This window comes from Coenobita brevimanus, chromosome 19 (assembly GCF_032717465.1).
Source record: "Coenobita brevimanus isolate Jiangsu-jjx chromosome 19, ASM3271746v2, whole genome shotgun sequence".
Classification (NCBI taxonomy): domain Eukaryota; kingdom Metazoa; phylum Arthropoda; class Malacostraca; order Decapoda; family Coenobitidae; genus Coenobita; species Coenobita brevimanus.
The window spans coordinates 29963887-30108065 of record NC_136972.1 but is presented as its reverse complement, the minus strand read 5'-3'; the positions used below and the strand labels follow the sequence as shown (position 1 = coordinate 30108065).

The 144179-nt window shown below is 41.4% G+C and overlaps 2 protein-coding genes across 2 annotated transcripts in view; both read right to left on the bottom strand.

Annotated features, from left to right (window-relative positions):
• Positions 1–33280: 33280 nt before the first annotated feature.
• Positions 33281–121795, bottom strand: snama (something that sticks like glue). The gene is made up of 18 exons (XM_080266295.1): positions 121692–121795; positions 99172–99338; positions 96364–96454; positions 95798–95852; positions 68128–68175; positions 61238–61326; positions 60261–60369; positions 58673–58785; positions 58413–58546; positions 56982–57111; positions 55839–56707; positions 48022–48085; positions 46362–46403; positions 45940–46041; positions 45086–45364; positions 43950–44021; positions 38823–38966; positions 33281–38134 (listed from the first exon to the last, which is right to left on the bottom strand). The coding sequence occupies exons 2-18, from the start codon at positions 99335–99337 to the stop codon at positions 34144–34146; spliced, it is 6498 nt and encodes a 2165-aa protein (XP_080122421.1). The 5' UTR covers position 99338; positions 121692–121795; the 3' UTR covers positions 33281–34143.
• A 20987-nt stretch (positions 121796–142782) lies between these two features.
• Positions 142783–144179, bottom strand: part of LOC145391740 (solute carrier family 53 member 1-like) — a 13174-nt gene continuing 11777 nt past the window's right edge. The window contains exons 12-14 of the mRNA XM_080266275.1: positions 144106–144179; positions 143310–143424; positions 142783–143064 (exon numbers count right to left, since the gene is read on the bottom strand). The exon at positions 144106–144179 is cut by the window's right edge and continues 60 nt beyond it. Of these exons, the coding sequence (XP_080122401.1) occupies positions 142783–143064; positions 143310–143424; positions 144106–144179 (471 nt within the window). The remainder of the gene's footprint in view (positions 143065–143309; positions 143425–144105) is intronic.

Genomic DNA, 144179 nt, shown 5'->3' with positions numbered 1-144179 from the left:
CTGATGGTAGTGAGGACGCCTGCACGTGGTGGCACTGGTATGAGCGGTCGGTGTCTCTACTTGGCTAAACTACCTTTCTACTACTGCTACTACTACTGCTACTACTACTACTGCTACTACTACTACTGCTACTTCATATTCTGCATTTATATCGTACATACCAAGGTACAATGTGGAGAATAAATCGCCAGGGAAAAGGGGTTAGGTAATCTTTAAAGCCAGTCAGCACGCGACCCTAACTATGTGGACTGTGTAACCTAGCCCCGGGCCCCTACGCTCATGGCAACGGGAGAGAGAGAGAGAGAGAGAGAGAGAGAGAGAGAGAGAGAGAGAGATGGGAAAAGGATATTAAAGAGAGAGAGAGAGAGAGAGAGAGAGAGAGAGAGAGAGGGGTTATGGTACACTGAAGGGCCTTGACACGCTGGCTGGCAACAAGTGAAGAGAAAGGGAGGAAACTGAGAGAGAGAGAGAGAGAGAGAGAGAGAGAGAGAGAAATACGAAAAAAAATCAATATGAAACATGCCTTATAGGAAAATCTTTCTCTCTCTTTCTCTCTCTTTCTCCGTTTAAAGGTAGATGACGAGGCTGCTTCCCTGGGTGGCATTACAAAAATAAATTAATAATAATAATGATAATAATAATAATAATGATAATAATAATAATATTAATAATAGAGTTACCGGACCGAACCAGCGCACTGACCAACTGGAAGGCTTTTTTGGTCTTCAAGGAGAACGTGTGGGTAGGTGTATGGTGGGCGTGTAGAGCGATAGGAAGGTAGACAGATAGATAAATAGATAGATAGATAGGCAAGCAGATAGATAGATAGTTGTGGTGGTGGTGATAGTAGTTGTAGTAGTAGTATGGTTGTGGTGGTGGTGGTGGTAGTAATAGTAGTAGTAGTAAGAGGTAGTAGCAGTAGTGGTGGTGGTGATGGTGGTGGTAGGGCATTGTGAGAGTGGTTGTAGTAATAGTAGTAGTGGTAGCAGTAGTAGCAGTAATAGTAGTAGTAGTAGTAGTAGTAGTAGTAATAATAATAATAATAATAATAATAATAATAATGATAATAATAATAATAATAATAATAATAATAACAAACTACATATCACATCATCATCTTAAATATACTCTTGCTTATTTAATCTCTATAGTTCTTTCACCTTCACTTGACCCAGAATTTCGTCTTGTTTCAGCTAATTTCACGTAGAACAAGTAAAGAAAATGACAATGTTAAGACTGCATCCTTCCCATTGCACTTCTTCGTGACGAGCATCATATTCTAGTGTAACTCACAATTCAGCATTCAAGATGGAGAGAGGGCAATTTTAGGCCTTATAAAAGTGAAAGGAATACAACACAGGCAGACCTGATTATAAGCCAAGATTTTTTTTTTTAATCTATGACACAAATTGAACAATTTTCAATATCATTTTGTTTTGTTTTTCTTTTTAAATTAGTGGCTTTTTAATTGATTCATTGATTTATTCTCTATTTGTTTATTTTAGTTACAGGTAGATTACTCTGTTCAATTTGATTTTTCGAACTGAAGGGGTTAGCTACTGCCTTCTTTAACCCCTTCACTTCTGTATCTCAAACACAGACACAGAATAGGTAATAGAAAAAGGAGCACGGAAAACGTGGGATCTTAGTAACAAGGCACACAGGAGGAAAATAAATTACCTGCTGAGTAGAATGGGAATCTTGACTTGTAAGGAGTACTTTCCGTATCTCAAACACAGACACTGAAAAGGTACAGTAATGGAGAAAAATAGTTTACCTTGTGAGGAATGAGGAGCAGCTAGATATTCACTCGTCTGGCTTCTGGTGGCTTCTGGTGCAAAATTTCTACGGACCTCCGTTTATATACTATCTGGTCATCCCGTGTCGCCTCCCCACTAGAGTTGCCAATTGAGCCACTTCTATGGCTAGATTCGGGATATTTATTTTTGTTTAGCAAGAATCTACGGTTGCCAGTTTAGCGATTTCGTGGCTGTAGTTCATTCATTTTAATTAGGCGGAGATTTTCGTTTTTTTTTGCTGGTTATTCCCCGTAGCTCAGTGGGCAGGGCCGCTGACAGCCACCACCAGGCCCAGGGCAAGATTATCAACAAGCCTCCCACCCTCCCTCCTGAATACTGTACCGAATATTATTATACTAGAATTGTAGCTCCCGGCTAGACTGCTCCCTAATCAGTGTGTCATGGCACATTGATACTAAAAGAATCCTGCACCTTCCCCTCCCTCTCAGTAAAACAACAGTAATAACGACAAGGAAATTATGGTACATCATGTAAAAGAAAATGAGAACTACTATCTAGTATGTATTTATGTCAATGAAGTTCTGAGTGAAAGATGCATAAGAGGTTAAAAGATAAGAAAGCGGCTGGTCAGAGGCTTTTTATATCCGTCGGTCCCTTCACTGTGACATACAAATACAGTATTACAAAACTCTGTATCGTAAATGTTATATAACGCCGTGTTTTAATGTGTTTACATGTAACTATTCCTACTTCCTTCGATATATTTTCTTCAAGAATCCCATTTGACAATATATGTTAGGCTATATTTTCCTCCCTCGTAACATTATTTAGAAAGCGCGGGCTCCCCTACAGGTCCGGCCCTTGGGGCTTATCCCCCGCTGCCCCTCCCCCCTTCTTCTCGGCCCCGCCAGTGGCAGAAAAAGGCAGAACTAAAGCTGCACATCGTTTCCACAGCACTTCTTCGTAACTAGCACTACACTCTACTGCCGATCTCTTGCTACAGAACATCACTAAAGATGGTGAGATGGCAATGTTACCCCTGGTCAAATAGAACAGACTCTTGATGAGAAATATTTCCTGTTAGCAATCATATAGGGGAATCTTAACAAGTCCTGGCAATATTCTACCAACTTTACCGTATTTCTTAGAGACTGTCTGGTGATATTTCCTCCTCAACTACTTCTCCACCCGCCGAAAGGAGAATGGCGGACTACAGGAGAAGGGCAGGTTAAGCCTGAGGTCCACTGGGTTCATGTTTCAGATGAGCCTGGGGCCACAACAACTATAACTAGGAAACATTCAGAGAGCGCATACCTGTGCCATCGTCAATAAAGTTAAATATATTCGTCTTATCAAACGAATACTTTTACGCTCTCGCACAGTATACCTATTAATTCTACGGTCTGCTCTCGCCATGGTTCAAAATCTAACCAACTCTTTCTTAACCCTCTGCCCATCTGTCCACCAAATTTTACTGAAATCCAGTAACACCTTCTTGAGATATCTTGCATACAGACAGACACGAGTGCATGCATAACCTCCATCCATCTTCTTTGGTAGAGGTAAAAAAACAAAAACTGTGGACTTATAAAACTGGCTTTGTTTTTGTCAGTCATAATGGTAAATGTTAACTGATGAGTCTAGCGAGGTGAGGATGACAAAAAAGGTGATTCTCTCTCTCTCTCTCTCTCTCTCTCTCTCTCTCTCTCTCTCAATTTGACACTCCGAAGCACAAAAAATAAATAAATAAATGCAAAACACAAAGAGAATATGAGAAGGAAGAATGCTCTCTGTCGTCTGGGGAGGCACACACACACACACACACACACACACACACACACACACACACACACACACACACACACACGTTGCTCAGCTCTGTACTTCACTCTTACTTATGACACGGTACTTTTGTTGTTGTTGTTTCAAAATTCTTCGCAAAAATTGAATCAAATATATGTTCATTTTTTTGTAATAGCGTAGGTTGGTAAAATTTTCAGATTAGGCAACAATAAATTATCATCATTATTATTATCATTATTATCATCATCATTACCACCATTAGCAGCAGTAGTAGTAGTAGTAGTAGTAATAGTAGTAGTAGTAATTGTAGTAGTAGTAGTATCATTATTATCATTAGTATCATCATCTCCACTGCTCTTACTCTTGACTTCTCATTTTCATGCCACACCATAGTCTCACATCCATATGTTAAAGTTGGCACTAACACTCCTTCATGTAGCCTCGTGCAGCTGCAACACTCAAACCTCTTTTTCTTATCAAGGCCTTCATATAATCATCATCATCATCATCATCATCATCATCATCAACATCATAATAACAATAATAACTGATGCCAATGCAGGATATTCAATAGGAGAGAGAGAGAGAGGGGGGGGGGAGGCTTATCGACGGGCATTCTTAGCCAGGCAAACACCAGTGCCCGTATTAATAAAAACTCCTAAGAGTAAAAAGTTCCTCTCAAAGTGAAATTTGGCTCCTAACTTCTAGAAGTGCCCCTAAAAGTTCCTTTCAACTCCTAAGTTTACTCGTAAAATCGCTAAAAATTAAAAGTCTTCCACAAGGACATTTAAGGAGTTAGTAGGGCTTTTAGTGACAGTGAACACAGTAGCTGCGTCCCTCAAACACCAAGAGACAAGACTACATAGGCGTGGATGTGTGTGTGTGTGTGTGTGTGTGTGTGTGTGTGTGTGGGTGGGTGTGTGTGTGTGTGTGTGTGTGTGAGGAGCATGTAACTATAGCCCGTTTACTCCAACCTGGCAAAGACCCCTAACCCCCTTCAGCTCAGATGGTGGCCAAGTGTAGTCAGACTGGGGGGGGTGTCGATTTGACTAGTAACCAAGGAGACTCATGCTTACCACATAACTAAGGCTCGATGAAGAGTTGGTTCTTGGAAAATTGCGAAATAATTTGATATATTATTTTCTCGCGAGGCCTTAACAACAGACAGTAGCCGATTTATTCTTTCTCTAACCTTGACATTTTATTCTATTTCTTTTCACCTGACGGAACTTGAACACAAAGGAAGCTCCCTAACACCTCTTCCTAAGCGATTTATTCTGCTTATCACACCTTACTATCCTATTCTGTTATATAAATCCATCAAGCATCTCCATTGTATAAAAAAAAAGCACAAACAGAATATAACTCAGCCATCTTCAAAAATAAATCGCTAAAGAAGAGGTGTTAGGAATAAATTAACTGGGAAAATGTGAGATAAGTTTATACAGTTTCTCTTGAGGCCTTAGCAACAAGAAAAACAACAAAATAACAACAAAAACAACAATACTCTCTCTCACTCTCTCTCTCTCTCTCTCTCTCTCTCTCTCTCTCTCTCTCTCAACGACCACTTTTTATAGCCTTTTAAATTCTTGGAAATTCACGGTATGACTGGAGGCTGGTTTTAGTATGAGCATATCCTCTCTCTTTCTCTCTCTCTCTCTATCTCTATCTATCTATCTATCTATCTATCTGTTGCCGTCAAGCTGCTCTCTCTCTCTAATTCTCACTTCCCTCCGATATACCTCTTCATCAATGCCACTGCCACACCCACGCCCACACCAGCAGCCTCAGCCGTCCCCGAAACACACAAATTCTCTCTCTCTCTCTCTCTTTAGCCTTCAAAATGACCTTAATAAAATTATCAGCTGGTCAGAAAAATGGCAAATGCCCTTCAATGTAAGCAAATGTCAGGTACTGCAATGTGGGAAGAAAAACAAAAGGTATGATTACGAAAGGAAGGGCCAAATCATTAGCAAGTCCTCACTAGTTAAGGATTTAGGCGTACTAATTTCAGCCGATCTGAAATGTTCAAATCAATGTATCTCTGCCGCCAATAAAGCCAACAGGGCCCTAGGCTTCATCAAAAGACATTTTACATATAAAAGAAAAAGATATTGTAATCCCCCTATACAAAAACATAGTCAGGCCACACTTAGAGTTTGCAGTGCAATTTTGGGCGCCTCACCTAATTAAAGATATAGAAATACTGGAAGCTGTCCAGCGTAGGGCTACCAAGTTAATCCCGTCCCTGAGGAATAAACCATACCTCGAGAGACTCAGGGAATTAAACTTATTCTCTCTTAGAAAACGGAGACTCAGGGGACAACTGACTGAATGTTTTAAGATGCTAAAAGGCTTTAGTAATACTGATTCAAGCAAGCTATTCACAGTAATTGCCGAGACTGTAACTCGAGGAAATGGTATGAAGTTGCAAGCAAGGAGGGCTAATCTTGATACAACCAAAAACTTCTTCACTTACTCCGTTGTAAGCGAATGGAATAAACTCCCTGGGAATGTGATTGAGAGTGGTACCATAAATATATTTAAAAAGAGACTGGACATGTACCTCGACGCAATTGGTATCGTTTAGTTAGGATGGAGCAATTATTGCATATTCGCGTCTGCAGTCATCTGTCTATTAGACACAGACAATATTATAGAATATAAATAATAGATAAACATTCTATTCATCTTTTGATAAAAAAAAAAAAAAAATTGCATGCATAGAGTAAGTATGTGGCTGTATGCCCAAATTTTCCTTTTCCATATTATTCTACTTTCTGTCGATCCTATAAAATTCCTTCAGGTTTTTCATTCCTGCAAGGTATTACTTCCTCTCTTGTTTCCTGTACGGCAAATGCCGGAGGGTCTGGAGGGTGGGGGAGAGAGCCTTCTGCTGTGCTATCCTTTTCTCCTGCTCCTATGCACTGTATTAGGATTAAGGCCGGACCACCTCGTAGGGACCGTAAGGTCTGTGTGGTCTGTGTATCTATGTAACTCTATGAAACTCCCCTTGCTACGAGTCAACGCCCACCCTTCCCATCCCTGGATTCTAGGAAATCTGTGCTCTAAATCAGCCATTGCGTAAGAGTCTCTCTCTCTCTCTCTCTCTCTCTCTCTCTCTCTCTCTCTCTCTCTCCAGTACGTGAGGGGCTGTAGGATATTTTTTTTGTTTACTCACATGGCACAACACGAGAGAAAGGAGGGTGTGGTAGGCAACAAGGAGAAAGTGCCTACCCTACCCTACCCAACCCTACCCTACCCTACCTTACCCTACCCTCCCCTTCCCTACCCAACCCTACCCTACCCTACCCAACCCTAACCTACCCTACCCTGCCCTACCCTACCCAACCCTACCCTACCCTAACTTATACTACCCTACTTTACCCTACCCTACGTTCCCCTACCCTACCTTACCCTACCCTACGTTACCCTACCCTACCTTACCCTACCCTACCCTACACTTTCCAAAACACAATATAACCCCACTTTCACTCACCCACTACTCATCTTTCTAACCTACCTAACCCAACACCTAACCTAACCCATCCTACCTTACCCTACCAACCTAACCTTACCTTAATCTACCCCTTATCATCTTGTCGAAGGGAACACGCTTTGTCTTAGAGTCTGACCGGTTCGAAAACACAGCTCACGTTACGGGGTGGTGGTTGAAGGCAAGGAATGGCTGTTGATTGCTACCCTCCTTCACGCACTTTGCCTTAGGATGGATGGATTATTTAGGTTCCTGCGTTTGTGTCAATGTGAGACTTGTTTTTGTGGGGTAAGGTAGGGTAGGGTAGGGTAGGGTAGGGTAGGAGAGGAGAGGAGGGGAGAGGAAGGGAGGGGAGGGCAGGGTAGGGTAGGGTAGGGTAGGGTAAGGTACAGTAGGGTACGGTAGGGTAGGGTAGGGTAGGGTAGGGTAAGGTAAGGTAGGGTAGGGTTGGGTAGGGTAGGGTAGGGTAGGGTAGGGTAAGGTAGGGTAGGGTAGGGTAGGGTAGGGTAGGGTAAGGTACAGTAGGGTTGGGTAGAGTAGGGTAGGGTAGGGTAGGGTAGGCTAAAAATGGTAGGATCTTTGGGTAAGGTATTAAACTTTTTCTTCCTCACATGGCCAGAGAATAGATAGATAGATAGATAAATAAATAGATAGATAGACATATGGATATAAGGTGTGTGTGTGTGTGTGTGTGTGTGAGAGAGAGAGAGAGAGAGAGAGAGAGGTCTTTCCAAACGCCTTGGAGAGCAACGCAACTTTTGTCTTCAAGGAGAAAACTTTGACATGAATCATCCCCTCATCCAATCGACTAATTCTCGAGCGGTTCTATAAGGCTTTTTTTTTTCTTTCTTTTTTTGGGGGGAATTTAAAGAGGTTAGTTTGGGATAATGTTGAGAGAGAGAGAGAGAGAGAGAGAGACTCAAAATGGGCCCAATCCTCAGCCGTGCCAGAGCTACACACACACACACACACACACACACACACACACACACACACACACACACTCACAGACACACGCTGAGTAAAACATAATTCCCGTTCGCGCGTGTGCAGATAGATAGATAGATAGATAGACAGTGGCGTATATGGGGGGGCCACTCTGCCATCCCCCCCCCGTTTCGTCCCAGCAGGCCTACATATCTGCAGATCTAAATACGTATACAATAATCAGTGAAATCAGCCGTAAAAATAGGCTGCTGGATTTCAAATGATCAATTCCCACACGACTATAATGATTAAGTAAGCTCTCTCACTCTCTCTCTCTCTCTCTCTCTCTCTCTCTCTCTCTCTCTCTCTCTCTCTCTCTCTCTCTCTCATTAATGCGAGATTTAGTATATATATATTTTTTTGTTTCATATAAAAATGAACATTGCAACTTCCAGGAATGAAAGAATCAACAATTGTATATTATACATATATATATATATATATATATATATATATATATATATATATATATATATATATATATATATATATATATATATATATATACTGTATATATGATCTAGCAGTTTTTTTTTTCACACAAACTGGATACTGTAGATTTCCGTAATTAAATATTTTACAAACAGCTCATTTTTGTTTTAGTCAAGATACATCAGGTTCTTTATATTGCTTTGCCAATGAATATCAAATCAGTGCAATATATCCCTCCTGAGGCTTCAAAGTGCCCATAAAATTCCTTGATTTTCAAAATATTTCCTTGGGGTTTTACAGCGCCCCCCTACACCACCCACCTGTAGAGCCTCGCTTCGCTGTCCCCCCCCCCTTAAAAAAATCATGGATTCACCCCTGTGGCCCCCCACTTTCCACAGACCTATGTACGCCACTGTAGATAGATAGACAGATAGATATATAGAGTTGAGTGGTAGAAGCCTCATCGGGAACTTTCAATGCTGTGTTTTTCTAGATAGTGATCCTGCGGGGAAGAGTCTATACTCCTTTCACCCTAACTTGGCCTAAGAGTGCCATCCCGCCACCTCCAATGCAGAGTTGTAACAATAGACTAACACTAGATTATATTGCTAGTCACGAGGAAGTGCTGTGGAATGGATAGAGCATCAGTATAAGTGAAGCTGCAGCACCCATGGTGAAGCTAAGGAGAAAGAATTTTTGTCTAGTAACCAAGGAGACGCATTTCTACCCCCATAACTAAGGCTGATGTAATGGACTTGTGGGAGTGGTCCAGTTCCGTCAGATGAAAATAATACAGGTAAAATACAGGTAGAATCTCCTTGGTTGCTATTAACACCTTCAGAGAGAGAGAGAGAGAGAGAGAGAGATTAATCCTAGCCCTACAGCTGTTTGACCGGTTCCCTATACATATGGAAGTCTCTCTCTCTCTCTCTCTCTCTCTCTCTCTCTCTCTCTCTCTCTGTAATACCCAGTGATATAAGACAAACTCCTCTCTCTCAGTCAAGTGGTTAGAGAGACAGTCTACTGTTGAGAGGACGCGAGGTCAAATCCGGGATTGGGAGCAGTTTGATGATTTATATATCGCTTATAAAAAGAAATATTGATCTACATAACATAAAAACACCCCTACTAACATCATCACACTCCTGGCACGTATGGACGGTGGGTATCAGTGTCCAAAGGGTGACATGTGAAGGTTTTTGGTATTAAGTCCTGAATGACAACCCGTGTATGTATTCAGTATGGACGGTTCGTGTTTACTCCCAGGGTCAGACACGTAAATATATTATGCCGCATGGGACTGGTTGTGTAGCCTGAGGGACCCACGTGCTGCCTCTCTCTCTCTCTCTCTCTCTCTCTCTCTCTTACACACACACACACACACACATATGGAGATGACCTGAGTGGATTTTAGTGCACATCGATATAAGGTCAAAGGTCAGAGTGGAGAAAGTTTGGAGATAGACCTGACAGTTAGATAGATAGACAGATAGACAGACAGATAGAAGTATATTATAGCCACTCTCATAGGTAGATAGGTAGGTAGGTAGGTAGGCTGGAAGACGGATAAACATACAGACAGGTAGGTAGGTAAGTAGGTAGGTTGGTAGAAGGGTAAGTAGGTAGGTAGATATATATGTAGGTAGGCAGGTAGGTAGATAGGTTGGTAGATAGGCATGTTGGTAGGTAGGTAGGTAAATATTTAGGCTGGAAAGTAGGTACGTAAGTAGGTAGGAAGATAGATAGGTAAGAGGGTAGGTAGATTGGTTGGTAGGTAGGATGGTAGGTAGGGAGAAAGACACGTAAGTAGGTAAGCGGGTGGGTAAATAGGTAGGTAGGTAGATAGGAAGGTAGGTAGGTAGGAAGGTAGGCAGGTAGATATATAGGTAAGCAGGTAGGTAGGCAGCAAGTAAGCAGGTAGGTAGGTAGGAAGGTAGGTAGACAGGTGGGTAGGTAGGTAGGTAGGTAGGTAGGCAGGTAGGCAGACAGAGAACAAGATAGTCAGAAATCCTGTATATATGAGATGGAACAGACTAACAGGGCAGAGGAGAGAAAGATGCGAGACAGATAGATAGATAGATGGATGGATGGATAGATAGGTAGATAGACAGACAGACGGACAGACGCTGGGTTGTGTAAGTATGGGACCTCTCCGCAAGAATAAGTTCAAGGTCAACAAGTGTTCCGGTCAGTTATATATGCACCAGCAGGGGTACCCGGCGTTGTCCGGGGCAAAAAGGGCAACACTCTACCCCTACTTGTTCTAGTCAGTCAATCTTTGTACTCCAGAAGGCCCTGCACAGTACCTCTTGTACCTTTGAAGAGGAATTATAGGAGGTCCAGGAACTTTCCATTTCAGCTTTCGTAGACTAATGCACAGTATTTGTGTGCACTTGTTTACTATTACCGGTGACCTCAAATGACCTCGGAGGTCAACCTCACATAACCTAAGTCCGAACTGGAGGTCATGTGAGTCTCCATACCAAAAATTGGGCTGCAGGGGTACCCGGCGTTGCCCGGGTGGTAACGCCATTACTTTTTTTTTTAGCCAGCAGCGGAACTGAGAGCGCCGCTACTTTTTGGCTGTACTCACGCGTTACAGGGCTCCTCGCTACTCACGCGACGAATACAGTCCGGAGTCGTGAGTACATACAGATATGCCGACGGTTTGGTTGTATTTATTAATGACGAAAAATAATATTTTCGTCAATTCTGTCAATTAATGATGTTTGTTCCACATTACATCAGTAATTTATTAAACTATATATATTATTTATTAGTAATTGTGCAATAATTAGACAGGAAGTTGCTAGTTAATTATCGATCATTTAAATTAAGTAGGCCTAAAGATAAATAAGGATGTCAGCTAGATGTAGGCAATGCTAACACACACACACACACACACACACACACACACACACACACACACACACACACACACACACACACACACACACACACACACACACACACACACACACACACACACACACACACACACACACACACACACACACCTCTAACTATTCCCGTCTCCAACTTGCGCTCTCTCCCTCACTCTCTCTTTCAGACTAATTCTTACTCACTACGTTATTATTTCGTAAAAGTGTGTTACTTCCAGTTTAAGGTAATGGAAAAAACATTGCCATTGTACAGCCTTAAACAGAAAGCCCCAGTTCATTTGTACTCTCGTTTTCGTATATATCTTAAATGAGTATCATTGAAAATATAATAAATCTATATAATATGTATCATTGGTAGGCCACATTTTTTTGCCTGTTACTTACGTATGTTACTTTCAGTAGGTATACTAGGTAACAGTGTAAAAGAACATTTGTTACATTATACATTAAATAGCTTTTTTCCTGTACCTTCGGCTCTAAGCTTCATTAAAGTGACACCGACATGTATGATTTTATTTATTCAGTATAAGTGTATACTGACATTACTGGTACACAACATAACCACTCAGACTGACTAATATTATCAAAACAGTATATAGTGTATTGCTATATCACAGATTTTTGTTAACCCTTCCTTCGTGTACGTTTTTCTTATCCAAAGCATCGGGAGCGGGAGCACCGCTACATTTCGTATCAAGTAGCGAAACCAGTAACGCCACTACTTTTTCGGGCTAGTAACGGGAATGGGAGCTCCGCTACTTTTTATTAGTAGCGTTCCCAGCACTGCTGATGAGGATATTTGCTTTGAAGATGTTCTGACTTTCCTTCCTCAAAGAATGGGATATTTTACAGTCAGACTCCCTCTCTTCCTTCTCTCTCTCTCTCTCTCTCTCTCTCTCTCTCATCTTTTGTCTGCCTGTCTTGAACCTTTGTGGGAACGACCTTGCTTCACCTTACGTCTCAGGATAACTCCTTCTTTCCTTTCCTTCCATTCTTCCTTAATTCCTTCCTTCCTTTCCTCGACGTCTCTTTCTTTCCTTGTTTCCCCTTCCTCACTTTTTCCCATCCAGTTCCCTTTTCCTCCTCCTAATTCTTTTCACCATTTCCACTCCTTTTCCTTCCTTTCTTTTCACCTCCTTCCATATTCTCCTTCCCAGTTCTTTTCAGCATTTCCTCCCTTCCTTCCATTTTCTCCTTCGCCCCCTCTTTCTCTCCCCTCCTTGCCCGTCCTCGTACCCTCTCCTCTCCACCCTCTACCCCTCCCCCTCCTCTCTTCACAGGGGCCAATTTAAATCCCAACTCAAGTTCCAACTAAAGTTCAAACTCAAGTGCCAACTCATGTCCCAACACAGGTACCAAACGCAAGTACCAAATTAAGTCTTAACACAAGTACCAACTCAAGTCATAACTCAAGCGCTTAGTCCCAACTCAAGCGCCAACCTAAGTCTCAACTCAAGTGCCAATGTAAGTTACAACTCAAGTGCCAACTTAAGTCTCAACTCATGAATCAACTTAAGTGCCAACTCAAGTGACAACGTGTCAGTTCAAGTACGAACATTAATCCCAACTCAAGTGAAACCTTAAGTGCCAACTCAAGTGCCAACTTGGGGCAAAACTCAAGCGCCAACGTAGGTCCCAACTCAAGTGCCAACCCATGTCTCAACTCAAGCGCCAACCTTAGTCTCAACTCAAGCACCAGCTTAATTACAATTCAAAGGTCAGCATAGTTCCCAACTTAAGTGCCAAGGTAAGCTCCAACTCAAGTGCCAGTGTAAGCTCCAACTCGTGCCAACGTAAGTGCCAACTCAAGAGATAACTTACGTGCCAACTCGTGACAACACAATAGCCAATTCAAAGTGACATCATAAGCGTAAACTCAAGGGACAAAATAAGTGCCAACTCAAATGCTAACTCAGGTCCAAACTCAAGCGCCAACTTAGATCCCAGCTCAAGTGACAACTAAAGTCCCAACTCAAGCGGCAAGAAGTCTCATCTCAAGCGCAAACTTAAGCACCAACTCAAGCGCCACATTTAGTCCCAATTAAAGGGCGAACATAGGTCCCAACTCAAGCACCAACTTCAGTTCCATAGAATAATACAGAAAAGAGAAGGATGGGTGGACAGCAGATACTGTACTTGGATTTCAAGAAGGCATTTGACAGGGTACCACACAAAAGACTTTTATGGAAACTGTACCATGAAGGAGGAATCCAAGGTAATCTGTACGATATGGATCCAAGATTTCCTCAGTAAAAGGAAAATGAGAACAGTAATAAGGGGAACTTACTCATCATTGAAAGAAGTGATAAGTGAAACAGGGCTCCATGCTGGCACCAACTATATTTTTAGTATATATATATGTGATACAGACAGCAACATTGGAAATGGCAGCTGTCTAAATCTGTTTCCTGATGATGCAAAAATCCAAAGGGAAATTACTAACACAGATTCTTGCATAGAGCTACAAGAGGAATTAAAAAAGCTTCATGAATGGAGCAATAGATGGCAAATGGAATTCAATTTGGACAAATGTCATGTAGTAAAATTTGGTAAAAGTGAAACAAGACAAGACTGGGACTATATGTTAGAAAGTTCAACCCTACACACATCAGAAAGGGAAAAGGATTTGGGAGTGATTTTCAGTAACAGACTATCACCGGCTGATCACATAAATGAAAAAGTAAGGAACATGTATACACTGCTTGCTGATATGAGGGTAGCATTCACATATATAAATTAAAACATGCTGAGAAAGATAATAACATCATTCATCAGACCATCTCTGGAGTATGCATCAGTAGTCTGGAATCCTCATCTCAAAAAACACATAGATAAGGTTGAGAAAGTTCAAAGGGCAGCTACAAGATGGGTACCAAGCTTAAGGGATCTAAGCTACGAAGAAAGACTAGAAAAATTGAATCTACCAACACTACAGGAGAGAAGGAAAAGAGAAGACATGATTATGCTATATAAATGCATCTCAGGATAAGCAAAAATAGACATAAATGAATATATAAGCCACGGGGAGCCAACATCAAGGGGACACTGCAGAAAACTGTATAAAAAGAGAGATGATAAAGACGTGAGGAAATTCAGTTTCCCAAACAGTGCAACTGATCAGTGAAATGCACTGCCAGATGAGATAGTGTGTGCCAAAACAATTCATAAATTTAAGGATTTGTATGATAAAAACGGTTCAAACCCGGGACAGTACGAGCTTGAATCATTCCTGTATAAATACAATTAGGTAAGAACAATTAGGTAATAGCGCGCACACACACACACACACACACACACACACACACACACACACACACACACACACACACACACACACACATGCATCTTTGGGAAATTCTAAAAATCAAAGGTTTAAGTCTACTTCTCTCTCTCTCTCTCTCCCTCCCTCTCTCTCTCTCTCTCTCTCCCTCCCTCTCTCTCTCTCTCTCTCTCTCTCTCTCTCTCTAGGAACCGGTCATACAGCCGCAGGGAACCACGAGTACGATTTTTGTTTTTTTCTTTGGTCACGTGAGGCAGAGGAGTGAAGGACACGCTTCTCTCTCTCCCTCTCCCTCTCTCTCTCTAAATAGACATACATACATACATACATACATAAATACGTACATACATGCGTGTACGTAGATAGACAGCCAGATAGACAGACAGATTCATAGATAAATAGATTAACAGATAAAATAATAGATAGATAGACGGATTCTCGTGTGTTGCAGGTCATAGTAACGGAAAATAACGTATCGCATTTAAAACTTCAAATATAACGGTTGTAACTTTATAGTGGCATCTTGGAATAAAATTTGAACTGATAATACGATAGGTAGAGATAAGAATGTTAGCATTACTTAAATTGGGCCTAAAACTGCTATCTTTCCATCTTCTATGCCTTTTATAACACTAGATTAACGCTATAATATGATGCTAGTCACGATGAAGTGCTAGGGAGAGGATGTATAGCCAAGGCACTTTCTCTACCACTAAGCCACGTGCAATAAGCTGCAAATGGACAAAAATCTGGGCCAAGTTAGAGTGAAAAGAGTATAGATGGAGAATTTCGTCTTTATAACAACAGATTAACGCTACAATAACATGCTAGTCACGATGAAGTGCTAGGGAGAGGAGGTAGAGCCATGGCACTTTCTCTACCACTGAGCTACGTGAAATAAGTTGCAAAAGGACGAAAATCTGGGCCAAGTTAAGGTGAAAGAACCATAGTATGATATTCCAGTGTTAATCTACTGCTCTAGGTCAACATGTGGATGGTGAGAGGGTCATTTTAGGTCAAGTTAGAGTGAAAGGAGTATAGTAACTGTATCCCCAAGCCCCATACGTGAACCCTGTGGACTGCAGATCAAGGCTACCATTCTCTTGCTGTCCACCATCCTACCTTCGGGGGATAGGGAGGGAAAGGAGGGATGTTTGTATGGCCAGGCAGCTCCACCGCCCAGTTATATCAGTGCCACCACGTGAAGGTACTGAGTAATTTAGTATTCATGGCACACACACACACACACACACACAGACACACAGACACACACACACACACACACACACACACACACAGCCAAAAACCGGCCCCCATAAAACTCGCAGTTAGGATAAGTCGCATAGAAAACGGTAGGACGAAACGAGGAGAAACTGCCACAAATCTCACAGACAGGTGTTAAAACAGATTAGGTGCCATTGTGCTCATTGGCGGTGTTTTGTATCTGGGGGATCTCTCTCTCTCTCTCTCTCTCTCTCTGTATATATGTAAGTATGTCTGTGCGTATCTCTCTCTCTCTCTCTCTCTCTCTCTCTCTCTCTCTCTCTCTCTCTCTCTCTGTATGTATGTAAGTATGTCTGTGCGTCTCTCTCTCTCTCTCTCTCTCTCTCTCTCTCTCTCTCTCTCTCTGTATGTATGTAAGTATGTCTGTGCGTATCTCTCTCTCTCTCTCTCTCTCTCTCTGCATGTATGTATGTATGTATGTATGTACGAATGAATGTATCTATAAATGTACGTACGTATGTATGTATGTATGTAGGCGGACTTTGAGCACAGGAGACCACGTAATATCATTCCCTTAGCGACTCATTCGGCATACATTATTACTCCCTTGTATTATATTCGTCTTACATAATTGCATAAAAAATATACAAGAGAATACTGAAGTTTATTAAGCAGAATAAGTCGCTAAGGAAAAGGTGTTACGAATCATCCAAATAAAAAACACCCCCCTGAAAGTCTTGACCCTGTAGCGTCCATTTTTTTTTTCTTTTTTGTCAGTGGCTATTGGCATGATATAGGTTAGGGTCACATATGGAAGTAGCGGGTCAAAGGTCAAGGCCAGATGGATGAAAGGTAGAGAGAGAGAGAGAGAGAGAGAGAGGAAAGAACGGAAGGAGGGAAGGAAGGACATTACTACTCCTCACCCTGCCCTAGGGTGGGAAAGGAGGTCCGGATGATGATGATGATGATTATATATAGACAGACAGATAGATAGATAGATAGATATAGATACAGATACAGATAGATAGATAGATATGATGTAGACTTAGGATTCATTAGCGGTAATCAATTTGCTGATGACAATAATAATAAGTGTCATTAACCCAATCTGTGACTGTGTTTACCTTCAGAAGGATATCGATATTTTGCCCAAATGGTCCAAAAATTGACAAATGGAATTTCACGTGGGAAAATGTATAGTACTTAACGTGGGCAAGACCATCGGAGATACTAGGTACAGCTTAGATAATAAAGAGAGTAATAAATCAAGATGCGAGAGAGATTTAGGAGCCATGGTTAGTAAAGCCCTTTAATTTAGGCAACAGTGTATTAATGGAAGAAATAAGGTAAATAAGGTCCTGGGACTTATTTCAAGAAGCGTGCGCAATAGAACATTATGGTAGTACTGCAGTTTTATCTGACATTAGTAAGGCCACATTTAGACTACGCCGTGAAATTTTGGTGTCCGTTCTGTAGAAGGATATAAATTCGTTAGAAAATGTATATACAAAGAAGAATGACGAAAATGATACATGACGTTCGGAACCTGCCATATGAAGACAGATCAAAAACACTAGATCTGCATCCACTAGAAAGGTGTACAGTAAGGGGAGACTTAAAGGAGGTGTTTAAGTGGGTGAAAGGAATAAGTAAGGGAGATATTAGCAAGGTATTAAGTGACAATACAGGACAGAACTCGAACGTAAGGTTGCAAACTAGATAAATTCCTTTTTTTTAGTAAGAAGGTAGGCAGACATTGGTTTGGCAATAGAGTAGTAGACGAATGGAATAAGCTACCTAGTGATGTAGTTGCTGCCCTTTCCATTTAGAGTTTCAAACATTGCGTAGATAAGCATATGACAAATGAGGGATATAAAAAATCTACCGGTACTAAGTCGGATCTTTTTTTTTTTTCAGGTTACACTATGATAGTCTTTTTCTCCTTTCACACTTTCCTATAAAATGTCCACGCCAGTTTTTCTATACTGCGTGGTGTTCCTTCTCCCTTTTTTTCCTGTCGGTTTTTCTCGAGGGTATGATGCGCGAGGGAGAGCCTTCATTTTAGCTATCCTTAACTTGTTCTCATGTTCTTTTGTTGTTAAGTGAGGAAGAAAGGGAGGAATACAGGAGAGAGAGAGAGAGAGAGAGAGAGAGAGAGAGAGAGAGAGAGAGAGAGAGAGAGAGAGAGAGAGAGAGGCACTGCAATATTTTAGGGTACACATTGGGTCCAGTCTCATAGGTGGAGGTAGAAGGACGAGAATAAACGAGAGGAAAGGAGATTGAGAGGCTAAGGGGAAGGAAGGAAGGAGGGGATGAAGAGAGGAGAGGAGAGAAGGAAGGAGAGGCGTGGGATAAGGGAACACATTGGGTACAGTCCATGAAGGCAGAGATACAATGACAAGAATAAAGGAGAGGAGACAGAGAAATGAAGGAAGGAAGAAAGAAAGGAAGGATGGATGGATGGATGGAGAGACGTGGTAGCAGATCAGAATAGGGCAGAGAAGAGACAGAGATAATCAGAATGAAGGAAGGAAGGAAGGAGAGGCGCGGCAGAGCATAAGAGCAGAGGTGGAGAAGAGAAAAAAAAGATTAAGAGACAGAAAAAAAGAGAAGATAAAGGAAGGAGGGAACGAACAAAGGGAAGAAAGGAAAGAAGGAAGGAAGGGAAGGAAGGACGGGAGGAAGAAATGACGGAAGGAGGGGTGGCATGAATGAAGGAATAAGTGAAGGAATAAATGAAGGAAGGAAGGAAGGAGAAACCAGCCAGTCTGAGGGTACACATTGGGTCCACAATAGTAAACACAGAGAAAGCTGGCATTCCTTTACTTGATGCAATTGACGTCAGTACTGAATATTTACAGCTGAGAAATATAGTAGGATTGGCCCGGTGCTGTCAGGTGAAAACAGACATGCTATAACTCCTTCAGAAAGACAGATGGATAGATAGATAGATAGATGGACAGATAGAGATAGCTAGGTAGATTGAGATAGATAGATAGATAAAAGGAGATATATAGACTGATAGACAGATAGACAGATAGATAGATAGATAAACAGACAGATATATAGACAGATAGATAGATAGATACGTAGATAGATAGATGCATACATACATACATAGGCAGACAGGTAGACAGATATGTAGACAGATATAGATCGACTGATTGATAGACAGGCAAATCGACACACAGACACACAGGTACACAGACAAACAAACATACAGACAGACAGACAGTGGTTAAAATGGGTAGGTGACAGCCATACCCCCCTGGTGGTGCACGGAACCCCCCCCACCCCAAAGCAATTACACGAGCACAAACCAACGCGCACAACTCCCTCTTATTTCCGAAAAAATCTTAAAAATGTCTCAAGATGGGCGAGTTTCCTTAAGATTGTATTGCAAGATGTTTGGTTACCTGAGTCTGGGAAGCTAGAGGGGGGGGGTGTGGATTCACCCCTGTCTGTCTGTCTGTCTGTCTGCTGTGTGTGTGTGTGTGTGTGTGTGTGTGTGTGTGTGTGTGTGTGTGTGTGTGTGTGTGTGTGTATGTATCACAGCGTCAGTAGGAGTGCGTCAGGGTGCCCCATCGTCATGTCTGCTGCTTGTCCTTTATGTTAATGCCATGATAAGGTTAATAAAACAGATCTGTGGCGTGGATGGGTTTCTGTAGTGGCTTCATGTGCTGGTCCTGACGGATGACACCGTCCCTCTGTCTACGTCAAGGGTGGGAATGATGAGAAAAATTAGTCTAATTAATGATTTTTTTTAATTTCACATGGGATGGATGTTAACTTAAAAAAAGCTAAGTTTATGGTACTGAACGGTGAGAACGTGGAGAGAGAGACTATGATAGTGGATGGTGTGAGGGTGGAGCACTGCAGCCAGTATATATACCTAGGCAGTCCGTTCACGTCTGATGGTTTTACATCCACGGCGATATGAGCCCATGCCCAGAGAGTAACATGACAAGCATTGAAATATATAGAGTTTGTTAATCAAAATAATGATATTCCTTTTTATGAGAAAAAGAAGATTTTTAACTGCACGTTAATGGCATCGATTATGTATGGCTCAGAGTCGTGGATGAACGGAGATGTTAAACCTGCAAAGAAACTGTATATGTGGTGTATTAAAAAATTATTGGGTGTTAGGAAAACCACTACCAACGATCTGTGCCACTCGAGTGACACTTGACTGTAACTGCAACACGTCACGTTATGTTAGAGACCTTATTGAGAATGATGTGGATGATATACGAATTGCGCGTGACCAGTTGAAAGAGGAAGTTAGAGCGTCTGCATCTTCCAGACACCAGTTATATCACTCACTAAATCCCAGTCTTTCTAAATATATGAGTTGAAAAGAGGAATTACGGAGCTGGAACGCATCTCTTGGTCACAATTACGATTAAGTGCACATTCCCTAGCAATAGAAGAAGGGCGATGGAGTAGGCGTGGAGGAGGTCTGTTGCCGATAGAGGAACGCCTGTGTTATCGTGGAGGTATACAGACTGAGAAGCATGTATTTGAGCAGTGTCCCATGTCACAGAATCTACGTTGACATTTCAATATTTCAACTTTGAAAAATCTCATGGAAAGAATTGATTACGATGTTGTGTGTGCTTCTGTACATTGTCTTGAGGTTGTATTCATAACTGCAGCTTTGTCAATGTGTTATTATTTTGATTTCTTTTTCTTTTTATTATTTCCTCTTTGTGCACTTCTCAGGGTATAAGTTTTTATTGCACTGTGTCTGTGATCCTTTCTGTGCACACTGACTGCCATTTTGTTTTACTGTGAGTGGTTTGTATTTAGTGTTCTTTTCGTGTTTTAATGTTTGCATCTGCATTTGGACCTTTTTGTGTTTTATTGTGCATGGTTATATTCTGTGGATGTATTTTTGTGGTCAATAAATACCTATCTATCTATCTATCTGTCTATGTTTGCCTGCCTGTCTGTCTGTCTGTTCGTCTCAATGCATGTATGTATGCATATATCTATGTATGTCTGTTTGCCTGTCTGTCTGTATGTGATTGCCTGTGTCTGTCTGTATATATGTCTGTTTTCCTGTCTGTCTGTCTGTCTGTATGTCTGTTTGCCTGTCTGTCTGTATGTCTGTTTGCCTGTCTGTCTGTATGTCTGTTTGCCTGTCTGTCTATGTATGTCTGTTTGCCTGTCTGTCTGTATGAATGTCTGTTTGCCTGTCTGTTTGTCTGTATGTTTTTTTTAATGCATGGAAGAAGGAACCAAAGGCCAGGAGCCCGCAAACTGTTCCTTCCAAGAAAATAAAAAAACAATACAAGAGAGAGCCAAATTCAAGATCGGTTCATTTCGAGATGCCCGGACACTGCGTTTTGAAAGACTGGAGATCATAGGATGTAGGAAATACAGACAGAGGGAGACAGTTCCAGACTTGACCTTGCATAAATAAAGGACTGGGAGTAATGGCTAACTCTTGCATTAGAGAGCTGTACAGAAAAAGGATGAGAGTTTGCTGCTAGACCGGTGCTACGCGCCCGCCGTAGAGGTGGCGGGATGCAAGCAGACAGTTCAGAGGAGCAGTGACCACTGAAGTAGCGATAGAAAAGAGATAAAGAGGCAACAATGCGGCAAAGAGACAGAGGTTGAAGGGAGCCAGTAAGAGGAGGAGAGTTAATGAGACGAAAAGCCTTTGACTCCATCTTGTTGAGAAGAGCTGTATGTGGGGAGCCACCCCAAACATGTGAGTTGTACCCTACACAGGGACGAATAAAACCAATGTATAAAGTCAACAACTATGCAGGGGTAAAGAGGGTACGAAGTCGGCTTAGCACACCTAATCTCTTGGAAGCAGATGTTACAAGAGATGTGATATGATCGTTCCCAGATAAATCCCATGCAATGAAACCCCAGCTATGTTTAAAGATGGTGCCGGGTTGAGCTGGATATTATTAAACATTAGTGGGTACTCCTGTGGAAGATTTTGACGGGTTGATAGGTGTAAGAGCTGAGTTTTTGATGCATTAAAAACAAAATTATTTTTACCCCAGTCAGAGATACCAGCCAAGTCAGGCATTAGGTGTGCCACAGCCTCATCCCTTGCTTGTTGAAGTAACTGCTGAGATGGACGTTGGGGGAACCGAATGGAAAGGTGAAGGGTGGAGTCATCAGCGTATGAGTGGACAGGGTTAGATGCACAGGTTAGGTCATTGATGAATAAAAGGAAGAGAGTTGGTGATAGGACAGAGCCCTGAGGAATACCATTGTTGATAGATCTAGGAGAAGAACAATGACCGTCTACAACGCAGCTATAGAACGACCAGAAAGGAAGCTATAGATAAGGGCACAGAAAGAAGATAGAAACCGTAAGAGGGCAGTTTAGAAATTAAACATTTATGCCAGACTCGATCGAAAGCCTTTTAGATGTCAAGTGCAATGGCAAGGCTTTCGCCAGAGTCCCGAAAGGAGGATGACCAGGAATCTGAAAGGTAATTGAGAAGATCGACAGTGGAGCGTCCCTGACGGAACCCATACTGACGATCAGAAAGAAGGTTGTGATAGGAGAGATGCTTTAAAATTCCTCTTAAGAGCTGACTCAAAAACTTTTGAGACAGAGGATAAGCAATTGGGAGATAGTTAGAGGGTTGGGAATGGTCACCCATCTTTAGGACTGGCTGAATGAGAGCAAACTTCCAGCAAGAAGGAAAGGTACAAGTTGATAGACAAAAGCGAAAGATTTTACCTAGGCAGGGTGTAAGCACAGAAGCACAGTTCTTGAGAACAACAGGAGGGACCCCATCAGGCCCATATGCCTTATTAGTATTGAGGCCAGTGATGGCAGAAAATACAACAGTTGAAGAAACTTTAATATCGCCATGAGGAAGTCAGAGGAGGGAAGCGATGGAAGAACAGCACCGGAATCGTCTAAAATGGAATTGGAGGAGAAAGTCTGAGCGAAGAGATCTGCTTTATCCGTAGAAGAAATTGCTACAGAGCCGTCAGAGTAGAAAAGAGGAGGGAAGGATGATGTGGTGAAGTTGTTAGAAAGGTTTTTGGCAAGGTGCCAGAAGAAGCGGGAAGAAATCGAGTTGGAAAGTTGAGAGCATTTAGTACGGATAAAATTACTTTTTGCAGAGCGAAGAACAGATTTAGCACGATTCCAAACAGAAACATAAAAAAGATGTGATTCAGGGGTGGGCTGGCTCGTTTGTAGGCCTTCTCCTTGTTGTGGACAGCATTAGAACAAGCGTGATTAAACCATGGTTTTCTGCATTAGTCAAAGGGTATGTGAATGGAATGTATGCTTCCATGCCCGAGAGAATAACCTCCGTAATGCGCAAGGCACACTCAGATGGCTCCCGGCCATGGAAGCAATAATCATTCCAGGGAAAATCAAAGAAGTACTGCCTGAGGGCCTCCCAATCCGCAGCTCCAGAGTGCCACAGACGACGTTTCCTTGGAGGGTCCATAGGCCGTACCGAAGCGATAGGACAGGTTAAGGTGATAAGGTTGTGATCGGAGGAGCCCAACGGAGATAAAATATTAACTGTGTAAGCAGAAGGATTAGTTGTAAGGAAGAGGTCAAGTACGTTGGACTCTCTCCAGGGCGGTCAGGGATACGGGTAGGGTGCTGTACAAGCTGCTCTAGGTCGTTAAGGACAGAAAAAAAATTACGCTTGTTCACCAGGGAGATCAGTGAAAGGAGAGAAGATGTCTTGAAAAAAGTTGTTACCGGATCTTAATGAAATTTGGTGCGTAGGTGGGATGTGGGTCAGGGAAGAGTCCATTAAATTGTGAGGTGGACTCGGAGCCGGATGTAGGAATAAATCTAAATCTCATTGGTGTTGGATGAGGTAGGCACTCTCTGAGATTCTGTAATAGGGCAGATTAATACCGTAGAGTTAAGTGATTACACGAGACCGTAAAAGTATTCGTCTGGTAGGATGGAGGAATTATAAGCAGTAAGCCTTATATTTTATTGGCGATGGCGGAGGTATGCACTCTCTGATCTTTCTAAAACAGGGCAAGGTAATACCGCAGAATTTAATGATTATATGAGACCGTAAAAGCATTCGTATGGTAGGCAAAGGAAACGACAGCAGCACATTTTATTTTAATTTATCTATCTATCTATCTATCTGTCTGTCTGTCTATCAGTCTCTCTATCAGTTTACTTTTTGGCTTTGATGGAGATATGCACGCTTTGAGTTTTTGTCATATATGAGTCTTGCCTTATTTTCGCCTGAGCCTGAGGTTTTTACTACCATCCCTATGTACCCTGTCACGGCCGAAACACACACACACACACACACACACACACACACACACACACACACAAATAAATAAATAAATAAATCCAGTCCTTTATTCCAGCTAATACCACACGATTTTATTTCGCTAAGGTGAGTCGTGGGAGCCTGAGTGTGATAATATTAAATAATTTGCTTATTAAGGGTTTGGTAGTGTTTGGGTGAAGATGAAAGTATATGTTAGCATCTATCTATCTATCTATTTATCTATCTATCCATCAACCCATCTATCTATCTATCTATTTATCTATCTATCCATCTACCCATCTATCTATCTATCTATCAACATAAAACTATCATCTATCTGGTTCCCTTCAACCTCTGTCTCTTCGCCGCACTGTTGCATCTTTATCTCTTTTCTATCGCTACTTCTGTGGTCACTGCTCCTCTGAACTGCCCACTTGCATCCCTCCACTATACATCTATCTGTCTATCTATCTATCTGTCTCCAACTAACTATATAAATTCCAGTACTAACTTTCACCTACATATGTGTAATACTCACCCACTACTCCCCCCCCCCTCATAAATACCAGGATATGTATAAGTCTCTTGCTTTGAATTAATTAGTATTAGGAGAGAGAGAGAGAGAGAGAGAGAGAGAGAGAGAGAGAGAGAGAGAGAGAGAGAGAGAGAGAGAGAGAGAGAGAGAGAGAGAGAGCATTACTGATACTAAAATTACTATGACAACAATAATCTCTTGTCTTTGTGTGTGTGTGTGTGTGTGTGTGTGTGTGTGTGTGTGTGTGTGTGTGCGTGAGTGTGTGTGTGCGTGCGCGCGCGCGCGATTTATGACCACTAAAATTTGACGTGTGTTTTTTTGTGCACGACAAAGGATGGGGTTCACCAAGTAGCCTACACACACACACACACACACGCGCGCGCACACACACACACACACACACACACACACACACACACACACACACACACACACACACACACACACACACGTCCCATAACCACAACTTGCTCTGAGTCTAAATTTCCTTTGTATTCCAACACACACACACACACACACACACACACACACACACATATCCTACAGCCACACTCGTTCTTGGTTTATCTTTGTATTCCAACCACGACGCCGTTAGTTCTCTCTCTCTCTCTCTCTCTCTCTCTCTCTCTCTCTCTCTCTCTCTCTGATGACAAGCCAGAAATCGGGCTAAGAGGAAAGAAGTACAATATCTCCATACACACCAAAGCCTCATGGCAAAAGGAACAGTTAGGAGGCTCCACGAAAAGACCGGATCGCCTTCACATAGTTTTCCTCGTTGCTAAGTCACATAGAAACAAATTACCCAACTCAGTGCATTCATGGCTACAGAATAATTCAGTGTTGTGGCCATGACAGATCCTGGATTCATGGTGATATTAGAAATTACACTGGAGAGTTTGAACTTCCCAGCTACAAAGAGTTTAATAAGGGGAGAGGGAGCGATTTTAATGTATTTTAGTGACAACTTAAATCCTGCCGACTTTATAATTAGGCCAGACCAAGAAATATCAGGTGTGGACTTTCATTTAACCAATACTAGATACAAGTTTGTTCTTGTATGCAGGCCTCCATATCAGCTCGCTGACAAGGATGAAGAAATGTACAGAAGTTTGGGCAACGTTGTAGGTGGTAAAACATCTGTAAATCTTTGGGACTTGGTCCCGCTGGGTAAACGAACCAACGAGAAGCAACAGCATCCTGGATCTTGTGTTCACTCCGGAAACCGAAAGTGTTACCAGGTTGTCTGTTAGTGAGCCACTGGGAGCTTGTGACCACAGCCTGATTCGGTTTTCTCTACGTTTTTGTTGTTGTCTAGACCTCATGAAAGAAAACTGGATTGGGGTCAGCTAACTGAAGGTTGTAGAGAAAGTTGTATGAGTGGTGGACTAGAGGGCAGTTATGTAAAGGCAGTGTACCACTCATTTCAAAGGCAATTTTTAGAACGAAAAGCTGCATTCATTCCCTCTAAATCCACAGGCCAAACTCAGTTCAGCCAAAATTGCTAAGTAATAAAACAGCCACTGCAATAAAAGACAAAGGCTGTATACAGACGGGGTCCAAAACAGCCACGACCAGAATTATTTGCACTCTTCAAGACTATATGTAGGAGGGTGAATGTTGACTAAAAGAAATGGAGAATCAGGGTGGCATCACGATGCGATGAAGACCCAAAGAGCTCTTCAATCATGTAAACTGTAGGTAACCTTTCAAAGGTAATATTGGACCACTTAAGGATCACCCAGGTGTAATGAAGACTTGGATATGGCCAATACTCTACATAACTATTTGCTTCGGTCTTTACGTTAGAATATGCTCATGACATGGCAAGACCAGTACTGGCCTATGAGAATGAAGATTCCATCATCATCCTATGTACACCTAAGCATGTGGCAAAAAGAATTGGCAGATTAAATATTTACAAGTCACCTGGTCCAGAATCAAATCATTCCAAGAGTTTTTTAAGTGTTGCCTGATCAGATAGCTCCTTTACTTGCAGGTATCTTCAACAAGTCGCTGGAAACAGGGGAAGTGCCAGAAGACTGGAAGACTGGAGGGGATCAGGAATGTCCTGAGAATAACCGTCCAATTAGCCTGACCTTTATCATAGTAAAACTGATAGAAAGAATAATATAGACAGGGTAGCTGAACAACTGGAAAATCACAACACGACTATGGACTCCCAGCATGGGTTCACACGACATAAATCATCCGTAAACCAACTTGTCTCAATTTTTCCACAAAATGTTGAGTGATTATGACAGGAATAAAGCAGTACACATCCTTTACTTAGACTTTCAAAAGGCATTCAACAAAGTGCCTCACCTCAGACGAATGTCAAAAGTGTGCACTCGTTATTAATAGGGAAGTTATTCTCTGGTTAGAAAACTAGCTACGAGTACTAACGGATAGGAAACAACGAGTATAGTGATCCATGGAACTTCTAGTTGGGCTTCCTCAGATTCTGGAATTTCACAAGAGTCAGTCCTTGGTCCACTACTGTTCATCATTTATTTCAATGACACAATGACATTGACCTGTTAAGTGTGATTTCAAAGTCTGAAGATAACATCAAACTTGAGGCCAAATGTGCGTAGTCTTGAAGCAACTGAAAAATCCCAGGCAGACTTGTGTAGGCTGGGGGAATGAGCTGAGACCTAGCAAATGCCATTTCACTTTGAGAAGTGGAAGATGATGCATATCGGCCAGTCATGTTGGAGCGGCCCTAATGAGAGAGGGCAGCGTTTGGAAAATTCTTATTCTGTTGTTTGCAAATGACACTGTAATATTAAGTGATGACGAAGGGAAACTGCAAGACTTGGTGAAGGAGTCTGGGAGAGTATATAAGAAATGGAAAGACATAGATCGACTTGAAAGAGTTCAAGCTGGGCCAACAAAACTTATTTCATCCATCAGACCGTGTTATCAGGATCGCCTGAGAGCTCTTGAGGACGCGAGGGAAGGTTCATTAGAAACTCGTACACTACGAGGTCAGCCCAGTGAGGCGTTTATAAATACTGAGTGGGTCTGACAGTCTTCATCATAGAAAGTTATTTTGTCTTAACACTAATTCACCATGCAACCATGATTAGACTTTGAAACTGAAAAGATTCAACACCAGCATATACGAAAACCTTTTCACGTACAAACTGCTCCACCTTGAACACTCCCCAGGGATGCTGTAAATAGCACTGCAGTAGAGCAGTTGAAGAGAAACCTCGATAAGACCTTACTTACCAGTGCTGAATGGATATGCACTGCCAAGTAAATAATAAAGCTTCTCCTCGGTATGGACCTAATTTCTTGAGATACTAACTTTTTCTTGTAACTCGTTGTAACTCTCTCTCTCTCTCTCTCTCTCTCTCTCTCTCTCTCTCTCGTCACGTGAGGCTGATACATGTGTCTCTCTCCACTCATTAATATATCCCGTTTCTCTCTCAAACCCAGAAGCTGACCTGCACAACCGGTCCCTCAGCAACACAACCGGTCAACTCTGCAACATTATGCAACATCTTCGTCAGGCTGTCTTTTGTCCTGCCTGTGATCTGAGTGAGTTTGTAGATTTTGTTTCTTTCCTTTATAAATTTTCTCTGTCCATCCCATCTCGCCATCCTTCATTTTTTTTTTTTTCAAATTAGTCGACGTTATGGCAATACGGGTCCGTCGGGTTAAGGAAGTTCCCTAACACCTCTTCCTTAGCGATTTATTTTGAGATGTGGCCCGATGATATCCTTTTATACACTGTGTATTTAAAGTGAGGCGATATTAGAAGGATTTACATGAAACAGGAGGACAGTACGGTGCAACAAGCAAAATAAATCGCTTAGGAAAAGATGTTATGGAGCTTTCTTAACCGACGAGAACACGGGTCATAATTAATATACAAAATAGTAGAAGGTCAAGGTGTAATCTACAAAATAATTCGCAAATGGACAGGCACTAAGAAGATTCCAGTGCCACCTAGAATGCTAGCCAATGACCGGAGTGATTTGCAATAAGGTTGTCTGTAAATAGCGCTGCATTACACTCACCTGGATGTAATTTGTCTTCAGTCTGCTGGTGTGGGCGTGGATGTGGTGGTGGGAGTAAGAAATTAATAGATTGATGATGCAGGATAAACACTGGTAACCCTGACAGCTGTGCCCGCAACACACCAAAAAATCGTCTGGCAGAGTGAAAGGGCGTTGGAAATGGACCACCTTGCATTCGAAGAATTTTAAGGTCTCATATTTTGCTTGCTTGCTTCCTTGATTTATTTATTCATTTATTTATTTATCTGCATCAAAAAAATAATAATGGTGTCGAGTACTTGCTTATAGTAGGTTCGTTTTCACCTGACAACGATACGTAACTCTTTCATTACATATGATAGCCAAGTGTAGTCAGACTAGAGGGTTAATCTGACTAATAATCAAGGAGACTTATTGTAATCTCACATAAAAAAAATACTAACGAATTTAGCACGTGAAAACAAACCAGCTACAGTGACCGAGCCAGTTACCAAGACAACCAACCACGCCCACTCCTTATACATGACACAACGAGTATTTCAAGGTGACTCCAGCCTTCACTTACACTCACAGGCTACAAGTGTGAGGAGGAAGGAGTGTACAAGGGATCCAACCTACACTTTTTGCTGCCACTATACCTAACCTAACTTAACCTAACCCCCCCCCCCCACTGTACCAAGGTTATTGGGGGAATACGACGAAAACGAGTAATTTTCACTGAAAATGACCACCAGAATCACATGAATAACACTAAAACATTGCATTCTGAAACTCCTGAGAAAGAATAATGGGGGACCTGTGGGAAAGCGTGGTTTTGGGTGAGGAAAACACGGAAAATCGAGTGATTTCCGACTGGAACTGGTATCCAAATCAAACGAAAAACACTAAAATCCTTCGAAAAAATATAATTTTCAGCTCCTTGAGTTCGTGTTTCCTAATTGGGGGGCTTTGCCCCCCAGACTCCCCAGCCCTGGCCATGTTTCCTAACTGGAGGGCTTCGCCCCCCAGACCCCCCATTACATTAACCTAACCTAACCTAACCTATCCTAGGGGAATGCTTACCTAGAGATCAGATCATAGGGGAATGCTTACCTAGAGATCAAGAACGGTGAATTTGCACTGCACCTTCCCCTTACTCTTCCTACTTTTTTTTTTTCCACCGGCCACAGTACCACTGATGTGTCTTCCCGATATTTGCAGGGCAAATCACACTCTTTACACTGCACTGCACTTGGCAAAACCCCGTGTTTTCTTAGTAGTTCAATAGATGTTTCGTTATTATTGTGATAGTCCTTGATAATCTGCCAGTAGTCCGTCTTACACCCGATACAAGCTATGAAATCGACAACACGTTCTTCTGCACCGGAGGCCATGACTGTGACTGACTTAAAACTTTCAAATCTCGGGCGTACTTGCGTCACCCACAAATACTTCAAGCTGATGGGCTGGTTTTACTGACGACTGTTGTGACTGCCTGGTTTCAAAAGTCACTCTTCCTTTGCGACGCCTGATTAGCTGTTTCTAAAGCTCACATATACGAAATTACCAGCCGAGTACACTCGAGTCCAGCCGACTTAGACCGAGTGAACATACCGCACCAGCAAATATGTTTACTACACCATGTTGGCTTCTGGATCCTTCAAATAATTAAGAAAAATAACATATATCTCGGAAAGTATTTATTTGCGACTGATGTTTACTGAGAAGAAAATTATGTACTCAATACACCCGACATATAGAGATAAGTCACATTTTCCAGCGACCGGGTGGGATTAAAGTAAAATAATACCGATGTTTGCTATAGGAAAGTATAGATTTTGAGCTTTCATATGGTGTATAATAGCAATAGGTTTGCAAAGATAGAGTGTAGTATGAGGGAAGTAATTAAATATGGTCATTAGCACCAAAATATCAGTTTGTTTATCTCCACATCTGGCTGCAGCCCACGATTTTCCTTTCAAAATACATACAGAGGTACAATGGATATTCATTCATTCATTCATTCATTGCCAGACGCCATGTATCCCAGACGGGGTGGCCAAGGGCTTAGAGTTAATTGTTTTACAGGGAGGGACTTAATATTACTATAACATATCATAGGCACAGTCTTTACACCTGCGTTAGCATGGAGGTGAATAACAGAGAGTTGTGGTGACATTCACTTATACAATTTACTTTACTGGACTATTGTTAGTTAGTCCCCGAGTCGCATACTTAAGATATCGCTCTCTTTCTAGGGAACTTACTACTCTAATAACACAGAACATAGCATGATCTTTACATCCGAGTCAATACAGGGCGAATAACACAGAGGTGTGGCGACACTGGTTTACATGCTTTATAGCACTGGACTGTTGGTAGTAAGTTAGTCTCGGAGTCACACACTCTAAGTATCACTGTTTCTAGGGAACTTAGTTATAGGCACAATACTCAGGGTTGACTGGAGTACCAACCCTTGTGGGTTTTATTTCTGTGCCACTGCCCTGTATCACTGGAGGTCACTCACTACTAAGTCATTTCACATAACACTGGGAGTTAGGGCGTCGTCACTGTATCATTTGGCCTGGGCTTACCTGAGGTGGTGCCTGGGAGTAGGAGGGAGACCTTCCGGAGAGTCCTCCTGCAGGAGGCACTGGATCATTCTTGGGGGCGTCTTGACCCGGGCTCGTGTATGGTCTGGGGTGCAGGGAGGCCCTTCCATGTTAGGGCCTCGACCTGGTAGGTGGCCCTCGGGACTAAGGCCGAGCAGGGCCAGGAGTCGGGCCTGCCACCTCTCGCTCCGGGCGGAGGGCTGACGACGCGTGGGGCCAGAACGGTCCCGCCTTGGGGACTGCGGGCTGGCCCTGGGTTGTTGTTGTTGTTGTTGTTTTACCGGCGGTAGTAGTAGCAGTAGTACTGTAGTTGCAAAACCAATTTCATTCTGAATCGTCGTGTGTGTGTGTGTGTGTGTGTGTGTGTGTTTAAAACGGTGAAAATGAATCAAAACTGCTTACATAATAAATTTACTCTAGATCTGGGAACACTGGTTACCTGCATACTATACTAACTTGTGTTGATACTTGTAGCCTACAGACGTCTCTGTGAAACTACTTGTCCAAAGTAAATGCAAGTCAAGAGATTCAAAATCTTCGTTTAGGCTATTTTTCCTTCAAAGATTAATATTACAGTATATTTTATCTAATTAGTATGTCTGTTTAAATCATTTTCTCTTTTTACTTGGCTATTCATTCGCTAAAGATCATTGCACATACATTCCGGTGCTTTTCCATATACAATAGTTTCTGACGAAACTTCATTTTTTTATCTAGGTTTGAGCTGAGAATTTTTAAAGGCCATAGATACGAGTGAATAAACATAAAATCTGTTTCACTGGGTTCAGTTGTCAGCTGTAGTTTTTCCTTTCCCTGTCTCTTGAGGTGCTGAAGAGAGATGCCTTCATGCAGTGGTACCAGAAATCAGGCACCTCCATTGCTTGATTATAGTCCACAAAAGTCTCTCATTTCCGTCACTATCCCCCAGACGGAAAATGATGGAATGCAGAAGAGCATTTCAGCCTGCAGTCCACCAGGTTCATGTCCAGATGTGTCTGGGGCCTCAAAAACAACAAAGCATTCATTGGTCACACTCTTGCTTCTATACACTTGTGCTTTCCCTAAATGACTGTGTAGGCCATTTCACTGGGCATGCTGTTGATGGTTCTTCATCTCCTCATCCCATCCATTGGTGGATAAAAAAAGTTGGGATGTTGATGATGCACTTTGTCTTTAATGACACATGTCATAAAGAGTGACTGTTCATTAAAGATTCTTCCTCCCACAACATCTTTCCCCATATAAATACCTTCACGTGGTGGCAGATATGACCAAACAGTGGAGTTGCCCAGTTATGCACATTCTTCAGTCCTCTCCCTATCCCCGTCAAGAAGGGTGGGTGACTGCAGAAAGGCAACTTCAGTCTGCAGTTTACTGGGTTGTCATTCAGATGAGCCTGGGGCTGCAACTAGTTGTACTTCTACTAACCACTACACCAGTTTAATATTACTGGTGCCTTCATGTGGTGGAGCAGTTATAACCATGTAGTTTCACTGCCAGGTACAGTACTCAGCTCCTTCCCTCTCCCCTCAAAAGTGGATAGTGGAATGCAGGTGAGCAACTTCAGCCTGCAGTCCACCAGACGTACAGTATGTTCAAATGAGCCTGAGGTCACAGCATCATTACAACCCAGCTGCAGTACTTAGTGAATCTTTATCAGCAACATATTATTGCCTTTTACTAGTGCTGTTTTGTTTTCATCTGACAAAAATCCTTAACCCCTTTTTATCCCAGCTGATACCAAAGTGTGGTCAGACTGGGGGATAAATTTTACTAGTAACCAAGGAGACTCATTCCTACCTCAAAACTAACACTCTGAATTTCACAGACAATGACTTATTATTCAAGTTATGAATGTAGTTCAGTTGTCAGGTGAAAACAAGCCAGCTATAGAAATAATGAAATACATATATAATTAGCTTTAAAGAGATAACATATTACAAAAGGATAACAAGACACATGCTTTATACTGTCATATTTACATTATAATTCTTTATAAAATGCCAAAAAACAACAATACAATACTTTACAAAATAATTACAGACTCTCCTGTAATAGCTTCATATACAAGGCCATTTATATATATATATTTATAGAATATATACATTTTACAAGTACATATACAAATGAAAAAACATTGACAACATACAACTTTTTTGAGACCAAAGTGTAGGTTTAACATGATCAACTCATATCAACCACTTAGTATAAATAAGTGGCCAACAGTTTCCACTTTTAATACATGGTGGTTCATATATCTTGCAACCCAATTCTCGTGTGTTACAGGGACAGCTCAGTCAGCAGTAACATTTTTTACTCTGCATCATTTTCCACCTCCCATAACCATTTTCACGCTTTCTTTCTCTCTCTTTTTTTTTTTTCTCCTTCACATAGTCGAGTATACTGCATTTACGCTATCCTGACAAACACCTCTAACCTTTTTGAGTTCGGCTAATAACCAAGTGTGGTCAGAATAGAATGCTGAATGAATTGGTAACTACGGAGATTCCTTCCTACCTCATAACTAAGGTAAATCACATGTTATGGAATCATTAACTAGTATTCAAACTGTGAGAAGCCCAGTTCCCCTAGGGGGAAAAAAAAAAAAAGTCATTTCATAATGTAGCCACACTGTCTCCATCATCACAGAAGTTGAATGAGTCATCCCCACAGCACATGAGAAATGGATTGCATAATATACAGACCACCCGGTGTATACTGCATACATATGTTGACAAATTGTGTAAAAATGAAATAGTCTTTTTCCACTTTAATGCGGTATATACAATGTGTCTGCAATAGTCATGATTAAATGAAGTCTTTGGTATGTAAATGTTCACCTTAAATGTTCGCACAGACATTCACTTTTATTATTATTTCTCACTCTTCTTCTTTTTGTCCTTCTTTCTCTTTTTCTTCTTCTCTTTCTTCTTCTTCTTGTGCTTACTCTTAGTCTCCCCATCACTGGAATCACTAGCAGCTGCGGCCTTCTTCTTCTTCTTCTTCCTTCTCCTCTTCTTTTTCACCACCTCTTCATTATCACTACTTGAGGAGGAACTAGAAGAGGAAGAGGAGCTGGTGGAAGAGGTGCTCGAAGATCTCTTCCTCTTCTTCCTTTTTTTACTAACTTTCTCCCTAACTTTGCCCTCACTACTATGACTTGGGAGGGGAGATGGCTCGCGGGAGTGGTGTGAGTGGGAGTGGGAGTGATGAGCAAGTGGATAGCTGCTGTGGGAGTGCTCGAGGTAGCTTTCGTCATCCGCCTGGTGCTCGGAAACTGGAGTCAGCATCATCTGGTTCACGTCCCTCTCCCTCTCGTGCATGCGTAGGGGCACCAGGTCCCTCCCACGATCTTGAATGAGACGTGGGATCTCCCTTCCTCGCTCCTGGTGATAAGGAATCTCTCTCGTCCTGTCCTGAACTAGAGAAGGGATTTCTCTCCCCCTCTCTTGGTGAACTGGAGGTATTTCTCTCCCTCTTTCAAGGTGAAGTGGCATTTCTCTCCCTCGCTCCTGATGAGGAGGTATTTCTCTCCCTCGCTCCTGGTGAATTGGAGGTATTTCTCTCCCTCGCTCCTGGTGAATTGGTGGTATTTCTCTCCCTCGCTCCTGGTGAATTGGTGGTATTTCTCTCCCTCGCTCCTGGTGAATTGGTGGTATTTCTCTCCCTCGCTCCTGGTGCACAGGAGGTATTTCTCTCCCTCGCTCCTGGTGCACAGGAGGTATTTCTCTCCCTCGTTCCTGGTGCACAGGAGGTATTTCTCTCCCTCGCTCCTGGTGCACAGGAGGTATTTCTCTCCCTTGATCCTGATGACCTGGAGGTACATCTCTCCCCCTATCAAGGTGAACTGAAGGACCTTCCCTCCCTCTCTCATGAAGAATGGATGGTATTTCTCTCCCTCTCTCATGGAGAACTGAAGGAATTTCTCTCCCTCTATCCTGGAGAACAGAAGGAATCTCTCTCCCTCTTTCCTGAAGAACTGAAGGAATTTCTCTTCCTCTCTCCTGTACAACGGATGGAATTCCACTCCCCTGCTCCTGTGTCTCCCTCTCTCTCTCTTGCCCCTTATCCTGAACTTCATTATCTTTTTCCTCAGGCAATGGAGAATCTTCTTTTCCCTTTTCTTCCTTAACATCTGGGGCATCCTTGACTGTCTCCTGAGGAGGGGGAGTCTTTTCCCTTTCTTCTTGCAATGGAGCGGCAGCTTGCAATATTGGTTCCTCTACATGCCGTTGCACAGAATTATTTTCAGGTACTTGGGTAACTGATGGGATATCTGCAACGATCTGCTCTGAATCATCTTGTCTGACTTCATCTTCTGTAGTTCTTTCCGCCACCACCTCTGGAGCCTGTGAATCTAATTTACCCGTAGGGATGCTTGGCTCGGCTGTGGTTGTGCTATCTGGAACATGATTATCTTGGGCAGGGGGACCAGTTTCACTCTCCTGATCACCTGAAGGAATTCTGTCTTCAGATTTGCATCTCTTTGTCCCATTCTCCTCAGATGAAGGTAGGGTTCGTTTAAGTCCCCTTGGATCGCCTTCACCATCTGCATTCTCAGTGTTCTCTAACAACGGCCCTATAAAAGGTTCCTTCTGGCTTTCCCCTGTTTCAACTTGATTCTCTCTTACTGGAGATCTGTTCTCAGTGTTGGCACTCAGTGTGTCATTCGTGGTTGCTTCTTCACTGCCTCTTCCCACATCATCCTTGTCACTCTTTCTCCGACTCCTGACTGACCCATGAACGTCCCTCTGAGAGCCTTTATCGATCCTTGGTGTCTGTTTCTCAGCCTTATTTTCATTTTCCAGGGGTTGCTTTGGCTTGCCCTGTGACCTTCTATCATCCGGTCGTTCTGGACTTGAAGGCATGGAGCGTCCGCCCCTTGGTCGACCAATTTGAGACTCTGTCTTAGAGGAAATGGTAATCTGGATTGACGGGCCTCGCCTTTTCGCCTCGCGCATGTCTGTCCTCTCCCAGTCAGGAGTGGGACTCCGATCTCTATCCTCTGGTGGTGGTTCCTTTTGTTTCTGTGCTTCCATGTAAACTTTCCTGGACACCAACCCTCTACCTGAGAAGAGGGCATTTTCTGCACGTTTTAAAATGTCGACGGTCACCTTCCTTTCCTCTTCTGGTTCCTTTGACTCTTTCTTCTCTGCTAGTAATTTTGGTGTCAGCAGTATCTCTTCATCGCGCTCCCACTTTGACAGCGCAGGAAGGGGCAATGAGACCTGTTCTTGCTCAGGCACATTGTTATCTGCATCAGGTGTTCTCTCCCGATCAGCACCACTTCCAGTTCTCTCCTCGGATGCTGGGACGAGGTCAGACTGGACAGGTGTCATGTTAGAATCAGCTGGTGTCTGTTCTCCCTCATGCAGATCGCTCTCCTTGCCTGTATCTGTGTTGTGGCCTTTCAGTTTCTTCTTTTTGTCCCTCTTTCTCTTCTTTTTCTTGTCATCTCCTTCATCTCCAGACATTTCCACCTGTGAGGCTTCTGTTGAGGCTTGAGATGCACGACGCTTATCCTTCTTCTTCTTCTTCTTGTCGTGCTTCTTCTTTTCCGATTTACCCTCCTCATCTTTTCCTGACTCCTTCTCCTTGCTCTGACGTCCATCATGCTTATCTTCCTTCTGTTTACTTCTCCTCTTCTCATCCTTTTCATCTGCTGAGTAGCTCGTTCCCCTATCGTCCTTCTCCTGTGACTTGCCTTTGTGCCGATCACCTTTAACCTTGTCGCCATCCTTTTGTCTGTCAGATTTCTCTGTTCTGTCCAATCTGTATGTCCGACCCCTCTCAGAATCCCTGTCCCTTCTACCTTCTCTCTCTCTCTTGTCCTCTTTCCCATGTCTGTCATCACTCCTTTCCCTCTTCTCAGTATCTCTTTCCCATCTTGAATCTCTCTCTTTTCTATCAACTTCTCTTCGGTCATTTTCCTTCTCTCTCCTGCCATCAACTTCTCTGTCCCTCCTGTCCTTCTCTCGAGATTTTCTGTCACCATCTCTCTCCTTCTTATAGCCATCACTGGTATCTCTCTCTCTCCTGTATTCTTTCCTGTCTCCTTCCCTGTCTCTCTCTCGCCTATCCACGTCCTTCTCTCTCCTCTCTCTGCCTGGAGACACTTTCAGATTCTTTCCAGGAGAATCTTTGCCCCTGAAAGGCTCCTCAATCTCCCTGTGCCGAGAATATTTGTATTTACCATCACGGTCGCGCTCCTCGCCTCTCTTTCCCTCAGGGTGCCCTGCCCGAAGGTCATCCTCATCCCTTCGAGAACCATCTGGGTTTCTCCTATAGTCATCTTCCTTCCTCACGTCATCTCTCCGATCCTCGTCCTTCCTCGGGCCATGATACCTCTTGTAATCTTCGTATCGATCGCCCTCTAATCTGTGCTTATCCTCACCATCACTGCCTCTTCCTTCATGGCCCCTTCTTGAACGCATCTCATCTTCCTCAAACTTTCTGTCTCCATACCTCTTCCAGTCCTCCTCATCCTCATGCCGCCTCATGCCTTCTGAACCCTCTCTCTCCCTCCTTGCTCTAGGATCCTCAAAGCCCCTCTGTGGGGGGTCTCGTTGGTCTCCATACCTTCTCCTATCCATTTCGGGGATCCGTCCACCCCTATCTCCCTTCCCCATGTCCCTGTTATAGTCAAACATGGGGTCCTTTCGCTCCCAAGGGTTCACAAGCTCCTCAGGGGGTGGCTTGGTGTGGTCGTAGGGGAACTGGCGGATTGGACCTCCCCGTTGGTCAAAGTGCATGAAGTTCTCAGCTGGTCGGAAGCCTCCCCGGTGGTCTCGACCCCTTCTCCCACGCATCCCACCACGCCCTCGGAAATTGGGAGGAAATGGCTCATGTGGAGGACCCTCAAACCTGGAAACAGAGTATCAAAATGTAGCATATTAAACACTCTTGGGCAGACTTAGAATACAAGTACTCCTTTAGCACACAAGTACAATAGTGGTAGTTGCAACCCCAGGCTTATCTGTACATGAACAAGAAGAACTACAGGCTGAAACTGCCCTCATCTTGCAGTCCACCAGCCTCTTTTCAGGGGAAAGGGTGAAAGCAGTGAGTTATTTGTACACCTGGGCAGCAGAACTATCCAATTATACTAGTGATACCACATGAAGGTGTCCCTCTCCAGCACCATAGTTAAGAGTATCAGAAGTTAATGAAATTAAAAGAAAAAAAAAAAAAATGATGTCATTGTTCCTCATAAGGAATCCCCATACTGGAGTTTACCATGGTGAAGTTGATGTTTCCTACGGAGTGGATGTTAAATTACATGCCAAAACCAGCTAAGTCACTTCTCAATGGTTGCTAGAAATGGCAAGAAAAAAATAAATTTAGGATCTGTAATAAGGTACATAACAATGTTTGACTCAGCTTGAACTCTGATTATGTAAATGTATTATAGCCGAGTTTCCTGCCTGTGAGTGGCGATTATGTTGCTGGTTACTAAGCTTGCAACCAAACTTCACTGTCATGGTAGTACCTCTCAAGGTCCATGGTAGACAAAACAAAGAAAAAAGTGTGTCACAATTTCACAAATACTAACCATGTGTGGCAGTTGTCCCAGGGAGCAGCATTAGGTACTGCAGTAGGTGGTGGCTGCTGGAATCTGGAGTAATCATCTAAGTTATGCCGAGGAGGGCCAGGGTAACGCTCAAACTCCTTCCCTGGTGGGTAGTCTAACAATGGCCTGTGAGAAAAACAGCTTGATGGTAATAGACAGTCTGAGGCTACAAGTCAAGGGTAAGAACAGTGGCAGTGAGTTATTTGGAAGGAACCTGTGGAGTCAGGAGAGAAAGACAAATGAGGAAGTGGAAATGAGAATTACATAATGTTTATGTGGATGTGCTGAAATGCATTTGAAGAACCTGGAGATGGCACAGCCATATGGAAAGCCTGGAGAGTGAGAAAGTTACTTGGAGAGAGTACTGGTAAGTGAATGAAGTGGTGGACAAGGATGAGATGAGGAGATGGGATGGAGATGAGAGAGGGTAGCGTGAGCTGCAAAAAAGGCAGCCTCATGGCAAAAGAAAAGGTGATACAGAAGCAACTTATTTGTGGCCACCTTGTGGGGTAATAGGGCTATAGATATACAGTACTGTATACTGTATATATGGTACGGCCTTATTCTTCACCAATATCCGGGGTCTCAGCACCAATCAAAATTCAGTTCAATTTTTCCTACAGTCCATATCCCCTCTGACCTTGTTCCAGAGTTGCCAGGTTGGTGGATTTCCCGCCAAATTGGGCGGTATTTAATTGAGGCTGGCGGGTAAAATTTAACATTGGCGGTTGGGCGTTTTTTTGGGCGAGTTTATATCTTAACTGGCGGGTTTTCGGCTGGTTCAGCTCGAGAGGGCATTTGCTATATTAACCTTACTGAATTAACCTTACTGAGTGTAACTTTCGTCTCTTAGCAAAAACGAGAGGATAACCTGAGAGGTCAAGAGGGCGGGTGGTGGGTGGAACTGACCAAACCATTAGCACCCAGTACAGTCCTCCCTCGGAATATGACTCACCTAATCCACACTCAAACAGAGGTCACAGGCCCTGGGAACCATGTATGCCGTGGTGCTAAAATATGAGAGGCAGCATTTCAGTTTTAGTCAAGGAGAAGTGAAGAGAGGTTTGCTGGATAGTGGAATTGGGAAGACAATGGGTAAATAAGCGAAGTATAACAGAAAATACAATAAAAGCTGGGAAAAAGAAAATGGATTGCGAGAATGGATTGTCAGTGTCCCAGGTGATGAAACAAAGGCTTTTTGCAGATTTTGTAAAACAGTCCTTAGAGCCCACCAAGCAGATTTGAAAGATCACTGTGCAACAGAAAAGCACATGAAAAATGCTCTTCCTTTTTCCGCCACAAGAACACTTTTTGATGCAGGCATCACAAAAGTAATAGTAGACAGCAGTGTGAAAATTGCGGAGCTCAGATTATCTGCACATATTGCCTGTCAGTCAAGCTTAAGTACAATTGATCATCTGGGTGAACTAGTGAAAACTATTTCAGCAAAGGACCTTTCTATTCACAGAACAAAGTGCACTGCTCTGATAAATAACGTGCTTGGTCCATCAATGTTAAAGGAACTCCATCCATCCATTGCCAGACGCCATGTATCCCAAATGGGGTGGCCAAGGGCTTAGAGTTAATTGTTTTACAGGGAGGGGCACTAATCCTCCACCAACCCCACTTGACACGTAGGGATGCCAACAGCATCTGGTGTTCCCAGGCGGTCACCCATCCAAGTACTAACCAGACCCAACGTTGCTTAATAATAATAATAATAATATCATAGATGAGAGCACTGATATAACAAGCAAAAAGAAACTGTGTATCGTGATTTGTTACCCAAGCTTTGTAAGTAAAAAAATTGTTACATCATTCTTGGGATTAGTGGAACTAGAGAACTGTACGGCCCAAAGAATTATTGCTGGTATGATGGAATTTCTCAGAACTGTCAACCTTGATCCAAAAAAGTGCATAGGCCTGGCAATAGATGGGTGTAACACCATGGCAGGACAGAACAGCTCTGTTATAACTAAATTTAGAGAAATAAATCCCCAAGTAGCTCATATCAAGTGCATATGTCACTCACTGCAATTGTGTGCATCGTATGCCATGAAAAAACTGCCCTCTCACTTAGAGTTCATGGTTTCGGAAACCTACAAATACTTCTCACAAATCCAGCAGAAATATCAACGCCTCTACAGCACCATCAACGTCGGGGAGCAGCCACTCAAGATCCTACAGCTGTCTGATATGTGCTGGCTTGCAGTTGCATCTTGTGTGACCAGAATCCTTGACCAGTTTGATGAACTCAAACTGCATTTTCAGGTGAGTGTATCATGCTGTATAACTCGCTAAATGTATGACATGCCAAAATATTATGTACGTAGTGTGTATGCGTGCTTGTGCTTTTTCTTTTTTTTCTCATTAATGGGCAACCAGTACAAAAGTGATAAGGTAACTATTTCAATAGATACTAAACTCCCTATTGAAGCAACAATTTCCAAAATGGAGAGAGAGAGAGAGAGAGAGAGCCGGGGAATTGAAGGGATTTGACCTCCCAGGCAAGTCGCTCCTGGGTGTTAAGTGGTACGAAGTCATTATTTATGGATTAAACTCTTCTAAGAAGATTACAAGTCAGTTAGCACCTCTGTACCAATGTCCCTTGTCCCCGCAGTTGTTCGATTGCTGGTTATGGCCAAGGCTTGTTCGTATTTCATCCCTATATGATTCCAAATATTAATTCGTTACATAACAAAAAGAGAGTTATCAGCGCTCAGATTAGGCAGCCGAAGGCCAAAGTTATAAAATTTACAATAAATGAAATTAAATAAATTTAAGTATGATAGCAGTGGTGACCTTTTCCAAATCAACAAAAACAAAATAAAGATCCCTTTTCCTACCAATATATTTTTCCTGAAGCTGTCGAACAATGAATATGGCATCAGTGGTCACCCTACCTGGCATAAACCCACACTGCATCTCATCAATATTCACTCTTTCTCTAATCATACCTTCTAAAACTCTCTTCATTATCTGATCTAAAAGCTTTATACCTCTATAACTTCCTCTTTCCAGGGCATCTCCCTTCCCTTTATACACATTTACAATTACACTCTTCAGCCAATCATCTGGGACAACACACTCGTAAATAATCCTATTTATCAGGTCAGTGACTAACTTCACCCCTATATCGTCTGAGGCCTTCAACATTTCGGCAGTCAACCCAGACACACCTGCTGCCTTCCCCACCCTTATCCTGCCTATTGCCTCACTCACAGTAGCAGTATCAATCAAAGGCCAAGGGCCAGACACTGGATCTGCTGGCTCCAAACCTTCTCTGTCCCAGTCAAACTCTTCATTCAACAACCGGTTATAATGCTCTCTCCATGCATCTTTAATATTCTCACTGTTCACCTGTACCCCTCCTTCATCATTCTTCACACACTGCTCACCTATAATATCCCGACTATCCCTCTTCACCTGATCTGCCACCCTAAATATCATATTTTTCCTTTCCCCATGATTTAGGTTATCAAGTAGAAGTCTCTGTGACTCAGACTTTGCCCTGTATACCTCTCTTCTAGCCTTACGTTTGGCAGCCAAATATTCCTCTTTGCTACCACCCTTCTTCCATTCCCGGAAAAGCCTTCTTTTCTCCTTAACTGCAGCTTCTACACCCTCATCCCACCACCAAGTTACTTTATGTCTTGGTGGTCCTCTTGTCCAGCCACATGTTACATCAGTAACTCTCAAGAAATTGTTCTTGAGGGCTTTGTACTGTTCACTGATGCCTCTGTCTACAGCTCCCTGTTCAGCCACCACTCTCCTCAACTCGCTATAGAAGGCATCCCTTACTACTTTGTTTTTCAGCTTCCATATTCTCCTCCTAGGTACATAAGTCCTCTTTTTCATCACTCGTTCATTAAGCATCATATCACAAATCAGTAGTTTGTGCTGCTGCACACACTCCTCACTTCCTATAACTTTAACATCCCTCACTAACCTCCTATCAGCCCTCCTAACCAGACAATAATCTATCTGACTGCTATTTCTCCCAGACTCATACGTAATTAACCTACTGTCTCTTTTCCTAAAATATGTGTTGCACATAATCATGTCCGTTGCCTCCCCAAACTCGAATATCCTTTCCCCTTCTGCATTCCTTATTACATACGCACATCCCCCATGCACTCCTTCATAACCTTGTGCTGCTTCACCTACATGACCATTTAAGTCCCCTCCCAAAACCACTATCTCATCATCCCGCATACCACCCACTACATGTATTAAATCATCCCAAAATAATATATAATAAAAGGAAGGCTGAAGGGTGGCATTATGTAAACCACTGAAAAAGTATTGTGGTGTGAGGGGTGCCATTATGTAAACCACTGAAAAAGTGTTGTGGTGTGAGGGGTGCCATTATGTAAACCACTGAAAAAGTATTGTGGTGTGAGGGGTGGCATTATATAAACCACTGAAAAAGTGTTGTGGTGTGAGGGGTGCCATTATGTAAACCACTGAAAAAGTATTGTGGTGTGAGGGGTGGCATTATATAAACCACTGAAAGAAAGTGTTGTGGTGTGAGGGGTGGCATTATGTAAACCACTGAAAGAAAGTGTCGTGGTGTGAGGGGTGGCATTATGTAAACCACTGAAAGAAAGTGTTGTGGTGTGAGGGGTGCCATTATGTAAACCACTGAAAGAAAGTGTTGTGGTGTGAGGGGTGCCATTATGTAAACCACTGAAAGAAAGTGTTGTGGTGTGAGGGGTGCCATTATGTAAACCACTGAAAGAAAGTGTTGTGGTGTGAGGGGTGCCATTATGGGGAAATAAAATAAAATAAAGTTGTAGTGTGATGGGTGAAAAAAAAAAAAAAAAAATTGTGGAGCGAGGCATTGTGAAAAAAAGAAAAGAAAATGTGGTCTGAGAGTTGGTATTATGCAAGGCTGGCAAATCAGGTGGTGCTATATCACTAGGAGCACATAATTCCACAAACAGATGCATGAATACTAGTCCCCAGAAATAGTGCTAAAATGCTGACAAAATCTCAGTAATATCGCTTGAACTAATGGAATTTTAGCACTATGGATATATCAATTTCTCTGGGTCCGGTGCCAAAACAGCTAAAATGGCAACCCTGCAGTGAAGGATGTGTGCATACCTGGCAGGTGAGCGAGGTGTGGGTAGCAGAGGCCGCAGGGGGGATGACTTCCGACGACTGGGGCTTGGGGTTCTGTGGAAGGATATGTCATAACAGTAATAATAATAATAATAATAATAATGTAATAATAATAATAATAATAATGTAATAATAATAAATTAATAATAATAATAATAATGTAATAATAATAATAATAATAATAATGTAATAATAATAATAAATTAATAATAATAATAATAATGTAATAATAATAATAATAATAATAATAATAATAATAAATCACCATCATCATCATCATCATCCAGACTTCTTTTCCAACCTAGGGAAGGGGTGGGGTAAGGTCCAGAGAAAGAAAAACTAAAAAGAAAGTGAACAAACCAAAGGCTATCCAACTAAATGAGGAGGCTGGGGGAGGGAGAGGTAAGTGAAAGGGTGCTACAACACACCCCGTTATCTCTCTATCAGTCTACCAACACATGCCTACCATAAAATTATAAAATGGTACTACGTGAACCATCCATCCATCCATCCAATCCTATGTTGCCCCATGAGAAGCATAGGAGTCTGGGGATAGGCAATTTGGTCCTGACATTTAAGATGAGCGACCAGCCTCACTCATCCCCGAGTGGCATTACGTGAGCAAAAAGCCCCAACCATCCCTTGGATATAAACCTGCACCGGCTCAATCCAACTGGAGCGCCTTAATTACTCACTGAACCACCAGGTGCCATAATCTGGTTATATGATTACCACCCAGCACAGTAAATGGTTTCCTGGTGTACAGGAAAGCATTCGGCTTGCTACTCAGTCTAGTCACCTACAGGTAGAACGAAGACGAAAGAGTGAAGGAAACAGAGACAAAAGAGGAAGTGTAAAGTCACCCACAGACAGAAGGAAGAGGAAAGAATAAAGGAAAAAAAGACAGAAGAGGAAGGAAAGAAGAGCCAAAAGGGCAGACATCTAAAGCAGGAGTGGATGGTGAGCGCCCCCACCTACCACCACCACAAAAAAAAAAAACATCCCCTTTAATGAGGGTTGAATAGTGGCAGCAGGGATGAAGAAGGAGACAAGTGAGTAAAAAGTAAGGGTCAAGGGACAGAAATGCAAGATGGAAACAAAAGGCAACTACATCATACCTGCTAAGAGTAGGAGATCGCTCCCTGGAGAACGACCTTGAGCGGGGTGAGCGTAGAGGAGGCAGAGGGCGTGGTGGCGGGGTCCTGCTTCTGCGCCTCCTTCCAGGGGACCGCGACCTTGGAGACCGACCTCCCACAGGCCCTGAGGTCTTTAACCGGCTGTGTGACCGTGAACGTGACCTCCCCAAGGACCGTGAACGTGAGAGTGACCTTGTGTATGACCGGCGGGATGGGGGGGTTCGGGACCGCAATCTGGAGTGGTAGCGCGGTGGTGGGGACCTAGCGGGGTAGAAATAAACTTATGAGAATAAATTACAGTCAGGAGTGTTAATATTGGGGGTGGGGTTATGAGGGGAAGACCGAGAAAGACATGGGACGAGGTCATTAAATGTGACCTTAGGGTTAACGGACTGAACAGGGTGGCTGCAATGGATCGTGCAGCGTGGAGAGCCGCCATTAGGTGACCAAGGCCGACACATGCAAGCATGTTGGAGCCTTTAAAAACGAAACGATAAATCACGGATGAGAATAAAACTGGAGGATGAGAAGAATAAACTAGATAAGCATGAACTATCAGTAAGAATAAATAAAAGAATACAATAAATTGGGGGGGAGGGGGAATTACTGGAGAATGAGAAGAATATGAGCATAAGAATATATCAGGCGTAAGGATAAACAAGAGGTTGAGAATAAGTATGGAATGAGAAAAAATTGCAGAAAGAGAATAAATCAAAAAAGAAAAAAATGGAGAGGTAAGGGACATTAGGGGTAGGAATATGTTGCAGAGAATGAACTAGGTTTCACTGCTGGGCAATTGTGGAAAGAATATCAACACACAGACTCTTATAACCCACCTTGAGCGTGGAGAGCGAGATCGACTCCTGCGGTATCTGCGGAGTCTCTCATCTTTCTCCTGTAGATGCTTGTTAAACAAGGTCAAAGGGTCTGCTATGCCTCTGTACAAATAGGGAAAAAGTATTAGTGTTAGAATCACATTACAATCATCACTGTCACCATCATAACCATCATCATCATAAATGACCTCTTTTCTCATCCAAGGATGGGGTGAGGTAGGGTCCAGAAAAAGAAAAATAGAGAAGGGGAATGAAAAATAGCACACCCAATGAAATGGGTCACACACTAACTCATTCACCACTCAATCTCCTAGAATCCTGACTCCACCTTAAATGCATGACCATCCTCACATATTTTTTGTCATATCAATCTGTATAGATATACTTATATACATATATAAAAACATCACTGCTCTACTTACTCATAATAGATGGAAGGGGTACTGTAGGTGGGAGGAGGCACTCTGTGGGGGGGAAAAAAAAAAGGCTATGTTAGAAATTTTGTCATCCAGTAATCTTGCAATTTCTTTTCAAAATATTAAGGTAAAAGACAGTACAGGTAATATAGAAATTTTTTCCCCCTAATCCAACAAAGATCTCTAACCCCCTTCAGCTCACTTGATGCCAGAGGAGGAAAGTAATACATCACTGAAGTCAGTCTGTTTTTGTCTGAAGGAACTGAGTCACTCCCACAATGAGAATGTTGCAGTGGTTGCAAGATATTCATCCATCCATCCACCCATCATCCAATCCTATGTCGCCCCATAAGGAGCATAGGAACCTGGGGCTACGCAAGTTGGTCCTGACATTTAAGATGAGAGTGACCAGCCTCACTCATCCCTGAGTGGCATTATGTGAGCAATAAACCCCAACCACCCCTTGGATATAAGCCTACACAGGCTCAATCTGACTGGAGCGCCGTAATTACCCACTAAACCACCAGGTGCCATAATCTGGTTATATGGTTACCATCCAGCATAGTAAATGGATTTCTGGTGTGCATGAAACCATTTGGCTTGTCAGTGCAGAGTCACCCATAGGCAGAAGGAAGAGGAAAGAATGAAGGAAAGAAAGACAGAAGAGGGAGTGTAAAATCACCAGTAGGCAGAAGAAAGAGGAAAGAAAGAAGGAAAGAAAAGCAGAAGAGGAAGGATGGAAGAGAGGAAAGTGCAGATACCCAAAGCAGCACTACATCGAGTAAGTGAATGGTGGGCACCCCCACCTACCACAAACGAAATTCAATGAGCCTTATTTATGAGGTAGGAATTAATCCCCTTGATTACTATAATGCATTTACTCTAACTTGACAAAGATACCTAACCCCTTTCAGCTCACCTCATGGGCATGTGTGCTGATTGGAGAGCCAGTCTGTCATTCCTATCCCAATAAATAAAGCTCGTTGATTTTCATTAACCCATGACAAAGCACTAAGTTGAGTGGTTCACTGTTGTCGCATAAAAACAAACTGATTACAGTCAAATCAACTCTCTATCTCTCAGTACATTAAGCCATCAACTAAGCTGCAAGAGCTTTGGAATGTTCGTCAGGTTAGAGTAAAATATTAAATAACAATTCCACATGAGGGGTACATGAAGCCCTGAGCAAAGTACAGGCAAACTATACCCTTTTTAATCTACCTTGGGTCAAAATTATCATCCCTCTCTCTTGAATACCGAGTTGTAACAAGAAATTAACACATGAATATAATGCTAGAAACAAAGAAAGGATGTTGTGCTGTAACACCATCTTATTTTACCACTAGCTACATGAAAATAAGCTACCAAATGACAAAAATCTGGGCCAACTTAAGATAAATGGACTATAGTAAATGTCAGATTTAGAGAAAGTGGGCCTTAAAGGTAAAGCATTTAAAGTCCAGAAGTTTTGGACCATCTGATTGAAGTTAAATTCTTAGTCAGGCAATGGCAAACAAACCAAACTATTCCTTACTATAAAACAGATGTCACAGAAAACAGTGATACAAAACCTGCATCTCTACTTGGGTGGTGAATTTGCACTTCCTCTACTCAGTACCTGCTATTTCTTCTACCCAACACCTGCCCTTAACAACACGCAACTCACCCTGGCTGGTACGGAAGATACTGTGTTGAGGTTGGCGGAATGACGGTGCTGTGTGTGGGTCCCGCTGAAATGAAACACCAGCAACATGTTAAAATTATATGGGCTCTAAGAAAATTCCAGAGAGCTGGCCTGTGGAGGGGAGGAGAAAAGAAAGAGGATAGGGAGACAGGGAGAGGACAGGATGGGGAAAGACAGGAGGGCGAAAGAAGACAGGAGGAGGAGGACTAGAGAAAAGGAAAGCTGGGAGGACTATGATGGAAGGATGGAGAGAATAAGGAAGGATGATGGAAGGAGGGTGGGGAGGAAAAAGGAGGAACTGAAGAAGGAGAGCAAAGGGGAGGCATGGGAAAGAAAGAAGTGGAGGGGGATATAAAATGGAAGTTATATTAAAGTGGGCTGATTGTAGGCAGATACAGAAAAAAGGAACTAAGAAGGGGAGTATTTGAGAGTGGGTGAATAAGAATAAGCTGGCTGGAAAAAGAAAGAGGCAAACTGAGATTAAGGTACGCCAAAGTGAAAGAGTGGCCATCCTTAGATTTACAAGCGCTACATACACCCACAAACAACAACAAATCCCCGAATAATGAAAGCCCATCTAACAGGAAACATCCAAAATTTAACAACGTGATTGCCTAAAAACCTTTTGTTGTGCCCCCAAATATTACCAGAGATTTGAATCTACATAGCTATTGTGTATTATCAGATGACTTGATAACAAATTTCGTTATCACCAAGCATCTCAAACTAATGTATTATGTATTATATGATGTGACTGTATGCAGCATGTGCTAGGAGTGTGATGCTGGATGGTAGTGAGACCTGGGCAGCAAAGGAAGAGGATATTCGCAGGCTCAAAAGTACAGAAATGACAATGATTAGGTGGATGTGGTGTGTCCCTGCATGCAAGGCCTGGGGGGGCTGGGTTTATGATGAAAGAGTTGAAAGGTACGATGGGCCTTGAGTGCATTGGTGCTGTGATGAGGAGAGGTAGATTGAGATGGTTTGGACAGGTTGAGAGGATGGGGGATAATAATTGCGTGCAGAAGGTGAGAAGTACTAATATTGGGGGTGGGGTTGCAAGGGGCAGAAAGAGAAAGACGTGGGACGAGGTCGGGGTTAAGTGACTAAACAGGGAGGATGCCACAGATCGGGCAGCATGGAGAGCTGCCATTAGGTGACCAAGGCCGATGCATCCAAGCACGTTGAAGCCTACAAAAACAAAACGAAACGAAACGAAACAATGGTGAAAGAGACAGAGTGAGACCAAAGATGAGATGAATTAGTGGAGTGGAGACACAAAGAGAGAGAGGGGTGTGAGATGGAGGGAGGGCAGCCAAATGGCAAAGGGCAGGACAGAGTGGTGTGGGAGCAATTCAGACTTCTGGCTATTGATACATAGATAAGCAAATAGACAGACATTCATTCCTTCAATTCAAGGACGTATTTTTTAATTTTATTTTTGCTCCCTCCAGATAATTTCATTCAACTTAAGAAACTCATGATGGGGCAACCATGGAATGAATGATATGTACATACATAAATGGACTGATGAATGGATGGATGGTTGGGTAGATGTATGGAGATGGATGGATGGATGAATGGACAGATGGGTAGCTGGATGAATGATGGAAATATGGTTGGGTGGATAGATGGATGGATGGATGGATGGATGCATGGATGGATGGATGGATGATGATGGATAGGAGGGAGGGAGGGAAAGATAACTTACAGTAAATGAATTTATGAGGTCTATATCTAACCCATACATTTCAAAAAGTCCCTCTTAAGCTGAATAAAAACATGTAGAGGTGTATGATATGTAGGAGGACTGCTGGGCCTTGGGAGCTGGCTGTGAAGTCTATGCCCAGAGTCAAGCACATAAAAAAAAAAAAAAAAAATGAAGATAGCAAGAATACAAGTAATATTTGGCTTGGAATTCAGTGTACAAACAGCATACAACAATATAATGAAGAACAAGCAAGAGAACAATATGTGTTTGCTCTCTGTCACTTTTTTCTGATGGTCATTTATGGAAGGAGGGAATGAATAAAGAACTGCATCAAGCCATAATATGGCTATATGGCACAAAGGTAGAAGGGAGTGAGGGAAATAATTAAATTATGTATGATGTGAAGGGCAGTGATAATAGTGATAAAGTTCAAAATGGAAACAGTGGGAGAGTCACCTAGGAAATCAGTAAGCAGTGGGGACTGATGTAGTGAGGACAGGAGAGGGAAAGGTGAGTGATGGTGTTGGGAGTGTAGACGTGCAATCAAGAAAAAGGTGACGCATAGTCATAGGGCAGGTTAAAGTGCAGAGAGGTTGATTGTCATGACTCATTAAATTACCATAAATAAAGTGGATGTGACCCTGGCAAAGACAAGAATGGATTGTCTTCCATCAATGATTGGGGTGAGTTAATGTGTGACAGGGAAGAACTGAGGGTTTAATATTGTGAAGCTTGTAGGTAACCTGAAGGTTCCATGAGAACTGCCAATGCTCACAGAAGAGATGGTCAGAAGAGGAAAACAGTCAAGTGGAGGAATGGGGTGAAGAAAGGATCTAGAAGAGAAAGTGGTAGTGTGCCAATGAGTCTGCTTGTTCATAACCAGTAATCTTAAAACAGAAACCAGAATACAGCAGAAATGAACTGACTTTTTTTTAAACATAAAGATGGAACAGCCACTCCTGAATATGGGCACTCTGACGATGAGCGTAAGATGTGGCATGTACGGAAATAAGCACACACAGAAAATCACAGAAGATAACAAAAGTGAAGGAAGAGAATCTAGGAAGAGACTTCAGAGCATAAGGGCTAGCATACAGTTCTACAGTGCAAGTACTTACAACAGAAAGAAGAATATGTTGACAGGAGGAGTTAGGTAACACAACAGCAAACCTGACACCTTGGCAAAATTTGGAGTTGTTAAGTTTAAAAGATATGCGTAGCAAATGTGAGAGGGCATATGTTCAACAAAAAGGGAGCAAAGAGTAGCTGGGTGAAGAAGAGACTTAGAAAAACTGAAGGGAAGACCATAGCTGGAGGGAGAAGTCGAGGTGGGAGGGACACTGGACAAAGTGGAAGAATAGGAGGAAAGTGAAATTTATGAAGGGGATGGAGAATGAGACTGACCAGGAGAATGTATGAGTGAGGCACAAGGGAAAGGGGAGACCAAGGATAAGATGAAGTATATGAGTGTGGGGGTGTTAGCGGGAGAGAGGGCAGCCTGATGCTAAAGGACAGGGTTGCCATCCTTTTGTGATTATGGTGTTTAGCAATAAATAGACTTTTGCTATGATGTCTATGCAAGTTGCAGAAAAATTGCTTCCTTAGCCTCTTCAATCTGAGTAACAATTCTTTTTAGTTTACTCTAACCACTAACTAACAATTACATTCAGCTTAAGCAAGGCCTCTTGTATTTATGGGGTTTATTAAGGCTGTATCCAACTCTGTGATGGAGAAGGATTCATATGGTGGCATTGATATAACCGGGAGGCTAAACTATTGTACCTACTTATACGAACATATTTTAGCTATCTCAACCGAATGGAGAAAGGTGGACTGCATAATGGCAGTTTCACTTCAGTTTCCACTGGGTTGACATTCAGATGAACCTAGGGCAACAAGTACTGCTACTCTTATTAAGGCTGTATCCAATCCCTCCAGTTTGAATATACTAGTCAGAGATGGCAAGAGTAAAGGATTAATGATTTAAAGTTTTCTCCCTATCCCCCTAACAAAGGTTTGTGGACTGCAGAAGAGCAGTTTCATGCAGCAGACCATTAGGTTTACATCCAGATGAGCCGTGGCCCACAACAGGAACAACACCACCAGAGAAGGCAAGAAAGCTAAAATGGATGGCGGGAAGCGCACTGTCGGTAAAGTGAATGGAAATCTTGCGGTCTTTGTTACAAGTCTGGCATGGTTTCCAAGTAAAGTTTTTGCCCCAGGCTCATCTGAATGCAAACTCATTGGACTGCAGGCTGAATTTGCCCTTTTCCTGCGGTCCACCATCCTCCTCTTGGGCAACAGGGAGGGAGGTGAAGGACAGTTGTATAACCAGTCTGATGTATTGCCTGGTTCTACCCATGCCACCACAATGAAACTTTATTACAAAACTTTTCTTCAATCAACTGTGAACTTAAAAAGCAAAAATGTCATATAAGGGCAATTTATAACAATGGCTTATTGTACCAAATAATATAGTCCAGTTGCTCCAGAAAGTATTTTTCCATTCTTTTTTAACATCTTAGAATGATCTGAGGTCACATTCATAAATCTTGGGCCAAAGATGTGAATATGATTACCTGTTCACAATTTTACCTTCACTCATAAGGCTATTAGCTACCAAATACTTCACAACCAAACTAGAGTGAATACTTAAGTGAAAAATACAAAACAAAATTATTCCTGATATTTCACTGATAGGAAGACTTATCATTAGTAATTAGCTATGATACAAGATGAACATGGCCATCGGAATGAGTAGGTTAACCTTGGGCCCCTACACTCCTTTATGTGGTAATGAAGGATGTTATGATGGAGGCGACGACTAACAGTCAAAGAGTAGATGAAATGTTTGAAAATATGTCCTGATAGTTCATCATGTGTGTGTATTGCTGCTGTTTTTATCAACAATGTAGATAGAAAAAAAAAAAAAAAAAAAATCATACACTGTACAGTCAGGAACAAAAGCAAGCCTACTATTCCACTGCTATTTCACACTTAGGGCATATCCTTCACTTTCCCACTCAAGCATTATACAAAAAGAGAATCAAATGGTAGATTACTGGTAGAGAAAGGAGAAAAAGTGAGAAGATGGACAGAATACTTCAAGGATTAGTCAAACACAGTGAATGAAAGTAATGCGAGTGTAAGTGGCTGGGGAATGGCTGGGAGACGGAGGGAGGTGAGAAGAGGAAGAAACCAGTAGGATGGAAGTTGTGGAAGCAATGAAGAAAGTTAAAATGGGGAAAGCCCCAGGAATTGATGGAGTATGTGATGAAATGCTGAAGCATGGGGGAGGGATAGTGGAAGAATGGATGTGGAAGATGTGCAGATTGGCTAAGAGGAAGGTAGAGTCCCAGAAGATTGGAAGTTGGGTATAATTATTCCCCTGTACAAAGGGAAAGGGGAAAAAGAAGTGTATGGTCATCATAGGGGCATTTGTCTTTTTTGTGTAACAGGAACAGTATGTGGTAGGATACTTATTGACAGAGTTAGCGAAATAACAGAGGAATTAGTTTGAGAAGAGCAGGCAGGTTTTGGGAAGGGAAGGGCTTGTGTAGAACAGATATTCATTCTTAGATCTTTAGTGTAAAAGTTTCTGGAGAAGGGAAAGAAGTTGTATGCGACTTCCATGAATTTGGAGAAAGCATATGACAGGGTGGATAGACAAGGATTGTGGAACGTATTAAGAATATATGGAGTAAATGGGAAGTGGTTAAATGCAGTGAAGAGTATGTTTGAGGGTGCTAAGGCTGCAGTGCGTGTGGATAGTGAACTGAGTGAATTTTTTTATTTGAAGGTTGGATTGAAACAAGGACGTGTCATGTCTCCATGGTTGTTCAATCTGTATATGGATGGGGTTATAAAAGAGATACAAGGTAGGGAAGTGGATGTTAGAGCAGCTCTAGTGAGAGAGGGCAGTGTTTGGAAACTCCCTGTACTGTTGTTTGCAGATGATACCGTGTTGTTAAGTGAAGATGAAGGGGAGCTGCAAGGCTTGGTGGATGAGTTTGGGAGAATGTGTTGGAAACAGAATCTAAAGAGAATGTAGGGAAGAGTAAAGTTATGGTCTTCAAGAGGAATGAAGTTAGTGAATGTACAGTGAGGTTGGATGAGGAAGAAATGGAAAATGTGAGTATGGTTAAGAACTTGGGTAGTGTGATGAGTAAGGATGGAAGTTTAGAGGATGAAGTGCTTGAAAGGGTACAACATGGAAGAATGGTTGCTGGTTCCTTGAAAGCAACGATATAAAACAGGGAAGTGAGCATGGAAGTGAAAAAGTTACTTCATGACAGTATTGTGATACCAACTCTAACGTATGGAGGTGAAACTTGGACCATGTTGGAGGGACACAAGAGTGAGAGCAATAGAAATGAGTTATTTGAGAGGAGCATGTGGAGTCACATGGAGAGACACACTGACAAATGAGGCAGTGAAGGAGCATTGTGGTGTGGATGTGGAAGTGATAGGAAGAATTAGGAGAACCACGCTGAGGTGGTTTGGCCATGTGGAGAGGATGGGGAGAGAGACTGATGAGGAGAGTGTATGTGAGTGAGGTGGAGAGGGGAGAGGGAGGGGGAGACCAAGGATGAGATGAAGGGATGGTGTGGAGGGGTATATGAGAGGGGGGTGTGTGTGAAATGGGAGCAGGGCAGTGAAATGGTGAGGGACACGGCGACATGGAGGCAATTTGTTTATGGCCACCCCTTACAGGATTAAGGCATCTGGCAATAGATAGATAGATAGACAGAATTATCTATAGCCAGAGGAACATAACAAGCCTCTCACAGCTTAGCAACATCAGCCAGCAGTAGCAAATGAGCAGCATAAGAGTTGAAAAACTGGGAAAACTTTTGCCTGCTTGTAAAGTTGTGAATTACCTGCATTACAAAAACATACTTTTTGGATCAAGCATACGTGGAAGCAGTGTATTATGTAGCAGGAGAGAAGCTTGGAGACTTTTATTAGTCACCTTTGCCCATGTTTTTGTCAGGTAAGGACACTCCCTCGCACCTCTCCCACGATAATCTTTGCATCTGGCTTTTTCTTAGGACCTACTTTTTGCAAACTATTTCAGTACTAAAATGGTATGAAGTGTAAGTTAATATTAAGGTATTGCTGTTGTGGCCCCAGGATCAATTAGATGTGAGCACAATGGACTGCTGGCTGAAGTTGCTCTTTTCCTGCAGTCTACTAGCTTTTGAGGGATAGAAATGGAGATGAGGGACATTTGTACAGCCTGGCAGTGTAGTTGCCCAGTAATATAAACAACAACATGTAAAGATGTCCCTCCAGCACCACACTATGGAAGCAATAAGCATAATGAATCAGGAAGAAACAGGTGCTAGAAGACCTCATGACTAAATTCCGGGAATGGGTCTCATGAAGTAAGACTGAACAGAAAAGAGTAACAGAACAGATAAGGGCACTAACAAATGCTGGGATTTGTTAGACCACACTGGAAGGAAAATAAAAACTAATCAGATATACAAATAAAAAGAAAAAGAAAAAAGGATACAATGGAAATGCTGGAATATGTTAGACATCAGAAAAAGATACCATACATAAAGGACACCTAACAGACCAATATAAATATACTCTAGATACAGTACATAATCACAACTGCTGTTCAGTATCTTTTCTAACTTTCAGTATAATGGTATATCCTAAATAACAATCTTTAAGCGTTATTTGGAATCATAATTCAATGGCAAAATCTTCAGATATAAATCACTAAATATTGTAATTAGAATATTGCAATTTATTTTAATTTTCCTTATCAAATGAGCCAATCTCTTACCTAGACCACATAATTCACATTTTTGAGCAAAAATAATGGCCACATCATAAAATAGGATAAAGGAGCCAACTACCATATTAGCATTTTATTTTTGTCTTACAAACTGGCTGCATAAAACCCATACTTATTTTCTCAAAATAAATTATGCCTCCCCCCTTCAAAAAAAAAAAAAAAAAAAAAAAAAAAAAAAAAAAACTCAACATAAGCACATTACAGGTAGTATTTGTAGATCTACCCGACAATTTTTGTGAAAAGAGAATTGACAATACTGTATTATAATCCATTTACCTGCTGATACATAAGGGTAATAGGAGTCCTTGGGCGAGGAAGATGGGTAAACAGATGGTGGCGGTCGCGTTGGATCAAAAGGTACAACAGCCTCAAAGCGTCCCCTTTCCTTTTCATCATAGCGGCCTCCCTCCTTTTCCACCTTTCCCTTGTCTAAACTTCGGCTTCGGCTCCTGCTACGTGTCCGGCTGGTGCTTCGGCTGTGGGTGCTTTCGTCATGCCTCTTGTGACGCCAGGGCTCCTCTTCCAGTCGATCCTCACGGCCCTCGTCTTTGTAAATTTCTGCTGACTTCCCCTCCTGGCTTTTGTGGGAGTGTTTTCGATCTTTTCTTTTCTTCCCCTCTCTCTTCCCCCCATCTTCTGACTCGTGTTTACTTGACTTTTTCTTCTTTTTCTTGTTTTTCTTGTGCTTTCCCTCAACTTCCGGTGCAGGGTCAGAAACCACAGGGAGAGCATTGGATTCCAAATTATCCTGTGTGTGTTCCTCTTCCTCTACCTCCTTCACGTATTCAATTTCCTCAATGATCCCACCTTCCCTTTCAATATCTTCGTGAGCCACAAGATTCTCCTTATCAGAGTCCGCCCCTCCATTTTCCACCTGCTTGTCAGTCGCCAACGGACTCTGAATGGATGGGGACACAGTGAGGCGAGGTGATCTGGAAGGGATGTTCTTAGGAGGGGTAGATGACACAGCAGGGCTGTGTGGTGGTGTGGGGGAGTGCTTAGCAGTGTCAGTGTGTGTGGGAGTTCCCCTGGCAGCATCAGAACGGGTTGGGGTGCCCCGGGTAGTGTCGGAGATGGTTGAAATGCCTTTGCCTGTGTCAGGTGGTGTACTTTCAGCCCTTGTCTTGTCTGATGTCTTCTCTTTCCTGCAGGGGATAAAGCGAGCATATTAAGTCATCATCATCATCATCATTACCATTATCATCATTAACTTTTCCACAAAGTCAATGTGGGTACATGTGACCCCTGATCAGAAAAAATATAGACTATAAGTTATTAAATTCTTCCCAATATTTCAATACTGTGGATAAAACTTCAACATCTTTACAGGGATGTAGTGCGAATTAAGGGATGTTGGTATAACCAGGCAGTGAAGACATCCTTCTCCAGTCCCAATTACAAACTAAAACAGACTCTTACCATCCACTGATAAACTGCTTGGCCTTGCCCCGGAGGTATCGGTTGGGAATAAGGGTATCTGGGCTGATGTCCTCCTTACCACACGATGGGCATTTGGTATCTTCACTGTCTACCAGGTGGTTGCGAATGCCTGCACAAAAACAAACACACATATGAGCTAAAGGAAGACAGATGTGTGGGATGAATGAAGGTCGGAATATGAGATAAATAAAGACCAAATTGTGGGATAAACACACATAGATGGGCAGGTTAAACAAAGATGGGAGTATGGGATAAAGGAGTAGCTGAGATAAATGATGACAGACATGGGATAAATGAAGACAAGTATGGCATAAACGAAGACAGATGTATAAGTTAAACTGAGGCAGGTGTATGGAATACATGAAAAATGTACTATGAGATCAATGAAGACAAAGATATGAAATAAATGAAGTCAGATGTATATGAAAAACTAAGACAAATGCAAGACAAACAAGAGTGAGATAATGTTATGGACCTAAGCTCATCTGGATATGACCCTGGTAAACTGCTGGCTAAAGCTGCCCTTCTGCATTTCACCATCCTCTTTTTGAGGGTGAGGGAGGTCATTTGGGGACATTTGTATATCTGTGCCACCACATGAAGGCAATTCTCACCAGCACCGATGCATGAAATAAAAATAGACACCTTATTGCTACATATTACTCTGCAACTGTTAATTTGAGGTAAATGGAAAATCTGCTACAGTATATGGATGGCACCTTGTTTACATTAATTTCCAGCAGACTTAACAGCAAAAATCAACCAGTGCGCAACTTGTAGTCATCACAGAAGACATCAGCACAGCAATTTATTACAGAGCAGACACATTATACTTCAAGGTAGGAAAAAAAATAAAAGTACCATATCTCTCAGTATATCTAGCAAGATACACTGGGGGTGACATACGGGGCTTCATGGTATCTCTTTCTTAGTAATTTAGTTTCCTTAGTGACATGGTGTGCATCACTCATATACAAAAGGATGTGAACATGTAATGTGCTGAATAAATCACCACAAAAGAAGTGCTATGAAATATCCAAGCCACTCAGAATATGTATGTGATTAGACAGACAGGCAAATGAGGAAGTTAAGGAATGATGTAATGTTGATGTGGTGTGTTAGAAGTACTTTTAGATTATTTTGTCATGTGAAGAGAATGGAGAATAAGACTGACATAAAATGTGTATGTGAGTAAAGCGGAAGACCGAGGATGAGGTAAAAGAGATAGGGTGGAGCGGTTAATAAGAGGCATGTATGCTGAGGGGGAGGACAGTCTAGTGACAAAGGACATGACAGGATGACATACAAGTGATATGTTTGTGACCACCACTTCTGGGATTAAGATATCTATCTTGGAATGGTATGCAGATCTCTCTCTCTCTCTCTCTATACCGGTATATATGTACTCACATTCGTCACAGAAGGCGTCAGCACAGCACGGTATAAGTACAGCGTCGTGCAGCAATTCATTACACAATAAACACACTATCTCCCTTGGGGGGGGTGGGCGGTCAGGGGGTGGAACTGGACGCTGGCTCGAACCACTGCAACTGACAATAAAGAGTAGTCTTTAAAATAAGTAGTATATTCATTCATTGATTATACAATGTTCACTTTAAGTCTGTGGACAACTAAACTGAATAAAAAATGAGGACAGGCTGGCCACTTACGAGTCCAGTAGTCTGACGAACTTTCCAGATGAGTTGATCATAACTCCTGGAGCATTCGGGTCATCCACTTCCTCGAGGAACTTAGAGGGAATGCCTGTGCTGCGACGAAGGTCCTGTAACACAATATATTCAACATTAGCAAATACATCCATCCTCCTATAAATATTCTACAATTTTCTGTTTTTCTTGGTACTGAAGAGGTATGCCTTCATGTGGTGGCACCAATATAACTAGTCAGTTAAGCTGACTCATTATACAAACATCCCTCAACTCGTTCCCTATCCTCCTGAGAGGTGGATGGACTGCAGAAAGAGGGTAACTTCTGCCTGCAATCCAACAAGTTCACATTCAGATGAGCCTGGGGTTGCAACTAGTTACTTCTATTTTTTAAAGTGTATTAAGAATTCAACTTCTATGGACTAATTATGATATCCAAATTCTAGCAATAACATACTGACTATAATAAGTCTAGAGGAATAGTAATTAAGTTCTAAACTCATAGTATGTAAAATCAAGATCCAATTTATTTTTGAAACAAATTATACTTAACTGAAACATCAGAAAGTTTGTGGTTCAGATACCAACACAATCTGGTACTTGGGTAAACACATACAATAGTGCATTTACTCTAACCTGACAATGATCCCTAACCCTTTCCAGCTCTGATGGTGACCAAGCATAGTCAGGTTTGAAGAACTGATCTGACCAGTAACTAAGGACACTCATTGCTAACTCACAGCTAAATGTGGCTCACTGAATTTCATGTAAACACAATACAGTTTTCTAGTTGTGGGAGTGATCAACTTCTGTCAGTGAAGACAAACCAACTACTGAACAGTAAACATGGAATATTGATTGTCTGATAACCATGACTCATTGAATTTCACACACATCCACCTAATCATTGTCATTTCTGTTCGCCGGCTCAGACGTACAGAAATGACAGTGATTAGGTGGATGTGCAATGCGTCCCTGCATCCAAGGCCTGGAGGGGCTGGGTTCACAATGGAAGAGTTGAGAGGTAGGATGGGACTGGAGAGTATTGGTGCTGTGATGAGGAGAGGTAGATTGAGATGGTTTGGACATGTGGAGAGGATGGGGGATGATAATTGGGTGAGGAAAGTGAGAAGTGTTAATATTGGGGGTGGGGTTATGAGGGGTAGACCGAGAAAGACATGGGACGAGGTCATTAAGTGTGACCTCAGGGTTAAGAGACTGAACAGGGAGGCTGCAATGGATCGTGCAGCATGGAGAGCCGCCATTAGGTGACCAAGGCCGACACATGCAAGCACGTTGGAGCCTTTAAAAACGAAAACAAAAACGAAAACAACACAAAATAATACTGCAGTCATGAAAATGATCAAGTTCTGTCAGATGAAAACAAACTGAATACAGCTGGTCTGCTTTCATCAGAAGGAACAAGACCACTAACAAAATTCAGAGGCTAAGCTATCGTTGTATGAAATTTGATGAACCTTAGTTTTGGGGTAAAAATCAGTGTCCTCCAATCTGACCACACTTGACCATCAATTGTACTGAAAAGAGTTATGCATAATTTCAGGTGACAACAAACCTTCTCTAGACTTACATTACTGAGTGGACAGTTGCTGACCCAGTGTCCTGTGGCATGACACTTGAAGCATTTGTAGTCTATAGGTACCGGCCCCGTCATGCGACTGGCACGCAGCTTCATGTAACTGAGGGCAGAACAGTCATCAGTACACCATCATAGGCATACCTAGTGAAGTGGGCCAAATAACCATTCACACATAAGCCCTAGAAATCCTGGCTCCACCTCAGATGCTTGAACCATCTACACAATATTTTATGGCATTCTTCTTTATATATACACTTCACATGCACACCAAGTACTAATTACTTAGCTCCTTATTCACCTAAAGACCAGATATACAGTACTACCATTTGCCTATATTGTGGTAAGTCATTCTGATTAGTAACCAAGAAGATTCAGTCCTATGCCATAACTAAGGCTCCTCAAGTTTCATTTGGCAATGGCAGCAGAGTAATCAAATTGCAGGAGTGATCCAATTATATCAGACAGGAAAAAAAAAAAAAAAATTCAGCCATGGAGATGCACTCTTATGTTATATCCAAAGCTCATCAAGTTTCTTTTAGCCACAACTTGGTACAGTATTCAGGTTGTGGGAGTGGCCTAGTTACATCAGGAGCATACAAACTGGCCTTAATACAAGATCAGAAAAACATACCGACTTACTTTGGTGGATGGAGGGCTCTAACCTTCAAATACACACTGATCTATCTATTACCAGACTTCTTAATCCTGTTAGGGGTGGCCACCAATGAAATACTTTCATGTAACTCCTCTGCTATTAGGCTTCTCTCTCTCTCTAACCTATTCCTCCATCTTATTCTCAGTCTCCCCCTCCTCTCCCCTCTCCTCCTCCTCTCCAACTCACACACTCTCTCCTAGTCAACCTCTCATACTCCATTCTCTCTACACGACCAAACTATCTCAAAGTACTGCTTTTAAGCGTCTTGTATATCACTGAAGCCAAATCTCTCTTGGGGGGGGGGGGAACTCACTTTGAAGGGTGGAAGGCTATTGTTGACTGTGCCACCATTGCATTGATCTTGTCGTCCTCGCTGCCGTCCATCCTCGTCAGGTCCGTCACCTGTTATGCCCAAAGAATTAGTCAAAGCTGGTGGTGGTGATGGTGAATGGTGGTGTTGGTGATAAAATAATGATGACTTGGGGACAATACTATATGATGATGTCAATGATGATGGTCTATCTATCTATCTATCTATTGCCAGATGCCATAATCTCATAAGGGGTGCCCCTCCCTGTAAAACAAACAACTTTGAGTTATTTGTTTTACAGGGAGGGGCACTAACCCTCCATGGTGATAATGACAATAATAGCACTGGTAACAATGATGATGATCCAGTATGTACACACAACTTGCACTGCTATTATAACTTAGTACTTCACAGAATGGTCTTTGTGAAGTGGCTGATTTGAGGTGATGAGCTCACAGTATAACACACCTCTACTCAAAGTCCCATCACACCAGGTGATGCCACGTCTCTTTCTACAACTCGGAAAACTGTTACTCATGGCTCTTACATGTCCCAGTATGTCACCTCATTAAAAGTTTTTTTTACAAGCCCTTGCATGTCGCCTTGCTTAATTTTTTCAAAGCACATTATTGTTCCCTACATCACACACACCTACTCACTGCTCTATCGTTTCACAGAGCATCGCATCCTTAGACTCAACTCATTTACCCAGGCCAAAACAACTCTCCATTTCTCCCAGCTCTTATCATAAAAGGTCTATGTCCAATGTTGTCCTTGTATTATGTTCCTTATCATTTTCCTGTACTGTAACCAACATACCTATTCACAGAACAACCATACCACAGTACACTGAACCCCTAGACACAACTCATAAGCAGTCAAAACAGATCAAAAGGTCAGATAGGGTGGATTTTGCTACCACCCATCCTTATTCTCACATTTTTACATTTACTTAGCCTAAAACTGTGATCTCTTCAATGCTGAGTTGCAACAAAAAATTAAAATAACAAAAAATTACATATGGTGCTAAAAAGAAGTGTACAGAAAAGATGCAGAGCTGTAGTACTGAACTGTCATTTTTTTTTTTCGCAGTGTTACATTAAATGTGGATGTGATAGAAAGCGTTAGGAGAAATACACTGAGGTGGTTTGACCACTTGGAGTGGATGGAGAGCAAGAGACTAACAAGAGGAGTGTATGTGAGTGAGGTGGAGGGGTGGGGTGAGGAAGGGAGGCCAACAATGAGATGAAGGGAAGGAGTGGAGAGGTATATGAGAAAGGGGTGTGTAAGCTGGGGGGAGGGCAGCGAAATGGCGGGGGACAGGGTGACATGAAGGTGATTTGTTCGTGGCCACACCATATGGGATTGAGGCGTCTGGCAATAGACAGACAGAGATAGCTACATAAAATGAATTGCAAAAGGACAATATTCTGGGCAAAGTTAGAGTAAAAGTACTATTAAGTACTTCCTATGAAGTCTAGGGGTCTGAGGGTACACTTCCAGTCCTGTACATTTAAGGGGTACATGATCGGCTTTAGTTCCTTGATGGCATTGCATGATGAGTTCTTTCCCCTTAACTTGGCCCAGATTTCCATGTTTTTGCAGCTTATTTTAGGGAAATCATTAACAGAAAAAGACAGCAATAGGGCACTACATACTTTCCATGGCACTTCTTCATGACTAGCACCACTTTTCTAGTCAATCTATTATAATGTTAAAATTCAGTATTAAAGGAAAAATGGCGATTTTAAACCTTCTTAGAGTAAAAATAGTGTGAGATACCACCAGCCACCTCTTGGGATCAAACCTATGCACTTGGAACAACCAGCTCTGCAGCTGGGGGTATTCTAACCATCACTACACCACCAGCACATAACAAGAATATACTGTGGACAATGCCTATTCCTACCAGACAGCATTACTTATAGATGACCACAAGTATACTCAAGGAAAGTTTGACATTAACACACTCCAAACCCCCTGAATATGAGACATCCAAAGCAGTAGTCAGACCCTTGCCCATCTGGTAACTGTGTGAGATGGGTGAGGATGGGTGAATCCTTCGAGCTAGGACCAAAGGACCATACAGCTCTGCAAGGGAAGGAGAGATAATTGGAAAGACTGATTCATCTCTCACCAGAAATACATTATCCTGGCATGGGTTCGAACTGCCAACCCTAAGGTTGTGAAGTGCAAGCAATACTAGTGAGCTGCTCTGACTTCCCAGGGTGATGGGAAGAAGAGGGTAGCAGCCATCACTTCTCCTAACCCTCCTCCTCCCTTAAGCTCATCTCAGTCACACAAGTTAATAGATAGGTGTGTGTCTAGTTACTGCTTTGCTAGTACCCATCTCAAATTAAGAGGTTCGAACTGGTGAACAAGTGTGTAACGCAGAAATTTTCTCAAGTATACAGTTGTCTCAAAATATTCCTTTCCCCCTGTAATGACCAGTATATGTTTACCTCTCTCACTTCTAGATATACTCCATTATAATTCAAAACTGTAGATATAGGGGATGGAGTTGTGGAAGTACTGGCAGGTGTGGAATGGTGGGTAATAGTTGAATTTAAGTGTAAGTTGGAAGATTATACATTTCTAACTTAAATAATGTACTATAAACCATGGATTTACTACAATACAGTTATATGACAGAATTGGGTTACTCTCAACTTGAATACCGTACTAAGCTGTGGTAGCATGAAATTTGACGAGCCAGTTATGAGTGTGTGGAAGAGTTTTGTTATTTGGGAGACATGTTGTGTGCTGGAGGTGGGGCTAAGGTGAGAAGTGGTTGGAAGAAGTTCAGGGAGCTTTTGCCTCTCTTGACACTGAGAGGACTCTCCCTACATGCTAAGGGGTCTTTGTATGCAGCATGTGTTAGGAGTGTAATGCTGTATGGTAATGAGACCTGGGCAGTGAAGGAGGAGGATATTCGCCGGCTCAGACGTACAGAAACGAGTTATGAGTTACGAATGAGTCTCTTCGGATACAATCAAGTTTGCCCTTCGATGTCACTATCAACTGAGCTAAATGGGGCTATGTAACTGTCATTTTTTTTTTTAATGCAAGGAAGAAGGAACCAAAAGCCAATACCCCGTAAATGGTTCCTTCCAAGAAAAAACAAAAACAATACAAAAGAGAGCCAAACTCAAGATCCGTTCATTTCAAGATGCCTGGCCACACTGCACTTGAAAGACTAGAGATCATGGGAAGTATAAAATACAGAGGGAGACAGTTCCAGAGTTGACCTGTTGCATACATGAAGGACTGGGAGTCATGGTTTACTCTTGCATTAGAGAACTGGACAGAAAAGGGATGAGAGTTTGTTGCAGGACGAGTGCTACGCACCCATCGTAGAGGTGGAGGGATGCAAGCAGACAGTTCAGAGGAGCAGTGACCATTGCAGTAGCAACAGAAAAGAGATAAAGATGCAACAGTGCGGCGAAGAGACAAAGATTGAAGGAAGACAGTAAGAGGAGGAGAGTTAATGAGACGAAATGCCTTTGACTCCACCCTACTGAGAAGAGCTGTATGTGGGGTGCCTCCCCACATATGAGAGTCGTACTCTACACGGGCGGACAAAACCCGTGTATAAAGCCAAAAACTGTGCAGGGGTAATGAAGGTCCAGAGTTGGCTTAGCACAGCTAATATCTTGGAAGCAGATTTTACAAGAGATGTAATATGAGCTTCCAATATAAGTCATGAGAGAATGAAACCTCAAGTATGTTTAAGGATGATGCAGGATTAAGCTGGATATTATTAAACATTAGTGGATACTCCTGTGGAAGAGTTTGTCAAGTTTAAGAGCATAAGAACTGAGTCTTCGATGCATTAAAAACAAGATTATTTTTACCCCAGTCAGAGATATGAGCCAAGTCAGACATTAAATGTGCCATAGCCTCATTCCTTGTGGTTGAAGTAACTGCTGAGATTGACGTTATGAGGACCAAATGGAATGGTGAAGGGTGGAATCATCAGCATATGAGTGGACAGGGTAAGATGTATAGCTTAGAAGGTTGTTGATGAATAAAAGGAAGAGAGTTGGTGATAGGACAGAGCCCTGAGGAACACCAATGTTGATAAATCAAGGAGTAGAACAATGGCCGTCTACAACAACAGCTACAGAATGACCAGAAATGAAGCTATGGACGAAGGCACAGATAGAAGGATAGAAACCGTACAAGGGCAGTTTGGAAATTAAAGATTTATGCCAGACTCAATTGAAAGCCTTTGAGATGTCAAGTGCAATGGCAAAGCTTTTGCCAAAGTCCCAAGAAGAGGGATAACCAGGAGTCTGAAAGGTAGGTGAAGATCGCCTGTGGAGCGTCCCTGATGGAACCCATACTGACGATCAAAAAGGTTATAATAGGAAAGATGCTTTAAAATTTTGCTGTTAAAAGACTTAAAAACTTTTGAGATACAGGATGTTAAAGCAATTGGACGATAGTTAAGAAGGTTGGGAATGGTCACCCTTCTTTGGGACTGGATGAATGAGAGCAAACTTCCACCATGAAGGAAATGTACAAGTTGATAGACAAAGGCAAAAGAGTTTACCTAGGCAAGTTGTAAGCACAGAAGCACAGTTCTTGAGGATAACAGGAGGGACTCCATCAGGCCCATATGCCTTGTTAGTATTGTGGCCAGTGATGGCAGAAAATACATCAGCTGAAGAAATTTTAATGTCAGCCATGAGGAAGTCAGAGGGGGGAAGTGATGGAGGAACAGCACCGGAATCGTCTAAGGTAGAATTGGAGGGGAAAGTCTGAGCGAAGAGATCTGCTTTATCAGTAGAAGAAATAGTTACAGAGCCATCAGAGTAGAAAAGAGGAGGGAAGGATGATGAGGTAAAGTTGTTAGAATCGTTTTTGGCAAGGTGCCAGAAGGAGCGGGAAGAATTCGAGTTGAAGAGTTGAGAGCATGTAGTACGGATGAAATTATTTTTAGCAGAGCAAAGAACAGACTTAGCAAGATTCCGGGCAGAAACGTATAAAAGATTTGATTCAGGGGTGGGTTGGCTCTGGTATCTTTTATAGGCCCTCTCCATGTTGTGGACAGCATTATAAAAAGTGTGATTAAACCAAAGCTTTCTTGCATTAGTCAAAGGAAATGAGAAAGGAATGTATGCTTCCATGCCCGAGAGAATGACCTCCATAACACGCAAGGCACACTCTGATGGCTCCTGACCATGGAAGCAATAATCATTCCAGGGAAAATCAAAGAAGTACTGCCTGAGAGCCTCCCAGTCAGCAGCTCCAAAGTGCCACAACCGAAGTTTTTTTTGAGGGTCCAGAGGCCATACCAAAGCAATGGGACAGGTTAAGGTACTGTATTAAGGATGTGATCGGAGGAGCCCAACGGAGAGGAAAGATTAACAGTGTAAGCAGAGGATTAGTTGTAAGGAAGTGGTCAAGTATGTAGGAGCTGTCTCCAAGGCGGTCAAGGATACGGGTAGGGTGCTGTACAAGCTGCACTAGGTCATTACGGATAGAAAAGATGTAGGCTTGTTCACCAAGTGGATCAGTGAAAGGAGAGAAGAGCCAAAGGTGGTGGTGAAAACTGAAATCTCCGAGAATGGAGATTTCAAAAAAAGGAGAAATGGATAGGTGGAAACAAACTGACTACAGTACTGACAATTTACTCATAAAACTAATCCTACACATTTCTTAACCTGACTCCTGTATCTATGATGACCCTTATGAATGTAACTGAAATTAAAAAGGTTTGGGTAGATGAGGAATGGGACTGTGGTCGTGCTATCCTATGCAACTAACATTCAAGAGAAAAAGTCCATTGACAATCCCTTGCCAGCTTTGAGTTCTAATTCCCACATTTGTCATTGTTCTTCAAACATCAAATACAAAGTATTTTTCATATTCTTTTGATGTCTTATACCCCCAGAAAAAAAAAAAAAATCACATAACACATTTCAATTCCACAGCTGGATGGGAAGTGTTCATGAACTTTCACTCACAAGGTACATTAAAGAATCTACCAATGAAGTCTGATATTTCAAGACCACACACAAAATATCTAAAGTCAACATATTACATAAGAAGTATGCTGTATACAGCTAGCACAGCATATTGAATAAAGATGTGAATACTGAGGCTTTAGGAGTATATATTGAGGATTCTTCTATTCAAATTGCTGTCACTGAATACACAATTTCGCCATTCATTAGCTTGCCACTACTGGCAACAGTAGACAGCTAAATTACGAGATACTGCAAATCTAAAAAAAAATAAATTCAGTAACATAACTACATCTGTTGTCATTTTATCTCCAAACATACAACTGGCATCTAAATTTATTTAGCATCTAAATTAACTCAGAATTATATATTCATTAACATCTTGCCTTTCTTGGGACACAAAATTGTGTTAGCAATGCTTTTGCAAAACCTTTCTTTGAAAGCAAAATCATGTCTATGCAAAGAGAAATACAGCCTGGCATGAATAGGAAAGGCCTTCACATTTTTGCCCAGCTGTCTTTCCCTTTCTGCCAAAGAACAGGATAGTGTTCAAATTTAGTCCACCTAATGTTAACAAAACTGCCAAGTCTGACAAATGATAATATACTGCATAACTTAAAACCTAACAAAAACAATGACATGATTAATGAAATAGAGAGATCATGAATGCTCAACTGATAAACAACTCTAGCAAAATTGAAAAATTTAATTGGTCTGACTATAAAACTCATTACAGAAGCAGTACATAAATAAGCTTGACTGTAAAATCAATAGCAATTTAAGTATTTAACACCAGGAACACTAATAACCATAAAACTGAGCATAATTTAAATGTATAGGGAATGCAATGATTATAAAGAATCCTGACCATAAAACAACAAAACTAAAACTAGATTAAATAAAAGGAATACCGCGGCTCACCTCTTGGATCTTTCTGTCTATTTCAGCAGCAACGGCAGCCTCATCTGTCTGTAGGTAGAAGACAACGAGTAGAGACTTGCTTCTTCCCTCCCCGCTCCTCCCAGTACCGTATGTGTTTCAGTGTTCTCCGCCTGTGTCACTGGCATCCAACACAAACACACACAAGTGCACTCACACATATGCAATCAGTAAAGACTTGCTCCCTCCCTCCCTGTCCCTCCCAGTAACGTACACATGTTCTCTGCCTGCGTCACTGCCATCTCTCTCTCTCTCTCACACACACACATACACACACACACACACACACACAATATTTACATCCACATTATCCCTGCAAACTCTGTTACACTAATTTCATCATCATCATATCTCATTAAGCCTCACAATCTAGGTCACCACCTTCCTTTCATTCATTTCAAATGTCTTGCACCATCGTAAGAATCTATGGACACAGGATGATTGTGACAACTTTCAGGCTGAATTATCCTCACGTACCTCTCATTCCCTCAAATGCTCCTCCTCTTCTTACTTTCCTCTCACCAGTATGCTGCTCCACTCTCTTCAGCACTCCCCTTGTGCCACTCTCTTCTTTCATACCTCTCACTCTCAGACACACTTCTTTCTTCTCCCTTATCAATATACTGCTCTGCTCTCTTCTTCCATACCACAAAAGGTCTGCCCCAACCACTATGGCTTATAGTAGTAATTAAAAAATGTATATAATTATGCACTCCCTCTAACGTTCACTCAGTTAACTACTCAAACAAAATGAAATACGGCCTTTTCATGAACATTAACCATTCATATTATTACAAAAATCTCCCATTACATTAGTCTGTGCATTTTACCCCTTAGATGCATAAAAGAACATCAAGATGTCTATCACTGCATAGTCATCATTCTCTTGTTCACTCTCATTCTTTAACCAGAGATGTGTACCCAAACTCTGTGGGAAATAATGGAATATTCATTTTAAGGGTTACAAATGTTTTACTTGTTCAAAGGTGTACTCTACAAACTGCCACACTTGCCAGATTACTAGCTGTCTCTTGTGGGCGTATGCTTAGACTTTAAATCGTGAAGAGGAGGGAAAATTCCATATTTCTGACTTGATATTTGTGGATCATTTATAATTCCAAGGTCTTTCTGAATATGAGTGTGACCTCGGGGATAAGGGACTGAAGAGGGAAGCTGCCAGAGATCTAGTAGCACAGACAGCTGCCATTAGGTGGCCAAGGCCGACGCACACAAGCATGGTGGAGCCATCAAAAACAAAACGAAATTAAACAAATTCACGGCTCACTTAAGGTTATTAGATGTGATCCACCTGCATCCCATACTGTAGAGCACAATTATCACTGAGAATGACAAGCCAGACAAGTTTCATTTTTCTCTTGTGCATTAAGAAAGACTGTCAAAAACTGGGGCATACCTTTCCCTCCATGAAAAAAGGCTTCAGCATACAACCATTATAGTCATCGTTTATGTGCAACCTCTGTTATGCTCTCACAGCATCAATTATGACTGTCACCAGCACCTGGACCCAGTGTCACCAACATATAATACAGGCCAGCCACAAAAGAATCATACTGCACATTTTATATTAGATCTATGGTCTTCTGACAAAACCCCATTGAATTCTTTTTAAAGACAATCATTAATGCAGTGTCTGCAAAATGAATGAAAGCAGCTACAGACAGAATCCCAAAGACAGTACAGAGAAGACAGGACTACCATAACAGAACTATTCAACATTCATATACAAAACAGGAAGAGGTAAAGCAGTGAGAATTTTGACAAAAAGGAAATGATTTTCGTATTCCTGTATAATGACATACACTTTTACCTTGAATTATTCCCAAAACAAATGACATCAACAACTGAATTGGTATTATGGTCTGTGGCTGGCCTGTATTAGTGTGAGACCATGTCCAGTGGCTGGTCATGTTTTTTGGTGCCAGGTTGGTCAACTGTCTATTCATCATGTCTGGCTCACATTCATGTCACAATATATGATGCATGTCATACAGATAATGGCAGTACTTGTAGTTTCACTAGAAATGTTGAGCAACTGGTAAGTGTAAAATAACAGCTGATAAAAACTACAGAAATTACAAACTACTCATACAGACAGGGTAAATACTTAAAAAGAAATTCATAGAGGAAAATTATAAACTCTGACTCAAGTACGTAAAATATAAGCATAATGTACTATGGAACTATTGGTCTAGGACACATTTCTGATTATATGTATACCACATTATTTTGATCATACAGCCAATGGGAAAAGATTGGCAGTCAAGAGGGTGGATTTATTTATTTTTTTTTTATTCACACCCCACACATATAAAGGAACCACAGTACAACAAGTCTTCTTTAGACCAGTCCCCTTTAACCCTTGCAGTTACACATCAAAAAATTCCAATAAAAAGTGATTTAAATGCAAAACTGTAGTTCAGCTATTCACTTTGATGTGAAAAATGGTCCTGCAATTCCCTCCTACTTCCCTCAACTTCCCAACCCACATTTTTTTTAATAACTAAAATTGATGTACTGCAGGATCCCGAAACATAATACTACTGTTATTTGTTGTTCATTATAGTCTTCTGACCAATCAGATGACATAAAAAGAAGATTTACAGTACAATATTGACTTCATACTAACGATTGTCACACATCACACACACACACAATCAAAATGTAGAGTCATAGTGGCCAGTTCTCAGCAAAGCAAATAAAACCTCATTGCAATCATACATTATATATATAGCAAACCATTTCAATATGTTACTTAGTCATCCAATAGTGTACTAAAACACCAGGCACATTACTAAACACAGTACTGTACATAAATTGCTTGCATAATATATTCTGCAGGTTCACTCCTGTAAAATATTATGTAACAGACATGAAGTACATTTAATCCACAGTAGAATATAGCATGCAGTTCTTATCATCTGTTTTCAATAATCGAAGCTGCGTTCTAGACATACCTGAAATAGAAATTCATTATTATCTGTATAGCAACAGAGATTCACCATACAATTTTCTCTCTCTCCGTCTATGTAAATCAATGGTATAATGGCTGAAGTACCGCACACATGCATACATTTCAATATAAAAGACTGTGAGCAATAACTTTTGAAATCCAGTAATGCATTATTCAAATACAATACCAAACTTTTTAGAAGTGTGTAATAATCTTACATGTTTTCAACTAAGTGGGTCAATATTTTTATCATCAGATGTAGACACAATATGCATACAAGCAATACATACTGCAGCCAGCTCAAAGTTTTCAACAGACTCTTAAAAATCTTGCATTTCCTATAGAGCAACATTACTCCCTCTAATTTATGACAACTCTTGTATTCTTTCCCATTTAATGCCAAATGATTTATCTCAGCTGAGAGTGAGTCATATGAGCCTGAGATTCAATGATTGTCTGGTGCTTGCCACTGTTCTACACTGTTATACTCTTTTCACTTTAAATTGCCATCCTTCCATCTTCAATGCCAAATTGTAGCAAGGTTTTTAAAATACAGTGCTCGTCATGAGGAAGTGGATCAAATAAGTCTTATTCTGCTACTGAGCTTTGGGTAACAAGCCACAATAAAAGTTCTTGGCTAAGTTAAAGTGAAAAGAACATGGTCCCTGCAAGTTTTCTTTTCAATCATTTCACATCTTTTGCAAAGTCAAGTCTGGGGCAATCAGGAATATTTATCAAGTTTCATGTTCTGTGAATAAACAACAATAAATTATGGGGGAACTGCTTTTATTATGCTCACATCAGTACACCAACAGGCAGAAAATGTTCATCATTATCATTATCCCTGACCTTTCTCCTACCTAAGAAGAGTTAGGTAGGGTCCAGAAAGCAAAAAATATTCACAAAAGTACAGTATTAAATTATGAAAATGTGAGGCACTAAGGGTCACCATCAGTATAGCCACAGGATATAGTTCAAAAAATTGTCTCAGGTTTCAGGAAATGTTTTAAGATCCTTGTGATTTTCTTCATTCATTTTAAAGTTTCAGTAATACAGTTTTCAGGTTTGCAATTTTCTTCATCCAAGTCTCTTGCTTATTCAGTAGAGAGTGAGTTTCATGAACTTTCTGTGCACAAGTGGAACAGTCCAGTATATCCAATCCTTTAAACGAAGTCTTCGATCCTCCAAAACATTGATCTTGTTTCACCATAACTTCTGGAATCACCAGTGTTGTCACCGTCGCCAGCGCCATGACATAACGCCGTAAGTCTCCTCACACTCTCCAACAGTGATTGTAAGGCATACCCTAATTGCTGAATACTATGTCACACAACATACAGTATTTATGACATAGCTATCCTAAACCCATGGGATTGATACTAAACAGTGTGATCCCCACTTTCCATAACATAAACATGTATTTACATGGTTCCTTGTTCTTCTTTGACAGAAGGGATGCTAAAACTAGCTCCACCTGAAGCACATTACTGCAGTAGACACACAATAATAATAATATCTTTTGTGTCTAAAAAGCATCAGTTCTTAACACAAAGAAACTATTGCACAGCCACATCAGGCACTATTCTTTATACAGTTCATTTCAGTGACTGTGGAACGTTGGCCTAATCATATTTTTACTCTGGTTTTTGCCTGGTAATTACAATCAACTTAAGGACATACTACCATCCACAGTTATAGGCCCAGTTGTTCTTATCACGGTAATTGTCACTGCCCATGTCACTTTATACTGTACTAGGTTTAACTATGTGTAAAGTTGCAATCTTTCCACACTGAATATTGAGTTCTAACAAGAGATTAACATTAGAATACGGTGCTAGTCACAAAGAAGTCCTACAGAAAGCATGCTGTGCTGTACGAGTTTCTTATAATCCAATAAATTACACGATATAACCTTCGCAATGACAAAACTCTCCACCTAGCAAAAATCAATGAACTATAGGAATAAACGACTTGACTCTCCTCTCTCATGAAGGAATCTCTCATATTTCTGTGTCTACATCCTATTTCTGGTTACTACTCCTTCCTCTGTGTTATAGAAGTAAGAAGCTGGGTTACAATCATATGACCAACAGCTTTCAGCTGAGCACCTACTGCTTTTAAAATATATTCTACATTTATATTTCCACCAAGAAGCACAACACCCAATTTTTTCTGTGCAATATCTGACATGTGCTTCTTACCAAATTATAATCAACTAAACAAATATTTAGCAGATTACACACAAACTTACATCAAAGCAAACAAAAGTAGTTCAAGCACACAATATTAAAAATTGGTCTTTAAATAACGTAAAGCTTATTCCTTTACATAATGTGAAGGAGTGGTAATACGGTATCACCACTACCCCTACCATTACCACTACTACTACTACTACTACTACTATCTTCTGTATTAAAGGTCTCTAAAACAAAAGAAATTAGACTGACTGCATCATCATCATCATCATCATCATCATGACCTCCTTTCCCACCCTAGGGCAGAGTGAGGAGTAGCAATGTCCAGACAGCCAAAGTTTGCCCAGTTTAATGGGCCGCACTTTCATTCACTCATCAGTCAAGCCTTCGAAATCCTGGCTCCATTTGATAGGCCAAAAAAATTTCACAACGTTCTGTAGCTCACATCTACCTATCTGATAAAGCAACTACTATTAAATCTAAATAGTTGTCATTCTAATAACGGTTCTAAGTCAGTGGAAGAACACAGTATACATAAATCTACAGGCTATATCACACACTATAAACATTATACAATAAAGCCATGACTTGGTATATGAGACAGTTTGACATGCAGATAAATCGAAAGAACAACGAAGTAAAAGTTATGTCCTGTTTTGGGTTAACAATCGCAAAATTCGGTTGTATGATAATTATGGTGGCTGCATACAACAATCCCATGCATAAGTGGTGCTGCCCACACAAGTTGACAGCCAGAAGTTTAAGCCAAGATGGCTGCCCAGTGTTTACATTCACTGTGATTCTCTCTCATTTTGTTTTGTGCATACAAAGTTGCTGAAACCCCACTGCTATTGCCAGATAACAGGGCAAGTGCACAACAAATGGTGCAGTGTGATCAATTTTGTGTGTGTGAACGTTGGGGGTAGGGTTGCAAAAGGCAGACCAAAAAAGACCTGGGACGTGATCAAAAGAGTGTAACCTCATGGACAAGGGACTGAATAGAGAGGCTGCCAGAGATCAAGCAGCATGGAGAGCTGCCATTAGGTGACCAAGGCCAATGCATGCAAGCATGTTGGAACCTTTACAGCAATACAGTACAAAATTAAAAACTGAAACTTGTGACCTGCAAATCACATCTGGCAAGGATGCTAACCCAAGCAGAAAGTGTGGTGCTACTGCAGGAACTGACAGCAAACCTAAAAGGTTAACGTCTATTGATATATTAAATTACATGGCTTGACTCCCAACTTATCCCACTTGAACTCACGTTAGACATCAAATTACGACAAATCAGTATGGGATAGGTTTTCACTTGACATAACCCAACTGCAAACAGGGTCATGACTGTATTGAATAATAAACTCTTTCTACTGAGTACTGTACATCTAGCCCCTTCCAAGCTAAAGTGAATAAATATGTCTAGACAACAAGAACAGAATAAAAACATTTAAAAAATGGAGCTAATTACCTAACAGCTATAATAGCAAAGTTCTTAGCATTAAATATCCAATTTGTGGTGTTTAGTAATACTGAAATACAGTAACTTACTTAAGACATTTCTTAACACACTATATTTAAATACTCTTTTTCATTTGGCCTAAAACTGAATTCTCTATCCTGAATGCCGAGCTATAACAATACAGTAACACTGGAATATGATGCTACTCACAAGGACATGCTATCAAATGAATGCAGAGCCACAATGTTATCTTTCGCCCATCGAGCAATGTGAAATTAGCTGCAGAAGGATTAAAATTCAGGCCAAGTTCAGGTGAAAAGACTATGATTTATACTGTAATATAAAACAAATACATTATTCTGTAAGCTCTAGGATAAAGAAAAAAACTACAATTCTGCAACAAACTAGACGCTTTCAGTAGTGGTGGCAGGACTTGATGAAAAAAGTAAGATTTCTCATTCATATCAACAAATCTTTCTTCTATCATCATCACATAAAGCCATAAAAGTACATTGTTAATTTTTATCTATCCACAACCATCCACCATTAACCAGCTGCTGTAAACATTCAAGTATAGTTGATATATACACATTCAAAGCAATCCTTACACTGAGAGAGTCAAGTGTGCAGAAATGATAAATCAGCATTACAATTCAACACTGATGTTCAGACACTACATAATGTGAGGTAATACTGAACTCTGAGATTCATGTCAAACTTTTCATTAGTCTCCTCAGTGATAAGATATAACTGAATTTTCGTCTCAGGGGGAATATACAAACATTTTTATAACTATACAGTAAAACATCGATATAACGGCCTTCAATAGACTGGAATTTGCTTTTACTGGAATCGAGGAGCTACCGGACTAAATTATTATACAGTATATCAGAAAACGTCCAGTAAAACCAGAAGCAGTGTGGACTGCCTGACCACTTCAGCTATGTTCACCACAATAAAGTAAATAAAAGTCATGTCTATCAGTGTACAGTACAGTATTACAGTATTATTATATACATAACTCCATACGATTATTGTAGTGAATGTATAGTACAGTGGTGTATTGCAATGGTAGTGAAAACAGTTTAAAACCATTGATGCGATCCGGGCTAATGTCTGATGCATTGGAAAAAGTCAGGGTTAGCAAGGGGAAGTCTGGATGTTGATTTTATCAGATTTTCGCATTTTTCGGCATGCCTTGGGCCCCAGTCAGTCAGTTATGGTTATAGTAAGGTTTTACTGTATATCGTTCTTCAACAGTATGAAAATAATGGATCATGATTATCATATACAAACTAGATAACATTTGTATATTTTGGGAATTTCTCCAACGGTTCAGTAATACCCTAGTTTACCTTTTACTATAATTGTATGTTAAATGCAAAATTATTACCTGCTTATTCAACCAGCAAGCATCATGCTATGAGTAACTAATATAATACACAGCTACTGAGTTTGGGCATAACACATAATCCATTGATTTTACTGCTATCTGCCTTTCTTCAAAGTTCATCTACAACAACTCAACAGATGAATGATGATAAACTTGCATGCACAACAATGGGAAAAACAATTGTACATATTATGTTCTTCTAAACTAGCTCATGGTATAAAATAGTTAGTTTCATATATTAGTAATATGATAATGTATACTATACATAATATAATGAGCCAAAAACCACATGAATACTGATGCAAAAAAAGTTTAGCTGGCAAACTGGTCACTGTCATCTGCTCACACACATTTACAATAAACATGACTATGCCCTCTTTACTCGAACTTGGCCTAAAATTTCCATCTTTCCACCTTGAATGCTGAGTTGTAACACTCGATTAACACTACCATATAGAGTAAAACCTTGATATAACAGAGTTCAATAGACTGGAATTCGCTTTTATCGGAATCAAGGAGCTACCGGACTAAATACTCATATCTCGGAAAAAGTCTGATAAAGCCAAAAGCAGTCCGGACTGCCTAACCACTTTAGCTATGTTCACCATGATAAGGTAAACACAAGACATGTTTATCAGTGTACAATACAATATTATCATATATATTATACCATATGATTATGATAGTGAATGTATAATACAGTACAGTATTGCAATGATGATGAAAACAGTTTAAAAACTGTTGGTGAGATCCAGACTAATGTCTGATATATCAGAAAAAGTCCATGTTAGCAGAGGGAAGTCCAGATATCACATTTATCTGAATTTCACTTTCTTCAGAATGGCTTGGGCCCCAATTAATCCATTTTAGTGATGTTTTACGGTAATGTCGATCACAAAGAGGTACAACAGAAAGGATGTAGAGCCATAGTACAGTATTTTCTGCCACAAGGCAATGTGAAATACGCAGCAAAATTACAAAAATCTGGGCCAAGTTAGAGTAAAAAACATATTTCATTTTTATTACCCTTTTAAGCATCTGATGTGTGTTTATCAGTATATCACCAGCCTTTACCAGTGTCCCACAATTTCACTGGGATGGGTAGGACTCCAGGTTCAAATATAGGTGAATGAAAACTTTGTTACACCTCTTCCTTTGCAATATATAATGCATATTACACATGTCTCTCTTGTGTTACTGGTTACATACAAGAGAAAGCTATGGTTATTTAAAAAAAAAAAAAAAAAAAAAAAAAAAAGTGCTACAAAGCTTTCTATGCCACCAAAACCCCAAAACAATGAAAGGAAATACTGAAGCAGAATCTATCATTAGTGTCAAAATTACACTCTTTTTACTTTAACTTGGCCTGTCACCTCTCCATCTTAAATGAACTGTTCTAAAATTAGATTAATAATAGATTATTACCCTAACCACAAAGTGCTATGGAAAAGATGTCAAACCTTAATGTTATTTGAGAAAAAAACTGCAAAAGGACAAAAACTGGGCCAAGCTATGATAAAAAGAGTATAGTTAACTTTCATATAAAACATCAGCATTCAAGAGTACTACTCCTTGTTAGTGCATTTCCAATGATCTTAGACAACAAAATACTGTAGTGGTAAAACATTGACCATACATCCTCACAGAGTAAAACACCTCATGCAGGTGTACCTGTAGTATTAAATCAACACAGTATTGAAAATTATCAATATACAGTATATTAACATGTTGAAAACATGAATAACATTAAAATAATACAAGTTTTATTATTCAACAAAAAATATTCATCTACAATTCTCTCCACACATTTGGGCAAGTAGTTATTAATATTCCAAAGCCCACACAATGTAAATGGCACTGATACTTGATATTTCTTACGGGACTGTTGAATAAGCAATCTAATACTGTACAGTGAACTTATGTTTCTGCAAGGGACACAGTCAGTGGCAAGGCAAGTCTTACTTCAGTATTCACTCATTATATCATTTTTCCAGACACCAGTACTTTTGCTGCAAACTTTTAAAATATGAAACCCATTATTTCATAAACAAAATCTAACATGTTTCGAGTCTGCAGTATCCCTTAAAATTCCATTAAAAAATGCTGCAATAATCCAAGGAGAGGTAGCGTTGTGAAGTCATTGGTGTCAGCATTCAACGCCGCCGCCACCACCACACACTGGCTGGCGCTACCACACCTCACTACTGCAGCTGCAACTCTGCTTCACATCACATTATAACCCATAGGATACCCATTAAAACTATTCAATCCCACAACACTCACAAGACTTCCAATGATAGCTGCTTTAATTCACAAAACCCCATTAATTCTGGCTTACATGCGAGGTGTGGTTGGGGTTTATTGCTCACACAATGCCACTCAGAGATGAGTGAGGCCCTTATCTTAGATATCAGGACTTATTATCCTAGCCCCAGATCTCTGCATTTCTGGTGGAGCTAGGAAAGGTTAGGATGAAACCTCCATAATTTAAAGACACCCTCTAGAAATTCTAAAGGAAACCTTGTCTGCATGTAAACTATTAATTCAATGATGATTTCTATCACTTCCGGTAAAAACTGCTTCACTTCTGAATGGTATTATAGTTTTCATCAGTACAAAAACCCTTTCACTGCTTCAAAAGTGACATTACTGAGAGCCACCTGATGTCAGCCACTTCCTTGGTACTGTTTGGATAGCAATATGCATGTTACTGGTGGTAAGACACCCATCTCCCTGAAATACCTTCAGTCACTGGATTTTTGTCAGGCTGTTCAACTAGGGGAGGTCCCAGTCCAACATGTTAACATAGCAACTAAGCTCTCCATGAAGTGAAAGTACAGCTGACCACATTGGTGCACCATTTGAAATGGTCATGTTAAGATCTATAAGAACCTTGATGTTGAAAATTGCAGCAAGTAAACACAAGTTCTAACAATAAGTGAACAAAATGGGAAACAGCACTTTGAAAAAGGTAGGGAAACAGTGCTGTCGCATAAAGTGTGTCTAAGTACAGTAATCCAAACTGCATCTGCAACTGTATCAGTCTGAACAATAAGACTTATGACATATTGCAGTTCATTTGTATGAACCAAGCAAGGGACTAATTAAGGTTGTCAAAGGGTTAGTGTGTGCTTAAGAAAAAAAATAAATAAAAAAATACACCATCAGGATTTGGTAAACACCAAAGATACCCTCCGACAAGATCTGGTTATGAGCTGTTACAACTCATAAATAAAAGGCTCTTCTCTGACAAGATGATGATGACTTACAAGGTCAGCTGTTTTCCAATACAGCACTCTCAATGCACCAACATTTTCATTACCAACTCCAGGAACTGCAATCTGTGCTCAGCGCTTATTTTCTGATAATAGTCTGCTAAAGATGAAAATCTTGGCCTTATGTCATGTCAATTCAGTATTAATTAGTTGCGTGAATTTCACTGCAGTGGTTCATGGGTAGCCAAATTGCTCGAATTTCAACACACGATAATTTCTGATCCCTGATATAAATCAAGGAAATCTACCAGGGAAAAAGAATGTCCATATAAGTGGGTTCAAGTGTCCATTCACTCTTTGTAGGTTGGTAGGTAAAATTTTACCTAAGTAGCTTGGGGAGGTAACCGTGGTGGCCTGAATGATAGTAGCCTTGTATGCCAGGATACACAATGAATAATCCACTACAGGCTCTAAGGGCCATGTTATGGTGATGAGTACCATGGCTAAATGTTTCATGGCATATGCACCCACCTTCGAGTATCAAGACTATGATGGCCTGGTGAATTAAGGAGTGGAATGGTAATCATATAGCCACACAGGTCTATCATATTTGCAGCAGGGAATATGTGAAGACTTGAAACTCTTTAAATAGCTTTCACTACTCTCCAGTAAGGCCCTCCGATCAAAAGCACCAATAAATCAATCCTCTCTGGGACATCCTTATTATATCACAATGCAGACTGGGTACTAGAGCCGAACAGATCATATGTTGAAATGTATGGTTCTGTACAATGCCATCTGGGTGAATCACTGGACTTTAGATAAGTGTTCCATAATCCTCTCAAGGATACCATTACAATAACACAATACAGATGGTGGGTACTGGTCACCAACTGACAGTATGTAAGAGTGTGAAGTGCCTCATGTTGACTATGCAGGAATGTATTAAAAGGATAGGCATAATGTATCCTTTTACTAAAGACTCACTGTCCCAACCCTCCACTGAGATGGCTTCAGTTATTGGTATTGATTCTGATCCCAACAGCACTAGGTTAAGCCTAAATTCTACAGTTATTCAAAGACAAAAAAATCATTTGATTATCTTAATTCATTTAATTCTGAAAGACTTTGGACAGTCGTGGTAATAAATAATCACCTATCCTCCAGTACCCTGTGCCTCAGGCTGCCTCCTTTGTGTGTGGCAAGTCACAGTGGAACAAGAGGGGCTGAGAGGGAGGGGCCAGAGAGAGAAGGGAAGGTGTTTTGGAGGACGAGTGATGGTGTGGGGGTGGAGTGAGAGGGGAGGGAGGATAGGTACGGAAGGGAGAATGAATGTGAAGTGGTGGTCATATCATTTGTCTATTCACTTACATTTAAGGCATGATATAAAGGAGTTAATATTAGATAGATAATGCTGCATTACATCTTGTATATCGGCGTCAGATAACAAGCTTGGGGATGCTATCAAGGGCAGGTTCGTGAGAGAAATATGATGACGTGTCAGATCAAATATTAGTGCAGAGCCAGATATTTGTGCATATCCGTACAGTTTGACTTCGGACGCAGAATGGAATCTGGATGGCTATGACTTCTGTAATGTTTAATTAAGAAACAACCTCTACCCTTACATGCAATTAATTTTGGAACTAAATCAACCTCTGACATGGCTGTGTCCATAGTAAATATGATCACCCTCTCGGTATACACTATACAGTCACCATCATGTCAACTATCTTATGACATCTCTATGAAAAGGCTATTTAAGAAAATTGTGCATAGAAGATAAATAAATCTGATGTCTGGGCACATGAGTGGAAATAATTATTATCTCTCATAAAATGTTAGAAGGAAAACAAAACAAAATCCTACCCAAACTCCCAAAATAAATCTATGTCAATGTTCACCGACACTGGCAAAGCTAAAGCAACAAGGAAAGCCTTAGTAAGTAATCCAGTGGCCTCCTGTGTCATAATAACCGCTTGCAGTCTTTGCGACAGCAAGGAAACAATGATGTTGATGGTTTGCTGGTTTCGTTTGAAAAGCTCCCACTCGTCCGTGGTGTGCTGGAGGAGGTGGGCCCGTGTCCTCTCGTTCTCTGGCTTGCACACACTGACAATCTGGGCCAACACAGTCCTGATGACTCTGCACTAATAATTGATCTGTCACATCAGTATATTTCTCTCACGAGCCAGCTCTTGATATCACCACCTATCTAAAGCTTGTTATCTGGCTCAGCTATACAAGGTATAATGCAGCATTACCTACTAAATATTAACTCCTTTATATCATGCCCTGAATAAAAAATAAAAAAAAAGATAAATAATGTGACCACCACTTTGCATTTCATTCTCCCTCCTCTACCTACCCTCCTTCCCCTCCCTCACTCCACCTTAGCACCATCACTCGTCCCTCCACCCACCTTACCTCCTCTCTCTGGCCCCTCTTACTCCACTGTGACTTGTCCGGCATAAAGAGGCCAGCCTGAGGCACGGGGTACCGGATGAGAGGTGATTATTTAAGACCACGACTGTACATGCTTGCATTAATTTTGTCAGCAGAGTTTCAGCCAAGCATGAGATGACCAGATGTAAAACAAAGATGCAATGGTAAATATCTTACAGAAATTAAAACATAAATATTACAAAACAGAAAAGTCTACCTGTGCATAAAAATTCCCTTCACTGTAATTCGGTACTGTAACATGGATGCTTTGTGAAAACCATGAAGTAACATACAGTACTGATATGCACAATAAAACCATCAGGGAAAATATTATCTTCATCTTTATTTAAGCTGCAAAATAGTAATCCTCAAATCATCAATACTAATGAAACTAATTAAAATATACATTACAGGGAAGCAACCAGTGTCAGATTGGAAAAAGGAAAGCAAATATTTTTATTTCCTGGCAAAACAAACTACTCTCATCCATCCCTTCAAATGCTGTATAATATATCCAAATCCACACTGTATCCTGTTGGAACTTTAGTAAGAAGTATAAATCTAGGATATCAGTTAGCATTAAGAGTGCCTACTCTACTGTATCAACTTTATATTTAAGATACATCCATCAATTTTTTCCCTGATGCATATTAGACAACCATTTATGAGCAGAGAAACATTTCTAGTGTCTCACAGTTTAGGAATATAACAGCATAGGAAAGTGAAAAAATGGTGATGAAATATTTGGCACTTTTACCCCTTAACTGTAAATGACTTGAGTAAAACGTTAATTGCACTTCAATAACAATTAAAGGCTAACATCACATATTTTTCACCCCTTTAGCATGACAGCATCTCGATTCTTTCCATTATAACAAAGGTCAGATGATTTTACTTCAGTTAACTACTAGCAGCAGAAGTTTAATGTCTTAAAATCAATTACCCCTATATCCCTTCTATGCTTAACCATAAATCTGTCCACTGGTGCTACTCTCATAATGTTGTGGCCTTTACATAGCAGGGAAATATTACCAGTATAACAGTGCAGTGCCTAAGCTACAGCAATATACATACATATATATATATATATATATATAGATAGATAGATAGATAGATAGATATAGATATATCTATATAGATCTAGATATATCTATATCTATCTATATCTATATATATCTATATATAGATATCTATATCTATCTATATATAGATATCTATATCTATCTATCTATCTATCTATATATATACAGTATATATATATATTCCAGAGAAACATGCAATTAGTTTTAAATCAACTATATATCAAGTGTTTAAGGTCAACTTATTACATTAGTCATTAAACCATCGGTAATCCCAAAGTACTGCAAATCATTACTCACAATGATGAAACCCATGAATCAGCTGACACCCTTTTTACAGTATTCTTTCTGCTACCAAGCACTTTATTCAACTTAGGAAAGGCCTTCCATACTGAAACGGCTTTATTAACCCCTCCAGTGTAACAAGTCCATCATCTGCTCAGTAAGTTATGAAATGGCTAGATTAAAAAAATCTCTAGGTTTCCTGTATTAAAACTAACATGCATTTAAAGCACCTTTCAAAAACAGAATCTATTGTCTACAAATAAAAGATTGCTTTACTACAAACTACACAATTCATATATCCCTATTACACATGCAATGCAATCATTATTAGCTCTATTTTTTTTTTAATTACAAATTTGTTGTTCACTATTACCAACTGAGTCAACAAGAATTAACTGGCACTGGTCAGGGTACTTATAATAATACCAAGTTCAATTTCAATAATCAATCACATTTTCAAATAAACCAGATATTTTTGTGTTTCACATACTGACTGCAATCAACTGTTACACTCGCTTGCAGCCGGCAGTCCTACACAAAATCACCAGTTATACACAATATATAATAATTTTTCAAAATTCATTAGCATTGTTAAATACCTAGGCATTGGCATTTTCAGGCCCAGTGTGAACTCTCATGACTACAGTATATATATATATATATATATATATAATGGAATTTATACACTGTATATAAAAGTTTTATGTGCATCAATTTCAGTTTTTTAGTTCTGAGGTACAGGATATACAAGAGGATTCTTGTCCTCTCCCCAAACAAATGCAGCCATAACTGCCAATCCTTCAATGAAAAACATCCCTCCCTCTTCACATCTCACGATTTCCAAGAGTACTCTGCAGCAACTGTCAAACTGTATTATTCTCCAGAGCTGCTTTTACATATGTGGAAGCTTGATTCATCCATGAAACTGTTTCAGCATACAGCACAGTATTCACAAGTGCAACATTTCAATAAGAAGGCATGCAGCTGATTTCCCAGCTGTTCCTTCACACAGACTGACTATCACTGACAAATACCAGTGTAAAACAAAGTGACCAGGATCACAGAGCTTTAAGTCCAAGCAATATTCAATCAATGAACCAACTTAACAAGAAACCAGGGCATTGTCAGCCCCTGTGACTGGACAAGGCCCCCCCCCCCCCAAGGCATAAAGTAACTTGTGGTGGAATGATAGAGTAGAAGCTGCAGTTAAGGAGAAAAGAAGGCTTTTCCGGAAATGGAAGAAGGGTGGTAACAAAGAGGAATACTTGGCTGCCAAGCGTGGGGCTAGAAAAGAGGTTTACAGGGAAAAGTCTGAGTCACAGAGACTTTTACCTGCATGAAGAATATGACATTTAAGGTGGTGAATCAGATGAAGAGGAAGACCAGGGGTGGGCAGTGTGTGAAGAATGAAGGGCTGTGGTGAACAGTGAGGATATTCAAGATGCATGGAAAGAGCATTACAGCCGGTTGTTGAATGAGGAATTTGACTGAGACAGGGAAGGTTTCGAGCCAGCAGATCCAGAGTTTGGCCTTTGGCCTTTGTTTGATGCTCCCACTGCGAGCAGGGCAATAGGCAGGATGCAGGTGGGGAAGGCAACAGGTGTGTCTAGGTTGACTGCTGAAATGTTGAGAGCCTCAGGAGATATAAGAGTAGGGTTAGTCACTGATTTGAAAATACAGTCTGTCCTCACCTGAAGCAGTTTGCTGTAATGAAATATTGCTCTAACATGGCACGATATTGCGGGAGAAAATAAACTTTCTAATGCAGGCACTGTTAGTGAAAAGTGGTAATTTGAATCCTGAGTCGAACTGAGTCTCTCAAGCAGTTCATATTTGACAGTGGCCCTTCCTTTGAAAGAGGTAATGACATGATTAAGCAGACTGTTGATGCAGTAAGCGTCTACAATTGTACGTACACCGACCGGGTAAACTGCTGTAAACAATCACTGATCACTCGTTACTTCTCCAGACAAGCTGCCGCGGTCTACACCAAGAGGATATCCAGCGACAGCAGGATGAAGAAGCTACGGACCACCTAGAAAGTGATGTTTGGAGTGTTGCTAGTGAAACAGACTTTGATGGATTTAATGTGTGTTCTCCCCCTCTACCTCACCTCCGACAATGTGTGTCTGCTCTTCTCCTCACATAAGGTACAGTACAAAAAATAAAAAGTCCTATTGACCTAATGTATTTTTTATAACCATATTAACGCTTTTAAGTTTAAATCGGGGGTTATAAAAAATTTTGCACCACAAGGGAGGAAAAAGTGGACATTGGGCGGGGGTGTGGAAGGAAATAGGAGTTTTCAAGAGTCCCTGTAACGTGATATTTGCCAAACGTGAGGTCGGTGCGGAAGCAAATACACACGTAAGACGAGAACAGAGTGTACGAATATATATACATGTGTTGTCCCAGACGACTGACTGAAGAGTGTAACTGTAAATTGTGTAAAAGGGGAAGGATGAGGCCTTGGAAAGAGAAAATTATACAGGCATTAAGCTTTTAGACTAAATAATGAAGGTAGTGGAGAGAGTTCTAGAAGGTATGATTAGCGAAAGAGTGAATAGTTATTGATGAAATGCAGTTTGGGTTATGTCAGGCAAAGGGACCACTGATGCCAAATTCACTGACTGACAGCTTCAGGAAAAATATACAGGAAAGAAATGAGAACTTTGTTTTTGTTAATTTGGAGAAGACCTTTGACATAGTCCCCAGAGAGGTGGTAAAGAGGGCAATGAGAAAGTTTGGGATCGAGGAGTGGCTGGTCCAAGGCAAACCCCTGAAAAAAGCCATTAAACACGACCCATCAAGCAACAGCCAACAAATTCTAATTTGGTCTCTTGTAACCAGGGGAGAAGTAATGACAAACCAAACAATTAAGATTATAAACCCCTGAATTCGGGTGATATGTGAGCCAATTCTTGCTGCTACAGGACAATTTTATTTAAGAAAGACATCCCACATTGATGGGGTAAATCACGGCTACATATACCCCTTAAATTTGGGTACTCTCTCCTAGTGAATAAGCTCAAGGTGGCAAGAAAAATTAAGATTTTCACAGACTCAAGGGATTAATGAGGTGGGTTATAAAGGTCTGATTAGCAAAGAAGTATAGGTGGTCAAATCAAGTGGATGGACTTAAGTTGGTGGTGGTATTGAGTGTTCAGAAGGTGGACAGGTTAGGAAAATAACAGACTACTTCCTATGTTCTGATCAGCATCATCATTGTAAGTATGCTTGGTCAACATCAAAATGGTATCCAACAGAACCAATTCTTATTAAATCTGCCATGATCTGGGTAGCTGCATGTGCTGGTTCACTATCCAGCACGATACAATGCATTCCCACACGAAAAATAAGCCTACATCCACCTACATGCAAACCCTCAAACAAAAAAATTCCAAGCAGCCACTACAGATACCGAAGAATAATCTTCAATCTCCACCTGCTGTATGTGCAAACCCACAAACTAAAATCACTGAAGCCACTGCCAAAAACCATTTCACTCACAATATCATTGAAGCCACTGCAAAAAAAAATATTTTACAGAAAAGTTTTGCTCAGCAAAGGAAAAAACAAAATATCCCCTAACAAAAACAAAACTGAAGAGCATTAATAAATCCAAGGAGCTTTATGATGCAAACCAAAAGCCGATGTTCACTTTATGTAACCAGCCTGTTTGGGAAGCATCAAAACACTTTCCATGGAAAAGAACAAACTTGGAATTTTCTTCTGGCTAACAATACAACCAAACCATCCATGCTCCCTATGCGTCAGCAAGTGGGTTGGTGTAGGGTTAGTGCCCCTCCGCGTAAAACAAACAACTCAAAGTCAAATAGCCACCCCTTTCGGGATTATGGCATCTGGCAACAGATAGATAGATAGATATAAAAGGTGACCATGGGTATAAATCTGTGTCTATACAGTACTGCAGAACTACCGGTATTTGTCAAATTAAGGCAAAGGTGCCATTCTCCAACATTCTGGCCTGAAAGGGTTAAGCATGGTATCAACACTAAGCTTACCAGTGTTGCTTACAGACCGTGGCCTAACCTCATCTCTACTGCCCCATCCCAACAATATGGAACTTGTATCCTCTGTAAGAATACATAATGTTACTTAATTTGAAGTGGATGTATATGAAGTGTACTTACCACAGTGTACACTTCAACAGTGCCAGAGGGTCACAGCAAAGCAGCTTTGGGATTCCACTGAGCATCACACAACCAAACAAGTATTTGCACAGCCAGTTAACAAAAATGCTGCAGATCTTCACAGGGTGTGTTTTCTTTTCTCTGGATCAGGCCTAATTACTTAAAATACTGAAACCAAGATTGGCTATACATGTATCAAAATGACCTCAAGCAAGCTTCCTGCCAGTACTTACTGGACACACCACTTTTCCTTCTCCCTTATTTCAATACAATGCACTTTACTCCCTCAATTTTCCTATTCTCCTTCTCTCAGAAGTGCTGCACATATACGGGATAACTAAGGACTCTGAAGCTCTAATTTCGGGTGATGTTTCCCAAGCTCATTATAAACCTTATGTTCTCTCAACATATCTCTGATTCACAGCATTCCTACACAAGAGCATGAACATTTGATCAATGGAAGTGGAAAGCACCACCCATTTCCATCCCATGTTATCAGTCAAATTCTGTTCATTACTGATTCACTTCCAGACAGCTCACTTCCTCCTGCTGTCCATGTCAACACACAGTTCTAGTTTGCTTTGGTTTGAAAGCCCATCTGATTGGCCATGGTGCCCCCCCATCCCCATATTTTTTTTAACCTAACCTCACTCCACATGTGGGTGGTCAGAAAAGGGGGCAGGATGATGACCGTTCATTATTTGAAAAACATTTATTAGGTCATCTTCAGTAAAAATAACATCCCCTTGTTGTTTTCATTAGTTTTACAGTTTGGAAATCATTCAGTCACGTAGTGAGATAAAGTCATTGTAAGGTACTTGGGAAGTGTGATGAGTAAGGATGGAAGTTTGGAGGGTGAAGTGCTTGAAAGGGTGCAACAAAGAAGAAAGGTTGCTGGTTCCTTGAAAGCAGTGCTAAGAAACAGGGAAGTGAAAAAGTTGCTGCATGACAGTATTGTGATACCAACTCTAACGTATGGAAGTGACACTTGGACCTTGTTGGAGGGACATAAGTCAAGAGTGAGAGCAGTGGAAATGAGTTATTTAAGAGGAGCCTGTGGAGTCACATGGAGAGACAGATTGACAAATGAGGATATAAAGGAGTGTTGTGGTGTGGATGTGGATGTGATAGGAAGCGTTAGGAGGAACTCACTGAGATGGTTTGGCCATGTTGAGAGGATGGAGGGTGAGAGACTGATGAGGAGAGAGTATGTGAGTGAGGTAGAGGGGGAGGGAGAGGGAGGGGGAGGCCAAGGATGAGATGGAGGTATGGAGTGGAGAGGTATATGAGAGGGGGGTGTGAAATGGGAGCAGGGCAGTGAAATGGCGGGGGACAGGGCAACGTGGAGGCGATTTGTTTGTGGCCACCCAGTGCAGGATTGAGGTGTCTGGCAACAGAATGATAAGATACTGTAGAAGGTTGACAAAAGATTTGATTGGCTAATGTCACCCACCACTAGCAATCACATATAAATCCTCTATACAACAGAACAACTACAAATCATAAAACAATTGTCTCAGAATGACCTCAAGAATTCATCACCTACAATGGGTGCAGTCTCCATACTCATCGGACTACAGTTACGGAAGAGGGTTGAGGTGGGGGTTGGGGGTTAAAAGCTGAAGCTCAAGGAAGGAATAATAAAGAACTAGCACCAAGCCATAAAATGGCTATATGGCATTAAGACAAAAGGGAGCAGGGAAATATCATATTAAATGGGGTAGGTGGTGGAGCCCACCATCCACTCACTCCATGTAGTGCTACGTTGGGTGTCTGTCCTTTCCTCTCTTCCTTCCTTCCTCTTCTGTCTTTCTTTCCTTCACTCCTTCCTCTTCCTTCTGCCTATGGGTGACTTTACACTGAGTGACAAGCCAAAGAGTTTCCTGTACACCAGGAAACCATTTCCTATGCTGGGTGGTAACCACATAACCAAATTATGGGGCCTGGTGGTTTAGTGGGTAATTAAGGTGCTCCAACTGGATTGAGCCGATGAAGGTTTATATCCCAAGGGTGGTTGGGATTTATTGCTCACATAATGCCATTCAGGGATGAGTGAGGCTGGTCACTCCCATCTTAAATGTCGGGACCAACTTGCCTAGCCCCAGGCTCCTACGCTCCTAATAGGGCAGCATAGAATTGGATGCTTGATGGATGATGTGAAGAGCAGTAAGAAAAGTGATAATAATGAAACAGAAACAGTGCAAGTCACTTGGGAAATCAGCATGCTGAGAGGCCTGACGCTGTGTGGAAAGTAAGGAGGAAGCCAAGAGATGGTGTTGGATAGTAGACGAACAACCAAGAAAAAGACGAAGTCATGGGGCAGTTACAGTGTTAACAGACAGGCTGAGGATCATGGCTCATTAAATGACCAAGAGCAAAGTGGGTATGGCTAAGTCAAGATGAGCAAGGATAGTCTGCAACTGACAAATTGGGTGGGTTAATGTGTGCCACAGAAGAAATGAGGGTTTAACTATTAAGTTTGCTGTTAATCTTCCAGGTCCCATGAAGACTGGCAACATTGAGAGATGGTTTAGAAGGAGAAAATAGCACGATTGGAGGCAGAGAGACGACATACAGGAGAGGGTAGCAGAACATGCCAGCGAGTCACCTTGTTCACTACCAGTTATCCCAATATGAACAGGGACCCAGCAAAGTTAACCAAAAGCTAAGTGCTAGGATTTCTTAGAATATTAAATAATCTGCTATAATGGTTTGAGGTACAGTAGTACCTCGATATACAATACTCCTAGATGCAACATCCCGGCTTAACGATGGGAGCAGAACCATACTCCGCCTAATGATGGCCAAACCCCGGTTTAATGATGGGGTTTTATTTTTTTCCCCAATTTTGATGATATTTTAGACTAAAACTGTGTGTTTAGGTTGATTTATAAACTGTTTTTAGACTTAGATTAATGTATTTTGGCCATACAGTAGGTGGGGTGAACATTGTCATTTTGGGGTACAGTTTACTAAGCTTGATTTTTCCAGACTTATATTTGATGATTTTCAGATTTTATTTGCTGGTTTTCGTGCGTTATTTACAGGTTTTAGGCTTAGGTTAGCATCCTTGACAGCTGTCAGGCTATTTAGATTGACTTTAAACTTGTTTTTGGGCACATTTGGGTGGGTTTTGGGCTTGGTTTGGGGGGTAACCCAAGGCTAGTAAATGCTCCACATTACTTTAAATGTTAAAAGTACCCCAATATATGATACCCCGCCCAATGATGGGGCTTTACCTAATGAATTACATTGTTAAACCGAGGTATGCTTGCACAAGAGAACAGTAATCCATGTACTTTCCGGACACCCCACTTACCGGATATTGTGGACCTGGACCTTGGGGGGGGGATCCCCACCCATAATTTAAAATTGCCGCGCGCCGCACAGCGACAAGCACCTGTTTAAACCACGGCCCCTTTACCCCTTCCTTCCTCCCCATTCCCCTCTCCCCAGTCACGGTTTACCATTTGGTATTTTTCATTACCAAATGTGGGCCAATTTGGTACTGAAAAGTTCGTTTGGTAGTGAATCAGCATGATCCATTACCAAACAAATTTTTCACATGTATGAAGATATAGAGAATGGAGACGAAGGACTGTCTGCTTTCTTTGATTAATCTGAAAGCATCCATAGCGCAAAAATAAACATGTTGCTAATTATAAAGAGAGTGATTATTTCTATTTGTACATATAATCAGTGAAGAATAAATGTTTCCTTTAAGAATCTGGTAATGAAAAGTTAAATTTGGTAATGAAATAATTATAAAGAGAGTGATTATTTCTATTTATACATATAATCAGTGAAGAATAAATGTTTCCTTTAAGAATCTGGTAATGAAAAGTTAAATTTGGTAATGAAAATTGAGGAGTTTGGTAATGTGGCTGAGTTCAGATCCGGCAACCCTGTCCCCACTACTGCCTAACCTTCGCTCAGGGAAGACGTCCATCGCAGTGGATGCCACACGTGCTCGTTTTTTATGAATAAACAGTGAATAAACTGCAATACCTCACCACTAGACCACATGGGAATTTACAGTGTTGTGCAGTGTTAAGAAATTAGAATTTAGAGTGCAAAGGATTGTGTGGAGTGAGTGTGGAGTGCAAAGTGGCAGTTGAAACTGGCATGGTGCAATTAAGAAGAATGTGCAGTGTTAAACAATTATAATTCACAGTGCAAAGAATTAAGTGTAGCACAACACTGGATTACTATGTGTGCTTCAAGAGCATTTTCAAAACTACCAGAGCCTTAGAGAGTTAAGAGGAGGTGGCCACAGACGTGCTGTAAGTACAGTCCCCTGTACAGTAACTACTAGGCCTTAGTATATTCCATACCACTAATACCTCATTCTCTGGTTCTTTTTCATTTACTTCATGTTTTATGTCCATTATTGGTGTGAATAGGGTCTTAAATAGGTTTAAAAATGTGCTATGTATGTCCGGTAGGGAGTTATTTAGGTGGCTTTCAAAGTTAGACTGGGTTAGGGTCCTTAAGTACCAGTCCAGGAGCCAGGGGCCCACTTTCCGGACATGCCTTTGGCTCTATTACATCGGATAGTGGAGGGATTACTGTATTACCAATGCTCATCAGCTGTATGACTGAAGGCTGTATCAGTCAATCAGCCAACAGTTTAAACTGACAGCCCACTAACACTCCACTAAACAGACTGGTACAAATACTTTTTGGTCTGTTATCTTAAACCAGAGTAACAATGATGCGATATTTCCACAAAATTTCACATGTTACAAGGGCATGCTTATTAAATTTATTTCAGCTGGTTAAGTACCAGGTACCAAATTCTCGCTGAATGCAAATTATCAAAATCCACTGATTATGAAGTCCAGAGTTTATATCAATCAGCGTGCTGTTACGAGGTTTCCCAAGGCTGACTGTTCTGAGGGTAGCCAAAACAAAATACAAAAGGTTAAGATGCATCAATAACAAGCCACTGATATTACATACAGATGAACTAAGGCTTAGCTGTATACGCTGCTAGGATAATATAGTGTACATTAATACAAGGTAATAATACCATTGTACTTAAGGATACTGTAGCATGTGAAAAGTTAGTGAGGTAACTTCGTACAATAAAAAATACAAGCAAAAGTATTTCAGCAGTTCTCTCAACTTTCTATGGTCAAATAAAATGGCCATTTCATCAAATCCCAAGTAAGCTATCAAAAACTCCGGTGTGTCATAAGCAGCAGAAGCTGCCGCTCAAGAAAATTTTCTTTCTAATATATCCAAAAACATTACACAGCATGAAAATAAAAGAACAACAAGCAACGTATTCCAAAATCCCCTCGACCTTTAAGCTGAAAGTTTGTGGCATCCTAGGGTACCAAGGATTTTGGCCTGGCATCGTCTCAAATGATTCATCTTTAAAGGAAATGTGAGCAGCATTTTAATGAATGGCTGTGACACTCCCTTAATTTGTTGGTCCCACAACATGTGCTAACATTGCACTTCACAACTGCACACTAAAAATATATAACCAAATGGTTGCAAACTACAACCTCCCTGGCAATCATTCATTTGTAGTGTACTCATTCGGTCTCCTCATTACTGAAGGATATACAGTACTATAATCAGGTGCCGATAAAATTTCTGAGCTCATGCCATTTTTTTTTTTTTTTATTCTTATTTTCTTCAGTGAAACCACAACCCAGTGAATGGATACTTCTCTAAACACCGTAAGTAGAGTATGCCCATTTATTATTTCACCGATCTGACTCCACATTCCACTTTAATAATTTACATCCTAGCACAGGATGGAATCACCTGTGACAGGACCAAAAACTTTACTACATGTGTGACTGTCAATTAGTTCTCTCTCATAAGGTTTTTCTTGCCCTGGACTTAGCTCACCCAGTCCTGGGGTGGGAGAAAGAAGTTATGATGATGATGGTGTAAATGGAGGCTGACTGAATGTATAACCCATTTCACTGGGCATTCTACAAACACTTGGTTCACAGTTCCAAAACTCTACTGTAACAGCAAATTTTGTAAGACAATCACTACTCACAATATCAAAAATAAGTTATTTCTGTAAGACAAAATAATGATTATCAATACCAGTAATCACTGTCAATGTTAAACTGCAGAATGAGAGAGAACTGTCAAAGAGAGAAATCATCACCGATATAATTTTGGTTGCAGCTGAGAACTGCATGCTGGGATTTCTACCGACTATTTCCAGCAACTGTTTGGAAGTAATTAGTTGGTTTTAGCACTTGGTTTAGCTTCGTCCATAGAAAACTTCAGCTGTATCGTGGCAAGGTCTCAATACGGGCATTCTGTAAGTATGGTATCACTTGATTTAATTTCAAATATATTAAACTGTTTGGACTACTAACATGGTCATCAATATTGTGATGATGAACACAGAAGCATTATCTACTGCATGGATCTAGCATATTCATCATAATGTTCCATTCTAGGTGGCAGCAAAGGCCTTGTAGCACCTCTTCCTTGGGAGTCATAGTGCATATTACACCAACTTTTCTTGTATGTTATCCATACCATTTAATCTTCGACATCGTTCGTGCCAAGAAGACACAAGTATGCTGTGAGGTAATACACAAAATAAATCACTAAGGAAGAGGTGCCATTAACCTTAAAAGTCACTTAGAATAAACACAAAACCTTGTACACTTAATTTCCTTGCAGTAATTGATATCATATTCCTTTATAATAATAATCTGTTTTAATTTAATTGTTCCATTGCTTGATATCTTGATTACAATGCTGTTCTTGCTGTGGCTCCATGACTATCTGGATGTGAACTTGGTATCCCCCTCCCTGGGGATAGGGGAGGAAGCTGAGGTACTATTGTATATCTAGGTGGATCTGTCCGGCTTTATCAGTGCCACCACATGCGCATGCCCCTCTCCATGACAGTGACTATACAAAACCAAGTTGCTCTGACTGATAGCATGGCCTTCTGACTCCACATCCACATCCACACCAACACGCACTCACACTTGATATTGGAGACACATGTTGCACTGGCAAATACAGTATATAGTCAAATGTTCGACCAAATAGCACACACCTCAAGGTTAAAGTTTTATTTGGCTATTATCATACAAAACATACAAGGGTATATATATAAATAAATATATATATATTGCGAATAAAAACTGGTGACAAAATGAATGCATATAGACAAAGGGAGAGACAATATATTTCAATGTCCTCCACATATTGCTGCAAACGCCTTCCCAGCATCGAAATTCATTTGCCTGATAAAGGAATTAAGTACCTAGAAAAATTATTATTATCATTGTTGTTGTGGCTCAAGGCTCATCTAGCAGTGAATGCAGTGAACTGCAGGCTGAAGCAGCCCTTCTGCAATCCACCATCCCTTTCAGGGAACAAAGAGGGAGTTGTGGGACATCTGTATAACCAGGCAGCTTCACAACCCAGTCATACTGGTGCCACCATATGAAGGCCTCTCCTCTCCAGCACTGGAAAGCTATGATCAAAATAAAAATTCAAGTCCTTCCATTGGTCTACATAATGGAGTTTTAAATAGCGCTGTTCAGTTCTCCAGTGTGGAAAATATTTATGTGGTACAGTGCTACAAAATGTACAAGAGTACTGGCAATAATAGTAGGTATTACCCGAGGTGTTCAAAACTACAAAGAACAAAAAGATCAAGAGTTGTATTGCAAGTGGCATGGGAGGCTTCATAGTAGCTCTTTCTTATTGATTTATTTGGCACATTACACCTTAACATTCTCTTGTATATGATATTGACAGTCTGTATCAGTGACATACAAGAGGAAATCAAGGTGGTGGTGATGCGGCTTCAGGCTCATCTGGATGCAAACCACATGGACTATCCTGCAGTTCACTACTCTCCTTTCACAGGTTACTAAGTGAAATGAGGGACATTTGTAAAACCAGGCAATGCAGCTGCACAGTTGTATTAATGCACCACAAAAAGACACCCTCTCCAGCACTGTATCAAGGTTTAAGTGTGTAGAATTATATTGCTAAAGAAGATGCACTGAAACCTCCAAAGCCAATTACACCCTTATATCTAATGATGTATTGCTTAATTTTGCTACCTCTACATGATTTTGATTCTGCTTAGGAAAGACCCCCCAATGGTAAAAGAGAGTTAATATAACCCCCTCTTTGAAAAATCTCCTCTAAGCTGAATAAAATAATCTGAGTACAGCATTAATAAAGCAATAACACATCATCAGCTTTAGAGGGGTTGAAATACTACCCGAAGTATCTGAGGACAGTTTCATACCATCCAAACATGATTCAGGGGGAGGGTGAGAGGGCCAGGCAGATAATTGCCAGCCAGATTGACATCAAAAGGCCATCAACTGCCACCCAACAACGCTCTCCACTATAGCGAGACGAGGCACTTAAAAACTAGTGTAAATGTGTTACCCGGGTGAAGGACAATAAAGTTGCACAGGTGATCCACCATTACATACGTTCATCAGGTTTGACGGGTTGGACAGTAGCAGCGCTGTAGATTCCTTGTTGTCCCTGCAACACAAATAAAACTAGTGTAATTAGCAATATCTCAATAGTAGTAACCTTTATTTATTTATTTATTTGTGTGTGTGTGTGGGGGGGGGGGAATGCTGTGCAAAGGTAAAGACAGGCAGGCAAGATTGGATAATGCCCTTCCCATTCTTGTCTGGCTGTGTTTACAATCACTTTGACACAATCTCACATCCCCAAAATGTCATGCAATAACCCTAAGAAAAAGTTAACAGTAATAATAACTGATAACGGACGATGATAATAATAATAACTCCCAACTAGTCCGCTACAGTATTCCTCATTTGAAGCTTGGCATAAAATTACCATCCCTCAATCCTGAACACTGAGAACTGACACCGGATTAACACTACACTATGATGCATAAGTGCCATAGAAGCGATGTTTAGCCACAATACTATATAGTATACTATTGCCACCAAGCTTTAAAAAAAGCAAAATAAAGGTAGAGTAATAATAATGAGAATTCAAAATGAGCAAAATCAATACTCACCATGGCTTCTTCATCTGAGCTGGGTCAACAGGCACTCTTGCAACGATTAGAGATGAATTCTTGGGAATCAGGGTCTTGTCATCTGTGTACACTGCAAAGAAAATATCAACATTAATCACTTAAAATACAATAGAATAAATTTACTAATACCTGACCATACAGTATAATTACTGAACCACTGGTGTTGAAGAGGGATGCCTTTATGTGGTGGAACTGATCTAACCAGGCACATACAAACATTCCTCACCTCCCTCCCTACCCCACAAAAGAAAAACGGAAGAGTGCAAGAAGGGCAACCTCAGCTTGCAGTCTACAGGGTTCATGTCCAGATAAAACTGGGTCCTCAGAAAGTTTCTTTACAGAATATGAACTGCAATGAAGTGCAAGACTGGGAAGGGGGGTAACCACTCAATTTCAAAGTTTAACCCCTCACCGCTGGGTATCAGCATAGACCAAAGCAGAAGAGGTGGTGGGAGGCCGCCGGGTGTTGGAAGGAACTGCAATTGTTTTCGTGGTATAGTTTGAAGTGGCCGCCACCTGATTTCATCACCAAAGGTTCAGGAGTGACTCCTCCCACCCAAGGCATGCATAACTCAGTCATCTCTGTAAATTTGCCAGGTGTAGGATGATGATTTCTTAAACCTCTCGTCCAATTCCGTTCCTGCCTCTTGTGGACACCTTGCCTCATCCACCCCTGCCAAAAAACTTTCCATGGATACTAGGAAAGGACTCAGTGATAGTGCCATGGGGCGTGCCTTGGATGTCACTGTATCTGATTAATCTAGTAATGAAGAAGTTATCGCATTGAGAGAGAAGTCAAAACTGGGTCAGCATGCGAACTCACCAAAAAATTGCTCCTCTTCATCACGTCCTCTCTCAATGACACAATGACCTACAGACCTAAGGATACTTTCATTCACGAAAAGAAGAGCTGGTAAGTCATCTGGCATTTAATTTGTTTCCTCAACCTGCCCCATCCCAACCAATTTCGGAAAAAAAAAAAAAAAAGGCTCAAATCTCCGCTTCTGGTAAGAAACCGAAAATTCATAGAGAAATCACTCACATGAGGTTTAAAATACTGGATACAGGTGGCAGTACCGTACCCCATACCTTACTGTGTTTTCGATCAGGCTGGCTCCAAAGAAAATGAGTTCTATGGGAGGGTAACTACAGTCACTGTTCGTTTTACGATGGGGTTACATCAGGTCATACCTTAACGTATAACGATCTTATTGTAAATTGGGAGATTGAAACACATTATAAAAGGGGGGTTACGTCAACTCAACTTCCCAAAGTCACCTACCCAAGACTGAAACAAAAATGACAATCCACATTAATTACTTCCCGTGTCGGTCCAAGTTGTCTCCAAGACCAGAACAAACACTATCACACCAATACAGGCAGCGTTACTCGTGTACAGTAAATCATTGCAACAACACAACAAAAACACTTGCGCAACGTTGGCCTGGTGCTACACGATGTATAGGTCTACAGTAGCACGATGCTTGGCTGAGAGGTGACGATAGCTGGGGGGCACATGTGAACGAGTGGAAAAGACAGGGCTTTGAAGGGGTGGCAGGACCACAACTGAACCAAAACAATGCTCTGCACGCTGGGGCCAATATCTTGCCTGAGACGAGCAACGGTCACCTTGCGTGTACCTGGTGCTTTGTACGAAACTTTCCGATGGCAATATCGTTACAGTGGGAAATATATTGTAAATCGGATTTTGGGGTGGAACATTTCTACTATTTTTTTAGCGAATTATTGTATACCAAATCAACGTAAAAAGAGTAGTGACTATTCCACACCACTCATAAATGGTATTTATTTATTTGGTACGAATTTATACGTAGTACAAGAGTGTTGATGTCGATGTGATAGGAAGCGTTATGAGTAACACACTGAGGTGGTTTGGCCATGTGGAGAGGATGGAGGGTCAAAGACTGACGAAGAGAGTGTATGTGAGTGAGGTGGAGGGGGAAAGAGGGAGGGGGAGGCCGAGGATGAGGTGGAGAGATGGGGTGGAGAGGTATATGAGAGAGGGGGGTGTGAGTTGGGAGCAGGGGAGTGAAATGGCGGGGGACAGGGCGACTTGGAGGCGATTTGTTTGTGGCCACCCCAAACGGGATTCAGGTGTCTGGCAATAGATAGATAGATAGACAAGAGTATATTGGTTTTCACACAGTAATATAGGCAAAATAAGCATTGTTTCACTCACCAAACACATCAACATACCTGACCTTTTTTGGCAACATTACCTGATCATCATTTCTGGCTGTTTCTTCCTCTAATGCTTCGTAAACTTTGTCCTCCACATTGTAATCGATTGGGGAATCACTCTGGCTATTCTTACTGTGGCACGACATGTCTTTACTGGCCAGGTCACTGGTAAAAGGTGAATTGCCGAGACAGTGGCGTGCGGGGGGGTCATGCGGGGTAAGGCATTTTCCCTGCCTGACATCTTGTAGAGGAGGGTGTCAAGTGTATACGTACCAAAACAATCATGCGCGAAATTTGGAATTGTGCAAATTAGGAACCTTGCAATTGCTGCGCGTTTATATACGTCAACGGGAGTCACAGTGACAAAACGTGCGGACATATACTCGTATATACGTCAACGGGAGTCGGCGGGTTAACTGCTATAGTTTCCGAGATACTAAGGTTTGAAAACAGGCTACTTTTGGATAAAAATGCCCATAGTGAAAGAATGAATGCACTACAAACAGCCTGGTGTTTAGGGGTTAAGTTTGTAAATTATTAGGTATGATGGAAGAATTGAAATACAAGCAAGCCTGTGCTACTAACCTTCTTTAGTTTCAGCATTGGTAATCTGTAGGTCGTCAGCCTGGTTGCGTCCCAGCCTCTTCTGCTGTATGATGGCTTCCTTCAGATCCTCAAGGCTGATGTTTACACCGTCCACTGGCAGAGTGTCATACTCCACCGCAGACTTGAACTTGTAATGCACAGACATCCTGAAATGAATCACTATGTCAACAACTTCAGTCACAACAAACAATCCTACATATTTTCAGAGATGTACATTCCCAAACAACCTGTAATTGAGGTGAAGGGATGCAAACTCACAGCCCGTGTTCCATACTTGCCTATTCAATAGTGTTACTGTCAAGGACAATCCCAAGAAACAGCTCACAATTCAGTTAAGAACTACTTTCAAGCACTGCAAGTCTTGCCCTTCATACAGAAAAATAATCCACATACCGATGTGTTTCCAAGGCTGAAAATACACTCAAACCTCGATTTAAGGGAATAAATGGGGAATCAACTTGAACCTACTACAAAATGTCCCAACTTGAAAATGTCCATTGTTTTACCACATGTAAAGACAGTCTTATTATGAAATGCAATGACTGTTTAACTTATATATATGATTATGAATATTATTTTACAGGTATTTTATAAAGAAACATATTAATGTTTCAAGCAGTGGACTTTTTGAATAGTCCTGTCTGTTTGTCAGGTAGAATAAGGAGTCCCTTAAATCCAAAATCCCTTAAATGGAGGTCCCTTAAATCGAGGTTTGAGTGTATTAAACCACAACCCTTGATGCCAACTGTACTCTAAATGTGTGAAAAGCATTATGCTATACAACAGTGAGGCTTGACCTGTGAGAAAACAATGAATGCAAACTACAAAGCACAAAAGTGAGAATGTTGAGACAGATAAACTGGATTTTTCACTGAAAGAAATAAAAGAACAGTTAGCCGACTGATTTGGCATAAGAAACATAAGAGAATTAATGTGAACTGGTAGGTTGAGATGGTTAAGGCATGTTGAGATGAAGGGAGAGGCTAACAACTGGTTGAGGGTCAAAGGTTTGAATGCAGAGGGAACAATGACCAAAGCAGACCAGTCAGACCAAGAAAAAAATGGGATGATGGCTTCCGTGAAGACCTTCTGGACAGACTTAAACAGGAAAATGACTGACTGACAATTACAACACAAGAAGGGGTGTCATCAAGTGAAACAACCAACTCATGCAAGCATAGCCAAATCTCTTAAACATGTATCCCATTTTTATAAAATAAGAAAATTATTAACTGAGACTAAGCAGCAAAATGGCAGGAACCCAACCAAAGAAGGAGGCAACTCTATCAAATACTCAAGCCAATACAGCATAATTTTGTTATTCAAAACAAGTCATTTTCATATTCAAAACAAGTCATTTTCATAACAACAAAAGACAAGCAACACACAGGTTTAAGCAGCAAAATGTAAGGAACAAAACCAAAGAAACAGGAAGGGTGAGACACCAAGAAATCTTCACAAACATGGCCACCCTTTGTTATTCGATTACTCATTACAAACAAAGGAAAGACCAACACACTGAGTTTAAGCAGTAAATGTCAGGCACAAAGCCAAAGAAAGTGGAGGGTTTATGCACCATGAAATCTTTATTACCATGGCCACCCTTTGTTTGGTGGCAGACTGCTGTATTGATCTGCACTACCTGACTCATCACTTAACCAATATTAAACACTCCCTATTCTACACTTATTTACCAGTATAAAAATAAACTCCCAATATACATTAAAAATCCAATTATTCAGCATCTACGGGACCGGGCCAATGCCTAGTAACCGGATCTGCCAAATAATTGAAGAACCTACCAACTCAGTACCTTATATGTATTGGTGAACACTGTCATTACTGCTTAGGTCATTAAAAAATAATGTGTCTGGAGAGAGTACTTTATACTGTATGATACTGTACAATATTATAATCAATACAGTACTATACCAGAACCTGAAAAATATAGAAATTAGCGAACATATATATGTGTAATGACACAATAGGCCTACAAGTCACTGATAACACTTCCTGAACTGCCGAGATGGTTCGGAAATTACCTACCCACTCAGAACCTTACGTGTACTGGTGAACACTGTCATCACTAATTATATTATTATATGTCTGACCCTTCTTTCCTTCCATCCTCCTCTTTCTTTCCTTCATTCTTTCCTCATCCTTCTGCCTGTGGGTGACTACACTGAGTAACAAGCCAAATGGTTTCCTATACACCAGGAAACCATCTACTATGCTGTGTGGTAACTATATAACCAAATTTGGGAGCCTGGTGGTTTAGTGGGTAATTACGGCACTCCAATTGGATTGAGCTGGTGAAGGTTTATATCCAAGGGATGGTTGGGGTTTATTGCTCACGTACTGCCATTCAGGCATGAGTGAGGGTGGTCACTCTCATCTTATATGTCAGGACCAACTTGCCTAGCCCCGGGCTCCTATGCTCCTCATGGGGCAACACTGGATTGGATGATGGATGGATGGATGGTTTGGTGAGAGTACTGCATACAGCAGAACCCCATAACTGCTGAACTCTTAACTAGCAACTTAACTAATTAACAATTTCTACCTTATAAAATAGCTGGAAAAATACAGAATACAGACTGGGGGAATATGAATTGAAATGGTACATTTAGTGCTCATTCTTTTGTTCATTTGTGTGTGTATATGTGAAAGAGAGAGTGCTGATTCAAACAGTAATGTATTCCACTGACCCTTATGAAACCCCCAGCATTGAACAACCCTTTCCAGTACAGGTGACAGTGATGTAGAGTTAGAGCGAGCTATAAAAAACTGTAAACAATTATGGGAAGGGAACAAAAGTAACTGGTATGTTTACACGACTCGACACTACCATACGAAGCAGTCAGGCGGTCACTTAATCTCAGATGTTTTCACCCATATGGCACGTGCACTGTAATTTTATGACTTCTGTGAATCACAGCGAATCACAGGATGGGTTTAGGATGCTAAGAAACACAGTGTTAGGTGTGCCAGATGATTCTCTTCACATCTTATTAGAGTATAATTGATTTTAGAACTCTTAAAAAATTGTTCAGGGGCCAGCCAGGGGTGCATGCAATCTGAACCCACGGTCATTGAGAAATTTAGCCACTAACCCCTTAAGTCCTAATCGCATCAACTAATGCGATTTGAGCTTTATGCCAAAATGACTAATCGCATCAATTGAGCGGGGCCTGTAAAAAAAACTGCGGAGCATTTCTTCCTCCCCGATTATAACATACATGGCTTCAGGCCAATGACAACTCAACCCTGAGGTGGCATGAGGGGGGATCGGACCAACCCGGGTGGTCAGGGGGCTCCCCCCCTCTGGGCTGCCTCTGTGCCATCTTCTACTCCACTCCCTCCTTGTCCCCCATCACCCTCCCACCCCTCCATGCACCTGAATCTCTCCTCCCACCACCACCTGTGTCCCTTCCCACCCACTCTTGCTCCTCCTCCCACCTTGCTAGCCTTGTCACCCCCCTCTGAACCATTAGGCCTACAGAGGTGCAGATTGTGCTGTCAGGTGTGTAAATTCTTCTTCTTTAGCCAGAACACAGTCAATTTGCCTTAGGTAAAAGTCGCCAAAACACCCCCGAATTGCTGCTAGGGGAGGTACTCTGCCTGACATAACTGTGGACTTTAGGGGTTAAGCTATGACTACAGCTGTTCCAAGCGCAATGACAGAAACTTACTCTACACTCAACGATGGATTTTGTTTCCCAATTGCCCAACTGTAGATTAGGTGTTACGTTAGGTTTAGTTAAAACCTTAGGACAGTCCCTTCCGCCATTATGCTGGCAAATCAAACAAAAGTTGTCACAGCTTAACAGCTAAAAACAACAGGGAAACAGATTTAACAAAAAATGTTTATTTATGGGTACCGCATTACAGTACCAGTGGTTCACAGACTATGCAATTACCAGTAGCCTGAATGTCGTATTCAGGAAAGCATCAAGAATTGGCAAAATTCAAGAATTAACGAGGGGGTTTGGAACGTAACCCTCTGCACTATATGATACTGTAATCAATGCAGTACTATATTCTATACTTGTATCCGAAAAATACATAAACTAGTGAACGTACCGGTATACAAGTATAATGACATAATAGGCCTACAAGTCACAGATACAACACTTCCTGAACTGCTGAGATGATTTGAAATATCAGCCAAACAATCAAAGATTTTCATAAATAGGACTATTTCTCAAAACTGCCAAAATACAGGATCTACCGAATAACTGGGCTTTTACTGTAGTTTCAATGCTTTTGCTGAAAATAGGGGAAGACCAAGGATGCAGTGGAGAGAGATATGCGAAAGAGGGGCAATCAAATGGTTGAGGACAGGGCAATATGGAGGCAAACTGTCTGCCTATAGATACAAAAATATGGACTTCAACATTATGCCATTGCTATCACCAGGCGGCTTTATTTACGCAAAGAAACACCAGTTATAAAAAAGGCTAAGGTAAGATATGTAACCCATTTCTTAATGTCATTTCAGATTCTGCCCATAAACCAGGAAATCCTTTGATACATTGGGTGGTAACCTTAAAACCATCCAATAAGTGTTTCCTACATGTCAACAAGTGGGTGGGTGGAGGGTTAGTGTAACTCTCCAGAAAACAACTAACTAAAAATATAAACAAGAAGCCTCGGATATAAGTGTTCCCTACTTGTCAACAAGCGGGTGGGTGGAGGGTTAGTGTAACTCTCCAGAAAACAACTAAATATATAAACAAGAAGCCTCGGATATAAGTGTCCCTACTTGTCAACAAGTGGGTGGGTGGAGGGTTAGTGTAACTCTCCAAAAAACAACTAAAAATATAAACAAGAAGCCTCGGATATAAGTGTTCCCTACTTGTCAACAAGCGGGTGGGTGGAGGGTTAGTGTAACTTTCTAGAAAACAACTAAAAACATAAACAAGAAGCCTCAGACCTGGACGGACAAACAGGTGACAAACAAGGACCGGACAGTGGACATGGTTTGGATACCAACATGGAATGTATGGGGTGTGAATGATTAGGTGTGAGAGAGAGAGAGAGAGAGAGAGACTTGAGTCATTGGACTGAAGGGGTTAAAATGTCAAGATCCAAGCTACATAAAGGAGGATATGGATAAGAGGGACAAAGCAGCATGAAACCTTTATTACCACAGCCATCCCATGTTTGCCAGGTTGCTGTATTGATCCTAACAGCTCATCACTAACTCAACAAAACACAAGCACTTATTGAAATACTATAAATACTGAAAACTTCCACCATACACAAACTATCTATCTATCTATTGCCAGACGCCTCAATCCCGTATGGGATGGCCACAAACAAATCGCCTCCACGTCGCCCTGTCCCCCGCCATTTCACTGCCCTGCTCCCAACTTTCACCCCCCTCTCTCATATACCTCTCCATCCCATCCCTCCATCTCATCCTCGGCCTCCCCCCTCCCCCCCCCTCCACCTCACTCACATACACTCTCCTCGTCAGTCTCTCACCCTCCATCCTCTCCACATGGCCAAACCACCTCAGTGTGTTCCTCCTAATGCTTCCTATCACATCCACACCACAATGCTCCTTTATATCCTCATTTGTCAGCCTGTCTCTCCATGTGACTCCACAGGCTCCTCTTAAATAACTCATTTCCACTGCTCTCACTCTTGACTTGTGTCCTTCCAAAAACGTCCAAGTATCACTTCTATACGTTAATACTGTCATGTAGTAAGTTTTTCACTTCCATGCTCACTTCCTTGTTTCTTATCACTGCTTTCAAGGAACCAGCAACCTTTCTTCCTTGTTGTACCCCTTCAAGCACTTCACCCTCCAAACTTCAATCCTTACTCATCACACTACCCAAGTACTGTACTTAAACGTACTCACATTTTCCATTTCCTCACCATCCAACCTCACTGTACATTCACTGACCACCTCTCTCAAAGACCATCACTTTACTCTTCCCTGCATTCACCTTTAGATTCCGTTTCTTACATACTCTCCCACACAAGCTCAAAACAGTATAAAATCCACATCCCACCGTACACTTATCACCTCCATCCTACACTATTTTAGAAAACGAAAAAAGGGTGGGAAAAAGGAGGAGCAATAAAAGTGGGAGAAATGGCAGCATGAATTCCTCATCATCAAGGTAACTCTTTGTTTGCCAAGCTCCTGTATTAATTCTACTGACTAATCACATTCTAATAAGCTGTAAATACTCTCAATCCTTGAGAAACGCATGGTTAAGTAACAAGTTTTTGTTCTAACACGCTCAGCATAATGCGGACATGTCATAAAACACGGAAAAACACGAGCTCATGCGGGAAGTCACCTGGCCTAGCAATGAAATTTGGGAGTCGTGTGCAGTGACATCACCCACCAGACTCACTATGATTGGCTTGCTTACATCTAGGTACCTGTCCTTGGCACACTCAAGGCCGTATGGTTAGACGAAAATTTATGGGGTTCGCAATTTAAGGGGACAAAATGGAATGAAAACATATGCTCATAAAAAAAATTACTATTTCATCCATGTGCTCTCATGTTAGAAATCAGGTCCACATTCTATGTTCAATTTTCTGCTTCCCAACACATTTTGGACCGACTGAGCATGCAACTATCAGTCCTTTCTCGTGCCTCACCATGTTCTACCCCATTTATGCAGGTTTTGCAGTTTCAGGGGACGAAATGGAAGGAAAATGTTTTGCTAAAAAAAAAAAAAAAAAAAAAAAAAAAAACCTTTTCATCCACATGTCCTCGTTAGCTAGCATTCAGTTCCACGTTCTTTGTTCGATTTCGCACTTCCCAACACACTTTGAACTGATTCAGAATATGGCTATCAGTCCTTTCTCGTATTTTATCCTTAATTTTATTTATACAGCATATAATAATCATATACAAAAACTGGCATGAGAGTTTATGTAATTATAAAATTAGCCCTGATTTAACCCCATTATATTATGGAAGTCTTTTGTCTTGTGACTGAAATGCTCATCGGCAAACCTTCCAAAATAACTGCTCAAAAATACTTTTGAATGCTCTTATATTGAGAAAAACAGCAATTCCAGAAGCAACAATTGCTTGAAAATGCTCTGTGTGACCTAAGATTTATACACTACAACCTACATTTTTTTCTTTATACATTTACATCCACCCAGTCATCATCACGATCATTCTCACGTCTGGTAAGACATCTAGCCTGTTTTTATTTCCCAATTTATATGTATTCACTGATCATCATCCTTATCACTGCCTGGAATAGCTAGATGTATTTTCGTTGTCACTTTAAACCAGTTGTCAACATCATTATAACCTCTCCTTAGACAACCTAGACTTTTACTTTATCCTATTTACCTGATAAGTGCCAAGTAGTCCATCCCTCCATTATCAAATCCTATGTTGCCCCATGAGGAGCAGAGAAGCCAGGGGTCAGGCAAGTTGGTACAGACATTTAAGATGAGAGTGATCAGCCACATTCATCCTTGAGTGGCATTACATGAGCAATAAATCCCAACCACCTCTGGGATATAAACCTACACAAGCTTAATCCGATTGCTGCACCTTAATTACCCACTAACCCACCAAGTGCCATAATCTGGCTATATGGTTACCACCCGGCAGGAGGAGTCAATGAACGCTGTCTTTTCCCCCAGCAGTTCAAAAATTCTCTCCTATACAAGGCCATGTTTTCCCCAAGCAGTTCAAAAATCTCTCCTATAGAAGGCCACCTTTTCCCCCAGCAGTTCAAGAATTCTCTCCTATACAAGGCCACCTTTTCCCCAAGCAGTTCAAGAATTCTCTCCTATACAAGGCCATCTTTTCCCCAAGCAGTTTGAAAATTCCCTCCTACACAATGCCATCTTTTCCCCAAGCAGTTCAAAAATTCTATACAATACCATCTTTTCCCAAACGTATTAAAAAAATACTCTCTCCTATACAAAGCTATGTCGTTCCTAACTGGTTAAAAAAATTCTCTCACATAGTCATATCATTATATAACTGTTTGCAATGTGATAAATCGCACAAATCGGTTGTGCTTTCGCTAGAATGATAACTGCAACGGCCACCTCTGAGAATTACACAGGAACACAATGATGCATGCAAGCCGACAGTAGGTTGTCTGAGCAAACATGACCATCCAGCATTTACATTTGCTGACTGACTGCCTTTCATAAGGCCAGTGAAACACCACTGCCACTGCCAAATAACAGTGCAAGTGCTTAACAAATACCATTGTGCAAGATGCAATATTAAATGAAAATTTTTTGTGTGGAATACTGAAACTTGTGACGAATTATGTCAACCTTTTATACACAGCCTCCCTAGTCAGCTGACTGAAGCAAGATGGCAATCCAGTGTTTACATTCACTGTGATGTCTGCCTTTCATTCCATCTTGTGCATTAAAGGACACTGAATTATCATTGGTACTGCCAAATAACAGTGCATAACAAGTAGTGCATTGTGCAATACAGTATAAGTGAAGTGATAATTTTTGTGAATGTGATATACTGGAACTTGTGACTTGGAAATAGTGTCTGGCAATCATGCTACCCCTAGTGGAAAGCATGATGCTACCGAGGGGCATCAAGGGCAACCATTAAATGGCAAGATTATTATAAATTCTAAGTTTCATGGTTGAGGGCACCCTCCATAGCCCCACTTAATCCACATTTAACCCCACTGCACAATAAATTGTTATGCAATAGATTTTCACAACACAGAGACCTGACTGTACAAGGTTATCTTCTTCCCAACCAGTTCAAAACATCCCTCCTACACAACCCCAACAATTTTATTTTACTTAGGAGCCTCTAATGAATGGGTTAATTAAGGCTCTTTTACCCAGCCAGTTAAAAAATCTGTTAATGAAGGCAATCTTTTACCCAACCAGTTCAGGAAGCTGTTAATGAAAGGTATCCTTTACCCAATCAGTTAAAAAAAAAATTGTTACTGAACTATTTTTCAACCATCCGCTTAAAAAATCTTTTAATGAAGGTTAACCTTAACTCAACCAATAAAAAAATCCTCTCCTACACCAAACAAACCAACAGATCATATCTGGCATATAAGGAGCCTCTCTTACTGAATGTTAACCCTCACTGGACATGATATAAGAAATCTGCGTGCACCCCAGGCCAGCCCCACCCTGACCAGCCACAATTTTTTCAAATGTCTAAAACCGGTTTCTTTTTCTTACAAATGGGAAGAGAATTGTCTGGTGCACCTGGCAATGTGTTTTCCCTGTGATTCACTATGATTCATAGAAAAATTCATAAAATCACTGCACATGTGTCATTAACATACAACATATGGGAGAAAACATCCAAGATTGAACTGACTGGGTGCTTGGGATGACAGGGTGGAGTTGTTTTATAGCTCGCACTAATTCAATGCCACCGGCACTGATACTGGATTGCGTTGTTCGATGCTGGCGGCCACTGAGGGGTTACTGAAGGCTCTACCTTGCCCCTCCATTTTAAACTAACAGACAGGTTTATCTGTCTATACATGAGTACCTTGTACTGAATGGCTTAATGAAGGCAATACTTACCCCCTCCTTAAAATTCCAAAAATCTCAAAATGAATACATTTGCTTGGAGATAAGTCCAAGAAATTCATGTTAATAGTGGCAAAGCGAATACTGCATTAACCTATGGGGTTTCTATTTTATGAAGGCAGTTTGGGTGGAGGCGCTAATACCTCACACCCCTAGCTCAGTTGTCACATTGTCACCGCACATGTGCTCCTCTCTCTCTCTCTCCCTCTCATATTTATTTAACTACTTTTATTTTCTTTAATTTTTCTCTTGTTTTGACTTTCGATGGGCAAGCTTCCATGGCAAGAGACTGACCGAGTATGACCCGCACACCCAAGGGTATTCCTCGTGTCACTGCGCTTGACAACATCACAAAAGCAACTCTGACAGTCTTAAAGGATTTATACTATACTATAGCTTTTATTTTATTACATCTATACAGAGTATTTGAAATTCATTTATAAGCAGTTACAAAATTAAAATAGGAGAGAGGGAGAGGGAGAGAGAGGTGAGCAGGAGTAATTACACATGTGTGACAGTGGTGATGTGGCATCTGAGCTAGCAGTGTGAGGGCTTAGGAGGCCCCACCCAAACTGCCTTCATAAAATAGAAAGCCTATAAAAACCAAGCATAGTATGACTGCCACATATGACTTCCTACTTTCTGCTGATACCTTATCTTGCCAGCCTGTTGTACTGACCCTTGACGTACATCCTAACTCATCTCTCCCACAACGGAGATTAATCCCTTCACTCCAATTACAAATTTCATAATTTATTCTTGCTATTTCTACGCAGCGCAGGAGAGGGATATCTTCAAGTGGTGGCACAGATATAACTAGGTGGCTCTGCTACCAGGTTATATAAACATCCTATATTCCTCCCTATCCCTCAACAGAAGAAAGGTGGACTGAAGGAAAGCAACTTCAGCCTGCAGTCCCTAAGGTTCACCTTCAGACAAGCTTGAGGTTGTAACTACTACCATTATCATATCGAATATAAAGGCTTCAGCATGCTTGCATGCATCAAGCTTGGTCACCTAGTAGCAGCTCCCCATGCTGTTCTATCTCTGGCAGCCTCCCTTAGCCCTGAGGTCACACGCTATCACATACCAGACTTTTTTGGTCTGCCTCTCACAACCCCACCTCAACACTAACATTTATCACTTTCCACATCCAACTCTCATCTTTCAACCTCATAACATATCCAAACCATCTCACTCTACCCCCCCTCATCAAAACAGTAAGTCATTCAAGTCCCCCCAACTCTTCAATCACAATCCTAGTTCCCCCCCCCCCCAGGCCTCTCATTCAAGTACACACTACACACCCATCTAATCAGTCATTTCTGTTTATCTGAGCATTCATGTATCCTCTTCCTTTACTGTCCAGGTCCCACTACCAAACGGCATTACACTCCTAACACATGCTGCATACAAAGATCCCTTGGCACAGTGCGAGATCCCTCTCAGTGTCTGACGAGGCAACAGGTTCCTGGACTTCCTCCAACCATTCCTCACCCAAGCTACTGAGCTAGCTGCAGCCCCACGTCCAGCACATACCATGTCCCATGAATAACAAAACTCCTACACACTGTCAAGAGACACCAGCAAGATCAATCCTTTCATGACCTAACAGTCTCTTTATGTTCTCCCCGACACACTGCATACACGAAACCAGCGTATTTTGCTGCCTACCTCTAATACCACATCTCTTATGCACCCACTTATCACAAACATTGCACAAAATGAAGTTACTTCCTACATCCTTGTGGCAAACTGCACGTGGCCACACTCCCTCCATTTTAACAGTACCGTCACCAGCTTTAGGTATCACTTTTGCTTTATCCACATACCACATTTACCCTCAAACCCTTGTGCCCCATTGTGTATCTCCATTTCCTAAATTGTTCTTCTGCCTCCCATTTCCTGCAATCAACACCAGGTCATAAGCATACATCATCTCCCATCGAAGTTCGTTTCTTAATACATGTGAGCTTCAAGCACCGCATATGTGTGCGTCTCAAGACTGACTTGATGCACATCATCACAGAAAACTCATCATTCAAATCTCCATCCACCTTCACCTGGGTGTGAGCACCCACATACATAGCCATGACCACCAACCACTCACCCCTCAATCCACTTCACCACCTCCCTTAGGACTCTGTCAAAGACCTTCTCCACATCAACAAACTCTAATTCATCTTTCCCACAACAAACCATACACCCTTCACTTGATTACCTACCGGTGCAAAGGGTCCCCACTTTACAAACTGGTTACATTCCTCAACAACCATTCACTAAGATATATTTCGTTGTGCGAACTCATTATGACAGGTTAAATGGAGTTTGGTTCCAGGACCTCGAGTTTTCTCCACATCCTCCCATATTGACCCCTTTTTAGTTCAACCTGAATCAATATTTGTGCATTTTATGACTCCCTAACCCTTAATTTACAACTCATCTCAAGAGTTTGGCTCTTCCTGGCGGACTTGGCAACTTGCTTACCAGGGCATGTAGCAGGGCGTTTAGGCGACATGATGACATAATAAATGTTAAAAGGGTGTCAGCGAGGTATTGTACTGTTTTGGATGGTAGGGTGGGAATGAATTGTGCACGTTTCCTACGTTACTAACGCTGAGGTGTAATCAGCCGAGAGCACATTCAGTTTAAAACTGCCCCTGGAAAAATTGAATACAGCACATTTTGGCATTCGTTAGGCAAGATAAGGGTGGTAAAACGTGATCTTCGTTAAACCGTTCTATGCCGTGTCCATGTATATATAAAGAAATAAATACAGTAGTGTCAAAATTGCCAAATCCGTAAACATACGGACACAGTTTTTTACACACCTGCGTGAAATTGTTTGAGCTTGCCCTTATTGTGACAGAAAATGGGATGATGGATACCCTTCCTCCCTTCCCATGCCTTATACCAATATAAATACTGTAAAAAAAAAAAAAGTGAATGGGAAAATACATAATACAGTAATCCCTGTACTATCCGGACGCCCACTTTCCAGACACCCCACCCCCCGGACATTGTGGACCTGGACCTTCGGAACCCAAAAATGGCCAAAAAAAGAAAAAAACAACAAAGTTCAAATTTTTTCCCATCTGTAATTTGAAATTGCCACACGGCGCTGAACAGCTGCTTACACCATGGCACATTCAGCCCTTCCTTCCTCCCCCCTCCCTTGTCAGGGCTGCCATTTGGTATTTTTCATTACCAAATGTGGGCCAATTTGGTAATGAAAAATTCGTTTGGTAATGTATGAGGACACACAGGATGGAGATGTTGGATTGTCTGCTCTCTCTGATTATTCTGCCAGCCTACATAGCATGATAATAATCAACATGCTGTTAATTATAAGGAAAGTGATTACATGTATTTCCACTTGTATATATAATTAGTGAAGAATAAATGCTAGCTTTACGAATTTGGTAATGAAAAGTTAAATTTGGTAATGAAAACTTAGGAGTTTGGTAATATGGCCATTGCGATCTGGCAACTATGTTTCCCCAACACCAACACTGTCCAACAGTTACTGCCTAACTTCGATCGCGAGTAGATGCTTATCGCAATGGAAGCCACACGTGCTCGTTTTTTGTGAATACACAGTAAATAAACTGCAATACCTCGCCACTAGACCACATGGGAATTTACAGTGTTGTGCAGTGTTAAGAAATTAGAATTTAGAGTGCAAAGGATTAACCGTGGAGTGCAAATTGACGGTTGAAACTGGCGTGGTGCACTTAAGAACAATGTGCAGTGTTAAACAATTATAACTCACAGTGAAAAGAATTAGTGCAGCACAACACTGGATTACTGTACATGCTTCAAGAGCATTTTCACCACTGCCAAAGCCTTTTGGAGACCAAAGACGTGCTATAAGTACCCTGGTTGAGATACAGCCACTTCCGATTCCTCATTCTTTGGTTCCTTTTCATGTATTTCATGCTTTATGTCCATTATTGGTGTGAATAGGGTCTTAAGTAGGTTTAAATAGGTGCTATGCATGTCCAGTAGGGAGTTATTTTGGTGGCTTTCAAAGTTAGGTTGGGTTAGGGTCCTTACGTACCAGTCAAGAAGCCAGGGGCCCACTTTCCAGACATATCTTTGGCTCTATTACGTCGGATAGTAGAGGGATTACTGTATAAGCAAGGAATCACAAAGTTCCCATCATAGTTTCAACTATGGCTGCATTACGCACACCTGTTGCATTTCCACACTACAACAGAGTCTTCATATAACACAAGATAGGTCATGCAGAACCTCGTAGAAAATCAATTATGCGCTAAAAAGTGACATGTATTCACACATAAAATTGGGGGTTAGGTTCTAAGTGCCCCATATTTTTCGTTAAATATATACAGTATTTAAAGACAGCTTATTACAAATACCGGTATGTCTGCCGTAAGACACCCAAGACGTGTTTAAATATGACACTCGCTGACCTGACACATCAGTGCATTCTAACCTAACCTAACCAACTAGTTTTGCCCCCTAATACTCCCCATAAAAATTCAAACCACCACGGATTGCCACAAAGCCTCTTGAAAGTCCTCATCACCAATCATGCAAAACCTTCTGACCTAATCAACATATGAATAGTGGCCTCCTAGCATCATGCATATTTTGCCAAGAATCATTTTCGGCGCAATCATTAGAGGAAAAAAAATGTGAAACTGTTTTTGAAAGTTATTAGTCATAAACAATAAAGGAATCAAAATACAGTATATATATGCTGAAGTTGTCAGCACGGACTGATTGCGTACCTCTCACTTCTCAGATACACACAAATGTAGTAATCGTGAACAATAAACAAGTCAGCCAAGCAGTATACTTTGTATGACAGTATACAGCAATTAACAGGAACTGAACTCACATCATTATCTTACCTAACTATTTACGTCAACACGTAATGTCTTTACATTACATAAGAGCCGAATTTTCTCGACCAAAGACCGTCAGTTCATAACAAAGTTCGGGCACATTTTTTTTTTTCCCAACACGCGTTGCAAAGGCGAAAACATAAATTTTACTGCTACTTCATCATTACCTTTTTTTTTTTCTCCAACTAAGAAACTATCCACATCGTAAACACACCCGACTCAATGTATCTATCTGATCATTTGCATTTAAGCTTCCACACCACACGCCACTCTGTCCAACAACTTTACTTTTTCCTTTGGAATAAATGCTTTTCTTGTGTTCACAGCACTTTCAGGGTGCTTAAGTGCTTAGGCATAAATAAAGTTAGTTTGGAACCACAAGCTCAAGAGTTCTGAGAGGAAATGAGAAGCAAGGAAATAAGCAAATAAACACTTCTCATCACAGCAACGATCCACAAAACACTGAGGCAGGCTGTGGGCTGGCAGGTGGTATGGGACATGGGTCACATGGGTCGAGTCGGGTTGAGGAAGCCAATCAGCGACCAACAAAGGCATACCACAAGAGTTGTAAACAAATGCAGTCATCTGGAAATCCAATACCTAAATGCACCCACTTCCCAAACAGTTTTTCTCGTGCAATTGAGCGAAATTACCATGCTATTATGTAATTCTATCTATCTATCTATTGCCAGATGCCATAATCCCATAAGGGGTGGCCACCTGACTATGAGTTATTTGTTTCACGAGGAGGGGCACCAACCCTCCACCAACCCACTTGTTGACACGTAGGGAGCAAATTAAATGCACGTGTTATTGTAAGATCGCTGTTTCTTTTTGTCTTAAATTGCAACTCTACTGTACAAATACTTCATGCATCCACCTACTCTACACCAAAATGGATTATCTACCCACGTCAGCCACTGACGGTATCTGAAAGCAGCCATCTGATGCAAATGAGTCATGCTGCACTGCCAAAGATACTGTGCTTACTCCCGAATTCCTGTCGAAATTGGGGAACTTCCAAGCAATGAGCTAACTGACAGAGATGTGTATGTAGTGTATGTGAGTGAGTGGAGGGGGAGACCAGGAACGACATGGAGGGATGGAGTGGAGAGGTGTATGAGAGAGAGGAGTGCGAGTTGGGAGCAGGGCAGCAAAATGGCAGGGGACAAGGCAACATGGAGGCGATTTGTTTCTGGCCACCTCGTATGGGATAAAGCCATCTGGCAACAAACAGATAGAAAGAATATAAGTAAATATAAGTAAATAGAAGTAAATCATGAAATCAAGCAATGTAAATTGTATTTTTTTGTTTACTGCTGTTGGGATGGGTGGGCAGTGGAAGAATCGGTAAAGGCAGTCTGTGGTCCTAATGGACCCAAGCTCGAAACCCGGTTGGGACAGGAAACAGTTTAAGGATTTGAATTTCATAAAAAGCAGACTTTTCTGATCTACCAGATGATCCGCCAACATGTCATAAAAGTTCCTCCACTAATAGTAGTACACTAGTCCCATATGAGACAGCCCTAGCATGTATTCAATATAAATGGTGGATGTTAGCACTGAAGTGGTGGCATGTGGAGATGTAGGAGGACTACTGGGCCCCTAGGAGAACTACTGAGATTTGAGGATAGGCCCTGAAGCCTTTGCTCGAGTTGGACACATTAAGAAAAAATGATAACGATAAATATAATGATTAATTTAAAAATAGTTTTGCTTTTTGCAATTAGTTTATGATTAAATGGGCTGAAGTAATGCTTAGCAAAAGATTTATGCTGCAGAGTGACAACCTTTCAAAAGCTGACAATGTTACAAGTTTTTGCCTAATTGATACTGAGGGCTTTCAAGGTTAGGTTTAGTGGCACACTTAGGTAGATAATATTATGGCTGGTCTAGGGGCCAAAACTTCTCAGTTACTGGTAGGTTAGGTTACGATGCACTGCTGCATCCAATCAGCAAGATTTTTTGTAAGCACGCAGCCAAGGGGTTCCAAGGCAAACAGACAATAATCAAGCTTTCCCGGTATATTTGTTTTAGAGGAAATAATGTGAGGTTCCCAAAACCTAGCCCACTATTTTACATGTAAATATAGGTCACAATTTTGCTCCAACTTGATTTTGCATGATTCTACACAACCTATCTCGCATCGGAGACTTTACTGTACTTTGATGCTGTCAAAACATTTTCATTTGATTTAACACTATTCTATTCTCTGCACCATGATTTTCTAATACAGTACAGTATCTCAATATTTCATCATCAGCACTGTTTTAATGTTTAAAAGTTTAAACATCATCGGCAAACTGCATTAATGAATGAAAATACAGTACAGTACTTTAATTCTGAAGCATGGTGCAGATGCACCCTCATGTCTCCCCACACACCAGTGAAAATATTATCTGGTGCAGCACCTCCATTTTCCAAGTATGATTTCCACATACAGTGCACATACCTACAATTTGAGGGGACAAACTGAAGCAAATCATACTTGTCGTATGTGACAACAATTAATGAAAACGGCAAAAAGCCTGACGCAATTACTCCTCTGTAAGGTATGTAGAATGTCTGTTGATAGTTACACAAAATAACCAGTACACTACTAGATATGTACCGATATATCGGTATTAGAATCGGTATGGTATCGGCTGATTCTCTGACGATACTTAAAAGGAATTTAGTACGCAGCCTATCACTCACTGGAAGTTATTTTGTTAAACAGAATTTGGATGTTTTATAGGGATGAAAAATAAATTATTGTTAATATCCTATTATTTAGTACCATATTATTTTGAGTACATGGTGCATATGGTAGTAGTTTAATGACAAACTTGAAAAAAAGAAAGTCTCACGAGTATGGACAACAGCTTAATAGACTGGTCTCCAATGCACTGGTATCGGTAGTAGTATCGGTATCAGTGCAATTTTGTGGTATCGGTATCAGTCAAAATCTTGGTATCGGTACATCTCTATATACTGCAGTATATATCTTCTTACACCCATTTAAAATTTAAGACATTACACACACTTCCTGTCCAATTTACAGAGGTATAAAATTTTACGCTTCTGTTGTTGTCACTTTTATGAGAAACATAGGTGCATGATCTGATATAATAGCAGACTGATTTGTACAGTAATTGGTAGTACACCACAACAGCAAAACCAGCTGGTTGTGAAACAAATCTATCTATCTATAGCCCGACGCCCTAATCCCGCAAAGGGTGGCCGCAGACAAAACGCCTCCAAGTCACTCTGTCACCCAAATGCAAAATGAAATAACTCCCTCAAAGAGCAAACCACAGCCACGAACACATATAAGGTGCAAATAAAAACAGGTAGCAAACCAGTAGGCAGCAACTCTGGACACCCACAAGACTGACTAGTGTAATGTCAATAAAGCTAATTGTAGCAAAAGGAGCATGTAATGTGACTTAACTCATTAAGCCCTGGGGATGTCTTAGTTTATTACTGCTCTCTGAAGGATTTCATTCAGTTCTGGAGACTTTTTGAACAACAGAGTTTAGATGTGTCCATCAATGCATGAAATGAATTTAAAAAAACTGTCTGGCAGTAACAAAAAAACACTTTGGACATCATCCGATTAAAAGGGTTAACCCTTTCACATCGGGTGGCACATCAACGTGCCACAAAGGAAATGTCTGTGGCCTTTGGGTGACATATACAGTATACCGTATGTGTTCTCGACTTTTTATATTTGCGCACCAGTACTGGGGGCCCCAATGTCTGCTGTGGTTCAGTTTCAGGATGTGGCAAGACTAAGAAGTTGCCATCACGGGAGGGCTTTTATTGTCTATTAGTTTTGTCTATTCATCTGCGACATGGAATATAAGGGGTGCAAATGATGAGGTGAAAGAGAAAGATATTGTCCAGGTGCTTGAGGGTGCAAAAGTGGATGTATGTGGATTAACTCAGAGGTTCTCAAACTTTTTAGTGTGTGACCCTGTTTGGAATATTTCAAGACGTCGCGACCCACAGAGTAAAAAAATCACAGACACACAGAGTAACCGGTATATAGCCTATCATAGTTATTATGATTATGTTAATAGTGTAATAAGGATAATTACAATTTCAGTTCAGTAAATAAAATACATTGAAAGCATTCGGCCTATTCTATGTCCCTGCGACCCATCAAAATTCCTCTCGCGACCCATGGTTTGAGAATCACTGGATTAACTGACACTAAATGGAAGGGTGGGAATGTGGGAGAATGGATGAGGCATACGTGTGGGAGTAGGTGAGAATGAGAGGGTAATAGGAGTGTGTATTGTTGTAACAGATGGAAGGAGAATATAACAGAGTATGGATCAGTTGGTTCAAGAATTGTATGGGTAAGATCGAAAGTTGGACTACAAATGTGGGAAATTGTGTGTGCGTATGTGCCAAAGCAAGATTATGAAAAGAGAGTGAAAGAAGAGTTCTGGACAAATGTTGAAGCGTGCTTCGGAAAGTTTGAAAGGAATGAGTGTTTTTTTACTGAAGATATGAAATGGTAAAGTAAGGAATGTGAAGGTGGATGGAGTAGTTGGTAAGTGGGGTGTGCCTGCAGAGACAGATGAGAGTGCAGTGCTTCAGGGGATATTTGTGTTGGGAGGGGGTTGGTGATAGCCAATACAGTACCAGCTTCAGACACAAAATGATCCACAGGTATACATGCCAAGTGATGAGAAGGCTGGGTTGTGAACTGAATGAATGGATGGCAATGACTGATTATTTGTGTGTGGATGACAGGATGAGGTGTGTAATGAATGCAAGAGCATATAAAGCTTGGGGAAGTGGACTTTCTGACCACCACTTGGTGGTGGTGAGAATCAAGGTCCAAATGAATTGGAGAAATCAAATGAGGGAAGGACAGGAGGAAGTAGTTCATACAAGGAGGGTGGAAAATTTACATGAGGATGGAAAAAAGGCAGAATATAAGAGAGAAGTGGAGGAACAATAGGGTAAATATGGACTGGAGCACATGGGGGATTTGGAGGGTGTGTGTAAGATATTCACAGAATGAAATCTGTGCAGCATGTGAGGTGGTGTGTGGGGTGAAGAGAAGACAAAAGGGGTTGCAGGGAACAGCATGGTGGAATGAAGAGGTGAGACAGGCTGTGGCACACAAGAAGAAAGCATATAGTTAGTGGATGAGAAACGGGTGTGCAAGAAGTTGAGAGACGAAAGAGTTATGTGTAGAGAGGAAGAGATGTGAAAAGATTAGTAGGAGACAGTAAGAAGAGAGTGGATGAGGAATTTGAGTGTTAAGTGGAGGGAATGTAAGAAAATGTTCTGGAAAGAGGTTAAGGGAGTTAGACACAAGTCAAAGAAGTCAGTCAGGGAGTGAATGATAAAAATGGTAGATTACTGGTGAAGGGAGAATAACTGAGCAGATGAAGTGAACACTTTAAGGAACTGCTGAACATAGAGAATGAAAAAACTGCAAGTATAATTGACTGGAGGATGGCTGGGAGACAGAGATGTGAGAAGGAAGGAAGAAATCAGTACCGGTAGGATGGAATTTGTGGAAGCAATGAAGAAAGTCAAAATGGAGAAAACCCCAGGAACTGATGGAGTGTGTTGTGAATGCTGAAGCATATTACCACAACGTGAAGGTCTTTAGGATTTTGACAATTTTGTGTCCAACAACAATGTTACAGATGTCCCTTTCATCTGATGCCAACATTTCAAGGAAAAGCACCGTCTGGTTGGTCACGTGACAAATAGTATGTTAATTCCCCTACTTGCAAAAAATCTCCCAAGGCAGCCATATGGCCCACAAACGAATGTTTACAGACGACGCTGAGGTAAAGGGAATACAACCTTGTCGACCCATTTTCACGACACTCACTTGAAACTCAATAGCAGTCAAAATGGATATCAAAATGATCTTGAATTTAGATGTCACGAAAATGCAACTTATGTCTCGACTATCAACCATGGGAAAACACATTATTTTATACATAAGCATTTGGAAATTATCAATACTTTGTTCAGTGCTATAGTAGAACTCGCTTAAATGTGTGCCTGTGGTGTGGTGCACACCTGTGTACAGTGTTGCCACGTTTTGTAAACCGTTCTCTCTCTCTCCTGGTGGGAGATGTGAGCCACCTTGAGTACTTTTGGTTCTTTTATAAGTTATTTATACTTGTGCTTTCATTTGTTAATTTGGTTTTGATATATTTAGTGATATTTATCATTTTTTGTATATGGCAACAGATGACCCGTTATTGCAGTACCATGACCGATTTTCATTCATTCATTCCCTTTCCCCTTCCTCCATCCCTCTCTCAGCCTGACAATGCCTCCACCACCACCACCCCCCGTCATGCCGACAATGCATTCAACCTTGCCCCTCTCCTGCCTGTCTCTCTCTCTCTTTTATCGCAAGAGACATTTTGGATATTTTCTTTTACATAATATTGTATATTTGACATCATTTCCACACCACCCTTGAGGTCAAGGCCACCGACTGGGTGTGGAAGTGTTGCCGCTCGTTTTTTTTTTTTTTTTTTTTTTTTTTTTTTAACTTCGGTATTGGCATATGCCTACTATTTTGTTCTACATATTAGCTTATGATTATAAATGTGATTATTCCTCGACATTAAAATTACGGGAAAAGCCAGTAAATGTGAGCATTTTTCCCTAGCAACACCTGTACAAGCTATGCTTGGGTCTATGGAGGTACGTACTTTACCTTAGGCCAGACTGGGTATGTCAGTGTTGCCAATCACAAGAATTATATGAATTATTTCTTTTACTTTGGATATTGGCATGTTTCTTCTTTTTTCAGGCTCATTCTCTTATATCCATAACTGTGATATTATTACCCACCCTAAAACTAGGCTAAAAAACATTAAAAGTGACTACAATTTCTTTTAGCAACACTACAATATGTATGCCATGTTTGTGTACTGTATAAATATTTTATGCATAATAAGATTACGGTTGATTCATCCATCAAAATACACAAGTGTAAGTTTTATTCATCTGAATTTATCGTATTTGTGATGCCTCGTACATAAATAGCTTCTGTTTCACATCGCAAGTTGGGGAAACGCAGCACCATTGTACACAGGTGCGGGCCACACCAAAGACGTAAATTTACGCGAGTACTACCATAATAACTTCACTTTTTCTTTGCTGATGACCAATAAACAGTCTTACTTTGTGAAATTATTTTAATACCTGCACCAATTGTTATTCAACAAAATAAGCTTGATGTTGGATGGGAATCTTTCAGGGGCAGATTAGGATGGGACGGGGGTTCAGTGGCAATCCTATGTGGTTAAAAATTATGGGTGTAGGAGGCTGAAGCCCCCAAATTAGGTTACACTATGATACATTAGTGTCCAATTGGCAAGATCACATGTAAACACACGGCCACTCGGCACCCAAGACAGACATATTAATTGTATTTCCTGATCGAAACAGCCAATACTGCAACTACACCCCCTCCCCCCCTAAAAAAATAAAGTTACATATGACCAAATATGGATTTCTAGGCCATATTTCAACAAAATACAGAGTATTTTCATATGAACACAGCCAGTTAATATGAATCTTATTAATAATCACACACTACCGAGAAAGGATACACTTTCAGGTTCTTATTGTCAGCCTAATAGAGTACTGTTGGTCTGACGTTGCATAAGGATTTTCTTTTTTTTTCCAGCCAATCATCCAGTCACACAATATTCCTGTCCCTTGGTAGATGCTAACCTACTATCACTGCAACCGTGGGAGTGAAAACAAATAGAGGAAAAACTAGGCTATTCCTAGAACTGTGACAATGGTGGTGCAAGCTAACTGCGTACCCGACACGTCACAAGGACAAGTTCACAAAAATTAAACCAAAGCCAATAATGCCATAAAACCACCACCAAAATGCACATACTATCATCCAAGAAGTATCTATTCTCTATATGAATGATAACTTAATCCACCTGCCGATTAAAATGGAGGGAAATCTTCTGTAACCGTGACTCAACAGCTGCACTTTCACTACACATATCACCCTCATAACCCACACTTAAACAAGTAACAGCGCGATATATTTAACTAAAAAAGGCTATACATTACCTTACGGATCCATTCAGCACAAGCCGTCACCACATGATACCAACAATTCACTATATGGAGCAAAATAACCTGGGAGCACTACCTCAGCATCCACTCAATATGGCGTCTGGGAAGAGAATGCTGGTGACGTCACAAGCGCCGCAGAATCCCTCCATCGCATCTCCTAGAGTTCCAATAATATCATCTGTTTTACCTTTAACGAAAAGCAAATACAGTTTTTTTATTATTAATTTGAACCAACATATTTTTCTTAACACAAGCATAATATTATAACTATTATTTTTCCCCCCATTCATTATATGGATCTGAAAGTTGGATCGCAGCGTATGGGATGGAATTGGTACGGGGTCTACAGCAACAGCAGAGTTGTGAGTGCGTTTATTTTTAAACATTATTATATGACGATATCTAACATCTTAGCAGTTGCACTGATGTTATTCATGAAAAAAAAGCATTCTATGGCGTAATACTGCATCTTTCAGAAATTTTGCAATAAAATTTTATTTAAAAGGTATCCATAATGCGATTAGCATCACCTCTTCCTTAGCGACTTTTCATAATTACAAGTGATTGATTAATTGAATATTTAGTGTTATACAAAGTACGTATATAATAAAAGAAGATAATGGATCTTGCGCCTTAAAAATCTATATATTTATATCGTTGATATGGAAGGGATTTCTAATGGGTAACGCCGCGTAGTTTCTGTATCCGTCGCCAGGGCGGCGCTGGTGAAATAGCATCCATGTTTAACCACTCCTCCTGACTCCCGCGCCTTTTGAAACAAGCCGATGAGCCCGGGAAATGTAGTGCCATGGTACACTGCGCAGCTTACGGATAAAAAAATGAGCACAGGAATTCATCGTAGAGGGATGTGATTACATTGCACAGGTAAGAAATATATCTTTTTTAATTTGACAAGATTAGCCTACGAGGTGTGTTACATGGCCGAGAAAAAGTTTCTTCCTTCTCAAGAAGCACTGGTATCAGCATCTAAAGGCTATAGCTATTTGAGCACGTGTATTGGTTAGGGAAACAGGGGAGGCCTCCTTTATGCAAGTGAGTGTAGTAAAAATCTTACATCAAACTGAAAAATGCTTTCAAATTTTGCAAAAACAAAATAATCTAACACAGTAGCCTATTACTATTCAGATTATATTTGATTGTCTAAGCTCCCATATGTTTGACACCTCCACTGGGGCCAATAATATTCACTAATTAATAAAACTGGTATCACAGTACTACAGTATTATTTGTGTTATGCTGGGTGATTTTAGACCGACTTCTCGTTCTAAAGACACCAGCAACTGAGCGGGGTCCTATTTCTAGACCGGAAATAGAACACTTACAAAGGAACAGAGCATAAAAACTCGGCAGGACACCTTAACACATCTATTGCCGTAGTTCAGCTTCCTTACAATAGACATTCAATGGTACACCGAATGTGGAAGGGGCATAGTGAGAGGTTAATTAATACCTACAATAATCACATGGGCACTGTGCTTACACCTGAGTTACCACACAAGAAAATATCACATAGATATAGTGACACTGTTCGTACCGAGATTTTATGTTGACCTTATTCAAATCCCACATCAGACCCATCATGGCGTTTGGCTCCACTGTAGGGAACACAGGCTACCACGGAGATCAGAGGCTCCTGGAGTCTGTACAGCGCAGATGGACTAAGCAAATCAATGGCCTGTCCGAACTCAGTTATGCTGACCGTCTGAAAAACCTGGGCCTGTATTCTGTAAAAGGGAGACTGATCAGAGCTGACCTCATTAAATGCTGGAAAATCTTCCATCGCCAGCCTCACCGACTTCCAAACCTCTCTTCCTCACAAACGCATCCACCATATCTCTCCACCTTCTCCTTGGCCTACCTCGCCTCCTTCCTCCTTCAAATTCGTTCAGATGTACCTTTTTCACCACTCTTTTGTTATCCATTCTCTCCAGTGGAGAGATGGTATGGTCATGTGGAGGCTGTCCACATGACCATACCATCTCAGTACACTTTCTTCGACTCTGGTGTCCACCGACCTCCTCACTCCACGTCTTTCACGAATCACATTATTTCGTATCCTATCCACCCTCTGTACTCCACACACATTCCTCAGCACTCCGATCTCCACTGCTCTTACTCTTGACTTTTCATCTTCATGCCACACCATAGTCTCACATCCATATGTTAAAGTTGGCGCTAACACTCCTTCATGTAAGCCTCGTGCAGCTGCAACATTTAAACCTCTGTTTCTTATCAATGCCTTCATTGCACCAGCTACCTTTCTTCCTTGTGTCACTCTACTTTCAACTTCTTTGGACACTCTACTTTCAACTTCTTTGGACATTTTCCTCTCTTTTCTATCATTGTACCCAGGTACTTGAACTCTCTCACCAATTCCAGCCTCTCTCCATTCACTGTAACATCACACTGGGAGTCACCTTCTCTCTCAGTAACTATCACTTTACTCTTTTCTGCATTTACTCTCAAGGCACGACGCTCACAGACATCAGCAAAACTCTGCAATAGCCTACCAAGTTCTTGTCCGGTATTTGCAAGCAGTACTGCATCATCAGCATACAACAAATTTGAGATATTCCATCCATCACCATTCATTACCAACGCCATCCTCCTCTCCATTACTCGTGTTTTTACTTCTCTCATCACCCCATCCATTTATATATTGAACAACCATGGGGACATCGCACAACCTTGTCGCACGCCTACACAGGTTGTGAACCATTCACTTATATATACCCTTACACATGCTTCACTATCATCATAAAAACTCCTGACGGCACCTGCAGCTTACCATTTACACCGTACATGCGGAAAACTTTCCACGGTCCCTCTCTATCCACTTTGTCGTATGCTTTTTCCAGATCCATGAATGCCATAAACACCTTATGGTGTTTCTCACAAGCCTTTTCTGCTGTCTGTCTCACTGCATATATTTGATTCACACATCCTCTGCCACTCCTAAAGCCACTCTGCTCATCACTCACTAGGACTTCTGAGATCTCTCTTACTCTCTCTATAATAATTCTTCCATATACGTTCACTACCACACTCAATAAACTTATGCCACGATAATTCTTGCACTCACTTCGCTCACCTTTATTTTTGTACAGGGGTACAATCACAGCCCTTTTCCACTCTGCAGGCACAGTTTCACTCATCAATGCCTTCTTACATATCTCCAACAAGCACTTCATTCCACTCTCTCTACTGCACTTAAACATCTTTGCATACACCTCATCAACCCTAGCTGCTTTCTCATTTTTCAGCTGCTTCACAGCACTCTTCACCTGTGCGAGTGTCACGTCTCCTGGCACTGCATTCCTTCTCTGCACACCCCCAAAACCAATCATGTTTACAGCAGCTCTGCTCCCTCTATTCCCATTCATCAGGCTTTCAAAATATCCTTTCCATCTGGTCCTTACTTCATCACCAGTCCCCAATTGCAAAATAATACAAATTAATACAAATCTTAATAAATCGGAATGCGAGGGAGCTCTAGGCATCATGATTAGTAAGGCCTTATTAAACCAGTGCAACATTGCACCTTATTATCTCAGGCATTAATGGATCCTGGATGTAAAATATAAACCTAAATATGGAATATAATCAAATTTACGTATTTTATGAACATTTCTAGAACAAGCGGCCTTTTATCATAATTATACATGAATATTCACAAATTTTCTTTGATATCTAGGGTTTCGTACAGCTTGCTCGGCCGTACTTAAGTCACTCATGGTAAAATACAGGAAGTGGAGTAAAACACAGGGACTCACAAACTGCTTTTATCTGTTCAGCATCCACCCACACTTACCTAAACCCACCCACACCCCCGTTTACACCTGTGCACAACCATTTACCTCTATCCACAACCCTCCTACCGGATTTTCCCATACGTGGCGCTGTCTTTGTGTCAGATTTCAATAGATAACCATAAGACAGCCTTCCTATGCAGTATACGAGATGGCTGCCATTTATTACTACACCAGTAGATGACACTGCTTAGGTATCGAAACGGAAACGTGACGTATATGGAGGGAAGGTGACGTGAGCTACACGCCGACCAATCAGCGACCAGTCAGCTCAGCAACTCGGGGAAGGGGACTTATGTTGTTCTTTCTTGAAGATATCGCATTGAAAACATTTTTACCCCCCCCCCATTTCTTCTGTTATATCCAAGACCCGACCTACTTACTGGATTAGCATTGGATTATCTCATTTAAATGTTTGCTGATCCTGGATATAAAAATTGGAGCTCAGTATAGTGATGTAATGTTGTAATTAATTTATACGTAATTTGCGAGCGTCTGTTCAATATGAGCTTTTTTTCATTTCAGTTTTCTTTGGTACGTCAAGATTTCGTATCACTTAGGCCTTATTTACGGTAAAAAATATATACAGTAGGTGGAGAGTGAAACTGACACTTGAAAATGAAGTTTTATTGCAGCATCCACCCACACTCAGCCAAACCATCCCACACCTACCCACAACCTCCCAGATGCACCCGAACGCATACCCACACCAACATCAGCACACACACACACACACACACACACACACACACACACACACACACACACACACTTACACCTACACCCACGTATACTCACCCACATATGCCTACACCCACTTACATCCACTACATCTACCAACACACCCATGGGTAACCAGTACCCACCTACACACTCCCACAACCACCTTCCATATGTCACCCAGTTACCTACACTCACCCACACCCGCAGACTGAGCGTTATTTACGAAGAACTGCATATTTAAGTACATTTACAGCTTTCATACAATTTCTAACCACAAAGATAAGGATAAATGAAAGGGCGCTTCGTATATATGTTTTTATAAATGTATTACAAAGATCAGACCCTGCACAAACTTGTACATTCTAACGTAGCCTAATATTTCACAGCCCATCAGGAATTCCCACCCACACTTCTTATACTACTCTCCAAAGCCTTCCATACTTCCAACATGTGCATGAAGCGCAGGTTAGGGGAGGACCATTTCTAAAGTGACGGAAAGCAGCGTTCTTCGGTCCTACGATTTAGTTGCTCTTCTGGACCAAAAACCGGACAATCTTAGCCACGGTCTGTTTACATGACGCTTCGCCCCCCGCCCCTCCAATATTTAAAATTCACCTCATATCTTTTAAATTCGATCATGGCTCGTGAAAAACTGAGCCTGAAATGCCAGACCGATGCAAGGCTATATTTCGGATGCGCATTTTTAGGGTGGCTGAGGGCTTTCCATAAAACAGGTCTTGAATGTGGGTAGTATAAAATCAAAATATTCACCCACGTCAGGCATGTGCTAGCCGGCCCCCACAATACATACATACATACTCACATACATACATATATACAAACAAAATATAACATTCATTTATACATACATACATACACACATACGGACATAAGGGAAGTTTGGACGTAAGTATATGACAGCTGCATGAAACAGATTATTCTCTTCACCACGATGACCTATTGCTTTCATTCGCGTGACCTCCAGACAACGTTCATCATCATCATCATCATCATTATCATCCAGACCTCTTTTCCCACCTAAGGACAGGGTGAGGTAGGGTACTGAGTTCAAGAAAAAAATAAATACAATAAAATGATAAACCCCAAATCTGCCCAGTTGAATGAGACACACATTCACTCACCATTCAAGCCCCGGAATCCTGACTCCACCCCACAGACATGAGAGAGAGAAAGACTAAGTTTATTGTAACCTACTCCCTCCCCCTCAAAAAATTTATCTATCCATCTGTCTATCAATCTATCGTCCTGTCTTCTGCCATCTGACTACCCTTTCTCTGATTCACGTCCCCCACTTTCATACTCCTGTCCAAATCCATCTCATCATCGGTTTCCTCTTCCCCCTCCTCCCCTCCACCTCACTCACACTCTCCTAGCCAGTCTCTCAGTCCATTCTTTCCACCCCATCCCCCCCATCTCATTCTCGGTCCCTCCCCTCGTCTATATACACTCTCGTAGTGAGTCTCTTTCTCCATTCATTCTACCTCATCCCCCCATTTCATTCCCAATCTCCCCGTCATTCCCCTTTCCTAGTTCACATATACTCTCCTGGTTAGTCTCTTATTTTCCATCCTTTCCACGTAGCCAAACCCTCTCAAATCACCAAATTATGTTTTCAGGAATACTCACATCACCACCACTACACTCTTTCTTCCCATTTTAATAACATCGTGTGCAGAGAAAAATGAAACTGAAAAGGTCGGTCTTATAATGAGAGTCCATCGCATTCTGTAAAGGCTGCTATACTCCTGTCACCTTAACTTGATCCAAATTTTCATCCTTTTGCAGCTTTCAATCCTCCGAATTGTCATTTTTTTTTTTATTATTGCCCTAAATATGACTTTCTTGCACAGCTACAAACATCCTTAGCCTACAATAGCACTCTCTACCTTATATGCTAATAGAATTTTAGAAGCTGACGCTAAATTAGAGGATATAAACAGGAAAAATAATGATATGTGCTGAGTGGCGGCAAAGAGGAGTAAGAACATGAATAGATAAATTATACATATGTTTTTTCTACTGCATACAAAAACTTCGGACCACATACACACATACACACACACAAAAAAAAAAATTAACGCTGGTATAATTTTGCCATGTCATCAGGTCACGGCAATGTGATAGGAAGACACATGAAGGGGAATGCTTGACCTTTGTCCTATCTGGCGTACTGTGCCACCAAGGACGATGCCTCTTCATCCTTGGCGGGGTAGGGTAACGTGTTGCCGCTCCCGTCTGGGGGGGGGAAAAAAAATCAGTGAAGAGAATGTTAAATAATGAAGAAAATAAACTGAAAATTAAGGAACAAGTTAGGCAAAAACGAAAATAAGACAAAATACAAAAAAGAAAATGTACTGAAATAAAAGAAAACTCAAAGATAATGTTGGCACTTCCGTATATCATCAACATCATCATCAGCCGTTTGAGTACCCACTGCAGGACCGGCCTATCCCGACCCAAGTGGGGACGATACAGCCATTGTATCTCTACCAAGTGGCTTAGGCTGTCTGGTAGAGATTGTATGTAGGGTGAGAAGTGCTTGTAAGTGTAATTGTAGTGTTGCAGTGGCTTTGGATGTGTGTGTAGTCTGTGAACCAAGTGTAGGCTAATCAGCCCACGCAAGCCAATTGGGTGTAAGCATACTTTACAAGATGCGACACTGGTTCAACTACACACCCCTTATGTCCGCCAAAGCAGTACGTAGCCAGGAGAACGCTCCCAAAGTTTATTACGCTGGCGGGGCGCGAACCCTCGTTCTCCAGTGCACGAAAACGCACACTTTACCACTGTACCACAGAGGCTCCACTTCCGTACATAATTGAATTGAAATATTGTTGTAGAGGTACAGAGTGCTAATACAACAAAAGAAGATGGTGGATCTTGCCACACTTTCAGCAAAAACAGTTATACACAGTTAGTAATAAAATAGAATAAAGGAATAAAAAAAAGGAAAAAATAAAACCGGTAAGAAAATTATCTGTGTTTAGCCAGAAGCCGAATCTCATAGGGGTGGCCACAAACAAACCGCCACCATGTCACCCTGTTCTCTGCCATCAAGCAGCCCCTTCTTCAGCTCACACTTCCCCCTATCATATACCTCCACATCCCTCCATCTCGCCTTTGGTCTCCCTCTATCCCCCTTCATTTCATTCACATTCTCTCCACCCCAAACTTCCATCTCATCCGCGATCTCCTTCCCCCTCCACCTCACTCACATATACTCACCTTGTTAGTCGATCACACTCAATTCTCTCCATCCAATCTCTTCATCTCATCATCGGTCTCCCTCCCCCACCTTCAACCTCACTCACACTCTCCTAGTTAGTCTCTCATTTTCTTCTCCACATGGCCAAACCACCTCAGAGTATTTTATGTAATGCTCCATCCACATCAGCACTGCAACACTACTTCACATCCTCATTTGTCTGTCGCTCCACATAACTCCACATTCACATCCACATCACAGCGCCCCCTAATTACCTCTCTCTCTCTCTCTCTCTCTCTCTCTCTCCCACATCAGTACCACAACGTTCCTCCACTTCCTTGTTGGTATACCTCTCCACATAACTCCACATTCACCGCCACATTACACCCCTCCTTCACTTCCTCTTTTGTCTGTCTCTCCACGTAACTCCACATCCACATAAAACCACAATGCTCCTTCATTTCCCTTTTATCTGTCTGTCTCTCCACATAAATCCACATCTACATCAACACCACAATGTGCCTTCACTTCCTCACTTGTCTGTCTCTCCACATAACTTCACATTCACATCTACATTACAACGCTCCTCACTCTTCTGTCTGTCTCTCCAAGTAACTCCACATCTACATAAGTACTACAACGTTCCTTCATTTCCCCGTTGGTCTGTCTATCTATCTATCTATTGTCAGACGCTTTAATCCCGTAAGGGGTGGCCACAAACACATCGGCTCCACGTCGCCTTGTCCCCCCCCATTTCACTGTCCTGCTCCCAGCTCACACCCTCCTCTCTCATATACCTCTCCACTCCATCCCTTCATCTCATCCTTGGCCTCCCCCTCCCTCTCCTCCCATCCACCTCACTCACATACACTCTCCTCGTTAGTCTCTCACTCTCCATCCACTCCACATGGCCAAACCATCTCAGTGTGTTTCTCCTAACGCTTCCTATCACATCCACATCCAAACCACAACGATCCATCACTTCCTCATTTGTCAGTCTGTCTCTCCATGTGACTCCACATGCTCCTCTCAAGTTACTCATTTCCACAGCTCTCTCTTGACTTCTGTCCAACAAGGTCCAAGCTTCACTTCCATACGTTAGAGTTGGTATCACAGTACTGTCATGTAGTAACTTTTTCACCTCCATGCTCATTTCCCTGTTCCTTATCACTGCTTTCAGGGAACCTGCAAACTTTCTTCCTTTTTGTACCCTTTCAAGCACTTCACCCTCCAAACTTCCATCCTTACTCACCACACTACCCAAGTACTTAAACGCACTCACATTTTCCATTTCCTCCTCATCCAGCGTCACTGTACATTCATTGACTTCACCTCTCTCGAAGACCATAGCTTTACTCTTCCCCACATTCAACTTTATATTCCGTTTCTTACATACTTTCCCAAACTCATCCACCAAGCCTTGCAGCTCCCCTTCGTCTTCACTTAACAACACAGTATCATCTGCAAACAACAGTATAGTACAGGGAGTTTCCAAACACTGCCCTCTCTCATTAGGGCCGCTCCAACATCCACTGCCCTACCTTGTATCTCTCCACATAATTCCACATTCACATCCACATTACGACGTTCCTTCACTTCCTCATATGTCTGTCTCCTCGTAATTCTACATCCACATCAACACTTCTTCATTTCCTCATTTGTCTGTCTCTCCTAGTAACTCCACATCCACATCAATACAACAACACTCCTTCTTCACTTCCTCGTTTGTCTGTCTCTCCACGTAACTCCCCGTCCCCAACACCACAACGCTCCTTCTCTTCCTCATTTGTCTGTCACTCCATACCCACATCACCACAGCACTCATTCACTTCCTCATTTGTCTCTCTCCACGTAACTCCACATCCACATAAGCACCACAACACTCCTTCACTTTCTCCTTTGTCTGTCTGTCTCTCTCTCTCCACATTGCTCCACATACCCAACACCACAACGGTCGTTTTCTTCCTCATTTGTCTGTTTCTCCACATCCACATCACCACAACACTCCTTCACTTTCTCACTTGTCTGTCTGTTTCTCTCCACATAACTCCACAGCCACATCAACACCACAATGCTTCTTCACTTCCTCATTTGTCTGTCTCTCCATGTAACTCCACATCCCCACATTCACATCAATACTACAACACTCCTTCACTTCCACATTCGTGTGTTTGTCTTTCCATGTAGAAAACACGTTGAATAAATAAGAAACACATCAGGAAAACAGAACAAACTGAGAACTGAACACCTGTCTGAAAAAAAAGGCACAAAATACAAAAGAAGGAAGAAAATAAACGCAAAATAAGACAGATTACGAGTACGAAAATGAAAGCTTACAAATCAGTAGGCTAACTAGAGGCTCAACTGCAGATAAATTACGGTGCATTACGAAATAATTGTACACGCAAGAAATTGTACAAGAAACGTAAAACAAGAAGGAACAATGTACATAAATTCAGGTAAATACTGATAAATAATAAGATAAATACAATAATCACGTTACAGTTACAAATTAAGAAATAAAAAAAAATGAAATAAATGAATGCCATTCTACAAGTTTCGTTAGGTAAAGGTGACGCCCTTCGGTTAAGCTCAGTCGCTCCAGTCAGATTTCTATGCCTTTAAAATATATACGCAAAGGTTTTCTATCAAATAAAGTATTGTAGAGAAAAGGAGGCTCCGTATCCTCATTTTGCTTGAATTTATCAGATATCGTCTTCCCATCTTGAACTAAATTATTTATTAACTTGGCCCAAATGTTCGGTCGTCTGCAGGTAATTCACGTAGTTCAATGGCGGAAAAAGACAATGCCACGGCTCTAATCCTTACCATAGCACTTCTTCGTGACTATTATAATATTCTAGCTAATCTGTTGTTTCAATTCCGCAACTAAAAGATATGCCAAGTTTACGCCTGGTTAAAATGAACATTATCTACAAATCAACTAATCAGTTCAGCTCATTACGTTTATTTTGCATCCCCATCCACAAAGGTAAAACTAAGTAAACAATTAAATGAATAAATTAATGATGAACAACCCCCAACACTGCATAAAATACCCCTGTAATATCCCACCCCTCCTCCACCCGACACCTTACGCCACAAACACAATCGAATTAAACGCAGCTACCACGGTCATCTAAACCTCTTACCAAACAGTATCCTTCATGAACCTCCATCAGGTATATACCCTTCAGAAATTACCAAATGAGACAGAAGTACACCTAGCCAGACTGTAATGCGGCCATCACCCTTTCCTGCTACAATACCGGTACAAATCCACACAAGCCACATCACACCTATTTCACCTACTACACCATCACAACACAATCCTTCCACATAACCTCAACAGAAGATTAAATAATAATAATAATAATAATAAAACATCTTTGGGAGCAACCAGTTGAGGTGGCTAGCTTCATGCAGTCCACTGAATTCGTCTATCTATCTATCTATTGCCAGACGCCTCAATCCCGTTTGGGGTGGCCACAAACAAATCGCCTCCAAGTCGCCCTGTCCCCCGCCATTTCACTGCCCTGGATTCGTGTCCAAATGAAAATGGGGCCATAGCAGTAACCTGTGAAAATCACTGACAGGCATCCACAGGGCTAATGGACAATGCTCTGTTCACCTTAATTTGGCCAAAATTTTCGTCCTTTTGCATCTTGTTTCACATATTTCGATGGTAGAAAATACAATACCATGGTTTTACATCCTTTCCATAGCACTTCCTCGTAACTAGTACCATATTCAAGTGTAACTACTGTATACTGCTGCCTTGACGGTGGAGATATGGTAATTGTCTATATTATGTTCACTTTAACCAGGCGTACAACTGCCATCTCTCCATCTTTAAGGATGAGCAACAACACGAGATTAATACAAGAACGTGGACGAGTCACAAAGAAGTGCTGTGGAAAGCGAAATACCCACCCCAACGGGAGACCACGGACGAGGTGGAGCAACACCCACCCCAAGGAGGAACCACAGACAGAGTGTCGCAACACCCACCCGAAGGGGAGACCACGGGGAGGCAGACAGGGCGCGCCAAGGGCTCAGGCTAGACGGGCCTATATCCCCCACTACCCTGTGCCACTATTCCCCTCAATGGAGCCAGATTGAAGAACGCTGGCCCCGCAGACTACTCTCCAGCCGGGCAGCACTCGCCAGGATCCTATAGTCCCATGTAACACCGTGACGACGGTCACCATCTGCTTCGGGGAGAAGTCGGCCACCATACACTTTTCAGCTACTAAATATACCACCTGCAGGACCGCAGCAACGGCCACTGTCCGCGCCAGGGAAGGGTCGGCCGCCGTACGCTCTCCACCTGCAGCCTCCGCTGGGAAATGCACCGCGGTGACGGCCACCGTCTGCACCAGAGAGAGATCAGCCACCATACGTCTCTCAGCTGTGACCCCAGAGAAGGGCAGAACCACGGCGACGGCCACCGCCCGCGCCAGGGAAGGATTGGCCACCGTCCATCATTTGTCTGCCATCCCCACAGGGAGCAGGACCGCGGCAACGGCCACTGTCCGCGCCAGGGAAGGGACGGCCACCATCCACGTCGGGGAAGGGTCGGGTACCATACGTCTCTTGTCTGCTACCCCTGTGACGCCTCTCACGGAGGACGTCCCTTGCTTGCCTCACCCATGAAGAGGCTGAGCGGGACACCCTTCTCATTCTCCCCACAGAGGCAGTTCCCCGGCGGAGTTGCAGCTGGAGGAGATCTGGCGAGGCACTGTGGTGAGTCCGGGGATCCGTGCCTTGCAGCCAGCGCCCCGACGACGTCCCTCGCTGTTGGACTCCCGAAGGAAGTGACGCCTCAGGCAGCCCCTGACGGCGATGTAAGGTTGGTTGACCCGAGTTTTTATGCCCTGTTCCTCTAGCTGCATGCTTTAGACCCGGTCTCGAAGGGAACCCCAGAACAGTCGCTCGTGTGCAGAGGACAAGAAGTTGACCTCTGAACACGTAGCATAACAGAAAGAATGAAGGGACGCATTATGGTCTTGCCACTGGGCTGGGAGAAATAGAATGCAAAAAAAGGACGAAAATCTGGGCCAAGTAAAGGTGAATGAACTACAGTATAACAGCAGTGTTTGTTCTGGCATTACAAAGATCCCTAACCTTTCAGCATTTCATAGCCAAGAGGCATCAGATTGGAGGGTTGATTTGACCGTAACCAAAGACTCACTCGTACCTAATAACTAAGGCTCATCGAATTTCATGCAACTGTCACTAAATCGTGGGAGTGGGCCAGTTCCGTCTGGTGAAAACAAATAAACAACAGCAACCAAGGAGACTATAACTATGATAGGGCCGTATTCTCGTGCGTTAAGGATGCTCCCCAACACCTCTTCCTAAGCGATTTATTTTGCTTATTACTCACTGTCCTCTTCTGTGTCATTTAAATCAAACACCACCATAAGCCGTATAAATTGCATAGGAAGAGATGCTAGGGAACCTCCATAACCGACGAGAATACTACACTAACGCTCATTAAATTTCACGACACCCCAACTTCACATTCAAGTCGCAGGAGTGGACCAGTTCCGTCAGATGAACTTAATTAGTGTTGGTGTTGCTTTGTCACTGCTACGTACCTTCACCAGCATCATCGTCGCCTGGCAGTCGGTAAAACTATCGTACCGTCAGTCAGTATTGTCTAGCCCACATTCTACGTGGCATAGCGTTCGTAACTCCTCTTCCTTAGCTATGCTTGTTACACCTTAACATTTCCTCGTATGTTGTTGCTGTCATTTTAATTCATGTGATGGCAGGAGAGAGAGAGAGAGAGAGACCCACACGCAAAAACAGAAACAAATCCTTTGCCCGTTGATGCAAACGTCCCTCAGTTCACCCTATCCCCTAAAAGGAGAATGATGAACTACAGACGGGCACATTCAAATAAGCCTGGGATTATTAATGCTACTACTCTATAATATACTCTTCATTCTAGTCTTGCTACCTTTAGACGATTTTATTAATCTTAGGAGAGACTTTATGAACTGCAGGGGTTAGGCTGACTTGGTTTAACCCTTCAATAGTATGGATCTGTCCTATGTTGAAGAAAATAGCCTGGAGGGAGTGGCAGTAGTAGTGGTAGTAGTAATAATAGTAGCAGTAGTAGTGGTACAAGTAGTAGTAGCAGTAACAGAAGTTGCTGCAGTCATAGTACCTGTCGTAGTGGTAGTAGTTATGGTAGTTGTAGTCAAAGGGTGGTAGTAGTAGTAGTAGTAGTAGTAGTAGTACAGGCAGTAGTAGTTGCAGTAGTCATAGTAGTAGTAGTAGTACCTGTCCTATAGCAGTAGTAGTTGCGGAGTCTTAGCAGCAGTAGTGGTGGTGGTGGTAGTAGTAGTAGTAGTAGTAGTAGTAGTAGTAGTTGTTGTTGTTGCAACCCCAGGCTCATCTGAATATAAACTTGGTGGACTGCAGGCTGAAGCTGGCCTACTTCTGCACTGCATCATCCTCCTTGTTTCAAGGGGTAGGTAGGGAGTTGAGGGACATGTGTATAACTGGACAGAGGAGTTGCTCAGTCATATTAATGCCACCACATAAAGACATCCCTCTTATACACAAGGTGTCCAGGGAAATGTATTAGAAACTCCTGGTAATTCTTGAGCAAATATTTGAGCAAAAGGCTGACAGGGAGCTTACACGTGGTGGTACTGTGCACCCTGAGTGTAGCAGCTGTGGCATCCATCCAGAAGTCAAACTTCCCTTGCTGTGGGAAGGACCCTGGTCCAACACTGATGAGGTGCTCTCTACCACAAGAGGTGCTGGATCTCAAAATGGTTTATGTACTTTACTGTACCTGTAGGATGATCCCACAGAAGCAGCTGCTTACCAGTAGTTGACAGGTTTGATCCGCCAGACAGACCAGGGTTAAGCAACAACAGCAACAAGCATTCTTCAACTCCCTCCCTATCCACCAAAAGGTGGAGGGTAGATTGCAGAGGGGCAATTTAAGGCTACAGTCTACTGGGTTGACATCTCAGATGAACCTGAGGCTACAACAAGTAGTAGCAGTAATTGTAGATCAACATCACTCTGTCTGGATGAACAGATTCATCAACCAGAGGCAAACACTTGCCCCTGCAGGGCTGTCCTGTGCAGTAAACTGATGTTCCCTTGTGACAGACAGCACCTCACCACAGCGAGGAGTGGGGAAGAGTATGGAGGTTTGTTTCTAGATGGATGTCACATTTGCCTCTCTCCACCCTGTTTACAGGGACACCATAGTTGACTCAACAATATGTCATTATTTGGCTCTATGGTAACCTCCCAATGTTATAATGGTTTCCTGATAGGAAACCATTAGACTGATCACTCAGTGTAGAGACACCTAAGGAAGAATTAGTAGCATTACGTCATGTGAGCAGATGGTGGCTGCCACCACCTACTACAGCTGGAATGATTCTCATGTGAGGAACACCAATAAAATGACTCAGTTTTTATCAGCTTTCAACTAAATTTTATGGAAATGCTGGGAGACAGCCCATGATGAAGTCAACTATTTTTTAGCACAACAGGTTAAAGGTCACACGGCTAAATTAAACTCTGATATTAAAAACAATCTTAAATAATTTTAAATAAATTCAGAATAAACCTGGGGAAATGTTTTTATGTAACAGAAGAATGAAGTGCTTCAGTCTTGGTAACAATCAGCAAGAGGTAGAGGTCACAGGTCAAGATCAAAGCTGAACCCAAATGATGGGTGTTCACAAAATAACCCTCATGGTTTTGATATGATTTTGACCAAACTTGGTAGAAGGACTGAGGGTTAGGCAAGAAGTAGACCTACACATTTTGAGAGCAACAGTTCACAGGTCCAGGTCATACAAGGTCAACTTATAGTTTTTACCTGATTCTGATCAAACACATATGGATCAAACTTCGACCTTGTCCTTAGACCTATTATTCTAAAAAGTAACAGGTTTTGTCACTGGCTGCACCTCAACCCTTTCACCAAGTGTGGTTAAAATCCATCAAAACTGCTTGACTTATCTCATGCCCAGAATGATTCTCATGGCTGGAACATTTCTCACAGCCTGAATGATTCTCACGGGTGGAACGATTCTCACAGCTGGAACATTTCTCATGGCCGGAATGATTCTCACGGCCAGAACGACTCTCACGGCTGGAACGACTCTCACAGTTGGAACAACTCTCACAGTTGGAACGACTCTCACGGCCGGAACGACTCTCACGGCCGGAACGACTCTCACGGCCGGAACGACTCTCACGGCCGGAACGACTCTCACGGCCGGAACGACTCTCACGGCCGGAACGATTCTCACGGCCGGAACGATTCTCACGGCCGGAATGATTCTCACGACCGGAACAATTCTCACAGCCGGAATGATTCCCATAGCTGGAACAATTCTCATGGCTGGAACGATTCTCATGGCCAGAATGATTCTCACGTCTGGAACAATTCTCACAGCCGGAACGATTCTCACGGCTGGAACAATTCTCACGGTCAGAATGATTCTCACAGCTGGAACAATTCTCACGGTCAGAATGATTCTCACAGCTGGAACAATTCTCACGGTCAGAATGATTCTCACAGCTGGAACAATTCTCATGGTTGGAATGATTCTCACAGCTGGAACAATTCTCATGGTTGGAATGATTCTCACAGCTGGAACAATTCTCATGGTTGGAATGATTCTCATGGCTGAAATGATTCTATGGCCAGGAAAATTCTCATGGCCACAACAATTTTCAAAGCCAGAACGATTCACATGGCTAGAATGGTTCTCAAGGCTGGAACGATTTGAAATGATAATAAATAATAAAAAAATATAAAAATACAGTAATAATTATAATAATCTCTTCAATCACCATCACAACCAAATACCATAATGAAAAAACTGATACCAATAATAATAATAATAATAATAAAAATAATAATAATAATAATTATTATTATTATAATACCTTCAATCACCATCAAAAGCCAAAAATCGTAATATATATAAATATATAAATAAATAAATAAATAAATATATATATATATATACACACAGTACATCCCCCTAGTATGCGCCTATATGGGCGGCAGACATGCTCGCGTACTAGGAATACATAAACTACTGTAGTGGGAAAATTAATATATGGGCAGCACCCCCCTCTATCAGTGACCTTTTTGACCCGTTTGAGGGAAATTATCTAAGACATATACAGTACAGTACTTAAGATATAACTGAAATAACAAGAATATGGCTGCTCACCTTAACTGAAGAAGACAACAGGCTTGATGGACGTAAGAAAGGGTTCCGAGGCAGGGTGAGGAACTTAGTGTGCACCCCCTACACCACCGCCAGCCGCACCACCTGCCTCACCAACCTCCTCATCAACACTTTCACGAGCCACCTCACTCACTTCCTCCATGAATCCCGCAAAGTCTATTGATGACACCACTGACATCACCTCATCCTCTAGCTCCTCCCCAGGAACTGGCTCTGCAGAAGAAGGCACTGCATCCTTGGGTTCCTGAATTTGTGGTGGCCGCTGAATGTAACGAGTGATGAGGGTTTGATTCCTCCTGTTAATTTCTTGATGGTGCTTCTCTGTGTAGTAGTGGAAGGTTCTGTCTAGTAAACTCAGAACCTCTTCCATTCATTGCTGGCACAGTTCCATGCTCTCAAATTCCTCCTTGAACCTATTCAGGGCACACAGGATTCGACCAACCCTAGGCATTGGCAAATCACTCTCCATCAGAGGCGGGCGTCGCTCTCGGAGTTCACACCGGAAAATATTGGTTTGGGGCAGTTTTTTCCAGCCGCCTCGCGTCGTGTGGATGTGACTCATGTACTCTGGTTAGGAAAATATTAAAAAACGGTCCTCGCCCACTAGGGGTTTCACGTACTAGAGGGATGTACTGTATGTATGTATGTATATATAGATAGATAGATAGACAGATAGATATAGATAAATATATATGTTCATCATCATCATAACATCAACAAAGCCACATATAATAAAATCACCATCTATCATCAGTCAAGGTCACAGAAAAAAAAAAAAAAAGACAATATGAAGCAGAAACATGGGTGTAATATGACTAGCAATTTAAGTCACAATACAAATGCCATAAAATAACCAGATATAAATTACTTTACTTTATATATACATCTATTTACAATGTTTAGACTCCCTACTGCCCATATCATTGAAAAATATGATTATCAGGAGTAACCTACCAAAACTTATTAAACTTTTTAAAAATTCTATATCCTGTACATGTATCAACTCTTCCCCATATTTTTGAAACATATGATGACTGGGAATAACTGTTGCTACTACATCTTTTTAAAATAAATGTTTCCAGTCTCCCTACAGTGCTGGAACATTGGCATAGTGACAGTATCTCTATTGCTACCTGAACAAGTCTTGTAAAAATAATTTACACGTTTCTACTCTGCCCACACTGCTGGAAAATTCAATCTGGAAAATTTCTATTATTCCCACACTAAACCTTTTAAAAAAATACACACTTCCACTCCGCCCATATTGCACAACATTTGAAGGTTGGGAATAACTCTATCACTATCATACTAAGTCTTTAAAAATACATGTCTTCATTCTTCCCATATTGTTGAAATATTTTAAAATTGCACTTAACCCTATCACTGCCACATAGTCTTTAAAAACATTATCACAAATTTCTTTCTTTGTTAAGGAAGGAGTTAAGTTTCTGAAATCATAATACTGTGTGCTTATGTGGCTATAATTCTCAGCACCTCCTCCCTTGCGAATTGTTTTGCATATTACTATTGCCAGATGCCTTAATTCCATTACGGGTGGCCACAAACAAACTGCCCCTATGTCACCCTGTCCACTGTCTGGCTGCCCTCTCTCCAATTTGTGCAACACTCTCTCATATACAGTACCTCTCCACCCTATCTCTCCCTCCTCTCCTCAATTTCTCTCTCTCTCCCTCCCTCCATTGTATTCACATGCCCTCTCTTAGTCAATCTCTCATTCTCCATCCTCTATACACCTTAGTTTTTCACTTAGGTGCTGAAGAGGGAGGCCTTCAAGTGGTGGCACCAATATAACTGAACCCCATTACATAACTCTCCCTCAATTTTCTCCCTATCCCATAACAGGAGGAAGATGGACTGCAGAAGTGCACCTTCAGCCTGCAGTCCATCAGGTCCAGTTAAGCCTGGGGCCACAACAACAACCAAAACCACTAATAAACTAAGTCTATTTTCTACTGGTTCAAGCTTTATCATCCCATCAGAAGCATTGGCCCTGGGGCTACACTACTCAGGCCACACATTTAAGGTAGGTGTGATCAGTCATTCATCCCTGTGGCATTACATGAGCACTAAACCCCCAACCACCTAACAATTCCTTGGATTTAAACCTTATGTGCCACATCCAGTGGCAGTGCCTCAATCCACTAAACCACCAGGCATCCATTAGGTTAAGTACAATATGAAATTTCTCTAGAGAGATACTTTAAGTTAAAAAGCAACATTTTCTTCTTCTTCTTTAGGGAGAGATTTTGTTCTTTTGTAGCTTATTTCCTATAAACTAATGGCACACCAATAATATGGCTGTAAATCCTTTCCATAGGACTTATTATGACTAGCACCATATTCTAATCTCATTACAGATCACCAGCCATGACAGAGACATGGCAATTTTATGCCCAGTTAAAGTGAACAAGGTATATAGTGATTCCTTGATTATCACACACACGGTTATAACAGTTTTTGTTATCACTTCTAGACGAAAATCTGCACTCCTGCTGTTATCACGCATTTTTTGGCTAAAAAATTTCATTATCATGCACCTGAGATGGTTTCTGCCGACAATAATGGTGCAAAACCTGTGGTTTCTGGTGACATAGAGGGATTCAAATATGAGGCTCGACTCGAAGAGTTAATTTCAGGTGGTGGGGACCACTAACTCTCCACCCCTAGCCTCAGAATCCCTTACCTCAAACCCAGTCTGTGTTCTTCCTTCTTGTGCCCTTTTCATCATTTTCTATTAACTTAACAATGCCTATGTGTGTCTCTGATACTTAATATATCAGTATGGATGTATTTAGTGGGACTAAAATGTTGTAAAATTTAGTTTTACAAGTGAGGTGCCTAGTACCAATTAGGATAAATCCCACAGGTTCTGTGCTTTTGTTATCATGCACTTGGCACGGTGCCAATTATGTGTGACAACCAATGGATCCCTGTAGTTTATTAGGGAATGTTATACAGTACTGTATATACAAGATTTGAACAATTCTAGTGAAGGAAGTTGGATGCTAGAAAATTATCATCATCATCATCATCATTACCACCACCACCATAATCATCACCATCATTATCACCACCATCATCATTATCACTGTAATTATCATCATCACCATCACCACCACCATCATCATCATCACCATCATTATTTCCATCACTACCACAAACCTTAATCATCCTCATCCTCATCACAAAAAACCTTAATGATCATAATCATCATTGTCATCACCATCACTATCACCACTGTCATCACAAAAAATTTCACATGCATAAAACTTTCCAATACTCTTACTTTCTGTGCATACAATAACACTAACTCACCTGCAGGCTACAGTTTACATATATGCAAAATCTTCATGCTAGTGTCTGAATTTCTTCATTAAAAACCTTTCCCCTGTAGGCTAAACACTTAACCCACTGAGCTGGGGGATGTCTGTGTATCAGTCTAACTATCTTTCTGCCTACCTACCTATCCATCATATGACTCAAGTGAAAACAAGTTAATTAATGCCTTACTCCCCTAAATGATATCCCGACCCAGTTCTGTCACGTGAAAGCATACCAACTAGATACTTACAGTTTCCATGACAATGTTCATGACTTAAGAATTAGCAGTATGTTAAGTGATGAAGAGATGGACATTTCAAGCGAAGTTAGAAGTGCCAGGACTAAAAAATCTCTGCAGATTCAAGCATTAGCGGTGTGAGTAGATGAGTAATTCAATGCCCAGTATCATCCTTAAATCCCAAACAGGATTGAGGCGTCTGGCAATAGATAGATAGATAGATAGAAAGAAGTACCAGTTTGTAACAGTAGCCCAGTTCCATCTCATGAAAACAAACTGACTACAGACCTTCAGTTTCCAAGACGGAGTTACTGATTTAAGTATTAGTAGTGTGAGTACGGTACAATGCCCAGTTATGCCTTTACGCCAGCTTTGCAGAGACATATACTAAGTTGTAGGACTGGCCTGGTTCTGTCAAGTGAAAAACAAAGAAAAGAAAAAAAAGTGGTTAGGGTGATCATACTGTAGTGCCTCAAGCATTAGCCGTGTGAGCACTACGATGTCCAGTTATGCCCCTGAACCAGTTGCGAAGTTCGACTGATGTTACAGTAAGATAGTTTGACTCCTCATCAACGCTCTCCCCAGCCCCTCCTGTCCCTCCCGTCCCTCCTCCCGGTCCTCCTGCCCCACCCGCCCCACCCCCCTCTCCCCCTAGGAGTGGTTTGGTCTCTATCCCACCCTTACGTTGCTTTCCAGTTGCCTTCTTCTTCTTTCGGTTGATCACTCCGTTGGGTTCGTCCATCATTTTGACAATCTGTGGAGAGAAAGTGATTATCAGTGTGACAACAGATAGATAAGTACATGGAGAGATGCAGAGAAAGACAGATAGACAGATAGACACAAACAGAGGAAGACATTGAAAGATGGGTACACAGAGGGCAAACAGATATAGACTGAGATAGATAGATACATACATACATACACAGGCAGACAGGTACAGAGATACAAACAAAAAGACAGGATTCACACACACAGACATACAGACAGAGACACACTAACCTGTGCCTGGTCTGACGCATCCATGGGTATGATAGAGATATCTCTCACAGCTCGGAATTTACCACAGTTGTTGATGTGTTCGTTCTCGAGACGGAAGAAATTCCAAATGAATCGCCTGCAGCAGAAAAGAAGAGTTAAATACAATAGTGCATTTGTTCTCAGCTCACCCGATCCACAACCCACTTAGCTTAGTCAATAGCTGGGTCAGAGGGAGGGTAAATTAGGCTATTGATCAAGGACACTCAATCCTGCTTTCGTAATGAGGTAGAAGTGAGTCTCCTTGGTTACTAATCATATCAATTCTCCAATCTGACTACACTTGGCCATCAACTATGCAGAAAAGTGGTTACGTACATATCTCTGCTAGGTTAGAATGAATCTTCTTGGTTACTAATCAAATGAACCTTCCAGTCCAAGTAACATGTGACAATCATATAAGTTAAAAGGGGATTACGTATCTTTGTCAGGTTAAAGCGAGTCTCTTGTTTACAGATCAAATCAACCCTCCAAGTTTATTTACCTGGCCATCAACTAAGCTGAAAAGGGGTTACATATCTCTGTCAGCTTAATGCCAATATAGCCATAGTCAGTTTGCTTTCACCCAACACAGATCCCTAACCGTTTCTCAGCTCGGTTGATAGCCAAGGGTAGTCAGATGGAAGGGTGGATTTGGTTAATTAACTGTCAATCCTGTGCAGTAACTTACAGAAGGGACTGCAATGAAGAAAAATAGTGTGTAGTACAAAGTTTATGAGAGAGACAGAAAGAGAGAGAACTAACTTTATATTCCGCCCACCTGAACACTTCCAGCGGTGCCAAAACTGATATAATAATTTCACTGCTGACGAGATTCATTTCGGTGAGGGTGAG

Bases quoted from the DNA above. Each gene is read 5' to 3' on its own strand.
- snama (XM_080266295.1), bottom strand. From the start codon at position 99,337: ATGTCTGTGCATTACAAGTTCAAGTCTGCGGTGGAGTATGACACTCTG. The intron at 58,547-58,672 runs GTAAGTGGCCAG...TGTCAGTTGCAG, and splicing joins TTCGTCAGACTACTGGACTC to TGGTTCGAGCCAGCGTCCAG. The intron at 46,042-46,361 runs GTAAGTAGAGCA...CTATTTGTACAG, and splicing joins ACCCCTTCCATCTATTATGA to AGGCATAGCAGACCCTTTGA.